Source organism: Lichenostomus cassidix, chromosome 19 (assembly GCF_008360975.1).
Source record: "Lichenostomus cassidix isolate B80296 chromosome 19, HeHo_3.0, whole genome shotgun sequence".
NCBI classification, from domain to species: domain Eukaryota; kingdom Metazoa; phylum Chordata; class Aves; order Passeriformes; family Meliphagidae; genus Lichenostomus; species Lichenostomus cassidix.
The window spans coordinates 5,924,808-6,041,945 of record NC_139499.1 but is presented as its reverse complement, the minus strand read 5'-3'; the positions used below and the strand labels follow the sequence as shown (position 1 = coordinate 6,041,945).

General features: G+C 44.4%; 4 protein-coding genes across 9 annotated transcripts; 3 read left to right on the top strand and 1 right to left on the bottom strand.

The window, feature by feature from the left end:
- The first annotated feature begins 874 nt into the window (after positions 1–874).
- On the top strand, positions 875–25,695 carry PITPNA (phosphatidylinositol transfer protein alpha). Its single transcript, XM_085078204.1, has 12 exons — positions 875–1,072; positions 5,972–6,002; positions 11,635–11,780; positions 12,306–12,401; positions 12,664–12,667; positions 16,907–16,981; positions 17,349–17,432; positions 18,377–18,454; positions 19,371–19,481; positions 20,990–21,112; positions 21,844–21,913; positions 22,945–25,695. The coding sequence occupies exons 1-11, from the start codon at positions 1,053–1,055 to the stop codon at positions 21,889–21,891; spliced, it is 816 nt and encodes a 271-aa protein (XP_084934330.1). The 5' UTR covers positions 875–1,052; the 3' UTR covers positions 21,892–21,913; positions 22,945–25,695.
- A 112-nt stretch (positions 25,696–25,807) lies between these two features.
- Positions 25,808–41,024, top strand: INPP5K (inositol polyphosphate-5-phosphatase K). Of its 3 annotated transcripts, none has more exons than XM_085078199.1 (13): positions 25,808–25,978; positions 28,111–28,218; positions 28,865–28,973; positions 31,477–31,593; positions 31,909–32,081; positions 32,684–32,795; positions 33,295–33,404; positions 33,968–33,994; positions 35,676–35,868; positions 36,070–36,207; positions 36,687–36,770; positions 37,458–37,562; positions 38,493–41,024. In XM_085078199.1, exons 1-13 carry the CDS (start codon positions 25,944–25,946, stop codon positions 38,607–38,609), a joined length of 1,428 nt encoding a protein of 475 aa, XP_084934325.1. In that variant the 5' UTR covers positions 25,808–25,943; the 3' UTR covers positions 38,610–41,024. The 3 variants fall into 3 exon arrangements, with proteins under 3 accessions (XP_084934325.1, XP_084934326.1, XP_084934327.1); XM_085078201.1 differs by lacking the exon at positions 25,808–25,978 and adding an exon at positions 27,561–27,933; XM_085078200.1 differs by lacking the exon at positions 33,968–33,994.
- Positions 41,025–45,231: 4,207 nt separating this feature from the next.
- Positions 45,232–94,045, top strand: MYO1C (myosin IC). 3 transcript variants are annotated; one of them, XM_085078196.1, is made up of 32 exons: positions 45,232–45,379; positions 75,675–75,830; positions 76,384–76,499; positions 79,220–79,418; positions 80,088–80,168; positions 80,779–80,958; positions 81,154–81,252; positions 81,478–81,591; positions 82,079–82,150; positions 82,747–82,866; positions 83,069–83,151; positions 83,513–83,618; positions 83,956–84,036; positions 84,378–84,469; positions 85,021–85,115; positions 85,241–85,287; positions 85,535–85,615; positions 85,780–85,885; positions 86,367–86,484; positions 86,695–86,808; positions 86,968–87,044; positions 87,151–87,219; positions 87,442–87,526; positions 87,725–87,884; positions 88,816–88,899; positions 90,322–90,415; positions 90,526–90,581; positions 90,976–91,111; positions 91,614–91,684; positions 91,947–92,044; positions 92,242–92,341; positions 92,821–94,045. In XM_085078196.1, the coding sequence occupies exons 1-32, from the start codon at positions 45,257–45,259 to the stop codon at positions 92,845–92,847; spliced, it is 3,240 nt and encodes a 1,079-aa protein (XP_084934322.1). In that variant the 5' UTR covers positions 45,232–45,256; the 3' UTR covers positions 92,848–94,045. The 3 variants fall into 3 exon arrangements, with proteins under 3 accessions (XP_084934322.1, XP_084934323.1, XP_084934324.1); XM_085078197.1 differs by having other exon boundaries at positions 82,747–82,870; positions 83,073–83,151; XM_085078198.1 differs by lacking the exon at positions 45,232–45,379 and adding an exon at positions 67,840–68,171.
- A 553-nt stretch (positions 94,046–94,598) lies between these two features.
- YWHAE (tyrosine 3-monooxygenase/tryptophan 5-monooxygenase activation protein epsilon) lies at positions 94,599–115,772 on the bottom strand. 2 transcript variants are annotated; one of them, XM_085078203.1, is made up of 7 exons: positions 115,567–115,772; positions 104,901–105,100; positions 100,131–100,237; positions 99,530–99,736; positions 98,824–98,960; positions 96,842–96,888; positions 94,599–95,514 (listed from the first exon to the last, which is right to left on the bottom strand). In XM_085078203.1, the coding sequence occupies exons 1-6, from the start codon at positions 115,628–115,630 to the stop codon at positions 96,881–96,883; spliced, it is 723 nt and encodes a 240-aa protein (XP_084934329.1). In that variant the 5' UTR covers positions 115,631–115,772; the 3' UTR covers positions 94,599–95,514; positions 96,842–96,880. The 2 variants fall into 2 exon arrangements, with proteins under 2 accessions (XP_084934329.1, XP_084934328.1); XM_085078202.1 differs by lacking the exon at positions 96,842–96,888 and having other exon boundaries at positions 115,567–115,770.
- Positions 115,773–117,138: the final 1,366 nt, after the last annotated feature.

The following is a 117,138-nucleotide window of genomic DNA, read 5'->3' as shown; positions in this document are numbered from 1 at the left end:
TGCGTTAATACCCAGGTCATTCGTCATTCCCCCTCCCCACCCTCCCAAAAGAGGGGGGCCACGAAGTTGACAAAAATACTGGAGCACCTTCCCTATCACTACAGGCTGAGAAATCTGGGACTGTTCAGCCTGGAGAAGGTTGTGTGGAAACCACACAGCACCCTGAAGGGCTACAGGGAAGCCAGAAAGGGACTCTTCGTCAGGCATTGTAGTGACAGGGCAAGGAGTAATGGTTCAAACTGGAAGAGGGGAAATGTAGGTTAGATATTGGGAAGGAATTCCTCTCTGTGAGGGTGATGAGGCCCTGGCACAGGGTGCCCAAGAAGCTGTTGCTGCCCCATCCCTGGAAGTGTTCAAGGCCAGGTTGGATAGGGCTTGGAAAGACTTGGGATAGTGGAAGGTGTCCTTGCCCATGGCAGGGGGTGGAACGAGATGGCCTTTGGGGTCCCTTGCAACCCGAACCGTTCTGTGATTCAAGGAGAACCTGATGGTGGCAGGAGGGAGACTTCTTGAGAACCCCAGTCTCTATCTGAAACAAGTAACACCACGCAGCTCACACCTCGTGAGAGAACCTAAAGAAGCGGCTGTAACTTTAAAATGAGTCGATCCAGAAACACCTGAGGGCCCGCCAGGAGACCCACTGCTGGGAGACTGCGGTACCGCTCTGGGAACCCCAGCCTTAAACACCACCGCGCGGCTTACACCTCTTGAGAGAACCTAAAAAAAAAAAAAGAAAATTAAAGCCAGGCGGCTCAGTTTGAAACGTCAGCGCCGACGCGGGGTGGAAAAGCCCCCCGTGCGGGAGGCGCGCGGCGCGAGGGAGCGGAGGGCGGGAAGAGCCGAGCCGCCCCGCCCCGCGCGGCGCGGAGGTGACGCAGCCGTTGCCGCAGAGACGAACCGCCCCGGCCCCCCCGCCGGCCCGGCCCCCCCGTCCCGGTGCGGCGCGGCTCGGCTCGGCTCGGCTCGGTGCATCCCGCGGAGCGGCCCCGCGACGCGCCTCCTCTCAGCTTCAGCGGCGCTGGCCCCGGCGGGAGGCGCGCGGCGGCGCCGCCATGGTGCTCATCAAGGAATAGTGAGTGCGGGGAGCTCCCCCACCGCGGCCCCCCTCAGCCCCGCCGGTCACCTCCGTCCGCGCCCGCGGCCTGGCGCGGTGACTGCCGCGGGTGGGCGGCCCGGCCTTGCCCCGCACTGCGGCCGCGGGGAGGGAGAGAGGGAGCGGGGAGCGCCGTGAGGGCCGCGGCGGCGGTGGGGGCGGCGGTGAAGGTCACGGCGGGGCGGGGGCCGCGGCTGGCGGCGGGCAGCGGGTCCGCTCGGCCCCTCTGCAGCTCCGCGGGGCCCGGCCGCTGCCCCACGGCCTCGGCGGGCGGCTGGCCCCGCAGCGGTGTGCGGGGTGGGTGTTGCCGGTGCCCGAGGGCCGAGCCGGGAGCCGGCTCAGCGCCGGGGGTTTCTGTGGGAGCTCTGAGGGATGCAGGGGCATCTTGCTCGTTGTAACGGAGCCAAGTGTCAAGGCTGGTTTTGCTCCCCTCCCGCCTTTGGCTGTGTGTGATCTCCAACGAGAGACTCCCAGGAATGTCAGAAATAAGGCAGCTGTGAGATATGTTTGTGGTTGGAAGCCTCACCTTGGAGTTCTTCGCCGAGCCTGAGGCTGCTGCGGCTGTGCTGCCCGTGGTGGGGATGAAGGGGTGGAAGGCTGGCTGAACGTGCGGGTGTGTAACTATTAGTCACAGCCCTTGGTTCGGAGCTTTGTGCTTGCTAGCGTGCAGTACACTCTCGGACCGGTGCACTTTGGCTGGGTGTCTTCTCTGCACGTAGTTCTTTCCTGAATTCTTAAGGTTAACTCAAGTGCATTCTTTAGTTAAGTGCATTCCCCTCGTTTTAAACTTCTTTTGAGTGATGGAAGAGGCTTCCTGTTTGTTTTTGCCTTCTCCCCTTATAAAAGATAGCTGTGATCCTAGGGATAAAGTGGGTTTTCAGGTCTTCTCTTAGGCACATTTACCTACATGACTGTGTCCTCCTTACAGGAATTACTTTGCAAGATTATGGACCATGGCGTGGATTTAAATATTAAAACTATGTTGAGGGTTGTACTGATCCCTGTAGTGGTCTTTAAACTTGATTAACTTTTTTTTCCCCCCAATCCTTAAACCCCTGCTATTTTTATCCAAACAGCAGGAATGTAGAATTCAAGAGCAGCAGGAGAGCTGCTCTTTGTAACACAGAGACACCATTACCTTATGTAGTGTTAAACTGGATGGCAGGCTGGGCTAAATCCTTAGTTTCAGGTCCATGAAAAGATAATTAACTCATTCTATAACATCGATTTTGTTGATAGTTTCCTATGAATTTACTACCATCCTTCTTGCAGCACCTTGACTGGGTTATTTCTAATCACATTCATGTACCTTTTTCATGCTTCTGCTCACAGTACCTTGCCTTGTACCACAGCAAAGCTCATTGTCAGTGAGCTGTGCTGTAAAGGTGGGAATACGTGCACTTTGAATTTTCAGATTTCTGACAGTATGAACAGTTCATTTTCATGACTATCACTTCCAAAAGTCGTTTTACTCAACATTATTTACTTCACCATGTCAGCATGTCTATTTCACACTGCCTGTTACACAAACAAGGTGTGAAGTGTAAATATTAAAGAGTAAAGGTTAAAAGACCAGAATTGCTACATTGGTTTCCTTTTACAAGTTTCCATTTGTATTCTCAGAAGGGTCACTAAACCTTTTTAGTGTTGTCATTACCCTGCTTCTTTTGTCCCCTTTGTTTTGTCCTTACTAAGACTTACGTGGCTCTAAGGACAGTCAAGGTTGCTATTAGACTTTCCAAATGAACATTTATTTTTGCCTTTCTGAAATTCCCAGCCCCTTCTTAACAGTTGCACAATCTGAATTGTGTCACTGTATTGGCAAGATTTAAATATTTTTGGTGTTTTATGGTGAAATTGCCCATTTGACATCCTGTTTGAGATGCTTTTTGATGAAACCTCATGTTCCAGGAAGCAGTTGTTTAAGGCATATGGAAACCACTTGTTTTGGTGTGAGCTGGCTGTTTGAAATGCTTTGCTATTACTGTTTTGCTGTTATTTATGTTAGTTCTGGTTGCATGCAGGTACCTTGCAGCCTTCCTGCTGCAGATTGTAAAAATATGAGTGATCTGGAACTTCATATCTGAGGAGATTATTCTTCCCTCTCTGTGACCCTTTGTCACACCCTCCCTCGTAAATCAGATGGGTTTTATTATGTGCTCCATAAGTATTTTAGGAGATAGTACAGAAATAGAGCCATATAACAAAAACCTGATGTCACATTTTATTATCAGACAAGTCTGTATCATCGTTTCTGTACAGCTTCTTCTCCTGGTGGTTATGCAGTGATGACTTTAACGTTTTCATTTGATGTCCTGTCAGACTTTCAGAGTTATCTTGCATTTCTATCCATCCGTGCTGCAGATAAGCTGCATGGATTTCATTCATTTGTTTGTGGTTTTTTTGGTGTCATGGTTTGTAAATGCTGGCTGGAATCTTGCTTGCTGTCCTTATTTTGATTTAAACTGCCTCAGAAGACCTTGAGGAGAATCAGAGTGTGGAGACTCACTTCCCTTTCCTGTAAAGTGACGATAATGACACTGACCTTCTCTGCAGCTGTACTTCCCTTCGCTGTCATTTGAGGCAGATTTTAATCTAAAAGGGATCTTAAATGTTCCTCACCACTTTCAGGCCAACCATAGCACATAATTTCTCATAAGTTGAGTGAGTTCTGTCATAAAGTTAGAAATCTTTGTTCCTGTTGCTGCTCCTGCACAGCTTTTCCTCAAGATCCTCTTGAATAGTGTTCCCTCCTCCTGTTTTATCACTTGACTACTTTTAAGTGTTTTTCACCTTCATGTTCTTGGTTTGCTGGGCTGAATGAATTCTAAACTATTGATCTTGTTTGTGTTTCTGTTTCTTCGTTGATGAACATTGAACTCTAAGATAATGGTCAGATTTAGTGCCTTCCAATTTCCTAAATGGAATTTCATTCACTTATGTCAATGTTTTACACCAGGTTTTCTAAAGAAAAATGTTTTAACTCTGTTTTAGAGAAATTGTTTCTTCCCTGTTTATTGGTCTTTCACCTTCACTTATCATCCAGTCCCTCTTGTAATTCTTACTGCAGTTTTATCCAGTTAACTAACCCAACACCATGCTACATGGCAAGGTCTGCCTGTGAAAATCCATTTCCTTTTAGTTTGTCCTCCCTTATACCACCCTGCTGGTGGTGGTCCTCTTCCATCTTGCCTTTCAGCAGGTGTTTTGAGGAAACAATGTGTAACAGTGAGTAACCCAATTGTAGTTAAGTGTATCCTACCAGTAAGTGGCACACAGACTTCCATGAATTGATCAAATCCCAGTGAAAAATTGCTTATACTTCCTATGTTTGGTGAGGAATGCCATGACATCAGTGGAGATGATGTAAAGAAGCACACGTGATTTGGTCTAAAATTTGTTGCCTAATGACTGTTCTGTTGTAAAACACTGTTCCTTCTCCATTCACTTGTTTTACACCATTCATGATCTCTAAAGCTCTTCCGTACCTGAGCCAAGCTGGTTTTTCTCCCAGGCTGAAAGTTTTAACTGCTTTCTTCTCACACAGAAGCTTTTCCCCATCTCCAGTTATCTTTTTTAACTTTTTCACTTATTCTGTATCCTCTTTGAGATAAGGTGACCAGGACTGTGTGCAATATTCAAGGTATTGATACACAAGAGATTAAAGTGACATAGTTGTCTCTTTTTGTGTGTGTGTCTGTGTGTGCCATTCCAGTTTCTAATGTTTGGTTTACTTTTGAACTGCCACTGAGCTGTTGTTCCCTGCTGCTTTTCCATAAAGACACAAGATATTTGTTGACAAGAACTAACTTGGGGGTCATTAACCCCATGTGTTGGGTGAAAATGAGTGCCTGTAGTGCATTATTCTTTTTTCCATTGACACTGAACTTCATTTGCAGCTCTCAATAGCTCTTTCTGCAGTACTTTGCAGTCAGCATAAAGTGTTGCTGTCATAAGTAATCTTGCATAATCTGTAATCTTTTGCCCCTATTGCAGTTTGTTCTTTTGTAAAGTGTAAAAAAAAAAATTCTATTTTCACCACTGCTGCTTTTTAAAAATCTGTTTATTAATACGGATGGTGTCCTAGTTTCTTTGAGACTAATTCCCAAAGAATTGGGAATTCTTCCACCCACAGTAGCCATATCCATTTCCTATCTGTATTTTGCTTTGGTTCCTTGTTCAACATCATCCTTGCTGAAAGCAGAAGTCAAGCACAAATCCAGTTTTGGAGAAGGCCTTAACATGCATGTATTTTTGTCAGCTTTAAATTGATTCTTTTCCAGAAAACCTCAGTGTGACTTCAGGCAGTTTTTGCTGTGTTGTCCAGTCAGTTGATTCTAAGAAGCATTCAGGAAACCACAATATGAAAAAAAGTGACTCATATAAAGCAGTGGCAGCATCTTCCTTTGCAGTGAGCTCTGAGGAAGCCTTTCCTCTCTTCACTGCTGTTTCCTGCTGGTTTGGGACATGTGAGCAAATCGTGCAGTGCCTTGTGGCTATTGCAGATCTCTGCAGGATTGCTGAGGCCCACAGAAACCTCCACAGCAGCTTGATGGGGAGTAAGATGGGGTTGCTGAAAGGATGGAGTGAGAAGGGAACACCACTGTGTTGATGCTGTGTAGATTTGTAGGCCAGGGAGGTATCACCAGTGAGAGTCTATTGAATTACAGGGTTCTAGGAGAGGGTTGCAATTCTGCTCTATCATGTGTTGGTTCTCTTTGAGGTTATTATATAAATAGTCTTTGGCCTGAGGAGTACTGGGTGGATGCTGGAATACTGGGAAGAGAGGAGAGCTGTGCAGCCATTGCTGGGAGGAATGGGGGAATTTTGCAGCTGCAGGGATATTTGCTAACGTTGTGTCTCTGTGTTCCCTTCCAGCCGAGTTATCCTGCCCGTGTCTGTGGAGGAGGTGAGTTCTTTGCTTCTTGCTTCCTTTCTTCAGCATTGTAAATAAACCTGTGATCAAAGCAGGTTCTGTGAACAAAAACTGGGAAATGCAAGCTGTCTTCAGGAACCCCTGGGAGCTGTTACTCATTCACCATCATTTTGACCAAATAATTGTATTAAGTCTGAGGGTACCAATCATCTCTCTTATAAAATACTTTCAGATATGCTGCTTATAAATCTTGACTTGTCAGGCTGTTTTCAAGTGCAGTTTCCTTTTGATTAGTACTATTGTTCTTTTCTTTTTTGTTAACTCGAAGGGGAAGCTTTAGTACAAATTTAAGTCACCCCTTAAATTGTATTTTGCTGGAAGTCTTTTGTTTTAAACTCTCAGGCAAAGGTCAAGAATTTCTTCTGACTTAGGAGGCTGATGTAGCAAAAGGACTCTAAGACCTTTCCTCTTTAGCTCTTGCATACAGAAAACTTTATTTTTGTTTAGATAAAGCTTGAATTTAGAGAAGAAATGTAGTTTCTATTGAATAGGGTGATTTTGATCACCTAACCAACCATGGAATAGCTGTGCAGACTCTGTGGCTGTTTCCCTTCTGCTTCCTCTGAGTTGCAGCTTGCCTTTCCTTCCTCCCTCCTGCACTGAGCACCAATCTCACAGAGAATCTGACTATGTAAATGTTTTGAATTTTTTAACCTTCATACTAACAAGGTAGAAATTGAAATGACTGAGTCTCTAGCACTTGCATAGTAGATTCCTTCTTTTGGATGTGTTTATTTTCCTTGTGATCCTTGGCTGTAAGCCTTGGGTTTGTGAACTCTGATCAAGGCCTTGTTCAAACTCTTAGGGAGAGCTGTGATAACAGCACTCTTGTTCATTTTTCTTTCCTCTGAATTTAGCAGCTACTGTGGCGTAGACAGGGGTGGGCTGCCTCATGGCAGCACTTTTTAAAGCACATCCCTTTTATAACTCTCACTCTTTTGACAGAACACAGTTTAGAACTTCATGTATTGCATTCCTGCAGCCATGAGACAGGCTAGTAAAACAAAAGCAGTGTCTAGGCTGAATTTCTTATTCCTGTGGCTCAGTCTGCTGTGACAGGCATCAGATGCTGACAGAAAGCCTAGACCTCTGATCAGAGAGTGGTTTTAGATCTGTGTTCTGTGTTAGTGCAAGAACAAGGCTGTTATGCCAGACATTCTGTCTGTTGCTTGCTCCCTACCTGAACTTCTGTGCTTTTTACATTAATCTGTCTCAAGCAGCTTTAACAGAAGTCACACTGAAGCATTAGTGTAGGGAAGTTTGGATCTTTTATTGTGCCTGAGTGCCACTTACATGAGCAAGTCCTTGACAAAGGAAGGAGTAACATGATAAGCTTTATCAAGTAAGCAAAGGATGCAAAACTTGCAGGTTGGAGAAAGCTGTGGGTAAATGGCAAGTTACTTGAGCTCAATGGGCAGAATGGACCTTACTGAATAACAGGAACCCTGCCTTGTAGTGATATGGCTTCTTGATATTGAGCTGTGTAAATAGAAAGTCAAAGCATCTGTGTACAGATTGTTTCTTTGAAGGGGTTAGACTGGATGGAACCCAACACAGGGTTTTCCTAAGTTCTCTGATACTGGGATTAGCCTTCATCCAGTTAAAGTGAGTCCCTCTCTGTGCTCTTGTCCCTCCCTGACTGTGCAGTGCCAGCCTTGTTTGAGCCTTGTGTGGAAATGCCTGTGTGGAAAACTGAGGGCTTGGGTGGCAGGTAAACCTGTCAATCTCTAGCAAGCTCCTTGTTGGAGGATGCCCTGGGGTTATCTGTTCCAGGATGTGTATTGCTCTACTCTGGGTCCAATGCTTGGCTTGTTTCCCAACTGAATTTCTCCCCACACTTGCACATTGTCACCCTATCTTCTGAGTGATGTCCTTTTCAAGGTCTGGTGTTTTTCCTGTGTTAAGCCAGATTTCAGGAGCTAGTTCCCTGAGCAGAAAGGGTTCTAAAGTTCACTTAGCTTTGCCTGTGTACTTGGGTGTGCTTGAGAAGAAAGGTAATTTCCAGTATTGAGTCAGAGGATGACTACTGCTCTGTTTATTGCTTCATCCCCCTTCCCTATGGAAAGATGCTGACACATCTGTGCATCACTTGGTCACTGCACTGCTGTTTGTTTTACAAACCAGCTGTTAAACCTTCATTGCTTTCAAGGATTTCCTTGTGCACAGAACTCTTAAATAGGGCTCTGGAGACTTGTTATGACTCTTGACTGTGTAGCTGCTCACGAAGCATCTCTAGCTAACAGGAGGACTTCTGATTTCATTTTTATATGGTTGATTTTTGCTCAAAAGGCTTAAGAGTTCACACTTTCTATGTGCAAATTGTTGGCAAAAGTCTGATGCCAATGGGTAAGATAGGGAAGGAAATTAACCGTAACTTTGAGACATCATAAAAGGGTTGAGGGAGTCTTTGTGTGGTTCTGTGATGTGCCAGGGATTCTGTGCTTGCTCTCCACCCTTAGGAAATGGAGCTTAACCAATAGTATGGAATTCAGGAGAAAATAGTGATCAGGAAGGCATTAGGGAGATGTGACTTAATCAACACAGAGATCAGCGCTGCTTAGTTAGCCAAGATGGGAACCAAACAGTGCAAGAGAAGCCCTGGTGATGACTAAAACCCAAAAGCTGCCATGTAGGAGTTAGACTGTAGCAGTCTGTCCTCTACATGGAAACCCTGCCAAAAAAAATGTGGTCCTGCTCAAGTGCAGGCTGCACTGCTGTGTTGGTTTATCCATTGTCCCACTGCAGGGAGCAAAGGGAATCTCCTTGTTGTGTGTTGGCTTTGCTGCCATTCCCTGACCAGCTTCACGTTGCTCGGTGCCAACTTGGGGAGCGTGGACTCGTGTGGGTGTCTCTGCCAGCTGCCACTGAAATGCTGGTATGGATTAGAGCTGTGTGTACACATTCTGTGCTGCCTCTTTGTTCCTTTCACATGGGAAGGAGCTTGCCAAACGTTTGCAGAGGAATCTTATTAATTGCGTTCAAAGTGGCTTTCGGGAAAACAACTGCTCTGGAAGGTGGTTGTGTTGAGATCAGGCCTTCTGGAGGAAATTTGGTGCAATGAAGATATTCTCTCAGCTGGATAAGAGGTGTTGGGCACAGAGCAAGAGGGATGACTTCTTGCAGAAGAGAAGAAGGTTTTTTTGGAGCTCTCATGTCTGTCTGGAGTCCAGATTCTTAGAGCCAAAATCTGTTTCTCTGTTTACCTTTGCAGGGAGATGATGTGGGATTTGCTCATTGGGACAGTTTCATTTGGACCTTTCCCTCTCTTATCAATGCGATTAAAGGCTCAGAAATAACAGGGAAGTTTAAATAGTGAAGATGTTAAATCACAGGGTTTATCTTCTTAGTGTGTGAACTTTGACCCACGTATTTGAAAGGGAGAAGGAATGAATGAGGCTGTTACTAAGAGGAATTAGTTTGTGCCTCTGGAGACCTGTCCTGGGACTTGCTGCAAAACACTCAAAGCCATTCAGTCCTCCCCTCTAATCCTGTAGTTACCAAACTCATAATAAACTCTGTTCTATGAGTATTTGTGTGGCTCTTCCTCTGCTAAAGCAACTTTGCTTCTAAGGTTTCACAACTCTCATGTTTTGCTTTTCTGGAGGGAGGTGAGTGTTCTGTTTTGTGTGGGTCATATGTAGGGAGTCATAAGGAAAGCAGTGTGGTGTATGAAATATCAGAGACTTGTGTTGCAGCCCAAAATCCAGACTGAAACCCAAGCTGCTCTGACAGTGCAGGAACTGTCCAGCCAAGTGAGGGCTGCTCAGGTAACCTGGGCCAGGACCTTCTGGAGAGATCCAGCAGAGCAGCTGCTCTTAGCTTGAAAATGGTCTGCTTTTTGTTCTGCCCCAAAATTACCCGAGGCCAGGACATCTTGCCTTGTTACTCTGCCTTCCATCTTCTCTCCCAGTAGGAATAAATTTTCCCTTGGCCTTTTTTGGCACCAGATGGTACAAAGTACCAGAGAGCTTTGGGTACTGTTGTTATTTTGGATGCTCTGACAACAAAATTTAACGGCTGTAGAAATCTTCCTTCCTTGCAGAAGATGTTCCAGCCCAGTGAAGTATTTCTGGGTTCTCAGCTCTGAGCAGTATTCCACTTTTCCAGGCTAGGTTTCAGAAGTGCTATTCCTGATTCTGATGCAGAGCCTTATGCTGTGGAAAAGGAAAATAGCCTAAAGAGTGTTGCATTGCTTTGTAATTATGTTATGGAATTTTTTTGGGTTTTAGTGGTTGGTTGTTTTTTGGTTTTTTTTAATCACTGCTCCTCTGGTGCCAAACACGTTGTGGATTACCCTTTCAGATCGCTTCCCTGTACTGTTGCCTTTGGCAACAGTTGCTGTTTTGTTCACTTAAGAGTTGTGAAGACTTTTAACTCCGTTAAGTTAGAACTCTTCCTTTCAACTTAGTGGTTTAGCTTCTTCATCCTCAAACTTTGCTCATCCAACTTTGCCTCAGAGAGACCTGTGTGAATTTTCTTCATTTGATCATGTTCCTTCTGAGCTCTGCATCCCCTCTTTCAGCTCCAAGAGGCAAGAGTGTGTTAGTCTTTACATCTTCTGCAGAGGAGAATGTTCTCTTTTGTTCATTTTCTTGATTTTTCCTCTGCTCTGCTCTGGGAAACATTTTTGAATTCCTCTTATGAAAGACATTGTGTAGTATCAAGTACTTTAAGTAATTTTTGGGAAATAATGCTGCCAAGTGAGTGGGGGTAAGAGACTGAGAAATTATCTTAGGGTAAGAATTTTACTGTATGTTGAAATTCTGTGCTCTCCCTGGTAGTGATTTAAGCTTGTGGCTAAGAGGAAGTGTGATACAGAGCAAAAACAACACAACCCAAACCAAAGATAATAGGAAAAATAATAGGGGGAGCAGTGACAACATAATTACTTGGTCATCTGGGATACTGGCTCAGTAATTTCATTAGGTCAAGTTTTCAGAATGAAAATACCCTCTTCAGGCTTTTTACTCAGTTGTTTGAACTGCACAAGGGGGATGTTCATCTTTGACCCTCAGGGGCTCCTAAGCTGTACATATCTTACAAATTTGTTTCGTGGAGCACTTAAATCAGATGATGCAAGTACCCTTGGTCTCCTGTCTCCCTTCTTAAGTTTTTCACTCCCTCTTACCCTGCATTTTGTAAAAAAGCTTGGTGTGAATTTCTTTGGGACTCTTCTGGATGCAGGACTGGGTGCTTATTGATTCAGGACTGGCAGTGCCTTATTCTTCACCTGAACAATTGGGACACCAGTGTGCCAAAAAGAGTGAAACCCAATGAAATTTGCTACAGCATGCCTGAGGCCATCTGTGTTTTCTCTCTTTCTGGTGTTCCTTTAATCTCTTGTGCTTTCTCCTGATTTTGTGTTGGTTTGGAGTTGATTTAAGGGTTAAAGGTAACCATCTTACTGGCAGTGCTTTCCTCCTAACTACCACTCAAGCTTTTTATCTCAAATGAAATTAAATGAGCTGCTTATCTGCCCATACAAGTGGATGTCCTTTTCTCTGCCCTCTCCCCGGGTAATAAATTTGTCCTTGGCTTCTTCTGGCAGAGTTATTACTTCTGCTAAATTATAGCCATCGTAATAAAATATCTTTAACTTCTCCAGTATCAAGTGGGGCAGCTGTACTCCGTGGCAGAAGCCAGTAAAAATGAAACTGGTGGAGGTGAAGGAGTGGAAGTGCTGGTGAACGAACCCTACGAAAGAGATGGAGAGCGTGGGCAGTACACACACAAGATCTACCACTTACAGAGGTATGGGAGCCATTTCATTCCCAGAGTTGGGCAGGAGGAAACAGAGGAAGATGAAATAGGTTGCAGCAACTGTGAATCAGATTATGGAAAGGCTGAAAGATGCAGGGGTAAGGCAGCGAGCATCACTGGGACACCCACCCACCCCTGTAAATGTGGCTGTTGTCCCAAGAAAATCTGGCTAGGAGCTTTTCAAAGCAAGTCTGATCCTGCCACCAGTGTTTTCATATTTGAATTTGGCTAAAGAGCAAAATACCTCCTAGATTTCAACCTGCTTTCAGCTTCTTATTTTTGTTCCTTCATTGTATCTTTCAATATGTAAAGAAGGTTTATATTAACATGTCCAATTTGGCATTTGTGGCAAACATTGTAATTGGGTTGGGGAGAACCCTACTGATTCCAGGAGTGTGCAAGTCTCTAGTTTCTGCATTCCAAGTGATGTCCTGCCTGTCTCAGAGTGTCTAATCTACAGTTCTCCTTCCATGTAGTCCTTACTAATGCCTTTCTTCCTATTTCCAAATTCTGCAGCAAAGTGCCAACATTTGTGAGAATGCTGGCCCCTGAAGGAGCTCTGAATATACATGAAAAAGCATGGAATGCCTATCCCTACTGCAGAACTGGTGAGTGCCTGAGGAAGGACTGTGGATTCTGCCTTTTTGGTTTCTGGGGACAGGGGGGAAAGGTAGGAGGGGATAAGGAAAGACACAACCAGTAGAGAAGTTGTTTCAGCTCTTAAATCTTGGATTTACCTTCTCTAGGCTCTTTCTGTGGCCAGGAAAAGCAAAATACAGTGTTAAAAGAACTGCCCTTGTCTGATGTGCTGCTATGGAGTGACAGAGGAAAAGGACAGACCAAGAAATAGATGTTAGTCCTGCTAAAGGAACAGATGTGTAACACTAATGAAATAAATACATGAGGGATGATTTTATGTGTCCAAGTGCAGCACAGGAAAAAGAGTGGAAGATGTAAAGGGGAACAGGGCAGATCTCAGCTACTTCTTGCTTAATGCAGTTTGAAGGGAGCACATGTTATTTGGGTGTTTGCTCAGTTGCAGGATCTGAGGTCAGTGAGGGTTGAACAGGGAATGCTGCAGTTGAGGTGAATCTGTCTGGAAAGGCAGGGGTGAGGCTCTGGAAGCTGTGTGAAGTGCTGAAATAATGTCCAACCCATTTTCTACAGGAGTGTTTAGTATTTACTTACTGAAGTTACCAACCATGGTGTTTAACCACTACAGCTTCTCTGGTCTTCACTGCTGTAAACTGAAAATTTGACTTTGCCTCCAAACTTATGGAGTGTTTTTGGCAGCATTTTATGCTGTTTGTATCTCTGAAGGATACATTTTCTGCTAGTTGGTAGTGGTGCAGTTGCTATGGGAACTAGACACTTAAAAATTCCAACTGTTCTTGAAACTCAATATATAAAAAACCTTTTTTTTTGGACAATTTACTTAAGGGAATTTTAAATGAAGTGTTTCAAAAGAAGGAAAAAGCTCTGCAGTGGGAGAGGGTAGTGTTACTTTAGTCTGCGAAATTACATGCAGCAGTCTAGTGCAATGGATATTTCAAATACAAAATTCAGATACTGCCAGAATTTACAGAATAAATTTTTAATGTCTCACATGAGATGTGGAAACAAAGTTGTTTGCAACTTTTCTAATTTTTATGCAGTTTTCTGGCTTCATGTTACTTAAATTAGGTAGTAAATGTCTAGCTTATTTCCATGTTAAGCCCACTGAACTGATTTAAATGCCTGGCTGTATCCTCCTCCTCCTCCTTTCCTTCTCCACCAATTTCTGAAACAAAGGTATGGAGTTACTTGTTTTGTTATTCTTAAGCTGCTTATCCTTCAGTTACACACTGCTAAAATTCTACTTAAGTGGAAAAAAAGGGATACTTAGATCAAGTATAAGACTTCTCAACACAATCAAAGAAATTTCATATTTTGATATGCTAGAAATGATAACAAAGCCAAAAAAACCCTTCAACTATAATAAACAGCAACATAATATGAGATAGAAAGTGCTTTGTTGTGGGGGTTGGAGCAGAAGGCAGTTTTGATGCGGAGGCTGATAAATCTGTTTAGAGAATCTGCCAGCCTGACGTGGAGCTAGAAAAGCTTGGAAAAGTTAGTGGAACCTTCCCTTGCTGGGACTGGGCAGCAGGGGAGAACCCAGGGATTTGAGAACCCGTGGATTTGAGAACCCATGGATGTGCTCTAGGGCTGCCTTGGGTATTCCCATTTTCCTTTGGCTGCACTTGGGTGTTTTGGTCAGACATGAGAAGACATGGAGACTGTGGTGTGACTCTTTGGGCAGCAGAACATGCTGTGCTGGCTCAGAGCAGCCAGGCTTTCAGCCCTGTCACTAGAATCTGAAATTTAAAAACCAGGGACACAGTAGGAACTAACCCAAAGTGGAAGAGTTGCTGGTGCTTCTGCCTGTGCCTTCCTGACTGAGGTAGTGTTGCTGAGCTCTCCCTGGAGCACAGCTTGTTTAGAGCCTTCTAAAGTGGAATAAAGCAGTGCTTTTACTTAGTTGTGCCTCATGGTATTTTTTTTTTAATGATATGAGATCGTCCTTATATTTCCCTGTATCTCCTCTGGAAAGTTCAATTAATATGCACATTATGAGCCATTATCAAAGTAATACCGTAGACTGAGGGGATTTAAATGCCTAGCTTATAACTTTCTGCAGTTCTGCACACTTGTTTGTGCTGTAATATGTTGTTTTTATGTACTTTGAATGGAAGCCTTGCTTAGCTCCTTTGAGAGTATAAACTGTGGGGTTGTTGTTAGATGGGTTCACAACTTGTGCAGTAAAAATGAAGTGAGGATTGTCTAATAGTTGTACCTGTGGGCTGGTGCCATGGGGAACAGCGTTCTCCTCTGCAGTCTGACTTAAATATTAATGTTGCTTAAATGTTTCTCGGAAAGCAATTTGATGTGTGTTCCACTCTGAGTGTAACCATGGCCTGTGGCCAAATGTCAAGAAGCTGACAAGTTCTAACTGCAGCTGAAACGTGTGGGAGTTGCTGCTGTAATGCCTCGAGAAGCAGGTCCTAATTTGCAGCAAGCTGAGCACTGAAGTTTGAGTGGACATTTCTGAGGAGATTAATTTGTTTGCTTTACAAATGAGGAGTCTTCCCCACAGGGAAGAAGTTAAGGAGGTGAAGGAACCTGTTTTGAGGCAGCTGCATAGTCACAGCACACAGTCATGGCAAAGTGGGAAGGCCCTGGTTCATAATTATTGCTGGTTTATTCAGTATTTTGTTGGGACTAGCAGGACAAAAAGCCCCACTTCCTTCTTGCAGAAGTAATGAAATGTTCTTTGAGATGAAGTTCAGCCTTTGAAAAATTAGCCTCATCTCTGCCTTCCTGTTCTCTCCCTCCAGCCCAACATGTCAGTCTAAATAATTGGCTTTCTGTAAAATTGCTTTGAAAAGCAATTTTCACATGCTAGGGGTTTAGAGCAGTCCAAGCCCAGCAGTTGGTAATTAAGGCAGCTGGATGTGCATGATAGGTGATTTGGGATGGTGTCTGTCTGCAGGATGCTGGGTTGGAAACTCCCAAATTGTAATAATACATTTAAAACCAAATTGCTCCTTAATCAAGCCCCAGAGTAGTTCAACTCCAATTTCAGACTTCCTTCTGCTTGAGCAGAATTGCTCAGGTAGGCTCAGGTAGAGCAGATGCTGACTGTTACAGGATCTTGAATTGCTTTTCTGTGTTGAATAATTGAGCCTCACTGTCCAGGGAGTTCAATTACCACGAGCAGCAGAGGGTCTGGTTACTCTGGGCAGGTCTGCAGTGGCCTGAAATCCAGCATGGGTTTCCTTTGGAACTATGGAGAGGCTCCTTATCTGCAAGCTGAGAAAGGATTGGTAAAATGCTGTCAGCTGCACATACTTATTCCATCTTCTCATCCAGCTGGCTGCAGGCCAGGGAGCACAAGTGGCAGTACATAATTAATTGCTGCTCCTCTGGGTTTCTCCGAGTCTGAGAATTTCCAGGGGAGAAGTGGGTGAAGTTACCTGGGTTTTATCAACTTCCATGTCTTTTCCCTGGGTGCCAGCAGTGCCCTGGGAAGCTGGAGCTGTCCCTGTTTGACTGAGTGGGAGGAGGGCAATGGTTGCTGTGCAGTCTTTTTTCACTAAAGTACTGTGTCTCTTTCTTTTCATATGTTGATTTCTTGGACCAGTTATTACAGTAAGTATTGCTTTTACTGATCATCTATGGAATAATGTCTGAAAGGAAGTGTTCTTCTGGATATAAGAAGCTCCTTAACCTGAGCTAAAGGCACTTCAGCTTTTATCATTGTAAGATCACAGAGATAAACCCTTCTTACCAACTGTGGTGTATCCACAGATATTTTGTGACCATGGACAGAGATCTGTCTGTGCTGCAGCAATGGGAATGAACCACTGCCTGGGGAAACTGAGTAAAAGCCAGCTAGCTCCTGCATGCTGTCCCTTTGAGTAATCTCTCTTCTGAATTTGATATTTCCTTTTGACATGCCGAGTGTTTCACTGGCTTGTGCTTTTGTTTCTGCTCCCCTGAGGGAGGATAGGGTTACCTCTGGGAGTCCTTTGCTGCTCACAGTAATAGTGAGAAATGGAAAGTTTTTTGCTTACTTGGCAGAACTGTGCTTGTTGGCCCTTCCCAGTGTCAAAAGCTCTCAGCACATCAGTTTAATATTGTTATTAATTTGAAGAGTTGCATCAAAATATGTACTCAGTGCTAGATCAATAATCTCTTTGAAAAGACAGTTTCTGCTGAGCTAACTTATGTTACCCCTTCTAAACTCTAAATAGAGTGGCAGATATTGTCCTTTCAAGACAAAGCTGTTTATAAACTGCAAATGTTTCACTAAAACAATAGAACTTGTGGGGGTTTTTTTGTGAACAGCTTGTGGTTTATTTAATCTTAAGTAATTAATGATCAATCAATTTTGCTGAAAGCAACGATCTATTTACAAATAATTCTGAAATTCTCTAAGTCAGACCCTAGTCAAATGGACAGTTCATTCTTTGAATTATTCAGTTCTTTGAGTTGACTCTCTTAAAGCTTATTTGTGTAATAAGAAGACAAATTATATATCCTAAGAATAACAAGAAGCTTTATTTTGATGACAGAATGAGTATATGAAGGATGACTTTCTGATCAAAATTGAAACCTGGCATAAATCAGATCTTGGAACACAAGAGAATGTAAGTACTTGTGTCATGTGTTTTACTCATCTCTTTAATGTCACAGTGCAGCTTTCTGTGCTGGATTAGAGAAGTTCTGTGTGGAACTGTATTCACTGTTTTCCTGCATTTCAAATGTTTGCCTCACTACCAGGGCAGAGACTCCCTTCTGTTGGCTTCTCACATAAACTGAATAAAATTGACCCCCAAGCACTTGTTCTGTATGTGCACCTTTGCTTCTTCAGAAACTCTCCCATTTTGTGTTTATCCCCCTGTAGGTGGAAAGGGGAGCACTGGGTGTCTGCATTTCCATCTGGCTTTATATTTTCATAGAATGGGAGTGTTGTGTCACTGAACCAACTCCTTGAGTCTCATTGTTTCCCTGCAGGTCCATAAACTGGAGCCAGAGGTATGGAAGAGTGTAGAAGCCATTTATATAGACATTGCTGATCGGAGCCAAGTCCTCCCCAAGGTATGGTAGGTGGGTAGCAGCTCCCTGGTGGGGGAGGCCTTGTGCTAAAAGAGGGGATCATGGATAAACTGTGTTTCCAGGGTGATCACAGGCAGCAGGACAAATGAGAGGATGGAAAGAGTAAGAAATGTGTCCCTTAAAACTGCTCATGCAAGCTAGAGGAAGAGCTCTCTTAAAAACTATAGTTAAAAACTGTGTCAACACTCCCTGTAAAAAGTGTTGCCTGTGCATGTAGCACTGTATTTCTACAGCAGTGCAGCTGACTGAAGGGCTTGAATAGCAGGAAATGGCACTCCCCTTTCCATACAGGATCTCTCTTAAACTTCCCCCTTTTTGAAACTGACCCATGGCTTCACAAGTGTATCTGGAAATAATGTAGCTCACACTCAGTTCTAAGAATCACCACAGCTACTGTGAGAAAGAAGGAGGTGTTTCTGTACTGTACTGGGGGAAAAAAATCAAATGTGTAAAAATGGAATGTTGGTTGAGTTTCCTGACTTTCAAACAGTGTTTGATACCATTTTCATGGAGATACTGTGAGCTTGACTGTACTTTTCTTCCAGTGAGCAGCATGTGAGCATCACAATATCAGTGTGCTGTGAAAGATCCTGGATAGAACAGCTCCAGAGCAGAGCTGCTTTCTGCAGCAGCAGTGTTTAGCTCCCAAAGTACAAGTGGTTACAGGAAATTTATCCTGAGGGGTTACAGACCTTCTGATAACCTTACAAAGGTCCTATCAGTTTGTTAGCACTTCTTCACATAGGTCTAGGACACAGCAAGGGGGGAAAATGTTTCCTTGAAGAGGGCCTGACCTAATGTTGAGGTCTGAAAGCAGCAGCTCTAGAGAAGGCAGTTAGTCTTTGCCCAAAATAAATCCTTTGTGAGAGAGAACAGCTGGCTAACAGTAGAATAATTTGGATTTAATCTTTGTGTCTGTCCAATAGGATTACAAGGCAGAAGAAGATCCAGCAAGATTTAAATCTGTCAAGACTGGCCGTGGGCCGCTGGGTCCCAACTGGAAGGTTTGTGTTGTTGAGTTCAGGAACTGTATCAGCTTACATGACTGGAGGACAGATACTGAGGCTTGGAGCCAAAGATATATCTGTAAAATGCTGGAATCATTTCTGTGGAAGGAAATGCAGAACTCAGCACTGAATCTGTTCTGATTTTAGAAGAAATGAAAGAGTTTGGTACAAAGAGAATGAGTTCCAGGACATCTCCAGAGCTTTCTGGTGTTCAGCCCAAGGGTTCACCCAAGAGATTTGAAGGATGAAATAGCTGAGTAATGGCCAGCAGTGTTTAGCCTTTCACTGAAATCCTTGGAATCTGAAGACAATAGACATGCAGCTATGACACCAGTCTTTGCAAGGGACCTGAGTGGGATTTGGGGAGCTATGGGTGTGCAAGTCTGATTTCTAGCAAACAAACTGGGCAGAAGCTGAGGTTGGTATGATTCACTTGGGAAGAGTGGTTATGGCTCCTGTAATAGGAAATAGGAAACCTTATGGAGTTTTCTTTAAGGCTTAATAATCATTACTCAGATGATATAATCTAATTCCAAAATGTTTTAGATAGGGACTTTGTCAAGAGACTTTTAAGGAAATGAAGTAGCAGTGATATAACAGTGAAGATACTGAAAGACATAATTTTAATGGAAGAAAAAGTGGACAACAGAGGAGAGGAAGGAATAGTCCATTCTCAAAATGGAGCGAAAGCCACCTGTGAAGGAAACCAGGGTCTGTTTTCATCATGCTCTTCTATACCCTGGAGAAAAGGGTGAGCAAAGGTGTGACAAAACTTGTCAACAAAAGATAAGAAAAGTGTAAGGATGCAGGAGGTTTGTGGGGAATTGTGGGAAGACTAGCTAAGACTGAAGGAGCAGCTTCCCTGGAGACATTTGGCCAGAGATTTAATATGAATATCTTTGTGTCTTTGCAGAAGGACCTGGGGAAGCAGTCAGATTGTCCATACATGTGTGCTTACAAGCTGGTAACAGTCAAGTTCAAGTGGTGGGGTCTGCAAAATAAAGTTGAGAACTTTATACAGAAGGTAAGTTCTTTGATGAGATGTGGAAATGGGGCACGTTTCATCAGCCTCTGCCTGAAATTCTGAAGTCAGTTAAAGTTGGGTTCAACTTGCTGCTAATCCAAGGTCAGGACTGGCTGATTGTTCTGTGAATTGGCTATTGAACGTTTTCACTCTAATGTGTGAAGGTAAATTGGCTGATTTGTGTTGTTTAATAGATCAGCATTGCAGTCACTTGGTAGTTGATTTGTGGATGATGAGATGATGCATTTATACTGGAATTACACTGCTTAGGGGCAAAACATTTTTGTGGGGAGATACTACAGCTCCAGCTATTTGATCCTGATCAGCTGACAATCTTTCTGGCAAGTCTTAGAGCTCCAGTCATGTTTTCCTCTCCCAGCCTGCTGCTTGAAAAACCTGCTTTAAAAAATAAGCAGATGGTGGGAAACGTCATTCACTTAAAACATAATTAGTATCTTGAGAAGAGCTTTTTTGTGGCAGAGTCCATAACCCATGAACTGCAGCAGGATGCTACACCTGGGGATGGATGTGTGTGGTTTTCAAGGCAATGTTCATCAAAATCCCATGCCTTCAGATCACAGAGACTTCTCAGTGGTTAATATTGATAAACCACAATGCTGCTTCTGCAAAAACAATTCTCTGGTGATACAATCTAAAGGCAACTCCAAGGGGGAGTGACCATGGTGCTGCAGGATTTCAAATACCTCTAACAAAAGCCTTGAATAAAGCAGTGCCTTCAATGCCTTTCTTTTTGAGAGCATCTACAGGTTTTGCATCAAAGTATTCAAACTGCTTTTGAGGAGAGCAGGTTATCAGATATGAAACCATAATTGGTAAAGCTGAAATGCCCTTCCTTAATGAGGTCTTTCCAAGAGGCATTGTGTATCTCTAATATAATGATTTTGCCTAGCTTATCTCTTACAAAGTGGAAATAAATTGCTCCAAAGCTGAAGTAGCTTGTGCACATTAGTTACCTCTGCTGAAAGGTTTTTCAGCTGTGAAAAACAAGTTGAGGCATTTTTTTAGGTCACTGCAAAAGAAAATGAAAAACAAGATAGGTGTGTGTCAGCCCTTTACACTTCCTAACTTCTAATTTTTAGCAAGTTAAGGATTATTTTAAAAATACCTGTTTCTCCTTTTTTTCTGCACCTTCAGGCCAACTTTCATGCTCTAAGTAAACCCAACTTGGAGCACTTTATTCAGTCAGAACAATACTGTCAAATCAAAGGAAGTTCACTTATTCTTTCAGTGCAGTGTGCAGACTGCTGTCTAGGTTTTGGGGGGGGGAAAATGCATTTCTCTGGGGATTCAAGGCTCCAGATTAGATATTCTGATAAAAGAATAAAAATTAGCTATCTCCAGTTTCCAATTGTGGCAGCTAGATGGAAAGGTGGGCGAGGGAGCTGATTTTTCAGCGTACGCATCTCTGAAAATTATTACAATCCTGTGAGCTCCATGGTAATTGCCCTGTGACTAAGCTGGTTTGTGTTTTATTCCTCTTTTTGCAGCAAGAAAAGCGTCTCTTCACAAACTTCCACCGGCAGCTCTTCTGCTGGCTTGATAAGTGGGTTGATCTGACTATGGAGGACATCCGTAGGATGGAGGAGGAGACCAAGAGACAGCTGGATGAGGTCAGTGGGAAAGCAGGGCAGGTGTGGGATGTGTGAGAAACTGCTTCTCTCCAGCACAGCAGAGAGGAAAGGCTGCTGCATTGTCAGGGCAGAGTGTGGATTGTGCTCCTGCTATTTGGGTCATGCTGTGTGTGCTTTGAATGATTTGCCATGAGTCCATCATGCTGGCATCTCCTCCTAATCGTTATGGAATTCTCCTTCTGTTTGTTGTTGAGCCAGTAAATGTATTGAACCACAGGTAATGAGGGGCTGAGTGGCAATGATTCATTTACTGCCTCAGTTTCTTCTGTTTGCTTTAACCCAGAGTTGAGTGGTCGATTTTGTCCTCATTAGTTGCCAGAAACCTGTTGAGTAAAAGGTTTTTTTAGCTCTAAGTACCATAAGCAGGTGGTGAGGGTGTGTAACAGGATTCTTACTCTGAGAAACACAAGTTTGGTAATAATGAGAACCTTGTTCTATGGTTTGTGTCCTGCCCTGCACCCTTCCCTCCCTTCATGCCTCAGGATATTTCATTACAGTTTCATGTACACTCTTGCCCTTTGGATAATGGATCCAAATCTGTTGCCAACCCACAGCTTAACCAGAAATGGTGCCTGTGTGTTCATTTCACAAACACTGATTTGAGGTGCTGAGATACAATCAATGTCTTACACACAGGAGGTGTTCCATGCTGATAAATTTTGAGATAACTCATGTGAGAATCAGTACTTGAACACTGTTTCCTCTTTCAGATGAGAGAAAAAGATCCAGTGAAAGGAATGTCGGCTGCAGATGACTAATAAGACTCCTTCCTTGTGCACTGTAGGTATCAAGAGATTTGACAAAACTCTATATTGCTCTATTTAGTTTAAAACCCCCACCATTTGTGTGAGAAATGATCCTGTTCATAGCTTCTGACAGGCAAATCTGTGGTATTGATTGTTTTTATAGTGAACCTGTTTCCCTGACAGGTTGATGAGTGAGTTTTACTGCCTCCTTTCAGAACTATTCTAAAGAAATGTCTGAGTGAAAAGTGTAAGAAAAATGTGTTAGAATATTCTGTAGATTTTACTGCTATTCTTATTTCTGTAATGCATGTGTTACTTTCTATGACTTGCAGAGAAACTTTTGTCAGCCTCAAAAAAAGCAAGTTAGACATGTAAATGCTTAGAATATGGTTGGAAATTGAACATTCCAAGCATATTAATGAGGAATTTATTTTTACATTGCTTTTTAACAATATTTACTAATGGTCCAAGGCTTGCAGTGACATTTGGGCATTGTAGAAGAAGCAGAAATGACAGTTTTAAAGCAATGACAGTTCTAAAGCTTTTGACTTGCTTTCATTTTAATTTGTTGATGTCATCAGTTTGATTTTGGTGAGCTTTTCTTAGACACTGTGCAAAAATGTCCTGTAGTATTAGAGGAGGAAGAAGGCAAGGAGAAAAAGGGATTGTCCCTTTATGTTGGGAAGAACAGGTTATTAAGGCAGTAAAATGCCATCCTAATTATCCTTGGAAGGAATGGGGTGGGGCAGAACCACATCCTCCTGGAGTACTGACTGTTGCCCTCTGTTATCTGCTGGTTGCTTGGTGGTAAATGAGGCACACAAGGTGAGGAAGTGTCTGAAAGGGTATCCTCTATTAGATATATTTTAATTTTTGAATGCAGCATCAACCACTTGATTTTCTTTGCCCATTTCCTCCGGGCTAGTGCTGCAGTGCAACACTGCATTGTCTGCCTGGCGACAGCATGACTCACAATTGCTCTCTGAAGGTTGTCTGACACTTCCCTCCTCACTCTGCTCTTCCAAAGCCATCCTGAAACGTTTCCCTGTTGTCTCTGTGTTTCAGTTTGCAAGACAGTCGTCAGGAAGGCCCAGGGAATCCACACCCTTGACTGACGGACCATCTCTGGATCAAGCCTTTCTCTGTCCAACCGGCAGGCGATTTTAAACCTCCCATAGCTAATTCTAGATGCCCCTAAATATTGTGAGCAAATAGACAGTCTGGTACTAAGCACTCCAATGTTAGCACGTGTGTCCCGAGGAGTTTCCTCCCCGGAGCCGTGTGACTTTAGAGATCGCTGTATTTACGACTCCTCCCTCCTCTTTTTTTCATTGTGTTCAGACCAATTTCCATGTGGCCCTGTTTGATTTCCAAGTGACATTTTTAGCTCAAATAGTCTTGTGATGTGGTGACTTAGAATTTTTTTGTTTTGTTTTTGTTTTTGTTTCTTTGTTTTTCCAAGTGGGATAAACTGCCACCTTTGTTTCTGCCCAGCCCTTCACCGTCCTTTGAATGTCTGTTTGGAGAGGGAAAGTAATCCATATTTAAAAGTGCAAAACTCTTCCACAAAACATTCTGCTCTCACCCTTGCTCCCAGAGGGAGATATTTAATGGCAAGTAATATGAGTACAAAGTGAGGAGCAGCCAGAGAGTTCTTGGTTTGTGATGAGCTGTGATCTGTGGCTTCTGCAGGGCATTGCTTTGTTCTGTCTTAACATACATGAATTAAAGACTGTCCAGAAGCTGCAATCAGCAGCCCCATGCTGGGGGCTTCAGCACTTGCCTGTTTCAATTTTAGGGGTCTCTCTGGCCCACGTAGCTCTGTTGTCCTCCAGCTGTGTGTGTCAGTCTTACAAAATCTTTCTTGACATATGTTGCAACTTCCTGGTTCTTTATTGACTAAGACTTCCCATAAGTTACAAAGCTGAAGTGGTTTTGACTCATAATAACAATGTGATTGTCCCTGGACAAATTGGGATGTTGCAAGGGCTGGTGTACAAGGGAGGTCTTGGCATCTGGTTACATCCAGGTGCCTGGGGCGGCAGTTCTGCTCAGCAATAATATTCTTCCCATTGCAAGACTGACTCAAATATCTCCTTTTGTGCTGTAAAAAAAGCAACTTAAAACCTGCAGTTTTCTAGGATATCTGTTGGTGGTTATAAATCACAAAGGATATTGTTAATATAAAGAGCTCTCATTATTTAATGAACTCAAATACTTACTGTAACTATCCTTATGTTGATATTAGCTTTAGACAATCAACTAAGCAGAACAGAATCAAAAGGAATGCTGCTTTCTTCAATACATATGAGGAAAAAAAAAATCTTACTTCTTTGCTTATCCCTAAGGCCCAATGTTTGATTTTTTTCCCCCCTAGTAGTAATAACTTATTTTCCACTTCTGTATTTGGCAGCTTAACATGAAATCCTGAATGCCAAACAGTCGTGGGTGTATCACTACTTATGAGGAGTCTTTTTAGCATTCTGTAATCCACTGACTCCTCCAGCCCTTCCCACTCCTGTGAGCAGGAGATCCTGGAATGATCCCATGCCATGCTGAACAAGGCTGTGCTGGGATCAGAGCAGTTTTCAGTGCGAGGGAAGATGGGAATGCTCTGGAGGGAGAGGATGGCGTTTGGTTTCTGGGGAAGGGGCAGTTTATCCCTTTATTTTTAGTTTGTTATTTTGCCTTACTCATGTCTAAGTGCAATAAGCTCTGAATTGTACCAGTAACTCTGGCAGGCTCTTCTCAGTGACCTCAGACGGTTCTGTGGGGTTGGGGTGGGGTTTGAGGGGTTTTAGCAATCTCACCAGGCAGAAGTAAAACAAGTTTATTGTAAAATAGGTGATGAAACTAAATTTTAATCTTTGAGGCTATTTGGGACCAGGATGTTTCATGACATGTTGTGTAGCTGTTCCAGAAGTATTCTAGGAGTGTAGGCCCCAGTTAGAGTTCTTTCAGTTGGAAGTATTTTTAACGGAGAATTTAATGCACTGACTTCTGTTCGTGTTCGTTGGTCACGTTTTGAGGGATTCTTACACTTGAGGGCAACCTGAGAATACACATAGCACACTTGTTCTTTCAGTTTGTGTTATCCAAGAGGCTTTCCATCTGATGACACTAATCGCCGTGGAAGCAGATTGTAACATTCCACCATTGCAATCCTTTTTTGATCCTCTGATTTCAGAGTAAGAGCTTTTACACAAAGCTTTCCTGATTAGTGGAAAAACTTGGAGGAGGGGGGGGTGAACTGCAGGAACTTCAGCCTGAATACTCCCCCCCCCCGGCTCTCCCTGCCCTTTGTTTTCTGTCCTTCCAATTTGATCCTAAGTGAAAGCATCCCTCAGCCTTTGGATAGACAAATCCTGTAAAGACCCTTCAGTCTCGACGCTTGGTTCCTGCTAGTGAGCATAGCAAAGATCACGCAGCGTTCCCGTGCCGTATCTTCCATCAGCTTTGGCAAGAACCCCTGGACCTGCCGGCTCCCGGCGGGATCGGCTCCATCCAGAGGGGACAGATGCGCTGGGATCATCACTCCCATCCCTGCCGGCTGGGTTTGGGGGTCCAGGTCAGCCTGGCTCAGCCTGGTGTGCTGCCCGGACTCCCCAAATCCCGCACCCCTCTGGGTTCATCCCGCCGGGCATCCCGCCACGTCCCGCCGGGTCCTTCGTGCTCTTTCCTTTGGCAACACACACTTCGTAGAATGGGTTAGATTATCTCGTCGTTTCTTTCAATGTGAGTTTGTGCCTTTTTTGTCTCCTAAATCTTCCAATACAGGCATATTGGAAACGAAATCTAATAAAATACTAGACAGAGCCTCTCGCCTCTCGCCTCCTTTGTTTTGTGAGGGGGAATCTCGGTGTCGCTGCTGTGGGTCCTCCAGGCCGCAAGGGGGCGCTGTGGCGCCGCTCGTGCCCGCCCCCGTCACGCGCGCCAATGGGCGCAGAGCGCTGAGGGCGGCGCGGAGGCCGCGGCCGGGCCGGGCCGTGTGAGGGGAGCTCGGGGGGTCTCCGCAATCCCCTTCCCCGTCCCTCGGGCAGCGCTTCCCTGCCGGAACCCCGGGCATGGAGCCCGCGGGCCTTCCCACGAAGGAGTTGAGGTGAGCGGTGGGCGCTGAGAAGCGCGAGGCGCGGCGGGTCTGAGGGCAGCTCCGCGGAGTGGCCAAGCCGTTACGTAAATGGCCCGAGAATTAGCGAAACTTGTTTGGGCTTATTAGCAGGGGGTCACACGAATTGGCGGCGTTGCGTAGTCATATGAAATAGGGGAGAAAAGCTGATTTTCTGGTTCGGAAGGTCGGTGCTGGAGTGGTTCAGGGAAGCTTAAGGAGCATTTCTGGGTCCTTGGGGCTTCCCGGAGCTCTGTTGATGTCTCATGAGGGCAGGAGCATCTTCACTTTTGTAACTGACCGGCTGTCTCGAACTTGTCGCTTTTTGTGAGGAAGAAGAAGCTTGAGGAAATACTGAGCTTCTGATTTTATGGTGTGTTTACAATGTATCTTCACTCTGTGTCGGTGTCTTGTCTGGGCTCGATTCGCTACAGAAACCTGATTAAATGGTATTTAGGTAACTGCCAGTGACAGGAAAACTTAAAATACCAAACTAACAAGCTGATAATAGCTCACATATCTTAAAAATCCTGTGAAGGCTGTCCAGGTTCCACTGTGACCCTGAGAAATTCTCCGCTATTGAATCATTTGAGGATTAGCATCGGTGATGCTAAATGATGACTTCAGTAGGTTGCTTGTATTTAGGACAGTGTTTGTTTCTACCACCGAAGTCTGTGTTTTTATCAATACTGTGGTCACTGGGCGCTTTGAGGAATTGAATTTGTGTCCGTAATGACTGATGGCTTCAACATTATTTCAGTTTTGTTTAATTAGGTAATTGTTTTACAAAATTAGCAACTGGAGAGCATTCCCAAGTGATACATCTCTGTTGGCAGAACTAGATCTGCAGCCTACCTACATTTTTTCCCCCTAGAAATTTTAGAGTAGCTTTTGGGTAACTTCAGCGTAGTCTTACAAAGATAAATTATTAGTGAGGGAAATTATGGATAATTTTAATCTGTTATGCAAGATCATTTTCCAGCTCTTCCGCTTACATTGTGTGTCACCTTCAGCAGGCAGTTGATTGTGGAATAAAAATAAAGCCTTAATTATGGATGTGGTGGCGGGACTTACTAATTATTAGTGTTTATAAGGTCATTATAGAACCCCAAGATGGCTGGAAAATTAACAATTTATTGGTTTTTAAGCCTGTCTGTCATGTAACAAGAATGGGTAGAGTGAATCCCTTTTCAGAAGCTCTGGTACTGAAGTTACTATTTTACAAAGAAACAACAGATGAGTCCTCTGACATGAATGTTTCTGACAGTGTTAAAGAGGAGCAGTGGCTTTGCTTGGTTCTGATCAGAACTTTGTATGTTTGGGAGCTGGAGATTACACTTCTTGCCTGCAGAAAGGCACATGATCGATTCAAATCAACAATAAATTCTTTTTAAACCTTGAGCTCGTAGAATTAACCACATTAAATCTATTATGAAAAAACCAATTCACTGTGTGTGGTAGGATGTGATTGCAGCTTTTGTAACAACCCAGTGAGTGTGGTGGGAACACCACAGTTTTTTTTTATTTCAGCATCGCTGCACCTACGTTTTTCCTTTTTGTGTTGGAAGCCACGCTGAATTCCACAGGACCTACAAGACCCTTACCCACCTCTTTATTTTACACTTACCATTTTAATGGGCTGGTCCTTCAGAGCACAGCCTTAACTCCGAGCAGATGGCATCCCTGGGCAGCGAGGATGCCTTGCAGCATTCCGAGGGGCTCTCCCTGAACGATTTGGAGAGCGTGCCCACCCTGCGCAGCCGCTCCGCCAGCCTCAGCAGCACCGGCTCCAGCGGCCGCGTGCAGCTCCGGCACAGGGTGGCCCAGCTGATGGCGTGTGTGGAGGACATCAGCTCGGATGATGAGATCCACGAGGAAGTGTCTCGCACGCTAGATGAAGCTTTCCTCATCTGGGGGAAAAAGCTGAAGGATAAGTGGCAGGATTTCAGGTTTTGTTGCCTCCAGTTGGTTGTTTTCGTGGTGGTGTCGGGGCTGGTGAATAGGTTTTTGATTGATGGAGGGTGATGGAAATTCTGTGGGGAAATTAGAGCATTCTTAGGGTTGGGTTCAGCCTGTCCACTTTTCAATTTTAGCACTGGTTTTGTGTGGTTTTTGTTTGTTTGTAGACTACACTTAGTTACCTGGAATGTGGGCACAGCTTCTCCCCCTCCAGATGTCACGAGTTTGCTTCAGCTCAACTCAGTGGGCCCGACCACGGATATGTACGTTATAGGGTAAGTGTGTATTTAAAAACTTGCTTTGTGAGTTTATTGCAAAACTGCTGGGTCTCAACGTGGTCTGTTTTGAGAGGACTGAGTGATGTGAATCACTGCCTGGGAGATGCTTTAACATGATTGCTACTGGAGGGTGAAGACTTAGTCTAACTAACAGAGGACTAACTTAGAGATGATTTTATAGCAGTTATCTGCTGCTATTTTGTGACAAAATGCAGAATATCTTTTTTCTAAACATGTGAAAAACTTTGGCTGCTGTTTTGTTTGCCAGCATGTAAAGGCATGTCCATTTTGATATGAAAGTTACGGGAAATTCAGAGTATTTTAAGGAAATTAGTGCAAGCTTGTTAGGCACAATCTGCCATTGTGTTTTCCAAACTGTGTTGAAATCCTGAAGTCCTGACAATCAGGTTATTTGTTATAACATATCTCGAGTCTGACATCATCCTAAAGTCTGTCTTCAGGTATATATAACCTCCTTTAATTTTGTTTTCCTGTGTGTTAGATGTGTTAAATCTGTGTGTGGGTTAAACTGCTTGAATGAGAAACTGAACAGCAAGAAATTTCTGGGGTCTGTGTTCTGCAAAGATCATATCAATTCTGTCCAAACCAACTGGTGCAGTGTGAGTAATTGTGATGTGTTCAGCTTACAGGAGGTGAACTCAAGAATCACAAATTTTCTGTCCGACTTGGCATTTGATGATCCATGGAGCATTTTTTTCATGACCGTGTTGTCTCCTTTGGGATATATCAGGGTAATTATTTACATCTCTTTTAAGTGTAACAGCACTAAAGGAAAATGTCTTAATTTTTTTTTCCTCAGACTCTCCATAAAAGATAAATTGATAGTGGTTTTTGCAGGTGTCTGTCACTTCCATAGGTGTACATATGTCAGAAGTGATTCTTCATCACACCTGTGTTTTCCTGTTTTTCATGTGATGTAAACTTACACTGAATAGCATATTTCTTGTGGCCACAATATCTTTATCTCTCTCTTGTTTGTAGAAATTTTTTTTGCTCTGTGCAATTTTGGGGAACTGTATTGTGATGCTTCTAATGTAGTCTTGCACTATAAATATCCCAAGCAATGGCAGTGATTTTCGTTAAGATTGGTAAGATTCCTTTATATTTTTTTTTCCAGCTTGTTTGCAGGGGAAAATAAATTGCATATATGTAAAACAGAATTTTAGTGGGTGTATATATTTATCTAAGGACTTAATTTTTGGTTGTAGACCTATAAGATTATATGGAAATTTAAATGAGAAGATCTTTGGGTAATACAAGGGATATAAATCAGCTAAAGTACTGGCTATTTTAATTATGCAAACAATAAATGTAGGAAGTATCCTGAATTCCTCTAATAAAGAGAAATTAAAAGCCTTTTGTAGTGGTTTTCTAAACCAAGCATTATTTCAGGCTGATTTTGCTGAGGTGATTACATTATCTGCATGCTAATCAGACTCAGTAGTTCTGCTGTTCTTTTAATTGTAATTAAACAAAACAAAGGACCCATTGGGAATTACAAAAAGGATAAAACCCACGTTATTCATTTTGGCCTAAGTCATTGCTGACAACAATTCAAAATCTGGCCGTGGGCTGACATTAAGGCCCTGTGTTACATAGTTAAAAGAATTCCTGCTGGTATGCCTGGCTGATTTTGAATTCTAATTTATAACTCTGGCAGTTTGGGGCAGACTAATGAATGGATGCTGCCACCTAAAGGCTTTCAGCAGGACTTGATTAGCTCTAATAATAAGGGGGAGCTGTCAGGCCGGGTCAAAATCAAACCAGGCAGCAAGAAAAGGTCATCCCAGGACTTAGCCAGGAAGTTGGCTGAAGAGGAGAGGAGTGGTTACCCCTTGGCTGACCTGTGATGAGGTTGGGTGTAGAGGGATAGGTGTCATCCTTGGGACATTCTGTCCCCTCAGCAACACGGTCTGTTTTCAGAATGTTAAATTGGTCACAGTCAATTCTTTCACCATCCACAGGATCATGTTCCCTCTGTTCAAAAGGCTTTGCTTGATTTGGCTCTGAATACTGGTGCGACTGGTGCTGGTTCCAGCAGAGGAGGGATCAGTGCCTTGTGCTGTTCAGGACCTATGGATCTGGAGAATTGTCTGGGGATCAGCCACAGCAGCATGAAATAAAGCAAATAAATAATAAAGGGCCTGGAAGATCTTGGTATCTCATGAATGTGATTATGGAAGGGAGAGTGCTGACTACTGAAATATTTATGCATCATCTAGTAATTGCAGTCCATTGTTTCAATATACTGTTTGGTATTTTGCTGGCTTCAAGGACAATGAAAACATTGACATATATTTTGAAATCATTTAATTGTGCAGATATGCAGGCCAGGAAAGGAGGAATTCTGTTTTAAATTTTAGGCTGAATTTTTGAGCTTCTCCAGCGGTTGTATAGTCAGTTTTATTCTAAAGTAGTCTTTTTCTAAGTTAATCCAGCATAAAATTGAACTAAAATGAATCTATTTCAATATGTGTACTTTCAATTGAATCATTATCATGAAAACAAACACAGTGAATTTTGTGTCTCCTGCCAGGAACATTGTAAAGTTCATAAATGTTCAATGAAGGACATCTTTATTAGATTATTTCCACACACACAAACAAACAAACAAGCAAAAAAAAACCAACCAACAAACAAACCACAAAAAACATGTGTTTTATGTGCTCCCTAAGTGTTTGGTAAATCAGTTTTTACAGGCACTGCAGGCAGAAGTTACTGCTGTTTACAGCTCATTGTTTTTGCAGAAGCTGCTGTGCTTTTGATGCATTTAATGGCATTTAGAATATTTAATGATCTGCTGAAGGGTGTTTCAGCTTGAAAAACTTGCTGATGTCGGTAGGTGTGAGCTATTAAGATTTTGGTAAAAACTGAAGGATTTGGTTCTTCATGTACAGGAGTCTTGAAGATAGAAACAAGAGGCTGGTGAGGCAGAGGAAAGGTCTTTAAAGAAGTTTGGGCATGTTTTGAGGTCAACTGCAGATTTGTAATATAATGTTAGAACTGTGTTAATTAGCTGAGAAATTGATTAGATTTGTTTATAAGGGATATGTGTTTCACAGCAGTGAAATGAGTCTGCATTTACTGCGTCACAGTATTGAGGCCAGGCTTGGTGAGGGAATTGCATGACTTCTGCTGTGGCCTTCTTCACCTAAAATCTCCTATGAAATAAACCCAAGGGGACTCCAAATACCTCCCAGAAAATGAGCATTCCCTCTTTCCCATCTCTTCCAGCTCTCCTCAGTTCGCATGCAGGGGTTGCTGCTTCTGATCTTTGTGAAGCACGCCCACCTTCCCTTCATCCGGGATGTCCACACCCAGTACACACGGACAGGCCTCTATGGATACTGGGTAAGGAACCCCTGGGATATGCTTGCCCTGCTGATTTATGGTGCTGTGTGCCTCTCCATGGGTCCATGCTGGGAGAGAGAAGATGTGGTTTAATTAAAGATTTATGAGCTGACAAGCAGATTCATTGTTTGAACCTCATGTGCAGCACAGACCATAATTTCACCAGTTTATTTGCTGATAAGCAGCAATTTATGCAGGAAAAAATCCTTTAGATTTTAATCTAAGTAGCAAGATTTTAAAAGTTATAGGTGGAGTTAATAGTTACATTTGCAGGCATTGACTGCAGTTTCAGGGAATGTTCATTTTCCATCCCAGGGGAACAAAGGAGGAGTTGGCATCCGCATGTCCCTCTTTGGTCACACAATTTGTTTCATGAACTGCCACTTGCCAGCTCACATGGAGAACACGGAGCAGCGACTGGATGACTTTGAGAAAATTCTGGAAATGGAGTTTGAAAAGGAGGATATTCCAAGTCCTTTGGATCATGAGTGAGTTGTTTGTCCAGTTCTGTCTGTATTGTTTTTATTTATCATATATGGTGAACTCGTGCACTAAACAGTTCTGGGTTTGGAGTTTTCATCCGTCATTTTTATTTTAAATGTCTCTTCAGCCTTAACCCTGAATCCTGGAAGGAAGAGATAACCTGAAAGACAGAGGTCTGTTTTACAAGACTGTTTTTTCCCAGTCTTTAATTACATACATTTGTTAGCATACAGACTGTAGATGTCATGCAGGAAAGAAGCTAAAGCCTGTTTATACCAAAAATCCTTTAGATTGCTGTTAAATGTTCAGAGATGCCTGACTCAGGAGAAGTTAATATTCAGGCAGTAATGAGCAAGCAGCAAGAATGCAAGGGACTTAATTTACTGTTTCAATTACCTAAATTTTTATTTTTGTTAAGCAGCAGGTTGTCCCTGTGCAAGCTTATCTATAACTACTTAATGTTTGTGTTTAAGCTGTTTGCATTAAGTAATATAAGTGATTAGAACACCTAATTAGCATAATGGCTGAATTCTTCCCTAGTGTTAATGGATTCCTATAAATCTTCCTTGTTTGATGCATTTTGGTTTGGTTTGGTTGTTTTTGCAAGGGTTCTCTTCTGGTTTGGAGATCTAAACTTCCGGATAGCGGATTATGGGATACACTTTGTCCGGGAATCAATCAACAACAAGCGTTTCAGTCTGCTGTGGGAGAAGGACCAGGTGGGTTGTCTCAGTCTGTTTGAGGGGTTGGTTTTGTTTCTAATGCTCACAAACACAACATGGTAGTTAAGTTACACTTTGAGCTTCTAATTTCTCTTAAAGAACACAGAGTCAGAGTAGTCATGAGGTGGTCATAAGCCCCAGTTAATTGCAAGCTGCTTCTGCTTTTGTGTAGTTTCTTACTCATTTACAATGCCCATGTTTGACTGGAGCTTTCTTTGAACTTCCTGTCTTGTCACTTGTTCAATTTCTCCTCTTCTCCCAAGAATTATTTTTAAGAGAACCTTATTCTGGAGTTTGTTTTGGATAGAATTGCCTCAAAACTTTTAGACTAATCATGCCAAGAGTTCTGGCAGTAAAAAAAAGGCCCTTCTGAAGTTACCTTTCCAATTATGTTGTACTGGCTGCAGTATTGAATTCTGTGAAGATGCTTTCCCAATCATCTTTTAAGCTTGGACTTTTAAACAGAGTCTTTAAAAGTTACTTTTTATTTCTGCAGCTAAATATGGCAAAAAAGAAGGAAGCTTTTCTTAAGGAATTCAAAGAGGGTCCTCTGCAGTTTAAACCCACCTACAAGTTTGACCTTTACTCAGAAGTCTATGACACAAGGTAAAAGCCTAACAAGAAGAGTTTAGACATGGAATATGAGAGTGAATGTGGTGCTTGGCTAAATATCATTTTAGTGATAAGCAAACCTGAATTTCCTGGGTGTGCTGGGGCTGTTGAGCTGTTCTGTTAGGCTTATATTGATCAAATCTGAATAAATTAATATTTTTGGCTGAAGAAGTTGGGGTCTCCTGATTGTATGAGGGAAGTAATGAAACAACCCAACTTCCTTTCTGGAAAGAGTAGATTAACAGAATAAATGAGCACTTGTTTTGTTCTTTGCTATGCAAAGTGCTCATTGGTTGTCAAAAAGGAGCAAAAGAGTAACTGTCTGCCATTTTTGCTTTCCTTCTCTGTTTAAGCATTTCATTTGATATGCTGGTATTTGAAAATTAATGTATATTTGTCTTTATTGATTATTTTAAGTTGCAAATGGAGCATCTTAGATTTCCAAAGTTTTTGTCTGATGTTAAAGTCTGTTTGTTAAGTATTAGTCTTATGTTTCAACAGAAGGATAACTTCCAGTCCAAACAGGCTTTTGTACTGATCTTTTTCTTTACTTCCAGAGAACAGAAGTCCCTGTTTTGGTTTAAGTAAGAAGAGAACTTTCTGAATTTCATAGTTTTTTGAGTATTTCTGAATCAAAACAAGGCTCCATCCAAGCTTTTGATTTGATTTTTATGAAGTGTTTGAAAATCAGATCACAGCTGATTTTCTTTAGGGATTTTCTGAACCTCTCTGAAAGCTGCAGTGTTGTCTATTCTGCTGTTGCACCTAAAATTAGAAGTGTATGGATCCAAACACATTTTGCTTCCTAACTGAATGTAAAGAGATGCAATGGGACCAGCAGTAAATCCAGTTAACAAAAAAGACTTACAATAATCCAAACCTAGACATTTTACAAATGATTCATAGCCTGGTTGTCTGTATTGGCTGATTTAAAGAGCAAAAATTGTGCTTACACATTCTGTGTGCATCCTGCTGCTGTTCAAGTTAGCAGAGAGACTGCTTAGGTCAGGCTGATCACCCTGCAAAAGTTGCTTCTACTGAAGCCCACAGAATTTTATTTTTGATACTTCTTCAATGTGAACTTTGAGGGTTTGTTTCCCATCCAATGCACCATTTTCTCTAAAATCGTGAGTGTATTACCTTAAGCTGTTCTTTTGGTATTTCGCTGCGCAGCAGAGCAGACATATGGCAGCTCATAAAGATTTCTGTCGGTTTATATAATTACTGGAGCAAGTGGGATAAGGACCCTCAGTCATTTCAAATCCTTCCACCTTATTAAAGGTGAGTCAGACTCATATATGGGAAGGGGTAAAACAAAATTATGTTGGATATTGAACTAAATGGCCTTGGGTTTGATATTCAAAATTATTAAACTGACAGCTTTCCTTACACATCCTGCTTTTAACTTTCATAATCCAATCCAGTCCATTCTAACGCCTCTTCCATAGGGTATGATCTTTTCTCCATTTCAATTTGAAGTGATCCATCCATCCATCCAGGGAGTTGCTGTTAAGTCTTCCTCCCACTACAGAGAGAACCACAGAGGGCTCATGTCTTCTGGTGTAACTGATATGGTATAAAAGGAAACTCTGCATTGTGATAAGAGTTGGATGTATAGCACAGCTGCAGGCACAACTTCCTTGATTATGGAAATTTTAAAGCCTGTTGTTATGAGACAGCAGTAGCTTGTAAACCTGAAGTGCAGGCTGGTAGAATTTAGAGGAACTTCTAAATAAAGCATTGCTGTGGCACCTGGGATTACTATAAGCTACCTAAGTTTGTCCTGGTTTTTGCTGTTAGAAGAAACTTGCTCTCAAATATTTTGAATCATTTCAGACATAGTTTAGACTCTTCCTACATATTTCTTATGGTTATGCCCTCATTTCTCAGAATATCTATAGATTTGAAGCTTGGGGTAGTTGCTGTATTATCTCAATGTTTATGTATGTTTTTACAGGGTTTTAGGAGAAAGTATCATTTCCTGTATGAAGCCAACTAACCCACTGAAATGTCCTTCTCCCCTTCATTTTACTCCTCTTTCAGAAAGCCATGAAACTGATCTGTGGTGAATGGAGTTCAAATTAAGGAAATGTTGCTTGTAAAACACATTTAACAGAGCTGTAAAATGAAGCTTGGATGTGATTGCCTCCTTTTATTAATAAGTATCTCACAGTCTTTGAACTCTGAGTAGATTCTGCACAGCATTCTCAGCTTTTGGCTACTTATTTCTCTGCTCATTTCACTTTTTACCTTACATTTTTGCAGTGAGAAGAAAAGAAAGCCAGCATGGACTGACAGAATTCTTTGGAAAGTGAAAAATCACTGTGAGGTTGCATCAAAAGAAGGCGAATTCCCTGAAGAAGAGCACCTGATTTCTGTTACTCAGAATAGCTATTCCAGTCACATGAGCTATGGCATCAGTGATCACAAACCTGTCACAGGAACTTTCAGGCTTGAGGTGCTGTCCCAGTTATCTTGTTAAGAAAAAGTTTGTTTTACTCAGTGCTGCCTTACAGCAGCTGATTTTCTAAACCAAATTGCTTTCAGGTTATTTCCGGTCAGTTAAAAAGTCCCACAGGTGGCAATTGTGGCAGAGATTAATTTAAAAACTGAAAGAATGGCAGGCTGGACTGAGTTTAAACTTTGTTCTTTTGTCTAGATGAAGCCTCTTTACTCAGATCCCTTGGTCGTGCTGCATGCTGAGGGTGAGTGGAATGCAGATCACGACGTTTTCATCCGCTACTCTGCTGCGCCTGACTTCCCGAGCAGTGCTTGGGACTGGATTGGGCTCTTCCAGGTAATGTTATCTCATCATGACTCTTCAGCAAAGGTGGTGAATGTGACTGCAGGAGGTAGTTGAGAGTTTTAGGGCGTTGTGATTCTTGCTTGTGCAGAACTCTCTGAAGTAGTTGTGTCCTTGATTGCCAGCAGTTTCTGTGTGCTGACAGTTTAGGCCCAGGGTATGTGAGTTCATCCACACTCTTTAAATTCTCTGCTAGGTTAGTCTGATTTATTTAAGTAAAATGTTGCAGAAGCTGTGGAAAGGAGTTCATGCAGCAAAAAAGAACAAAAATAAAAGTCAATGGAAAGATAAGAGGACAGAGCATTCACACCCTCTCAGAAACAAAAGATCTGTGCATGCTCCCAAAATGTTTTGATCCCAAGACTGAAGTGTTTTAATTACTTCAGTGAAACAGTAAACATCTCTCACAACTTTGAGTTTCCTATGTATTATGGGGTTTGTTTCTGTCAGAAAGCTGATGTCTTTCTCTGCAGGTCAATTTCAGGCATGTGAATGATTATATTACTTATGCTTGGGTGGAAGATGATGAAATTTCTTCCGACAGAGACAGTAAACAAGTAAGTCAGTTATATTTCTTTCTAATGTAGTTTCCCATAGAGTAGCATTGGAGGTCTGTTCCATATCCCCTTCCCCGTAGGGGTTCTGTATCCTCTTTCCTAGTTGAAGGTAATTGGGAACAATATTATTGTTTAAAATCCCTCATCCTAATTCTTCTTAAATGTTTTGGTCCCTCCTTAAAAACTGCTGTCATTAAAAAGCTTTATAGGAGTGATTACCTTAAGTGACTTAAACCAAACCAATAAAACTTATTTTGATACAAATTATAAATATCCAGAGCTACTTCACTGAGCAGATAGAAACTGAAACTGGGAGCTGTGGCTCCTTGGGACAGGACCAAACCACAGTCGTGGCTTGCTCTGCTATTGCCACCAGGAGGCAGCTCCACTCCCTCTGCTGCCCTGTGGCTTTGTCCCTTCCCTTACAGCCACTCTGGGTCTCTTCTCCCTTCTCACTGAGCCAAGCCAGCTTGCTGACACGGTGAAGGATATTCCTTCTCCTCCCTGATTTAATTTTCAGATGGTTTCCTGAGTTATTTCTGTCCTCATCCGTTTTAGCTTATGTTTTAAAATGTGCTTATAAATAGCAAATGCTGATTTTCATGGTGTCCTGAATGGCTTTTTTATAAACTTTTTTACTTTTTTTTTTTGTGGAAATTGCTCATTGTCTGTTCTTATTCTTGCCAGGTTTACATGAGTGCTCCAAATGTACCTGAGATGGGAGGAGAATTTTTGCTTTGTTATTATAGCAATAACTTGCAGTCAATAGTTGGCATCAGTGAGCCTTTTCAGGTAATACATTTGGAAGCACTGATTGATGTAATTTTGCTTGTATTATTTCTTTTGTTTTCATATGCCTGTGAACATAGGTGTGTGCAGCTGTGATAATCCTGGGTAAGGGTGCAGCAGAAGGAATTTAAAAATTATGTGTCCTACTAAGAAGAATTTGCTGATGTGCTGATCACATAGCAGTGAAATAAGACAGGTTTCTTTCTCTCATTGTGTTTTGAAACTTCAGGCTCTGTTAGGTCATGTTAGGTCCCCAGTGTCTGTAAAGATGACAAATCAATTGCTGCCTAATTTCTGGCAGATTATGAGTGAGCTCTTTGTGCTCCATTCTGTGATTGGTTTCTTGTAAATCGTCACTTGAATTTGGGAAGGATGAGACAGCTGGACGCAAGTTCTTTGTCTAACAGGCTTTGTTTAATTTCTGAAAGGATGACTTAACCTGCACAAACAAGATGAACTGACCCAGCATTGCTGCTTCTACACAAGCACTGTGTTTTCCAGAATAATTTTGTCTGTGCATAATTTTCCATGATGTCATGGCTGTGCTAATGTGTTGGGGAATCACTGAAATAGGAATTCTGCATTGTTGTTGGATGAAGGGGTTTTAGAAGACTCTGAAACTCCAGTGCCTTAGGGGATACAGTAATGAAAGTTCCTGGGCTGGCTGGTTTATCTCAGTGCTACTATTCCTATTTTTCTCTGTATTGGTGAGAAATACAACAGAGTGGAGTATTTGTGTTGTCTCTGAGACTCTGCAGGATTATTGTCTTTCTTTTTCCATGACACTGTTTTGATATCATAGTGGATTTTTGCTAGATTTATCTTCTCAATTTTTAGCAAGTATGACAGGCATCTTTATATAATGTTATAGACAATACAGAGCAACACAGTGCTTTTGAATTGTGAATTTGTTCTTTGTCTTGTCTCTCCTAGATTCGGCATAGCAAGCCACCACTTGAAGAGGATCTGCCAGAGGAAGGGAGAAGTTGGCTGCAGAAACCCGACAATCCAGGATCGGGTGGTGGTTCTGAAACAAGGAGAGGCATTTAGTGGTCCTGGCTCAGGAGTCAGATGATTCTTTATGTCTTAGTGATTGTAAGCTTTTACTCTTAGAAGATGGAGTAAGACAGGTAGGATTGTTCAGAAACTTTGGAAGTTCTTAGAAGATAATTTATTGAGGAAATGGATATTTTTATTCTGGGGAGAGTAGCTCTCTTGCACTGGATGAGAACTGTAAAAATAGCACTTAATGAATGCTGTATGTTTTAAGGTGGTAGATGTTTCTAATATAATGATTTAATCTAAGGAAGTTGCAACGTTTAATAGACTTTTAGGCTTGTTCCTTTTTTTTTTTTGTAGAGGATATTTTATTTACGACGCAATATTTGCTATGCTGTAACCACTTAATAATTGATTTCCAAATTTTGAGTTTAAATGAAGTTATTTAAAAATTATTTATTAGATACAGCTAGCTAGCTTTGTTTTGAAATTTTATTTGACTTTCAAATGTAAGCTAATTACCTTTTGGGAAACACCAGTGACAAGAAGTCACATGAAAACGAAATCTTTGGAGTGTGTAAAGTCTCCTTTGGTAGATCCTTCTCTTCATGCCTTACTGAAAACTCTTTGTAGGATTTTCCATTTCTGATTTTTCCAAATTGAAATGCATTTATCAAAATGCACTATTCCTGATTTTTTTTAATTCTTTTTTTATAAAACAATTAAGCAATTTGCCTATTGCCTTTCTTCCCCTCATTAAAAAAAACAAAACAAAAACCAAACCATTTTTATACCAGACTCTGGCTTGGAGTTAGCCAGGATCCCACAATTTCTTAAGGACATTGCAGAAGATGAGAAATGCTTGTAGCATCGGTGAGCATTTAGCATCAACCATTCCTCATGGTTGATGAAGCATCTGGCATAATCTTTGAAAACTGTAAATATCTTCAATTTATAGCAATCAGTCTGCAAACTTTCTGTTTTTCTAGAGGTGCTCAGACCTTACTGTATCCTGTGCACTTGAGGGTGGAGATGGAATAAGGAACTTCATGTACCTTTAGGAACCTGAAAGGTAGTTAGCTTCAGAAAGAGTCTTGTTTCTTGGTGAGGAAATAGAGATCTTTGGAAAGGATAGGAAAGGGGCGCCAACATTCCACAGAATCTCAGACTGCAGTGCTGGAAAAGAGCACCTGTGAGTCTCCCACGTTCTATATCCACAGCTCCCCACCAAGTGTGGTGAGTAGTTAGTTACTCCTCACTGGCATGGTGGTTAGGGATGGAAAAGAGCAAATTTGGTTCAAGTGGAAGAGCAAAGAGTGTTGTGATGTTTATGCTGGAATACTGCTTCAGAACTAAGTGGATTCCTTTTTGTTCTTTTTTTCTCAAAGCCTTATTTTTTCCCAGGGTTGTTTTGAGATAGAAAGTTAGCACCTTGATAGGACATTTATTTTGCTTCTGTCATTTGCTGTATAAAATCTTTTTGAGGTCCAAGTGACTCTGTGTCCTGTTGAAGCTCTGACATAGGTTTTCTGGTTAGGTAGTTGCAGTGGGGTTTAGGAACACTTGGCCTCTGTAGGGTTTAGTTGTATGTCAGTTTGATGCTTGGTGTTGGGAACTGTTCCCAGTTGTGAGTAGTGAGGGCAGGTTCAGAGGATTCTGTGTTCATTGCATGGGTTAACACTGCCTTGAGGTTTACAGTTTGTACATTCCTGTTACACTTTGGAACAATATTAGAAACAGTTTCCACATTTATACTGCTTTCCCAAGAATTTGTTTTGCACTGAATCTTTCAGATACGTGACTCCTCATGGCAATTAGGGCATCAGACAAATCCCTGTTTTGAATTGCAATAACTTTTGCAGTTCCTGAGTTGTGCTCTGTTTCTGGTTTCACTCGTGTAACTGTCTGACCATTCTCCATGCAAGGAGATTCTGTGGAGAGCCCAAAGAACAGTGGGCTTTGAATTCCAGACCACAGCTGGCAATTTACTGTGGACCAAGATCCAGTTTCTTCTAAGCAGGGTGCATCTGCTGGGCAGGAGCAGCTCAGAGGGAGTCATGCAGCCACTTTGCAGGGCCAAACACTCGAAATCCTTTGTGTTTGTGGGAGCTGAGAACCCTCTGTCCCTGGGCACAGAAGCTGCATTTTGTAAACTGATCCTTTGAACCACGGGACTTCCCGGGAAATGCCCACAGCAGCTGGGATTGGAACTGCTTGTGTGTAAGGAGGATGCTGCACACAACTCTGCACTTCTTTCTGCAGTATTATGCACACAGAGGCACTTTTGTTTACTTACTGTTACCTATGGTAGCTTTTCAAACTATTCCATGATCTGTAATGATGCAATTTCTGATGAAATTTTATCTTTCTTAAAACGCCTTTAATTGGATGTTATAATCACTGGAAATGTTTTTATACTCATGTGTTTTCTTTTCATGTACCTCTAAAATAAATCCTGGCAGTGAAGTGTTGTGCATGGCCTCTGTTAATTTGAGAAGGAACAGACTGGTTTGGGTGGGGAGGATTAACTTGTAACCTTTCTCCAAGGAAATTGTTTTGGTCATATTTTATGCAGAAATACAAAGTATTTTAGAAGGAAATCAGTAAGAACATGTGCTAGGGCTGTGGGCTGCAAAAGAAGGGCAAGGACAAATGCTATTTTTCTTTTGGACAAAGCAGATTCATCTTATCTTATTCCCTATTTCAGTGAATCCAGTATTAAATGCATTTGTGGTTTTGGATTTTCTATCCCTCTTCCCCTGCTGATGAGATTTTGATACTTTCCTTGTAAAAATGCACAGATCACTTAAATTCCTTCCTTAATTTTTGAGAGCAGGTTCTTCTAACTTCACTTTTTCACAGTGAATTTTTCACAGTGTGATTTGAGGTATCTCTTTTGCCTTTATGAAAGATCTGCTACATTGTGCTTCATATTTTAAATTTTGTCTATTTTACTCTGAATTGCAGTCAATTTCCATCCAAGGGTAATTTTTCATAACTCCCTGCTGTTGCAGAATATATTTTCAAATGGGAACTATGTCTCCCAAGGTACATTGTCCAGTCTAGCCTCATTTAACTTCCATATATTTCTGATTGCTGGCTAACCTCAGGATGTGCAGTGTATCATTGCACACAGATAGTACAGCTCTGTGTAAACAGGAAATATTTCTAAGATGTCTTGCGTGTTTGTGAGACCCTAAAAATACGTTCTGATAAAAACCATTGTTTCTATTACCACTGCTTCCTTCTCTGCTCTTGGACGCTGAGTGACACTCAGATGAACTTGTCTTAATTAATATACTGCAGTGGAAAGGCCAGTTGAACAAAGCTGGAATTAGGTTTTCCTTGAGAGAGGAAATGATACCTTTTTTGAGAACTCTGCCTTGCTAACAGGAAACTTCCTGTGGCCCTTTCTGCCCTTGGATGTAGGGATTTGAAAGTGATTGACATGAAGCCGTTTCTGTTTAATACACAGTCACTCTGGAAAATGGTCTGCTCAGGAACTGCCCTCAACTTGTCTAATTGCTTCAGCTTGAGAAACATCATTGATCTGTGTCACTCACTTGTAGCCCAATTTTAGAAGCTTTTTTGCACATAATTCTGGTATCTGCATCATGGGAGCCATTCCAGTTACACAGCCCTGGTGTTCTCACCTTTGTGATTTCTCCCCATAGAAAGCAATACCAGGCTGGGTATTGCTCCATATTACTGGGAATAGGGTGGGTTTGTTTGGGGAAGTGACAGTGTTGGTTTTTTAAATCTGATAAAATCTATTTTTTTAGTTAGAGCTCTCTATTGGGAAGTAAGTGCTCAAGGAAACAATTGTTGGACTGGAACAATCTTGTATATAACAGCCAAGGAAGCATAAGAATAATTCCAGATATGAAACACAGAACAGGCCCTTTCTTTGCAGCTGCTAAACAGAATAGTGTTACCTGTATCTGCTCTGGAGTGGACACTGCTTGTTAATCTTATTAATTAATCTTGTTAATGCTTTCTTGGCAAGCATTATCAACAGGAGTTGCTTTGTATTAGAGCTGAAAATTCAAATTCGGCTCTTCCAAGAAGATAGAAGGAATTTTCTCCTCAGAAAATCTTAAAATACCTGAAATTTAGACTGATTTTTTTTCTCCCCTGTCACAGTCAGAGTATCTGATATATTTTTTGGAGGGTGAGATGTCTGGCCACTCCATTAATGATCATTGTAAAGCTCTGTAATTGCACTTAAACCAGTGCTCACCAGATGATTTTTCTCCTATTTGTAGGAATTTTCATGTGGTAATGTGCAAATTAATTTCCTTTGCCACGATTAGTTAGCTACTCAAGGACTCAATTAATAATGATTCCGTTCTGCAGCAGTTTGCAGAACTTCCTGTAGTTACCATGGGAGCAATCAGGATTTTCTATTGCTTGCTCTTGGACGCAAAGATGAGGAATTTTTTTTCTATACAAAATCTCTTGGTAGATTTTTGAAGTCTACCATGGGATTGTTTCGTGCCAGCACCTCTGAAACAGCATCCGCAGCGACTTGACTTTCCTGAGCCCGTTGGGACAGAAATGGAACATCAAAAAAGTTGGAGGCAATAAACACAAACATAAATTTAGGCTTCTTGGAACTGTCGTGGCACATTGTAATGAGTGGAAACCAGTCTTGAACTTAATTGTTTCAGCTCAGACTTAACACTTGGTATAAATACGGAGGTTCATCTTTTCCTCTCACAACAGGGCTCTGAACCAAAGGCTGCACTTAGTCAAGGCTGTCTGCTGCTGCTGCACACTGAAATCAGAGTTATCCATAAAGAATAGAGATTTACTGGCTTTCCTGGGAAAAATGGAACTGCAGATTGAACGTATTCCTACAGGAGAAATCATCCGTGTGGTTGGCCGCAAGGCAGAGCGCAGGACTGTAAGCCTGGCTTTTATTGTTCTCTTTCCCCTTCTTGTACTGTTGGTTACACAATAACCAACTTAGTTCTGAGCTGAGCAACTCCAGGGCAAGAATGTGAGGGTTTGCAGGACTGGTTGGTCATTGCAGTGACTGTAGGTGTGTTGTGAACAGCTTTCCCTCCCTAGGATGGAATTAGTAGCAATGAAATGAGTGGGAGTTTAGAAAATCATTAAAATGTATTTCCTGTAGAAATACTGCAGTGTACCAAAGTTGGTATTTGGCCTGACTGTATTAATTCTGTCAGAATTCTGGGAGCATTTTCAGGCTGTAGAGGAAGGGAAAGAGCTTTGAAACAGTTATTTTGTTCCTCTCAGCGTCAATCGTGCTGTCACGGGGTTCATGCCCTGATGTTACAGGAAGGTTCCCATATGGAAAATTCAGTGGTAGAAGGACATTATTAACAGACTATTGTGAACATTTCAAGGAATTGACTATTCTGTTAACTTGGGACTTCATTGAATTGGGTTCAGGGTTTGTATGTAAGCAAATGGGCTGGTTATTTCTGGTTTGACGTGAACAGTTGAGAAAGACAGTACTTTTCTAAGAATAATTTCAGTTTTCTTGGAATGAATGGCTGTTCTGTGTGTTTTGCTTCAGAATATTTTCTATCTGGATCTGTACAATCTTTAATTAAAGAATTCCAAAGAAAAGGAACTATGTTAAATTTATAATGTTTAGAAGTACCTAAACGCGGCTGTGAATTTAACTCTCTTTGTCCTAGCTATTTAAAACCTGTTTAACAGATCTTCATCTCTGGTAGAGCCATCTTGTACTGAAGTGCACATCTGTGCATGTTGCTGCCGTTTCCTAGCATTGTCTTTCTAGTGACTAATCTGCAACTCAATCTGAAAATTAGCTGAGACATTTACTGTGTGGTTACACAATTGTCAGGTAGAGTCACTTTGCTTCAGAAAAAAACTCGGAGCTCCCTCTGCCTTGTTGGGAGAGGAGACAGTGGCAATTCTGGTGTTCTTTGGTTTTCAGTAAATAGTCCAGGAATGTTACTGACTTATCTGTAGTGACCGTAGGGGACACTGGCAGGACTGAATTGTCTCTTAGCATGTGCCAAATTCCTGGGGGAGACATCAGCAGGAGAAAAGGTATCAGTTCAGCTTTCTAAAAAGTTTTAAATACTCATTAACTTTCCATAAAATGGTAACTTGCTACTTGGAAAACAGTGTGTGTCAAGCATTGTTGGTGCTGCAGAGAGAGGTGGTTTCTGAGGTCCTGTGCTTTAAGAGAAACTTCAAGATACTTTAAGCTGCTGCAGGAGTGGCACGAGCGGAGCTTTACTGTTTCAGCTCAGCGTGGTTCAGGCTGTTGGGAGTTCAATGTGCAGAATTTCCTGTGGATCCTGACGAGAGCGCCTCGGGTATTTCACACCTGTGTGGGATGTCCCAACCTGCTGCTCACAGTGCATGGTTCCCCGAGCTCGGTGGAGTCACTGCAGAGCGAACTTCACCCTGCGCCCTTCCCAGGAACATCGCAGGAACATGCACTTTTGATGACTCCCACAACCAGGCGTCAGCCAGGAGCGGCCGGTAAAATTATCATCAGCCTCCGAGCTTCATCTTATCCGTCTGGAGCAGACAGGTGCGTCTGCCCTTGGAGGCAACAACAGCTCGGTGCAGAAGCTTCTCAGCGGGATGCTGCTGCGGCTGCCGGTGTGATCAGCGCGGGCCGGGCAGGGGGCGAGGCGGGGTGCCGGTGGCGGTGCAGGTGAGGGCGGAGGCAGCGGCCCGCAGCCCGCATGCCCGGCGCTCGGACATGCTCACTAGCGGCGCGGCGCGGGCTCCCGCGGGCAGTCGGCGCCGAGGCGCTCGCGGAGCCGCCGCAGGGCCCCGAGCCGCGCGTCCCGGGGCGCCGAGCGCAGGTGAGCGGGGCCGGGGGGCCGAGCGGGCGAGCGGCCGGTGGGCGCGGTCCGTCCCGCCCGCCCGGTGCCGCCGGCGCTCGGGCACATGGCCGCGGGCTGCGAGGCGCGCGGGGCGGCGCGGGGGGCAGCGGGGGCGGCGCTCCGGGCGGGCGGCAGCGGCTCGGCCGTTCCCCCGCAGCCGCCGAGCCGCCCGGAAACTCGGAACGCTCTCCGAACGCGGAAGGAAGAAATGAGCGGGGTAGAGGAGTCGGCATCCTGGCGGCGGCACGGCGAGGCTCCGGCTGCCGGGAGCAGTTGCTCCCTGCCTCGCTCGCTCCCGGTCCGTGACTCCGGTAACGCTTCCGTGCGCGCATCCCGCACGCCCTGCCCGGCACGGGGCGAGCGGAGCCGCGGCTCGCCCGAGCGGAGCCAGGGTGTGGCGGGCGTGCGGCTGCTCCCGGCTCAGACGTGGCCGTGACACGGCCGGGGCTCCAGGCGCCTTGGCTTGCCCTTGTCAAGACAGGCTTCCTGTACATCCCCAACTTGCGTTACAGCTCCTCGCGCTGCTGGGTGTGGGATCCACCCTGCTGTGCACAGCGCTGATGTTAGCGCTGGAGGAATTCTTCCTCCTTTGCCAGTGCTTGCACAGGTGCCTCAAAGCGCTTCATGGAGAAAGCTCGGTGTATTTAGCCCTCTCTCAGAGGTGGAGATGTTGTCAAACTCAGTAACTTCTCCAGTTTAAACCCCAGGTCTGCATCCCCGCTGAGACTCAGAGTCCCCATCTCTTGTGGTGCTTTCCATGCCAGTTTCTCCCCGTTCTAACATACCTGGAGTTAATTGCTTTAAGTGACAGTGACTCATGGAAGGAATCTGACTCTGCCTGAATGAGCAACTCATTCTAGTAACTTGAGTTTTCCAAGTAAGCTGGCTTGAGCTGCATTCTTGTCGTTGGGAGGATTACGAGGAAAATGATTCTGAGATACAATACAGAGATTATTCTGGTATCTAATCTCTCTCTGACAGTTGCTTGAGGCGGAAGGCTTCTCCGGAACTACTTGTGGATGGCAGCTGCTTAGTTTTAAAAAGTGACAAATGAGAAAATTTGCTCAGTTGGTGGGACAAGCCATGAAAGTATAACCACATCTTAGAGTGCTTGGGAAGAAAGACATTTTTCTTTCATCCCCTTTTGGAGCAATAGACAATTAGCAGTTGTCAGCACCTTTTCAAAACTTTTAGAAACTGCCTAAGGCTTATGGAACTGATGAGTTCTTAATTTTTACAGTAGGTCCTGATATGGCAAGTGCTGTCATAACACTCCAGGGGTTTCAGTTTTGATAGTGGATATATATAATCCTGTGTTTTAGGGAGGGGCTGTGTAAATATGCATCTTGTCTTCTGCCTGGCAGGGACCATTGGAGTGCAACACTGTACACATGCTGTCCTAATTTATCATGATAAAAAGGATAGATTTATTTTTCAAGAGGAAAAAAAGGTGTGAATCATAACACACTAGGGTAGTGAGAGATCCCCTGTGAGTCAGGATCCACAGTGTGTAATTTCTGTTCTCTTCTGCATAATTAATAGCAAAGAAACTTGTGATTTACAGTACATCTTCAGGAGTTATAATAACTGTAAGAGAATTTACATAGGTCTGACAAAATGAGTCAAGCCCGGTAGAAAACTTTTAATTTTTTTAAAATTTGATCTAAGCACACTGGAATGCTTTATAACATTAAATATAGTGTTTCTTTCCATGAATAAGTTCAAACTCTATGGATGCCTTTATGCGAAGCTAAGATGGTCTTAGTCTTGTTCAGATATTTGGGATTTTTCTGTTGTTCGTAGTGTCATGTTGGTTATTACTGTGTCGGGAATCAGATGCTTTCTAGGAACTGGACAAATTCCTCTATCCCTGTCCAAAGGAACAGTCTGCACCAAGTACAGGAAAAACAAACTGCAGCAGCTGCCACAGTCCCAGGGCAGTGTATAAAGTACAGCTCCTATTGCCCTCCTCTTGGCTCTTACCTGGCAGGTGTGAGTAATTCCAGCGTGTAAAACATTGAGGATCACTGGGCTCCAGCACTTTGCCTCCCAGTTCAAATGACTAATGAGTGAGGACTGTTCACAGATAAGCAGTGCCTTCTGTAGGACAAATGTGGATTTGGGAAAAGCTGATGTGTTGCAGGTGCTGCAGAAAAGGAGGTGGAGGGAACTTAAAGTACAGCAGATTTTCCTGGGGCTGGTCTGTCCCACAGCTCTTTGTAAGCAATGTGAATGTAACTCAATCACTTGTCCTTTCATACAGGCTAAAGAACTGTTTCTAAAGGCTGATTTGTGTGTTTCTAAAACGTTACCGTGGGGAAAACCATCTGTATTGTGCTTTGGGTTACCTCTATCAGTGGCAGTCAAATGTGGTTACCTTGGGAGAGCTGAGTAGGCCAAACAAACAGGTGATTTGTGTGCAGCAGTTTCCCAGCCCTGCTCTCTGTGAGCATAGGAACATCTGCACAGAGGCAGGAAAATCTGGGCTCAGGTGGGCACTCTGTGCTGGCATGAAGTGCTTGCAATTATGGCCTCTGTTTGTCTCCTGTCAGGGCTTTTCCTGTGTTAAACACTGCTTTGCTGCTGTGTAACCAACTCCTGAGTGATGTGGTTGGTTCTGCCTAGGATTGCTATCCCTGGCTTCTGCAGAAACCATACATCCACCCTGCTGTCATCTCCGGTGGGTGAGGTTTGCATGGCTTGTCTTCCTCTGAGATTGTAACAGTTCTTTTTCTGCCCGGAGGGAGCCACTTGTGCTGTGCCTCTCCATGCCTGGATTCAGAGATCTCTCTGCTGGAAAATATCCTGCTCTGTACTTTGTGCCCTCCTCTGCATATTTCTTATTGATGTATTTGTGGGCTGAGTGGCCAGCTCTTCCCAGAAAGCATTAATAAAGATGTAAGCAGGCAGCACAAGTAAATGGGAAAGGCTAACAAAGCCTGTTATGGCAGAAGGTTTGGAGTGGACAAATCTCAAGTAATTTGTTGCAACTGAGTCATGTTCTGTGGGGGTGGATGTGTTCCTTACAGCCCTGCCCTGCCTTATTTAAATATTTAAACATTTAAATACAGCAAGGAGCAGCAGGGCCAGTACCTTTTCTGTTGCTATATATCTCCAGTGTAGTGTGTCCTATATTAAATTCCTGTACTGCAAGGCAGTAAAGGTTAGTATTTAGAACTCCTGTGGCATTCATGCACGCATGGATAGCTCTCCCTGGCAGCTTTTTTTTCTTTAGGAAAGCACTTGGTCATATGCCAACGTCCAGCTTCCTTGGGACACTCTCAGCCCTTTAACCGGTGCAGTGACCTTGGGCCAGCCTGGCCACCGCCCTTCCTGTAATTCACTTCAGCAGCTGATAATAAATGCTCGTAGAATTTGACATTTTGGCAGTACCTTTGGAGTGCTGCAGTGTTTGCCTTCTGGGCACTGAGGTCCCAGTGGTGAGAGGTCCAGCAGGCTGCAGTCACTGAAAGCTCTGTCACTGAATGGGCAGTGCCACAGGTGGTGAAGAATGTCGTGTCAAAATGTATTGTGATATTTGCCAGGAAATGGAGAGTCCATGAATGACTAAAACGTCCTCCATGACACAGTTGTGATGGCATTCAGCCTGGGCTCTGTAAGATACAGCTGTGCCTTTAAATTTATTTTGGTAATTTCTTTTGAAGGCACTTTTCTAGTAAAAGCTCACCACAGTGTTCTTCAAAGATGATGAAAGGTCTGGAGGGGAAGTCTTATAAAGAGCAGCTGAGGTCACTTGGTTTGTTCAGCCTGGAGGAGACTGAGATCAGACCTCACTGTGGGCTGCAGCTTCCTCATGAAGGGCATCACCAACCTCTGCTCTGTGAGCAGGGACAGGACTCAGGGAATGGCTGGAGCTGTGCCAGGGCAGGTTTAGGTTGGATATCAGGAAAGGTTCTTCCCCCAGAGGGTGCTGGGCACTGCCCAGGCTCCCCAGGGAATGGACACAGCCCTGAGGCTGCCAGAGCTCCAGGAGTGTTTGGATAATGCTCACAGGGTGGGATTTTTGGGATGTCTATGCAGAGCCAGGAGTTGGACTGGATGATCCCAGTGGGTCCCTCCCAGCTCAGGATATTTGGGGATTCAATGATTTGACTATTTCCTTGTAGTGTTCTTATATCTGACCAGAGATTCCACCGGTACAAAATGTAACAGAGAGTGCTCACTGAGGCTGGAAAACAGCCTTTGGAATGGGCTGAAGGCTGCAGGGAAACCTTTGTGCTTTAGCAGCTGAGTTTCATTAGGCAGAGTGATCCCAGTGCCTTATGCCAGCTGACAATCACCAGGTGTATTTGGCCATTTTGCTAATGAAGAGGAGGATTATGGAAGGAGCTGTAATTCAACTAGGGAGCAGTGTTTGTCAGAGGATTTTATTGAGCTTGCAGTTGCATTTTTCTTCATTACCATATACTCAATATTTTATGGGTGTCTTTATGTCTGTTTTCATTGCCACCTGCTGCCTGGTCTGGATGGGATATTCCTGTCTAAGAAAGAATTATCTTTGCTTCAGCATTGTAATGACAAGCTGAGAAATGAAAAAAAGAGTAAACTCAGCTTTCACACTGCACATATTGTTCATGGCTGAAGGGTCCAGTTAAGTCAATGTCCAATTATATAATGAAGAGATACTGATCTGTTTAGCTTTTTAGAAAATTAAATTCCACTGGAACAATATAACTGGAACTATAGAAGTAGGAGGAAAACTATTTTCCATTCTGAAGCAGGTCTTTGTATAGAGTTGGGTTTTTTTAAACTCACTAACAGTAACTAATAACTTGTACATTATACAGCCCACACTGAGTCATTGTTTACTCAGGGAAATGACTTTCAACAGCCAGACTTGTTTGCGAAGTTTAATAACTAAAATATGCAGTTCTGGGCTTTACAAGGCTGCAAACTATAATCAACATTTGGGAAAAAACAAAACCTGGTGCCTATTTGCAGCACCACACAGTGCTGCATTACAAATGGGGCTTCTGCAGCTCAGGTTTTGATCTGCAGTAAAAGCTGGTGAGTCCAACGGTGTGGTTTGGAGAGAGGGAAGATTATTGCTCAAATTAGTGTTGGGCTTTTCAAGAGTTTTATTAACCTTCCAAATTAGAGACTAGGAGGCCTTGTTCTGTGTCCACACACTCTTGTTGTTTTAAATAACAGGTTGTCTTCCACTCCTAGGGCTTTTGGAGTCTGTTTGAAATTGCCTCTTGTGCTTCTTGGGAGGGAAAGCCACACCTTTGCACCAGGAAGCCAGGAATTCTCTCTCTGACAGAACTAGAACTCAGACAGCAAAACAGATGTTTGTTTTGCCTCGTGTGAGTGAGCACTGGAGTTCAGTTGTGAGCTTTGCTGCCTTTCCCTGACTCATTATCTGCTGTTCTGCGTTAGCACAGGGTTTTCTCATGAATTTTACAGGAAACTTCCCTCCCCACCCATTACACCTGGTAAGGTTCTAACAACAGCCAGGGTTTGTGTCCCTGGCTGGTTTTGGGGTACTTGACTAAGCAATGCCAAGTTTATTCAGCAGAGCACACATCATATTTCTCAAGTAAAACCAAATTCTGCATTTTGAATGTTATATTCAAAATGTTTCTTTTTTATTTCTGCCAAATCTCGTCTTTGGATGCGATTTTGTTTGCGAATAGAAAGGAAAACTTTGTCTCATGTGAAAATGAAGGCGAATACAAAATACGTGACTTGCAAAATCCTCATTTTATTTGTGCATGGATTTGTTTGCTCTTATAAGTGGGGAATGGATCAAAAGCAAGTTCTGCAGAGAAGTACAGAGTGTGTTTCTGTGTGTGCCCAACCATAGCACTCTGTGGCAATGCAGATTTGATTTTGCTGATGTTCTGTCCAGAAAGCCGGTGGATAGGAACTGGGAACAGCAGCAAAGCTTAGAGCATCCAATTTTTACTGTCCCAGAAATTACCTTGTTTTACTTTTGTGCTTCCATTAACACAACTGGACAGTGCTGTGGTATTCCTAGCAGGATTGGAATTACTGAGAGAGCCATCATGGGATAAACCCAAGTTATTCTGACTGCAAGATGTCAGGATGTATGTGGGTCCTTTCTGCTCAGGTGGGGTGGAGAAGAACTATGGATGCACATATCAAGGTGGGATATGGTTGTTTGGAAAGAGAATTGACAAATTCACGACCTTTAGGGGGTGTTGAATATTCTGTGCTGGCTGAAGGGGTGGGAAAACCAGAGGCTGAAAACCTGTGGGAGGCCAGAAGGAAAAATGGAGGCTGCAGAAGGGGTGGGAGACCAATAAGAAAAGCAGAAACTGAGAAGGAGTGGGAGGCCAAAATGGTGTGGGAGGTCAGCGAGGAAAGTAGAGGCCAAAGAGTGGAGGCTGGAAAAGTTTGATGGAGATAAAGATGCGTGGGAGGCAGAATAGATTGTGAGGCCAAAATAAGCCCATATCGCAGATCTGATCGATCTCATTTCGCTCTGTTTGGCCTCCACATCCTCCTGAAGCAGTGAGCCCACAGATTGTTCAGCTGAAGAAAATCAAAGCTCAGCTTTATGGCATAACTGGGGGACAAATGCTCATTGTCTTGGCTCTTGTGTTACTTCAGTTGGTGCTTAGTTTCAGCACTTTAAAATTTGGTTTCCAGCAGAAAGCATCTCTGTATACTGTATGTTGTTGCAGAAGTGCAGGTGAGCTGTAATGCTGTCTGACAGTTCAATACCTTTAAATATTGTCCTTTAAGGTCACCAAAGAGGTGTCTCCTCAATCCACAGAAGAAACAGCACTACCATGACTGCTTATGCAGGGATTTGGGAAAGCTAGGAGGAATTTGGGACAATTTATGCACATTCAAGAGGTATTTCTAAACCAGGTGTGTTAAAGTCCCTTAGAACTTTTAAGAAAAACAACATCATGAAGAAGCACAGTATCTTTTCTCTTTGCCTGGTGCAATTAAAGAATACAAGGGCTGATGGTTATGAGCCATTTACATATTTGGGCAAAGCTTTCAGATGTTATTTGACTCAAGTATAAGCTAATCTGATTCGAGGTATTTGTGTCTTGATACAAGGAAGAAGCATAAAGGGAAGGAGAGCTAAAAAAAAAAAGATGAGCTGCACTTCCTGGAGACAAAAGCAGGGCTGGTGCTGGGGAGCCTGGCAGGTAGTGAGTGTTGGGAGGGAGTGAGGACTTCCCTGCTGCCCTGGCAGACTGGTCATGAGGGCTCCATGTGAAGAGGAAATGTTGCAAGAGATGTGGTGTTCTGTATGCAAAAAAACTGGCACGGTGCAGGAGGCTGTTTGATCTCTCTCTCTCTCTCTTCAAACTGAAACCTGACTGGTTGCCAAGTGTCTGCTGTGAAGTTTCCGGATCTAGGTGGGGACAGGGGAGTTCCAACTGTAACCTGAATGTGTTTAACTGGCAGCTGCTGCTGTCCAAAGCACTTGCACTGGGAGGAAAATTCCGCCGAGTGGCTCCGTGTAGGATGAGAATGTGAACTATGTCCAGGCTCACGGCCATGGAACTCCAAAGCTGCGCTCGTGTAACTGTTTGTTTTTTTCTGGAGGCTTCAGTGAAGTTGGCTGTTTGTCACTGAATGCAGCTTTGCTGGAATGCTGCTTGTCTGCCATCGGATTGGGAAGCACCTGTGAAAGGATTGTGGTGTCACCTGAGAGGAAGAAAATCAGTGTTGCTGCAGGGTGAGTGTACGCATCTGGAAAGGAATCTTTGTATCAGCAAGCTATTGCCTTCCAAGGAAAAATTAGGTTGTGACAGAAACTTTTTATTTTATAGAGGCTGGAGAGGTAGATTCTAGTGTAAAGGTCTAAAAGTAGCTGCAAGCTTGGTACCTGGCTGCCTGTTTTAAGCAGTGAATTTTATTCTCTGTGCTGAACTCTAGAAAGTGCTTTCCAGGCCACACTTCCACTGGTCTCAAATTATCTTAATTGCAAACCACTTATCTGAACTGATGAGTAGTTAACACAAATGTGACACGGTGCTCGTTAGAGTAGAAAATCAATCAGTGTTTAGTGTGGGCTGGATTGACATTTGTGGATTGATAGGGGATGGGAAGATTCATTTGGGTCGATAAATGGCTCAGTGATGAGAGTGTGAAGTGAGTTGCTCCTCTCCTGCATGCTGGCAACCAAAATCCAGCAGCATCAGCCCTCATTTCTGTGGCCAGAAAGTGTCAGTTGTTTGCAATCTTGTGGAGCAGCAGAGCAGTGCTGTGCCCTGGATCCCCACGTGTCAGGTTAGGTGATTTATGGCAGGTTTATAGATTTATAGCTGTTTCCCTGCTCCTGGAGCACTGCAGCTGACAGGCTGCAGCCCCTGGTGGCATTCCTGGGCTTGTCCTGGGGGTCATGTTGTCCATGGGTCACTTCTCCAGGATTTCAGTGCTCAAGGCATGAGTGTGTGAAAGGGGAGGGGATGAACCAGCAGCCAGGGAGACTTGGAGCTTCATCCACATCACTTGCATGAAATGCCCTGTCTTTTTGGATTCCCCCAGTATCTAAGATAAGCTTATATTAACATCAGTTCTGTTTGGAATCATAGAATGGGCTAGGTTGGAAGGGACCTTAAAAACCATCTTGTTCCCCCTTTCTCTAAACAAATTGAAATTGCTTTCCCTGTAGTTCTGCACTCCCAGCCTTGTACTCCCATCCATCTGACCCTTTGGCGAATCAGCCAAAACAAAGTTGGGAGAGTAATAGTGAAGAAAACAATATTTTGTGTTTGTTTAGCTCCCTGAACTGTCTGGTCAGAGAGCTGAATGGATCTTAGCCCCAGTCCAGAGGAGGGAGAGGACCAGGACAGGCACAGCTGGGACAGAGGATGGGCTGTGTCACATCAACATCAGCTGACAGCAGCCTGGGACTGCCCTCTGGCACCTCAGAGGACACTTTCTGTGCCCTTTTCACCTTGGACAAGTGTCTGTAATGTAATGATGTGGGAATGATGGCTCGTGTGGCTGTTCTCTGTTCTATTCTTACACTACTGCCTTTTGATCCTTGAAGTCAGTGCTAGCAAGAAGTTTGTTTGCTAGAAGGTTCTGCAGTCACACTGGGGGACTTTTGTGCTCTGATGTGTGGGCTGATTGGCACTAAAACCTCCCAGCATGTGGATGTGGAGCCAGGCCAGCTGTTTGGAACACAAATGGTAATTAGTTGTTTTCTAAATGTTGGCTTTATCAAGGTTTACAAACAGAACAGATGATCTCCGCTGCTCGTAACGAGCATTCCCAAGCTCTGACAGTTGCAGCTCCTGAGCAGTGCAGGAACACCTGCCATGGAGTCCTGCACTGCTGGTGCTCTTCAATGTGTGATCAGATCAGGAAGAGAGAGGCACTGATCAATCCTGCCGGGGTGCACATGCTGGGACACGGAGCCAGGAGGAGCTGGTGGCTGTTCTGCCTCTTGCCAAAGCATCCTTAGAGTGGCTGGCATCCAAAGCAGGGAGAAGCTGAGCACTGGTGTCTGGAAGATTTTGCTCTCTGTCTGCCCCTTCCCATGGAAGGAGGTTGGCAGAGCCACTGCACTGAGAGCCTGCAGGGAGGATGCAGGGATTCCCACTTCTGCCCTGCTTTTCCCCAGGTGTAAAGGTCCAAAGGACCTTTGATCCCTGTGGGACTCTAGCAAGGCATTAGTAGAGGGTAGCACGACAAGGTTGCTGTGTTGTTTTATCTGAGCATGACGTGACCCACAGAGGCAGAAAGGGTGAGAGAGAGGGAATTAATTCTGCTGCCAAAACCTTCCTTCCTGCAGTTTGTTGCTGGCACCACCAGCAGTGGCACACAAGGAAACAAAATTTAAGAATGCCATCCTGCAGCAGAGACCTCAAGAGGCTATTTCTAGATGGAGTTGAAGCTCCATGTGATTTAGTGGGCTGTAGCCTCATTGTGAGGGTAGAAAACAACCAAAAAGTGGTTTTCCCTGGAACTCTTCATGCTGCAGCAGGCAGCTGGATTAAAATATTTTGGAGCTTTACTCCTTTTTGATATTGTACCAGCACTGTGGGTGAAGAGGTTTCACAGCCAGCTGTCAGCCAGCAGGTGAGCTGGAGCAGCAGAGGCACTGGTGGCTTAGATTTGGATCAGTGAATTTGGGAGTAGTGGCATTTAGCTGCCTGCAGGTAGCTGCAAAGCTGCTCCTGGGACCCATCAGCTGTTGTGGAGTCTGTCAGCTCACCAGACAAGTGTCTGCTGCCCCTCAGAATCCCCAGAATGTGAAGTACTCACAAATTCCAGTTCTGGATGGCCCTTCCCCTCCTGCTCCAGGGGCTAGTGGAAGCAGGAAGGGAGGTCAGGCTTGAAACCCAAAGTGGAAGGAGAGGAATTTGTGGATGTGTAGCAGATAACGCCCATCACTCACTGTGCTTTGCCACTCCCACTCCCCCCTCGTTTGTGGAAAGTCTGATTAAAGCCAGCCGCTCCGCCCTGGCTGTCTGAGCCATACATCCATGCACAAATGCCAGATTCTCTTCATTCCAGGCTGCTGACTTCAAGAAGGACTTGCTCTGACAAGCTGGAAATGAGGGCTGGCAGCTTCGTCTGCAGCTCAAAGGCTTTATCTCTCTCAGACACTCTCCCTAACATTTCCCACAAACACTGCTGTGCTGGTAGGAGCTGTTGCACACACAGGATCCATCAGGCACTTATGAATAAAGCCTTACCTTGTGTAACTCTCCTCAGAACAGGCAAGGAACGCTTCACAAAGCACTTGGCACCAGGCCCACAGCAGAGCTTGCTCTCCTTGTGCTTCAGCCTCATTATCTGGGGAGCAGTAGGAAGAGTCAGCTCAGCCTTTGATTCTCCTGTCCCCCTACCAAGCACGGGTGTTCTTTCCTCCACAAAAATCCTCCAGTCCAGCCTTCGTCTCCCACTTGGACTATTTCCATCAGCTGAAAGCTGGCAGCTTTCCATCATCTCCAGCTTCCACAGTGGATTCTGATGGTTCTTCACCTCAGCCTCTCTTTGCTCTCTGAACTCCCACCTTCTTCACTCCTTCCCCACTTCTCCATCAAAGTTCTTCGACTTCCAGGATTCTCCTGCCTCCAGCAGCAGCCTCTGTGTTCCTGGAGTTGCCTCCCAGCATTGTTGCCTCACTGCCCCACGAGGGATGCCAGCTGTGTCCACCTGCTAGGGGTGTTTTGCATGTGCTGCTTCTGCTGCATTTGCAGGCTTCAACCTGGAATATTCATATTCTCTGGCTTATCTCAATCGATTGATGAACTCAGCCTTCACTTAGTGCTTTCCCAGAGTGAAACTGATTGGAGAGATGTGATAATGGTTCTAGAGAACCTGTGCCAGCGATTGCAAGGTGGCCAAGCTCTTCTTTGATGGCTGTTTTTTGTTTCAAAATCAATATTAGAGCACGTGTGCTTTTGCATTCATATATTTAACATGTGAAATTGAGATAACTCTAGGCTTGACACAGTAAGGTGTGCACCCTCATAAAAAAATTCATCATGAATCCAGTTTGAGTCATCAGCATGGTTGTGACATGATTTCTGCTTAAAAGGGCATCTTTGATGTCATCGTGGTATTGCTTCAGAAGCAGCTTGGCAGGGTTATTTTAGGCTGTGGAGGGTGTGTGCATGTCTATAACTTCTAAAAACCATAAGGCCAGTGTCAAATGTCTGCCCAGCACTTCACACATTGCACAAGTGGCTGTTAGCAGACAATTTTTTTAATTTTTTTTGTCTGGTTTTTGAGGGAGGGCTGTTATCACAGGGCCTTGACTTATGGCCATAGAACTGACCCTGCTGAGCAGAAAAGGGATCCCACTTTCCGGACATTGTGTGAAATAAGATTGACGAAACAAAAGCTCTAATTTCCCTTCATGAAGCTTGATGCACAGCACACAGCTCTGGAGCAGCAGGAGATGGGAATTAGAATCGTTGTTGCAGTGAGGATTTTGAACAAGAAGCAGGCATGAAGTACCCAAAGCATTTAACCTCTGTGTTTTATTCATCCTGGAGCAAGTGTAATTTAAAGTGGCACCTCTATAATTGATGAAGTATCTTTTTACCATTTGTTTAATTACCAGTTTCAGTGTCTAGAAAGCAGCAGATCAATAATTTACAGTGATGAACTTCCCTGTGCCTCTGTTTTTCTACTTCAGCCTTACAAACAACAGCTCCCGAAACGAACCCTCAAATATTGATGCTTTCCTTTAGGTGATATAAAAGAGCTTAACCTTTTTTTTCCTGCCACAGGTGTACTTCTGTGCAGCTTCAGCAGCACTGAAGGTGAGGGCAGAGCACTGACCTAGGCAAGGCAGGGTTAATTTAGGGTTTACCCTGTGTATTGTGTCAGCTTTCTGCTTTTGCAGCCTCCTCTCATTGTTGGAGAGTGGTGAAAGCTGGGCTCATGTTGTTGCTGTGACAGCAGCTGATGCTGCCCTGGCAATATCAGAGCTGTTTAAACAGAATATTCAGGCTAATGAACCAAAGCTGCTGCCTGTGGTTTGTATGTATTCCTTACGTTATAGGGTTTGATGACATATATTGACTTTTCTATGGGAAAGAGTTATTCTTGAGACTCTTGGACCTTTCTGTCAGGTTAGAGCTCAAGATTCCCTCATGGTCCTGCAGCATCTCCCCAGGGAGAGGTCCTTGATCTCTCCAAGAGGACCTACAGGAGCTGTACCTGTCAAATCAGAGGAAAAAAGTGTTTGCTTCCCAGTGGGATGGACCTTGTGACAGTTCCTGCTGTGGTCATGACTGCCACGGACAGCAGGGTTTCCTCACACAGCATCAGAACAGATCTAAAGATCCAAACTTCCATCAGATCTCCAAATCCATGCATTTCTAGCAGGGTGATGCTTCCCCTTTCCTGTCTCCTTCCAGTCCTCATCTCCTGACAGATGCTGTGGGACAGTTGGCATTTCTGTTAATGTCACAACTGCCAATTCCTTCAGGATCTCTCATTTGAATTGGAGTTCACAGCCCAGAATGTTTTGTTTATAAAGTAGGTGTAAAGGGGCACGAGAAGGGTTCCTGGGCCTGTGAAATTTTTGCAAACACTCAGTGCAGGATTAGGAGTAAATCAGACAAAAAGAAAAAGGATTTGCACCTAACCACAGCTGGGGAATGAATGTTTCCCTTGCCTGCATAGCCCCATGTTTATCCAGATGTGGACCATGCATTCCTGGGAACCACAAAGGGATGGACTCCTTCATTGTTCTTTGGTGTCTTTGTTTCTGATTAAATGGGTGTCTCTGATAATGCAGAAAATCTTGAGCATGCAGAGAGCAGGACAGGGTAGTTCTCCTTAGGAGGGAGCTGAAACTGTCTTGGAGATGAGATATTCCTTACAGTCCAAGGGGTGCTAAGTTGCCAGCCAATTATTTATTTATTTTTTAACATTAGTGTCATTACTACTTCTTTTACATTAAAAAAAATCTCAACATAGCTATGGTTCAATAGGAATGTCAGTTTTTAAACTCTTGGAAAACAATATTCTAGATTGTTTGAGAGCAAACAGATATCCTTCTGAAATGATGGCTGTATTTTCCAGACAGCCTGGAACACTTTTGCCATCATGACAGCAACTCATCATACCCCGTGGATGTTAACTGGTGATAAATCTATTTTGGGATTAAAAAAATCTGCGATTCACCAAAGCATTGAAGCCCTTTGGGGTGCTGTCAGAGCAGTCAGAGGGAGATGACCTCAGCCAATACCCTTCATCTGGTGGCTTTTCCCCTCCTTTTCAGCAGGAGCAGAGCAGGCAGGGGAAAGGGAAGCAGCTCAGACATCAGCTGCAATATCATCTGCCCACGTGCTCAGCTCTGCTGCCAGCCCTGAGCCTGACTCTCTGCCAGGGCTGCTCTCACTGCCTGGCTCCTCTCCTTCCGTCTGCCTTTGCAAACTGCTCAGGCCCTTCCTTTCAGCACAATCTGGAATTGCTGCAGCTCATCCGATATTCTTATTTTGGGTTCGTGATCTAGCTGTTGAAACTCTTTCCTTAAACTTTTCGTAGGGGGCTTGTGCCATCGCAGTCGATGTGAAGTGCTCTTTGTTCCCCCACAAAGAAGGGTTTGAAAGAAGTTCAGTGTCATGTGTGTCGCTAATAGTTTTATTAGAACTTATTTATAACTTTTCACTGTCTCAAAATAACTGCCTGCCTTAGGCCAACAAAGTCAGTTTGGAACAGAGGAGAGAGAGAAAAAAAAAATAGTGGTGGAAGTACAAATTGTGCCTGTAAACTCTTCACTTATAAATCATCAAATTAAAAACTGCTCCACTTGTTTGAATGTCCAGAGCATTGAATGTGCCTTTTTTCTGGGCTCCCAGAGCTCGACTCCACTTGGAAACTTGGTGTTTTCTTTAAAGCAGGGTCACACCCAGGAGGAAAATTGTGAATTTGTGACTCCCAGGTATCACTCAGCATTCTCAGGTTGCTGACTGGGGTTTTTTCCTTAAGGAACCTATGGATATTACATGGAACAAACCTATGGCAAATGCAATTGTACCAATACAAAGTGTTGCTCATAGCAACATGTCCCTAGATTTTGGGTACAAATTATACTGATATCCCAGATATTATACTGCTATATACATATTTGTCCTGCTATAAACTCTCTGTATTAGGGATTTTGCTCTGACAGTAACAGCAGAGGGAAGTAGGATTAATTATTTGTTGGGGGCATAACTCAGGTACAAACTATTTTATTAAAAAATCCAAATTTAAGGAAATATGTTCCATATGTGAACCTGTCTCCTGTGCTTTTCAGGAAAGTTGTAGTCATTTGACCTTTACTTTTCTGACTTTGGAAGCTTGAATATATTCATAAAATCTAGATATTACCTTTGCCTTACTCTCCACATAATAAAAATTTTGAGGGGTTTGGCAACAAAAGAGCTCCACGATAGCTTTATTCATACTTCATGAAAAGCTTTGTTTTGACTTAAAAAAACAATTTCATTTGGCTGTTTTGGAGGGAGGTATTTCCTTTTTAAACCAATGGTCTGATTTTGGGTGTGGTTTGTTTCAATGCAAAACTGCCTTGATGAAAGTTGTCAATTAAAAGAAGAAAAAGACAGGAGAGGTCAGTCAAGTTTAATTTTTTCCTATAAAGCAGTCTGATAGAGAAGATAAATTTGATATTTGGATTTCTATAAAATGATGTGTGTTGGCACAGTTAGGAATGATGTCTTTCAGGTTGCCTTCCTTAGGTTTCACATTTAACCTACTAAAGAAAGTGACTTAAACATTCTACTTTAGTGCTGGCAGTTCTGAACAGACAATTCCTGCATTTAGAGAAGAATTTTGCAATCCTTGGGGGCACAGGGGAGACTTGGGATCCTGTCAATACAGCATTAACAGGGGTTGAACTCTGCTTGCAGACTCCCAGTCTCTTACCTGTGATTCTTCTCACTTTTTAGAGCCAAGACAAACATCTTATTTCTCCTGGACCCGACTTTGAAACTGCACAAACAACTCAGTGACTGCATCCTTGGACTTGGTATGAAAAATAAATAGGGAATGCAAGAGTTCTAGGGTCCAGGCTTACAGCTGAGACTTTGTACTGACTCAAATCCACAGGGAGATCGTTCCCAAAAATGTTTTTTTCCAAATTTAACTTCCAGATACCACTGACCACAAACCATACCAGCAGAGGCCATCTTTCTGAATTGCTTTATAATTGTTATGGAGTGACTATTCCATGAGAAAAGAGGCATAAGAACATTTAAAATAAGTGCTTTTTTGTAGCATTTTAAAATAACTGCTCGCGTTTCCCAGCTCTGAAAAACCTGCCTGTTGTCTGCACTCCTTTCCCCCCTTACTGTGCAGTCAAGGATGTGAAGTAATTGGCAGGACAAAAAAAATTAAAGGTCAGTCTAAAAATCCTCAGAAATCAAGATGTCCCCAAAGATAAAGTCCAACATGGAACATCCTTTTGGCACAGAAGTGCTGCATGCCCTGGAAAGCTGAGTGCACACCCATTTCTGGCCAGGTGTGAGCAGCTGCTGAGATCCTGGCTACACTGGAGGAATCCTGTGGAAAACTGTGGGGAATTGGGAATAATTGGGAATTCTAACCGTGTTCTCATGGGGATTCTGAAGCTCCTGATGCTGTGATGTAGAGAGAGCTCTGCTGTCAAACTCTACCATCTCATCCATGAGTCTTCCACATGGGCAGCCTGAGTTGCTTTTTTTTTTTTCCTTTTTTTAAGGCTCTCAGCCTAAATTTGCTGTGGCAAACTGAGCCCTGCAGCTCAAGGAGGTCTCACCAGCTGACAGGAAAACGTTGGCTGGGATTTGGCCCTCACGTTCCCCTGGAAGCTGTGTCATCCTGCAGGGGCTGAGGGAAGAGACAGAGGATGTGGCAGGGCTACAGATACAGAATTGTTTGTACATTTTGTCACAAACATCTCTTGCTGTCAGGGAGGAAAAAAAAAAAAACAAAACCAACAAAACTCTGGGTGATAAATCTGTCTAGCAATTTATATTGTGCTCGTTTCCGTGGCAGCTCTGGGGCTGTGTCAGACTGTGTTTGCTCAGCAAGCTGCCCTGCTTTGGGAGCTCCTGGCCTTATCCAAAGACAAAGCAGAGATGGAAAGATGTGATCCCTCGCTGGGGATCACAGGGAAACCTTCCAGTTCTGTCACTTCACCCAAAGGAGCTCTTTGTGAGCATTGTTGTAGGAACTCCCTTTCATTTGTGTAGGAAGGAGGAAAATCTGTGCTTTTAACTGGGCTGGCAGGTTTGGTGTCTGCTGAAGGGATGGTGAAAAGAGTGTGTTGGAGCTGCAGCTCTGCCTGTAGCTGCTGGAACTCTTGGCCTAGGAGACATTCATTCCTACAGTTTTGTGGGAATGCTGCAAAAATGAACTTAAATGGTGCTCAACATCTTTGCTGTTTAAACCAAGATGAGTAGGAAAACAGTTCATAAAACACAGCAGCAAACTTGTGCTCTGTGAATCTGCAGCCCAGGAAGGGCAGGAGGGGAGCTCTCAGCCTGTCCCCTGCACCAGCACTGCCCATCTCATGCTCTAGGACGTGGCTGTGCCTTTTCCTGCCCTTTTCCTATCCGAGATGTGCTCAGCCTGGCTTTGCAGGTGCTGCTTTGTAGATTTGAAAGTCTGTTCTGTCCTTTTCCTGCCATGGAGAAAAGCAAGGGCATTACAGAAGGACAGAGCAGCTCTGATTTGTCCATTTAGGTGCTGTTTTGTGCTGTAGGACAGGAGAGGAGTCACAGGTGGAATTCTGTCCCTGTGTATTGAGGAGAGCCCTGGATGTGTGAACAGCCTGGTGTGTCCCTCCTCAGTATTCCTGCACATCCTTCTCCTCCAGACTGCAAACAGTTTAGTGCTGATCTGGCCTTATATAGTCATTTCCTATTATTAGAAACATTTCCTTGGGATCTTGCTCAGGGAGTAGCAGAGGGAAATCCTGTTTCCTTCATCGAACTTGCAGGCGAAGCACCAGTGTTCACTCTTTCCTTATCTCGTGTGGATGGAACAAGAAGTTTTTGTTGTGATATGCTTTCCAGCCTTTAAGCCCTTTCTAACACTGAGCCTCTTTTCAGAAATGCAGGAAAAGAAATGTGAAGGAGTAGGAACTGTCAGTCACCAGTGCAAGCTGTGAAGTTTTGCCTACAGCCTGTACGTTCCCTCTGCTTTTTCATTTTGTTTTCCTCACTCAGATTTAGTCATTCCTTTGGAAAACCAACTCTTTGTTTCATGCTGGATTGAGTGAAAAACAGTGTGCCAGGTTGTTTCACCTGAGAGTGCCAGGGATGGGCACAAAGCCAATGGCTGTGTTAAAAAAGAGGAACAACTTTAAATTAAGGAAGGAGAAGTTTTTGTTCTGCGTGCAACAGGAACGTGTTTTTAAAGGCGAGACTGCTCACTGGAAGCACAGAGATATGCACAGGCTTTGAACACTTAATTTTTCCTGTGAAAACATTTTTTCCCCTTAAAAGGAAGATGTAGGTCCTGCCACTGGGAGTGACTGTTTGGAAAGTCAGTCGGGAGGAATGCACATCAGCCCAACTGAGTCAGGCTGTTTGCATTACCAGCTCCCTCCAAACCCTGTCCCTGCCGCTGCAGGGGACCTGCTCAGAGTGATTGTGTCCAAGCAGGGCCACAGCAATCACAGGGAATTGACTGCTGGGTTTAAAATTTGTTGTTGGAATCGGAGTGTGTTTGGAAAATCAGGGAAAGCCTGTGAGCAGGAGCAGCCACAGGCATGAGGCAAACTGGCATCGCATGAAGGGCATCTGGTAATTATCAAGTGGGACTTTGTTCTGATGGTCACCGTCAAAGCCAGCCAGCCATTTCTGTTTCACTGCTTCAGCAGAAAGCAGCAACAAGGGAAATTTATCTCAATTTGTTAGATTAACCCAGTTTCTGTTGTCGCTCACGTCACAGACCCAGAATGATTGTGTGTGTGCGGGAGCCATAACTAAAGAGCAGCCTGTCATATGTGCTTTTTAATCCATCACCAGGGGCATCAAAACAGGGACCAGCACTCACAGGGAAGGTGTAGGAATCCCAGGAGATGTGTGCATCTCCCATTTTTTTACAATATTCCCTTTTTTTTCATGTTTATTTGTGAAAGGCTGAGCTTGGGAAGAAAAGAAGTTCGGTGTTCTCACTGAGGAAGCTTTCTTGGAACAAACAAAACCAGTATTGACAGTTTTAGGCATTACAAAGCATAAATTAGAATCCAAAATAATAATCTAAATAGTCTTTGTCTTCTGGTTTTTGAACCCTTTTGGCCACACCTCACTATTTTTAAGGTTTTGCCTGTAATCCTGCAAACACCTTCACACAGCATCGGGGAATTTAGTCAACTGGTGATGTCACGAAGTTTGCAGTAAAATGAAGGAACTTCCATCATCTTGAGGCACCTTTTGAGTGAGTATAATGAGCTTTTGGTTGAACCTTTCCAGGTGTGCAGTTTCATAACTGAGCAGGAATGTTGTGTCTCCTGGGGCCAATGTCCTCCTTCAAACTTCTGCTCCTGACACTTGTTTGGAGCTACTCTCACTAGGGGAAGAGGAGATGCATTAATCCAAACAATAACTGGGGAGAAAAAAGACAATTCTTAGCAGAACTAATGATATGGGGAGGAGGTTCTGCCTTGTTATCAAACTTGTTACAATATTTAGCACTGGCTCTTTGGCAGGGCGTTGATTTATCATTACCCTGCAATTTTTCATCCCCTGCTGGACACAGGGTTGTTTGTTTTTTTTCCTCAGCAGTGGGGCAAATGTCCCTCAGAACCCTCAGCTTCTGCTGTAGGGTGTCTTAGGAATGTGAGGCATTTTAATCAGTTTCAGATCAGGATAATCTGGACAGCAGGACACATGTGACAGGTTAAAGACATTTCTATTTTTTGATTAAGATGTTCCTCTGACCTGCAAGAGGAAGGGCTCTCAAATTCCTGGCCTGTTTAGGGTGGTTTCTTTCCCATGGTATTTTTGCCAAGTGCTTTCTAATTATGGAATATATGTCATTCTGTAGTTCTTTTGCGAGGGAGAAATAACGAATATTGTAAAAATCCAGATGAACTGAACACCTTTTGGAATAGCAATGTGACCACATTGCTTTTTGACCAGCACAAACCCCAAGGCAGCATGTTGTACTTCCAGCTTTATATATTGCAGTGGAATTCGGACAGAAGAAGGGAAGGTTGGTTTGCTGATGGTGTTTTTGTGAGGCCAAACTCTTTATTTTCCAGCAGAGCCACCTCTGGTGGGTGTAGCTTTGCGAGTCACGCTGGGCTCTGCGAGCCTGTCGGAGCAGGGCTGACAGGAAAGGTTTCCAGTCCCCTTGCTTTGAATGTGAAATTGTATGCAGGGGAATCAGCTGCTTATCAGCAACGAGCAGAGCAATCCCAGAGCTCTAATCCAGGCTTTAATGTGAGTCACTTCCAACTGGTGAGGCTTGGAAAACTTGATTCATCCCTTTGCCTGTAGTTGCCTGTTGTAGGGAGCCAGACCTTGCCAGCCATCCTCAGCAGAAATCACAGACAAGGGCTGGGCTCTGCTTCTGTAGGAAGAGTTTGGTTTTATCACCTTCATGATCCAGGATCAAGATCTTTTAAAGTTAAATTATCTCTGCTTTCCAACTTTTTTTTTTTTCCCCTCTCAATTTAGGCTAACCCACATGCAGGAGTGTTTTCCCTGCCAGCAAAAAGTTTGGCTGCAGAAAAAAAAGCATTTTGAGTAAAGGTCTTTGCAGTGAATAAATAAATAAAAGGGTTCTCCTCCATGAAGAAACCCAAGGGAAATGTGTAAAATATGTACTTCTAATTGCTGAGCTGTTGTATATTCTACTCTTATGTGGCATTTTCAGTGACAAGATGTGATCTGAGAAGTGCTAGGAGGTGTAAACCAGGGGAAATGTGAGATTGTTAATGTGAAGATAACTGCTAATACTTCAAATTGTAACAGGAGTTTTTGTGAATGTTTGGTTACAATGAGACTGATTTGAGGAGTGCTGGTGCAGCACTGACATTACAGCTTTAATTATGCTCAGAGAACTGGCTCACTGCTGTGTTTCAGCAATGTGGCTCAGTTTGGGAAATAGGATTTATATCCTCTTTGATCCCACCTGTGCACAGCAGAGGGGCTGGGAGCAGTGTCCATGTCCTTCAGTCAGCCCAGAGCTCCTCTGAGCCGAGTCCCAAAGGTGCTGCTGTTAAAAATGCACCCAGCTGACGATAAGTCAATGAAAGCTCTGCCAGACAGAGTTGTGCAAGAGCCACAAATAATTCTCAAAATGGAGTCTGAGAGGGCAGAGAAGCTGGTGGCACTGCAGCCAAGCTCCATCCCAAATCCTTGGCACATCCTGCCTTGGGCCAGAGCTAATTAGAGGGGAGTGCTGCTCCCAACCACTGACAGCATCTGCTGTGTGTGTTTGCTTTGAAATAGCCTCCTCTGCGAGTTGGTTGAAGCTGTTTTGACTTTTGATTTAAATCTTTTTACTTCAGAGCTTGACTTTGCCCGTCCTGTAACAGAATTTGTGAAGGATGTGTTCTGATGAGGAAAAAAAAAACCCAAAATAAACAGATAAAATCCCTTTAAGCTGAGCTGAGTGCAGATAGTGCCAGTCATGAAACATCAGCAGTTGAGCTTGGGAATCATTCCATGGCTCTGCATGTTCAGTGGTTACAGAATCTTCCTGACAGCCCATAATGTGAATTATCTGAGATACCTGAGGGGTGCTATCCTCTGTGACAGATTTATAGCTTTATTTGCTGTATCTGTGACTCCTTTGAGGATGGATGCACTGCTTAGTCCATTGAGGAACAAAATAATTAATAAAATCATAGAATAATTTTAGATTGGAAAGAACTTGTGGAGATCCCTGGTCTAACCTCATTTCCAGGCAGGACCAATTTAGATCAGGTCACTCAGGCATTGTCTGGTTGAGTTTTAAATATCTCCAAGGATGGAGTTTCACAATTTTTTGGGCCTCCTGTTCCAGTATTTGACAATACTCACTGGGGAAAAAATTTCCCAAGGACTCATTGGAATTTCCTTTCTTCCAGCTCGTGTCCATTGTCTCCTGCTCTTTCACTTTCCCCCTGATGCTGGTGAAGGCTGTATTTTTGTCAGAATGCCCTGATCTCGGGCAGGTGGGTGGGAAATGAGTTGGTGTAGTTGGTGTTCACACTCTTGGTGTAGCTGTGGCCATAAATAATTCTGTGTGAGACCAGACACTGAGGAGCTCAGAGACAGCAAAATGTGCAACTTCTGCTTGCAAGGGCTGGGGACTGAGGGCAGCAGTGCCCTCACTGTGTCCTCTAGAAGGATCTTCCTTGGTAGTGCAGGTGATTTTATAATAAGGACCTCAGAACTTCCTTGGAAAATGGGAATTTTAGTGCTGGATGTCCCCAAATGAATCTGGAATAAAATACTGCTAAGCCAGCTTGGATGGGGTTGGAGCAGCCTGGTTTGGTGGAACTGGAAATAGGTGAATTTTAAGGTCCCTTCCAACCCAAACTGTTCTGTGATTCTAAGTCATTGTGACTTGGAGAGGAATTGGAAACAGGTGAAATTGGAATTGGAAACAGGTGAACTATAAGGTGGAATTGGAAACAGGTGAAATTGGAATTGGAAACAGGTGAAATTGGAATTGGGAACAGGTGAAATTGGAATTGGAAACAGGTGAAATTGGAATTGGAAGCAGGTGAAATTTAAGGTCCCTTCCAACCTAAAGCATTCTGTGACTCTAAGTCCTTGTGGAGACAAACTCCATCCAACCCCAGACTCTTGGTGGATTTCCCGAGGAGGTGATTCCAGGTGTAATGCCAATCCCAGGAGGTTTTGCTGTGTTTGGGGTGAGCTGGCAGTGGGTTTGGGGAGCCCTGTCCCTGCTGCTGTCCTGGGACAATAACTTACTGTCCCAGAGCACCTCTCTTCCTGTCTGACAGCTGTGATCTGCGTGCTGGGCTCAGCCCCAGCTTTTCCAGCGCCTGGGATTACTTTTCTTTCCGTTTTTCCCTGTCGTTGGGCAGCGGGAACTCCGCAGGCAGAGCACAGCTGACTTCCCTGGGACTGCCTCTCCTTGCTGGGAGGGGATTCTCCTTCTCCTCTGGAAAACGCCCTCTCCAGATGCTCCAGTAGGAGCTGGTGGGAGGGAGGGAGTTCTGATTGCACTGAAAATGCCATGAAAAAAAATAAATTAAAAAAAAAAAAATAAGGCAACTGACAGAAGAGAGAACTTGTCCTCAGATTGCTGCTTTTTGCAGCAGCGCAAGCGAACGCTCTGCGAGTGCTGAGGGAGCTGGCAGGAGGCAGAGATGAAGTTCCGAGGAGGGGTAAGGCTGATTTAACTCCTTTGCTGGTTCTGCAGCTTTCAGATGTGTGGTTGGGCTCAGAAGGAGAGAGGAGAAACTTTTTCAGGGCTTCAGCAGGGAAGTGAAATGCTTTGTGAAGGAGCTCCTTGGTTGGAAAGTTGTGTGAAATTGGATAAAAATACAGGAATACCTGTTTGGAGGAGGAAGGCAAGGTGGGAGTTGAGAAAGTGGGAAGAGAGGGGGAAAGCTGTGCCCTTCTTTAGGAGGGAAGAAAGGGTGGAGCTTTGGGGTGTGAAGGGACCGTCCTGGAGCTGAGCTCTGCTCCTGTCCTTCCCAGGGCTTCTGTCTCCCTTCCTGCCATCCTGGGGAATGCCAGGAAGGACCTGCTTGAGGATTCACTGCCGCTCAGTTCCTCCAGTATTAGTTTAGGAAAACCTTGTCCATGTTTTAGCAGCAGCCAGAACTGCATGACAGGACAACCCCAGGAGCTTGGGAAAAGGAGTTTGAGAGGATTGGGATTGTTACCTGGAAAAAGAGATGAGTAGGAGAGGAGGGGAAAAAAAAAATAACACACAGAGAACACAGAGCTCCTTTTCCTGTGTTGTAGCATAGGAACAGGGACATTGAGTTTAGCTAAAAGTTGCCAAAGAGATGCAAAGATTATTTTCATACAATGGGTAATTGGGCCACAGAATCCACTGGCTCTGGAAGATGTTGAGGTCAAGAGTGAGGGAGTGTTGTAAAACAGTGTGGGGGCTTTTGCTTGGGTAAGAATGCTCAAGGCTTTAATTGGTAAAGTGACCAAATGTAGGAGGAGAAGGATTGAAAACGTCACGTCTGGAGATGTAAGCCATTCTCTATTGAAGAGGAGTTAGCATAAGGCTGGTGTATCCCATACCTGCTCAGTCCAGGGATGTTTTCCCAAATATTGTGGTGTTGACCACTGAGAAAGTGATGAAGGGAAGGGCAGAGCTTTTGGAGGACCTGCTGAGTCCTTCCTCGTTTGTAATTACGTTGATATTTTCCATATTTTAAGTAGGGACAAAATGAAATGCAGGTAGTTAGCAGGTAATATTATTTGTTCAATGTTTATAACATTAATTACATTTTCTAGATTTGACTTTGTGGGGGTTTGAGTAGGGAAATAAGCAATTAGCAGTGAAAAGGAAAAGGCAGTTGTCAGTAAGCACATCTGGAAGTGGAGGTACCAAGGCTTGAGAAGGTTGTGCATGGATTTCTGCTGGGAAATGCTTTCAGATGAAATGAAATGAGTGAAATGAAATGAAATGAAATGAAATGAAATGAAATGAAATGAGCTGTGTGAGAGGCAGAGGTGTTGTCTGGGGTGGTGCTCTGTGTTCTCCGAGAGAACATGTGGGTGTGGAAATGCCCTCTGCGTGCCCTGGGAATGCTCTGGAGCTCTCTCTGGAAAGTTTGACTCTCCCAGAGAGACACCGAGGGCTGAGAGGGTTGTGTGGGGGGTGAGGAATGCGGTGGGGAAGGAGGGAAGGGCTGGCAGTGGGGCTGGCCATTCCCAGGGGTTGGGGCAGGAAGGCTGCAGGGGACACCTGCAAGCCCTGCCTCTCAGCGTTTGACTTTCTGCCTGCTCCCTCTGATCTGGAAATCACCATCCAAACTCACCTGGAGGGGCAGCAAGCTGAGGTTTGGCCTTTTTTCAATCTCTTTTTTCAATCTGTTGATCCTCTGAAGCTGCTGTGGGATGCCCAGGCCTGTGGGCACAGGTCTGCTGAGCAAACTGTCACCAGCAACATCTTTGAACCAGCAGCAGCTTGTGCCATCTGTTCAGGAGCAAAAATGTCAGCTCCCTAAATATAGAAATTCAGTGTATTTACTTTTCCAGCCCTGGTGATCTTTCTGGTTTGCCTAGTTCATTTTTCTTGCTGCTCTTTTATATTTAGCCTGTTGATTGAAATATCATTACCCCTCTTAAGGGTAAACATTTTTCCTGTCCTTCAAATCAGTTCTTACAACTGCCTTTTCTTTTTCACTGCTAATTGCTTATTTCCTTACTCACCCCCCACAAAGTAAAGTCTAGAAAATATAATTATGTTATAAACATTGAACAAATAACATGACCTGCTTATTACCTGTATTTCATTTGGTCCCTACTTAAAAGATGGAAAACTTCAAAATAGTTTCTTTACAAGAATTAGCCAAGGCTGTAGCATTTCTATCTCTTTGTTATAATTTTTTGAATAGTGTATTCTGTACATCCATCCCTCCATCTGGTTTAGGATGGGAAGCATCAGAGGCAGAACCAGGTTCTGAGCTTCCTGACTCCAGTCATTCCATTGCTGGTGATGTATTGCTCTAAAAGGAGCAAGAATAAAAAGTAATTCTCAGAAATGGTCCTGGAGTGGCAGATGGTGACACAGTGACTTTGTTTGGTAAGTTAAAGGTGTTCACTTTAACTCTGCTGGTCTGTGTCACCTCAGTTGTTACCTGGTGTTGATCCCAATCCACCTTGACAGTTCTGATATTGATTTTTTTTTAACTAAACAAACCAAATCTGTGTCTTATCAATGATCATCTCAGCTCAGGTGGCTTTGGAAAGGGCAGACAAATCCACATGGTTGGCTGCAGGGGGATTTTTATGGAAGACCCAGAGCTGTCTCTCAGGGAACCTTCTTTCCATCCCAGCTGTTGGCTAACAGAGAGAGTTGTGTCCAAAATGTGCAGCTGATTTTCAGTGTGGCAGGAGGGAGGAGGATGCTGAGTGGCTGCACTTCAGTCTGTCAGGGATTTGCTGGCAGAATCCCTGGTTCCAGTCCACCTCTGTCATCATTATTTCTTTCTCCATGGAGAAGGAAAGAGGAGCTTTCCCATTCCACACCTTGGGAATTGAGGGCCTGGATACAACACTCGATTTCTGTCAAGCTCATCTTGTGTCCAAACCCTTTCCCAGGCTGTAGAGTGCAGTGGAAATCAAAGGAAATTTTTCCTTCCTGCAGCTTTGGCATGACAGTGAAGAATATCCAGCTATCCATGAGACAAATGTCTTTTCTCTGCCACCTCCCCAGTGAGAAGTTCGTTCTTGGTTCAGGCTTGCATTGTCTCCCAGAATCTAATCTGCATTTCCCTTCCCACTCCCATTTGGTTCTGGCTTGTTCTTCCGTTCCCGGCTTTGTAACTATTTCTGGAGCCTGCAGATCAATCATCCTGCACTCCACACCGAGATAAAGGTGGCTGCCTCTTCCCAGATGGAACCACTTCCTGGGCTTGTTTTAGTGAGTTTTAGTATCTCCTGAGTGGATACCACCCAATCTGTAAAAATACACTGCCAGGAGAAAATATGGAAAGATCCATTTTGTAGATGGTGAAGCAGAAATTGTGTTTACGTTGTGGCTTTCATTCCTAAATCAGTTCTGGAGTTTCCCTGCTTCATACAAGACACCCTTTGACACCTCCAGGTGTTTTCTCATGGATGCTCCAGGAAGGAGTGGGAGTTGCTGGTGCTGCGTGTTCCCTCAGAGTGTCTGGAATTGCCAGCACAGACCATTCCAGTGTCCCTCTGGGAAAACCAAACCTGGGAATGAGTCCTTGCTCCATGTTGGGTATTCCATGGCCATGGAGCAGCTGATGATCCCCCACTGTGCTCAGCCTGGCTGACTCAAACCCTTTGGATTTTGCTGCACGGAGCAAAAGCTCCTGTTTTTCATTTCTGAGGTGTATTAGTTCTCCATGTCCTAAGCAGAGGAAAAAACTTCATCATGCTTTGGCATTAAGCAGAGTTTAAAGGAAAAATATGTGTTTACACCTTCATGATACCGTGTCAGCAATTTGCCCCTCCAGTTTAGGAAACTCCTCGGTCCAGTCTTGAGTGGTTTTGTACTCCCAGGAGCTTGAAGGTATTTTCTGGTCTTGTTGACTCTTGTATGAACACAAAGGAAAGCTGGAACCTCAGCCAATGTAAACCTGGCTCTGCAGGCTGCATTCAGCAACCAATTTACACCGGTGGAAAGTCTTTCCCAAAATTTAATCGCAGGGCAGAAAAAGCCCTGTGGAAGCAGTGCTGGGTTGGTGATTGCTCTGTCTTGGTCCCACCGTTCCGGAGTGACTTTTCCCTTCCTGGCCTCGAGCCACTGTTGTGCTCACAGCTCTGGAGAAGACATTAAAAGCAAAAAGTGGGTTAAAGTAGTGTGGGAATGAGTCCCTGGAAGCTGTGCCGTGGGGTGGCTGTTGGGAATGTGGTGGCAGAAATCAGTTTTGGCATTCCAGAGCTGGAGTGACCCTCGGGACAGCGGGGTCAGCACGGGATCAGAGGGGAGCTGGGGAGGAGGCACAGGCACTCCTAAGCCCACAGGCACCAAGATCACATGGAGATTGCTCAGATTTTTGCAATTCCCCGTTTGCAGCCTGTGCTGGGTGTGGTGTTTGGTGTCTCCATCCTACAAAGGTCAGGATCCTCAACCAGGTCCTCCTTTGATCCCTAGAGGGGACATATAAGGTGGAGGTGGTGGAGCTGCCCTCAACACCTGGCTGTCGGTGGTCACCTGTGCTCCTTTTCCTCCTTTCTCTGGCTCTGACACTCTTCCAATCCCACAGAGAGGTGATTTGCCTCAAAACCTGGGCAGAAACCCACCAGATTGTTTTTCCTGGTCTTTGTTTTGCTGGTTGAGTTGTGTTGGTTTGCTTTAGAGAATCTTCATTGCATTATCCAATTCCAGGGAGGCAGCAAAGCCTGCAGGAGGGATTTGGTGCTGATCTTCAGGCTAAACCCAACCTGCTCCCCAGGTGGGCATTTCCCAAGCATTCCAAGGCAGCAGGAACTGGCCCTGAGAAAAAAATCTGAGTTGGTTTTAATCCCTGTCAGATTCCCAGTCTGGTTTATTGCACAAGTCCTGGGCCATAGGCAAGCTGCTTTAATGGTTAATTAGCTCCACTGTACCACATTTAACCCCCCAAGTCTGGGTTTTCTAGCATTAATTTACAGCCACCAGATCTGGTGTGTGCCTGCTATCAGAAAATCACCAATATTTTAGTTATTTTAATTTATTCAGTGCCTTACTGTCCCACTCATCATTCAGCAGCGACATATGGTCATCACTGTGATTATCTTTTTCTGAAGCAGTGTCTTCTCTCCCCACTTCCTTCCTTCTGCATGACTGTTCTGTTTCCATTTTGCAAAGAGGGTTTATTTTCACCTCCTTTTATGGTCCATCTGTTGGTGTTGGAGGCAGTGAAACAGTTAACACTGACATTTAAAGCTGGTGGTAGACTTGGACATATGCAATAAAGCAAATGAGCAAATGCTGGCATGGAGAAGTGCCTGTTGCTCAGCTCTGGCTTCTGTTGGCACTGAACTTGGGCTTGGGAGGCTACAAAACCCAGTAAAGTTTATATTCTGGAGGCTCTGACTGCATCACAACCCCTGGTCACATTTAATTATTGCCAAAAAAGCTGCTCTCAGCCGTGCTGCTTTGCCTTTTGTTTTGTTTCGAGCCGACTGCAAATCTGAGGTCGTTATTTTGTTCTCACGGCGAGAGGTTGGAGTTGAATGAGGAGACAAAAAGCGGAGGAAACCGAAAGCTGCTTGGCCTTAAATGCCTGTCCCAGAGGAGGCTGGAGTGCAATTTTCTGTGTTGTAAGGGGGATGGATTGGCTCTTCCCTCTCCTGGATGTGCACAGCTGGGATCACTTTGTCCTGGCCTGCAGGGAGGGGCTGATGAAAGAGCTGCTGGAGCTGCTAAGTGACGTTTTCTGTGAAAGTCTTTAGGATTATATAAACTTGGATTAACTGTGCGAGGCTGGAAGTTTCTCCTCGGTCGTTGTTGAGGCAGCTGTGTTTGAGGACTGTAGTCATAAACTTGCCCACTTGAAAAGAAGTTATTTTCCTTTGGTTTTGCCTTTGTTCTCATCACCTTGTCCCAAACCTGCTCCAGGGTTGCACTGCTCTGATAGAAGGATTCTCATTTCTAGGCAGAGTTTATTTGTATGTGATTTATCTCCAATTTCCATCCCTTCTCCAAGGGTTATCCCTTTTCACCTTGGTAAAGAGGAGAGAAGACAACAGGACATTTTGCTGAAGCTGTGAAGGACTTGGCTTGGAAAATGCTGGGCATTTCAAAAGGATTGCTTAATGACAGTATCTGCAGAATTCCTCCCAGACTGGGTCTTTCCAAGCTTAGAAGTCAGGCCTTCCAGACCATGAGACTAATTGGAAAAAATAAAACAGGAAATCAAATGATGTTTCTTTGTGGTATTTGAGCCATTAGAATGGGTCTGGATTTGAGATTTCCAGAAGGAACTAATTTTCCTATCTGAAAGCTGCTGGGTTCAGGCAACTACTTCTGCCCAGGCTTACAAGGAGCAAGCCAATTAGAACTTGCAGAAGTAGGCAAAACTGCATTTCCTAATCATTTACCAAATAAAAAAAAACATTGACGAAGAAATTATTGGTGAATCAAAACAACTGCAGACTGAGGGAATTTGCACCTGTTTGGACCAGTTGATACTTCAGTGTGTCCTGCCTTTATTACTGTTTAACAAAACTTGAGGTTGATTTCCTTCCTGACTAAGACTGGGTTTATTTTTCTCCCTGCACACCATCAATCCCTGTGGTTTGACCACTTTTGTATCTTGGGAAGGAGCAGAAAGGAACTTTAGGGAAACGATTTAGGATTATTGTGGGGCAAGGGTGCTTGCTGTGAGCAGTTTGCAAAGTCGAAAGGATTCAAGAGGATGCTGAGGAAATGCAGGCAGGTGTGAGGCAGATGGTTTCACACACGCTGTACCTCTGCCTCTGGTTTCTGTGGTGCCTCTCATCTTCTCCATCTCTGTCCCTCTGTAGAGATTTCCCCAGACTGAGTCACCCCTGGGTGCACATTTCCCCTCCCTGCTTTCTGGGGAGGCTGAGTGAAGTCAGGAGTCAGCAGATGAGTGCTTTCCTCAGATGGTTGTGTCTCAACCACATCATGTTGAAAATGGAACCTTTGAAGAGGGTCAGGGGTAGGAGTCTCTTGATGCACCTCGGTGTCACAGTCTAAATTCAGTGACTGGCGTGGGCTGCAGAAATGCCCATTTCTCATTTCTTCTCAATTTTCTCAGAATTTTCCCACTGGGTGCTCTGCTAAAGCTTTTAAATTGGTCAGCAATGTGAAGCTGTTTGAGATGAATCATTATTAGTCATAAAAGATTCTTTACCTCGAAACGGCTTCCCGTTGTGAAACCAGAGAGAGGAGAGAACACATTTCAGTCTCCCTCCTAGGCTAGAGGATGCCTGGGAAAGGAAATCCAAGTTTTATTCTCTTCATCAAATGCTTGTTTGTTTGATTGATTTGAAGTGATTGGAAATTCAGCAGTAATTTTTCCCTAACGCTGCCTTGTCTTCCCTCAAAGCAATTAGAGCAGACAACTGATGAAGTGTCGGTAATCACTGAGTTAGTGTTTTCAACAGCAGCTGTGGATTATTTTAATATCCATGGGTAACTGTGGTTCTTGTGGGCTGGGGGAACTGCCTGCAAAGCCACAGCAATCCCAACTTCCCCATGCTTTTGGCTGCAGGGATTAGGAGCCAACGGCATCCGGCTGACCATGGAGAGCGCGCTGACCGCCCGGGACCGTGTCGGGGTGCAGGACTTTGTCCTGCTGGAGAACTTCACCAGCGAAGCTGCCTTCATTGAGAACCTGAGGAAACGCTTCAAGGAGAACCTCATCTATGTGAGTGGCACAGTCACTGTCACCAGAGTGACCTGGAGTGGGTTTGCTGCACAGGGCAGTCCCAGCTGTGCTCTGCGGTTGGTTTGGGGATGGTGGTGCTGTCAGCTCCCACAGGTTGCTTGTGCCAGGAGGAGTCTGGGCTGCTGTGCTGTTGATGGATGCAGGGAGTCACTGCAGTGCTGCTGCTGAGCTCTGCTGGCATCTACAGCACTGAAAATCCAACTCTCACCACATTCTTCTGTGTCCTGAATTCGCCCATTTTCACCAACCCCACACTTGAACTCAATCCTCAGTGTATATCAGAAATCACCCACTACTGTGGCTTGTTACAAGCCCTGAAACCATTTGCAGTGCTGTTTATCCAGCAGGGATGCCACAGCTGGCACAACTCCAGCAGTGTCACTCTCCCAGAGTTAAAAAATCTCTTCCTCAGCACCCTTGGCCTGTTTGGAATTCCTCAGCAGCATCCCCAGCACTCCAGATGGATGTTGAAGAACCTGAGCTCTGCCTCCAGCCCTCCTGCAACCTCCCTGCTCTTTGTTCTCTTTTCCAGACCTACATTGGCTCTGTCCTGGTGTCTGTAAACCCCTACAAGGAGCTGGACATCTACACCAAGCAGAACATGGAGCGCTACCGTGGCGTCAGCTTCTATGAAGTGTCTCCTCACCTGTGAGTTCCCTGTGGGGACACTGCAAAACTAGGCAAACAGGACTTCTCCCTGTCCAGCTGCAGCCCTGAAAATCCCAGGGATAGGAAGGGATGGAAAGGATCCTCCAGAGGGTGTGGTTAGGGCTCTTTCTATTCCCGTTCCTCTCTCCGAAGAGGATGAGTTGCCTTTGCAAGAGCAGTATTTGGAAAGGGAGTTGGTTCCTTCCTGGCTGCAGGAACTGAGCTGCTTGCCCAGCCCTGGCAGGACAGGAGTTCATTGTTCCAGGGTTATTTGGGGTCTCTGTGTCCAAGCTCTGAGTTTCCCCAGCACGGGGCTAAGTAGGGAAAAGGGTTTTTGCTGTGTGGGGGTTTCTTTCCTACCTCTGCTGTTACTCCCTGACCAATATTTATCTGGTATTTCCCTTGTTGCTAAGATACCATCAGCCTGTTGGAACAAGGAATGTATTTATTTACATGGTCTGGCCTGGTGAGCATTCCCAATTTCCCATAAAAAAAAAAGAAAGTTTGAGGTTTAAAGTTATTTTTGAAAGCGTTTGGATTTTTTTGTCGGACTGAAAGAAAAAGATGACTGAGAGCTGAGGCCACATGGCTTCAAAATGGGGTTTTTTTCAGGACCAAGGGCCAAATTCTGAGCACCTCTCGGAGGGTTTTTTATGTTGTGTTGAGTTGGGTTTTTTTTCAGAGATCTTGGAAGAGTAAATGATATTATTTTTGAGCAAACTATTTGGGTTGTTTCTTATTGCTGGCACATAGCCCAGGAGAGTAAACAAACCAGAATGTGCTGCAAGCACAGAGAGGGGGAGAAACACCATGACTTGGGAAAGTCTCAGCAGCTTGGGGTTGGATTTATCAGGACAAAAATGTGATTTTTATTGTGTGATCCCAGATGGGGGAGAATTAAACCTGAAAAACGCTGCATTCAAACCCACTCAGTTCTCCCCTCATTGTAAAGGTGCCACTCTGTGCCCTTAGATGGGAATTTTGGGACTCTCTGGGAAATCCTTGGGATTGGGGCTCTGGTTTTAAGTGTGCAGTGGGTACAGGGTGATGACAGTGCTCATGGATAGGATGAAGCACTACAAAAATGTGCTTTAATTCCCTTTAATTTACACTTAAGTCCCAGTGTAGCTGATTATTTCTTAGGCTTTCTTTGTCCTTTTAACAAGTCCCTTCAGAAGCTGTGAAATGTGCAGAACCCTGGAGAACTGTGATCCTGGATTCCACTGCTGCTCCCACTGGGAAAGCAATATTTTTTGTTGACTTTTCCTGCTCTTCCATTGTGTTATTTGATTATGCATGCATTTAAAAATCCTTTGAGGAGCTTCAAAATTCTCCATCTGCAGTGCAGTGCTCTGGGCTTCCCCTTTTCCCAGTAATTCAGGGAATTTGGGAACCTCGTCCTCCTCTTCTAAACTCCAGAAAGCAAAAATTATTCAAGATTCCAGTGTCAAATAGCTCAAGTCTAGGCCTGAGCACTGGGTTTTCTGGGAAGTGCATCCCAGTCAGAGGGGAGAAGTTAACCCTATGGGCTTGGAACGCAGCATATTCCCAGAGATCTGTCACATCCTGTCCTGTTGATGGCCTGCCAATGGGACCATAAACATCTTTATTTTGAAGGGATTCTGTCTGTGTGACTGGAGCTCACAGGGCCATAAACCACCCCAGAAAGGCGTGGGGGCCACGGGCACTGCTTCAAATTGAAACTAAATTTGCATTTATTCAGCTGTTTCCAAAATACTCCAGAGGCAGAGTCTGGATGGGAAGAGAGGGCAGTGATGTGTTCTGTGGGGTGAGTGTGGAGTTGTGTTGCTAAGGGAGCTCACTGGTGTTGCCTTAGCACCAAGTATTAATAGCCTTGAGAAGGCCAGGGCTGTTCTTTTGGTGTGATTATTTCTAATTAATATCTCAGCAGGAGAGTTAAACAAGAAAATGAAAGAGGGAAACAAAAAAAGCCAAGCTACTAGAGGGCTGTCAGGTGTGTGAAGACAGGATATGTGCTTGATCACCACATGTGAGAGAGCTGAAAATGTTGTTGGGGAGGCTGAGTGTGCTGTCCTTTTGCTGTCCCTGTGTGAGCAGTTGTCACCATTGTCACTCACCCTGCTGCTCTCTGGCTGTGAGATCCTGGCTGCTCTGAACTGGGCAAGAGCACAGAAATGAAAGGAGAGCAGCAAAGGAGGGAGCAGAGGGGCAGAGCCAGGCCAGGGGGAGCTGCTCGGGGTTTGGGGCAGGGGAGGGTGGCAGAGGGAGCCTGCAGGATGCTCCTTGGCCTCATCCAGCTCTTCCCACCATCCAGGGGGGCTGTGGGAGGCTGGGCTGCTCTGGAGCCCCCAGACAGCAAAGGGCAGCTGTGACCTGAGTGTGTCATCACTTGGAAGATAAGCGAGAAAAAACACCAGTGGAGAACAAGGTGCTTCCTGAATGGAAAACTTCTGTCCCATGGGACCAGTGGGAAGAGATCACTTACATTTAGAAAAGTCAGCTAGTCTGCACAATTTAGTCGACTTCCACCTTTTTGTGGTCAGAAAAAAAGCCAAAAAAAGTCTAAAGGAATTTGCCAATTTGCGCTAACACCCTGTGGTTAGGATGTGTCAGAGGTGTGAGTGCTGTCCTGTGCCGTCAGGAGCAGTGTGATCTCACCCTGAGATCATTCTGGGGGGTGTCAGGGATTTCCCAGTGGGGGATCTCTGGGAATCACCCTGCCCTGGCTGTCCCCCCAGCTATGCCATCGCAGACAACTCCTACCGCTCTCTGCGCACCGAGAGGAAGGACCAGTGCATCCTCATCTCTGGCGAGAGCGGAGCCGGCAAGACCGAGGCCACCAAGAAGATCCTGCAGTACTACGCTGTCACCTGCCCTGCCAGCCAGCAGGTCGAGACCGTCAAGGATCGCCTGCTGCAGTCCAACCCCGTCCTGGAGGTACTTCCCACGGGATCCTGGCCGGGAGTCACCGGGAGTGTGGTGACAGCGTGTCCTGGGAATGCTGTGCGGGAACATCACTGTGGTTGTTTCTCGATTGGCCCTTTGCAGCATGCCAGGAGCCGTTCTGGCATGGGTGGGGTGCAGGGAAAGAGGGGATTTAGAGTGGGAAGAGCTCTGGGTCGCTGCAAAGGGACACATCCCAGCGGGCAGCTCCGCAAGGCGCTCCTGGGTTCATTCTCTGGTGCTGTGGTGTCCTCTAGTGTCCAGCCCCGGCTGTCTGCAGTGGCCTGAGATATTCCATGTCCTGCATCCCGGGAAAGGTGAGCTCCAGCAGCAGGTCCTGCTGGCAGCGAGCTGTGACAGACGGCTGTGATGACAGAGGAAGCTTGGAAAAGGCTGTCAGACGTGGCATATGTTGTCAGAAGTGGACTGGCATTAAAATCAGCTCGCAGGGGGGATGGAAGTGTTTTCAGAGGATGTTCCATCTGCACTGCTTGCACTGGGTGGAAAGATCAGCGTTAGAATTCAGGGAGCAATCTGTTTCCTTCTGGGTTTCCAGGAAGGAAAATCCTAGGCTGTAAATAAATAACTGGCAGCTTCACCCAAGTGTTTATAAATAATCTGACTCGGTACTCATTTATTTTTCTCTGATCATTTTCATTTCAGGCCTTTGGAAATGCAAAAACCCTTCGAAATGACAACTCCAGTCGGTTTGGGAAGTACATGGATGTGCAGTTTGATTACAGGGTAACTTGGAATCTGTTTTTTATTTCAGAACTGGTCCCAGTCCTGGTTCTTTGTGTGTATTCCCTTGGTAAGAGCATAAGCAGAGCCTGTGGTAGCAAAGTTTGGGTTTTATAGCACTCACTCTCCTTTCATTCTTCCCTTATTTCTGTAATAACAGGGGACAGTGAGATCAAATCCTTTTGTTTCTAGAGTGTAAATGCACTGTGCCAATGAATACTCCCAAAATAAATCCACATAAACCAGCTGTGACCTGCAGACAGTCCGTGTCCTGTGTGACTTTGTGTCCACTCTGACCCCAGCTGCCCCACACCAGCAAGGTGGACACAGTGCAGGAGCTGAGCAGCTCAGCATTGCCGTCCTGCAGTCCTTGAAGTCTCCTTTAATCCCTGCACACTCAGTTTTGGTGCTTTCCCTTTGTGGTGAACTCCTAGAAGAAATTTTACACAAGTCATTCCACACTCAAATCACTGCTGTGTTAGAGGTTGTGACACAAAATAGCAGCTAATTTTCTGTGTTTTCACAGTGCTCTAGATTCTGAAAAGTCAGCCAAGAAGCAGAAATATTTTCCTCTGTGTTGATGAACTCTTTCCACGTGTCTGCCTTGGTTTAGGGGGCTCCTGTTGGGGGCCACATCTTGAACTACCTCCTGGAGAAATCCCGAGTTGTGCACCAGAACCACGGCGAGAGGAACTTCCACATCTTCTACCAGCTGCTGGAAGGAGGGGAGGAGGACCTGCTGAGGAGGTTGGGCCTCGAGAAGAACCCACAGCAGTATCATTATTTGGTAAAGGTGAGCATTAACTGTCGCTCTCAAAATATTGTATTACAGGACTGGGATATTTTCAATTGGCTTTGTAATTTCGTTCCTTCACTTCAGAAATAGCTCTGAGGTGACTTCTGTAAAGAGATACATAGAGTGCTTTAGGCATGGGTGATGTATCTTTGACAATTATTTACTTATTTATATCAAACTGTGTCTTTTTAGGGTCACTGTGCAAGGGTCAGTTCCATAAATGACAAAAACGAGTGGAAGATTATGAGAAGAGCTCTGTCTGTTATTGGCTTCAATGACAGTGAGGTGGAGGTGAGCTTTAGCAGCACAGATTTTCCTACTTTTAAGGGATTTTTCTGCTTGGATTTGGGATTTCTGATTGAAATCAGTGAATCCATTCAGAGTGGATAATTTTTTTTCGTTTATCCCTTAGAAAAGTCCTAAAAAAGATTCAAAATGCTCTCCTAAAATATTGATTAAAAAATATCCCATGTGTTCATTCCATCACCCTGACCTCTGCCTGTGCTCCTACCCCAGGACTTGCTGAGCATCGTGGCCAGTGTCCTGCACCTGGGCAATGTGCAGTTTGCTGCTGATGAGCAGGGGAATGCTCAGGTCACTACAGAGAATCAGATTAAATACCTGGCCAGGGTGAGTATCACCAGTGAGGGAGATAGTACAGGAAATTGTGGAGTTTTCCCTATTTTGAGCTTGGTATCATCGTAGAATTTTAGAATGGGATTTGGAAGTCCTCATAAATTTTACTTTATTTAACCTAAATAAAATGTGAATATTATCATCAGGGGATATTATCATCTGCTTTAATTGATGACTTCTCTGTTTCCCACCTGACCCACCACTGCCTTGAGGTTTTCACCTTCTGGCAGTGAGGTAGGAATAGACTCTGGAGGAGAGCTTTAAAGAAAGAACCACCACTGTTTTTTTGCTTAGTCACTCCCTTGTGTCACAACCTTCCAGCCAAATAATTTGTTAGATCAGAAAGGAGGGAAGGGAGGGATTGATGCTGCAGTGAGAGTGGGAAATAAAGGGTTGTTCCACTGGGCTGGGATTTGAGGAGAATGGAATGTACAGCTTCATAAATTAATTTAATAATACTTAATAATTATCCTGCTTGCAGCTGCTGGCAGTGGATGGCTCTGTTCTTCGGGATGCATTGATCCACAAGAAGATCATAGCAAAAGGGGAGGAGGTAAGGACAGCCCCTGGGGATTTGGGATTCAAGGAATCACAGTCCCACTGGTGACTGCTCAGCTGTGAGCAGGATGCTTTTGAGTGGCTGCTGATTGAGGATGGAGCAGGAAAAGGTGATCCCTTGGTTTGGGGACTGCTGTGATGCCTAAAACAGGGTTTACCTGAACCAAAGGCTAGACAAAGTTAGGAGAATTAAAAAGCAGATACATTTATTAAAGGCCTCAGGTGCATTTAGGGCAGACAGAGCCTACTTGAGAGGCTACACCCAAAATGGACAGCAAGTCACAAGTTCTTCACATTTTTTAAGTTCTGTTCATTAGCGTATTGGGTCTCAATAATCAAATTACACCCTCAGGTGATGATTGCTCCCCCCCAGTTCATTGTTGTTTACATATTTTAGGGATCTGAGGCAGCAAAAGTGTCCTTGGATTTCCAGCTGACAGGAATTGCTTTGTTTAAAATGCTGGGAACAGAGGTTTTTAGCACTTTATATGAAGCCTAGAGCTGCACACCAAAACTACAGATACCTGAAAAATAGAAGCTAAAATTCCTTAAGGCATCAGCTGAGTGGTTTTTCTCTGCTCCTGCCTGCAGCTGCTCAGCCCCCTGAACCTGGAGCAGGCAGCCTACGCCAGGGATGCTCTGGCCAAGGCGGTCTATGGACGCACCTTCTCCTGGCTGGTCAGCAAGGTCAACAAATCCCTGGCTTACAAGGCAAGTGACCCTTCTGAGTGTTCATGTCCAGCCAAATGTGAAAGCAAATTTCAAACCTTTCAGCTGCAAAGCGAGTTCTGTGGTTTTTAGTCATTTCTGAATTAAGCTGTTCTCCAAATTGTGTTGGAATTAAATTGTTTCAATCCATGGATGGATGATGGGTGGGAATAAATATCTACATTTGTTTTCTGCCCTGTTGCAGGAAGAAAAGTTTCCAGGCTGGAGAAGTACAACAGTTCTAGGATTGCTGGACATCTATGGGTTTGAGGTTTTCCAGCACAACAGGTTGGTTTCAATCAGGGTCTCTTGGGGTTTGGGGTAAATTCTGAATTATTTCATTTGTCGCAGTGTTTTCTCTCTCTTGTGAAACAAGGCATTATTGCATCTGTTAGTAAGAGAAAGGTGGCATTGAAATGTCAGGAGATCAGGTGGAAAACTGATAATCACAGGGCTTCTAACACTTGGGGCATCCAGCTAATAATTAGCATTTGCAGCTATTAATGGTGTTGGTATTTTAAACAAACTCTTGTTTTTTTGGGGGTGTATTCATGCCACAGGTTGAGCTGTGCCTTCGTCCCACTGTGTTTGTACCTCCTTTTACTCATGCTCCAGCCGTAGTGATCATTTTTCTAATTTTCCTTCGCAGCTTTGAGCAGTTTTGTATTAATTATTGCAATGAAAAGTTGCAGCAGCTCTTCATAGAGCTGACCCTGAAGTCAGAGCAAGAGGAGTACGAGTCTGAGGGCATCGCGGTAAGAACCCAAATCCTCCCTTCCCTCTCCTGCCAGAGGCTGCAAAAGGAGTGCCAAAGGAAAGGAATTCAAGAGCTTTCCTTTTTTTCCTTTCTTTTGGAAACCCTGGTAACTGTGTGATAACAGCTAGAAGTGAGTAATTCCATCCTGAGCTTTTACCCTGATTGAGATAAAGGGAAGAGTAGGAAAACAAATGTGATGAGTGAAAAAAGCTTTAGTTCAAATTTGACAGGAAGATTGTTTCAGTCAGGTGCTCCCTGATGTGTTTTGAAATTCACAGGGTGTTCTCTCCAGTCTAGAATTGTTTTTACCTAAGTGTGATTTCTTGTCTTCGCAGTGGGAACCAGTTCAGTATTTCAATAACAAAATAATTTGTGATTTGGTGGAAGAGAAATTCAAAGGCATCATTTCTATCTTGGTGAGTTGAAAACACCTCTTTGAATGAAAAATCTGGGGCAGTGTGGTGGAAAACAAGGGGAAGAACATGGGAAAAAAATCACTTTATTTTGGAAGAGTTTGAGTAGGTGGGAAGAGCAATAATACCCTGATCAGTGACACCATTAAAAATGATTGTATCTCCCAAAATCATTGCAGTTCCCAATCCTGGCTGGCTGCAAGGAGGGAAATGTTTTCAGCTCAACAGCTCTTGAGTTGTTGAGCTAAAAGCTGTGGAAATGCCAAAGGGCCAAGCTGGGGCAATGCTTCAGTGAGGCAGAGCCAGAGCCCAGTCAGAAATCCCTGGAATTGGTGTGTTTGTAGGATGAAGAGTGCCTGAGACCTGGGGATGCCACAGACACAACATTCTTGGAGAAACTGGAGGAGACTGTGAAGAATCATCCTCATTTTCTCACGTGAGTGAGGGCAGTTGTGGATGCTGGTGTGGGGAGCAGAGCATCGTCACTCTGCTGGGTCCCACAGAAAAGATGAGAATTTTCTCTTGCAAAGAGATTTGATTGATTTTTAAGAGACTATAAAATAGGTTGTTGACACTGAGTGCCTTACTGAGCTTCAGAATATAACAGGGGCAACAAAACTCTTGGTGCTGACTTGGCTCTGCACCTTGCAGATTGTTTACTTCAGTTTTGGAGCTCCAAATGGCTTTTCATTCTCAGTGTTCTGCTTTTATTCTGAATGCTCAGCTTAGGACCTCTACATCCCATGTGCACACAGAACCACCCTGCAAGGAGCACTGAAATTCCCCTTTTAATTAAACACAAATACATTTAATGACACTTTCATCACGTGCTGGTTGATAACTTGATTTCCCTGAAAATCAGCAAGTCCAGCTTACATTCCCTGCCCACCTTTGCACAGTCCCACTGCAGGATCCAATGTCCTGGTGCTTTTTTGAAGTGAATGCCCCAGAATTTTTGTCTCCTGAAGGGTTTTTCTCCCTCCCCAGGCACAAACTCGCTGACCAGAAGACGCGCAAGTCGCTGGGGCGGGAGGAGTTTCGGCTCTCGCACTACGCTGGGGATGTCACCTACAGTGTTGCAGGTAACACAGAAAAACAAAAATCTGGGCCTAAAATACAGCCTCACATCATCTGATCAACCAGATTCATTTCAAATCTCAAATCCCTGCCTTGACATTCCAGCCTGAGTGGTTTGTTTTTCTTGCAGGTTTTCTAGATAAAAACAATGACCTTCTCTTCCGGAACCTGAAGGAGGTGAGTGTGGATGGAGGAAGTTTCCAGAACAGCATGAGAAGCTGGGATTAAAATGGGGTGGCAGCTGAGGGAAGGATTCTCCTGGACTCCACCTGGAAGCTGTGTGTCCATAGGGCTGTGCTCTGAACAGAGTGATTGAGATCCCAGTGTTCATTTCCTTATTAGAAATAGTTTTGTCCCCACGTTTCTTTGGTATCTCAGTAGAGAATGCTCTGTTCTTCATCTCTGAAAACATCTCTCTCTGCAGACCATGTGCAACTCAGAGAACCCCATCATAAACCAGTGCTTTGACAGGACAGAGCTGACAGACAAGAAGAGACCTGAAACGGTGAGAACTCCAGAGCTGGGGAGGGAGCTGTGGCCTTTTCCTCTTTTTAAAACATGAATTCTCTGCCATGACCTGAATGTGAACAAAAAACCAAAGCATTGTATTCTTCTGGTTTGTAGCTCCAATCCATCCCTTCATGTGGAGTTTTCTTCCTTTTCTCCTAGGCAGCAACTCAGTTCAAAAACAGCCTCGCCAAACTCATGGAGATCCTGATGTCCAAAGAACCTTCCTACATTCGCTGCATGAAACCCAACGATGCCAAACAGGCTGGTAAGGCCAGGGACAGACCCCAGCTCTGCATCCCAGTCTGGGAGGCACAGAAAGGAGCAAAAGGAAGTCCTGCAAGATTTGTTCAGCTTGGATCAGATCCAGAGCTTCTGTAGGGAGGGGTGGCAGTGCCAGCAGCCAGGACTGGAATGGGAGCATGTGGTCTCTAGTGGAGGAGGGTTGTGGTTAAAGTAAAGGTTATTGACCTATGGAAATTCATTATAATGACTTTATTCTCCCTCATTTTTTCCTCTATGCATAAAACATCCCAAAGGAAAGCTTCATTTTGGAGCTAAATAATGAAAAGGGGATGGTGATGGGGAAGGCAAGAGACACAAAATTGTGTGGGACTTGGGCTGTGGGGATTCATTAGAGGCTGAAGAGAACTGTGGAAGTTCTGTGTGGAATGTGGAACATTCCCCTTCTCCAGAGGAAGGGGCAGCTGTGCACTGAGTGTGTTTTTCCATTTCTATGCCCTGCCAAGATCGGTTTGATGAAGTCCTGATCCGACACCAGGTGAAGTACCTGGGGCTGATGGAAAACCTGCGAGTGCGCAGAGCCGGCTTCGCCTACCGCAGAAAATACGAGGTGTTCCTGCAGAGGTGAAACTACTTTGGAATTCTTTCCCATCCTCCTCCCTCTCCCTGGGCTTCAGCCCTTTGACACTGAGGCTGGGGAGCTGTTTTGAACAGCACAGGGGCAGCTCTACCCCTAGAGGGGTGGAAAGCTTGGGCTCTCTCCCTTCCTGCAGCCTCTCTCCCTCCTTAGAATTCACATCTTTCCCTAAGATTTCTCCTCCTGCCAATTCCCAGGTACAAATCCCTCTGTCCAGAGACGTGGCCCACGTGGGATGGGCGGCCCTACGATGGTGTGGCTGTGCTGGTGAAGCATCTTGGCTACAAACCTGAAGAATACAAAATGGGACGGTCAGTTCTGTGTTCTGAGTTTGAGGTTCTCAATCACTGGACATCCATGTTGTCCCTTTGAAATAAAGCTGTTCTAGATAAAGATTAGAGAGCCCAAAGGGGGTGCTAAAAGCAAGTTTCTCCAGCATGTTAAATGTAATTCTGCATTTCTGTTTCTAGAACGAAGATTTTTATCCGCTTTCCCAAGACCTTGTTTTCGACAGAAGATGCTCTGGAAGTGAGGAAGCAAAGTCTGGGTGAGCCACTCACACTTGCAGTGGATTTCTATTTAAAAGTTGAGTCTTTTTCTACCAAAATCTGCTTGGTCACAATGGCAAATTGCTGCTTTTCTTGCAATTTCAGCCACAAAAATGCAGGCGACATGGAGAGGTTTCTACCGCCGGAAGAAATTCATGACCATGAAACACTCAGGTATGAGAGAGAGAGAAAGAGGGAGAGATGTTCTCCCATCTTTTTATGGAAGCTGACATTTATCCATTAATAAAAACTCATATTCTTGCCCCCCATGCCCCACTGAATGCTGTTTCTTTCCAAGGCAGGGTTTCCTGAGCATTTTTGGTGCCAGTTTTGTCTGCAGTCAGTTTGGGGCTGAAGGACCTCAGTTAATCCCAAAACCTTTGTGTTATTTTTTAGCCATTGCCATCCAGTCCTGGTGGAGGGGAACCCTGGGCCGCCGAAAAGCTGCCAAGAGGAAATGGGCAGTGGAGACCATCAGGAGGTGTGTGAAGAGTAGCCCAAGCCCTCAAATATCACTTTATTCCCTAACAATAAGATGCTAAAAATAAACTTTCTTGTCACTACCAAGTTTTTTAAAATGAATTATGACTATTAAATAAAGCCCAGGGAATGGAACCTTTTAAATACCACTAATTTTTGAACTTTTAAAGTTTTCTAACCATATTTTCCACACCCACAGGTTCATTAAAGGCTTCATTTACCGGAACCACCCGCGGTGCCCAGAGAACGAGTATTTCCTGGATTACATCCGATTCTCCTTCCTGATGAACCTCAAGAGGAACTTACCAAAAAATGTCTTGGACAAATCGTGGCCAACTCCTCCCCCATCGCTCTGTGAGGTGGGAATGGCAGCTGGGATGTGGGAGGGGAATCCAGGGCTGGAGAACTGCAGGTTCTTGGGGTGTGGTGCTGTTGCAACATCATTTTCTCCTGGGTGTCTCATTCATTTCTGAAATTCCCATCCATTTTTCTCTTAACTAATCCCGTTCCCTCCATTGCTGTTATTTTGCTTTTGCTTGAATTGGTTTATCTGCTCAAAACCAAAACATTGCAGAAAATCCCAGTTACCTTATCCAAAAGGTCCTTGATTGGATTGAAGGTACAGCTGGAAGGAAGGAAGGGCACAGCCATGTAAGGTGGAGGGATCCTGGTGTTTATTCCCCACTCTTAAGCAGCTGAAGTCTCAGGGCAAGCCCTGATAAAAAGGCAGAAAATAAACTACTTATTATTTCATTCTCAGTCAGGAAACAGCTTTTTAACCCAGCAGTGCGTTTTCTGCAGTTGTTGCTGCTCTGTTGGGTTTGTCAGTGACTCTGGGCTATTGGCTCTTTGTCCCTGTTAGGATTTTGTCCATGTGGGTTTGTCAGTGGTTCTGAGCTATTGGGTTTTTGTCCCTGTGGGTTTATCAGTGGTTCTGGGGCGTTTGGTTTGTGGCTGTTGGGTTTTTGTCCCTATTAGTTTGTCAGTGGTTCTGGGGTGTTGGGTTTTTGTCCCTATTGGTTTGTCAGTGGTTCTGGGGTGTTGGGTTTTTGTCCCTATTGGGTGTCAGTGGTTCTGGGCCATTGGCTGTGTCCCTGTGGGTTTGTCCCTGTTGGGATGTTGTCCCTATTGGGTGTCAGTGGTTCTGGGCTGTTGGCTGTGTCCCTGTGGGTCTGTCCCTGTTGGGATGTTGTCCCTATTGGTTTGTCAGTGGTTTTGGGCTGTTGGCTGTGTCCCTGTGGGTCTGTCCCTGGTTCTGATCCGTCCCCTTTCCCATGGGATTCCCCACAGGCGTCGCAGCTCCTGCGCAGGCTCTGCATGCAGAACATGGTCTGGACCTACTGCAAGAGGATCAGCCCTGAGTGGAAGCAGCAGGTACAAACATCTCTGCAGGATTTCCCTCTCATTCCCAAATTAAAAACAGCCTGCAGGAAATGCAGGAGAGGAGCAGCTGGGTGGGAGGGCCAGGGCTCTGCAGTGGGACTCAGTGGGGAGCTGGAGGGCTGTGAATCTCTGCATTCAGGGGTGACAAAGGAACAGTGCATTGATTTGGGGTTAGGTTGGAGACAAAACACTAAAAGACTGGAATGTGCATTACAGACCCCATTCTATACATATTAGAATAGGTGCTATTTAAGGAGTTTGTGGAGCCAAGCCCCCACATAATTTCTCTATTGAAAGGCCCTGTTCTTCTGCCCATGGAAGCTAAAAATATAAGAAGCTGCATTATTCTGCCTGTACCATGTAAAGTCGAGAGTAAGAATCCTGCAGACACAAACCCAGTCATGTTCCAAACAGAGAAGTTACAGGAGCAGTTTCAGCTGCTCTGTTGTAGCTAAAAAGAATAAAAATGATACTGAGATTTGATTCATCTCATGGAAAGGTAGGGGGAGGGAATTTTTATATTTGAAAATAAAAAAAGGCTCATTAAAGAGACATAATAGGAATTCTTTCATTGCACAATCTCTCACCTTCTGCAGTGCATCAACACCTGGAATGAAAGGCTGGGGCTGAGCCTGTGATTAAGGACATGGATTAACTCAGCTCAGCAGTTGCTTTCCCCCAGCAAACCAGACTCACTGATCATGAGCCTCTTTTATGCCCATTTTTACCTGTAAATATCTCAGGTGCTTTGTCCTGTGGCCCCAAATGGGATTTCCCATTTTCCCAGTCCCTGGTTTGTTCTTGGAGCTCAGGTCAGTGACAGTGCCTGGAACTCTGCCACCTCAGGGGGACTAAAGGTTTAGGGTGACTCACCATCCAAACAGGAACTCCATGTGGAATTGTGCTGTTTGCCAGGATAAGGTGGGGAATAGTGAGGAGCTCAGAGAATGTGTCACACAGCGCTGATAAGGACATGACGTGTTAGTGCTTCACTTAAATACCCTGGTGAAATAAATCTGGAACATGAAAAAAAGCCATAAGGGGTGGAGCAGGAGACCAAAGTTTAGATTAAGGGGGAAGAGTTTAAGAGAAACTGCAGTGGGAGAATTCTGAGAATTCAAACGTGAGCATTCTCAAAATCCAGGGAGCAGGTGCCATGTCCAGATAAATTCAAAAAGGAAATATAATACATACTTATGGAAGGGAAAGGAAAAAAGTTTTCTGCCTTTCTTGCTGTTTAAAAGGTGAGGAATATATGGAATATTTAGTGTGATTTTGTGGCTGGCATGATTCAGGTCAGAACTAGATGATGACTGCTAATAAAACCACAAAGGGAACATCTCTTCTAACACAAATGTATCTTTTTAATGAGGAGAAGTTTTATACTAAACAAGAGTACTTTTGTCCTTGCAGTTGGAACAAAAAGTAATTGCCAGTGAGATTTTCAAGGGTAAAAAAGACAATTATCCTCAGAGTGTTCCCAGGCTCTTCATCAACACTCGACTGGGTGAGTAGGAGTTGCCAAGCTTAACAGGAGGGAGGAAGGGGGAGATTAATTTACTCTTTTCTTGCTGGAAATTCCTTTCTGACCCCCCCACCTCTTTGGTTTTAATACAGGTAGAGAAGAAATAAATACTAAAGTCCTCCAGGCGTTAGAGAATGAAGCACTTAAGGTGAGAGATGTGTGTCCCAATACTTTTGTCAAGCTCCCAGAGTTACTCAGCAGAAGGGTAGATTAGATTTCTGAAGAAAGTACAGCAGGAATTTTACACTGTATTGAGCTTGTAATACTTTAGAGGACTTCTAGATACTTCTTACTCTCTGGGAAGAGCTGATGGATTAGAAAGTGGAGATTTGGGCAGTTTAATAACGCAGTTAAGAATTGAAGGGATTACAGCTGCAGAGGAAGGGGGGAACCTTCAGAGTGACAGCAAACCTGAGTTTGCCAAGCCCCAGCTGTGTCCAGAGCTGCTCTGGGTCAGTGAGGCACAGAGAATTCTCTGCATTCCCCATTTCCCAAGCCTGGTCAGTGCCCCAGGTGGCTCTGGCTGCTCACTCGTGTTTCAGTACGCAGTGCCCGTGGTGAAGTACGACAGGAAGGGCTACAAGGCGAGGGCGCGGCAGCTGCTGCTCACCCAGAGCTCGGCCATCGTGGTGGAGGAGTCCAAGATCAAGCAGCGCATCGACTACTCCAACCTGACAGGTGGGAATGGCACACGGTGGGGCTGGGCACTCCCACACCCTGCACCTCAGTAGGGACCAACACAAACTCCAATTTGGCTTTGTGCTGGAATGAGCTGATCCTGGCAAGCATATTGGTATCTTGAAATTGACTTTTTCTGATACTAAGCTCCATAAAATGTCACCAAAATGATTGAATTAATGTCCCTCAACGCTGCCCTGATTTCCCAATTGCAGGGCCCTACCACGGGGGAGTTGCACCATTCCTGCACAGCAGCTGTTTGGGGCACTGCTGCAGCTTTTGGCCTTCAGAATATCCAACAGGGACTGGATTCTTTGGGAGAGGGAATTCCAACTGCCGAGTCTGCTGCAGTGTGGTCACTGCAGCCTTTGGCTGAAGCCTCTGCCCTCAGCCCCCTGCAGCCTCTCAGCTGTCTGGAGAACAGTTGCTGCATTCCTGGGAGAGGCAGTGGAGCACTCCCAAGGTCCTGGCAGGGCTGCTGACGCTCCCATCTCTCCTCCAGGCATCTCTGTCAGCAGCCTGAGTGACAACTTGTTTGTGCTGCACGTGCACTGCGAGGACAACAAGCAGAAGGTACTGAGGGCTCATCCCTCCCTGCTCCAGCCCCTCTGCAGAAAGGGTGGAAGGCACAGGGAGCAGATCCGGCTGGGAAGGAGGGGCACACAAGGTGATAGGGATGTGACTTCGTGCCAGCTCTAAGGGGCCTTGCAGTGGCATTTCCCTGTGCTCACAGCTGGGTTCAGCAGTGCTTGTTCACCCCCTCTGGTGCTGTCCCTGTCCCCTACAGCAGAGTAGTTTTGGTGCAGTGCCACTAAAGCCATGACTCTCCTCCCAGGGAGACGTTGTCCTGCAGAGTGACCATGTGATCGAGACGCTGACAAAAACAGCCATTCTGGCCAACAAAATCAACAATGTCAACATCAACCAGGGCAGGTAAGTGACACCAGGGCCCTGCCTTGGCTCTGCTTCAGCACCAGAGGAAACATTCCTGTACCCATCCAAATCCACCTCAGCAAGGCTCCAGAACAGATCCATTGCAGTGAGCATGGACACAAAGCTCTCTGTAACACCAAACTCCTGGAGAATCCCCCACATTGACCAGAGCTGTTCTCACCCTTTGCTCTTCACAGCATAAAATTCACAGTGGGACAAGGCAAAGAAGGGATCATCGACTTCATCTCGGGATCAGAACTGCTCATAGCCAAAGCCAAGAACGGGCATCTAACAGTGGTGAGTGCAGGCTGGGGATCACTTAACCTGGATCCAAACCAGGATTCTGGCATGGGACACATGCCATGGGATGTTCCTGCCAATGGCCATGCCTTGCTATCCCAGCCTTTCCCCCAGTTGGAGCTGGGGCTGCTTCAGCCCTGAAGGGCTGCCAAGCTCACTCAGGCTCAGCAAGGGACTGTCCTAGCACTAAGTTCTTATTTCCCCCCAGTATTCATTTAAATGTATTTAAAAACCAAACACAACCCTCCCTCCTTCTCAGCTTGTTTGTGTTGATCCTGGCAGTCAGATCAGCCCCACAGCTGATTATGCACTGTCAGATTCCAGGTTATTCAAAAATAAATCCAGAACACATCCAGACCACACTGACTCCCCTTCCAGCAGAGCTGAGAGCTCCCAGCCTGCCCAGCCTCAGAATGCTCAGAAATGAAAACTTCTGCAGCATTTAGAACACTTTCAAACCTGTGCTCCTCCTGCAGGTTGCTCCTCGGTTGAATTCCCGATGATGAAGTGTCACTGCTCCAGGACCTTTCCAAAGCTCCACGGAATTGGCTGAACATTGTTCCCAGCAAAACCCCCTTCCTCGCTTAGCTCTTTCTGTTCTTACCAAAGACCTGCACTTTCAGAACAACCACAGAATACATCCTGCTCTCTTGTCTTACTCTCAAAGTCCCAAACAAAGGCCTTCTCCTCTCTTCCTTACCCGACTGAACGTGGGCTCCAGCACAGCATCCCTGCAACCACAGCTCGGGACCTTCAGCTGGGCTTTGAAGGGAGAGTTTAAGCCCTGATGGAAACGACCAAAACTTGTGCTTGTCATCACCAAAAAAGCACAATCAGCAAACAAGTAACTGCTGCTTTCTCAGCCAAATCAATGAAATGCCAAACTTTGTATTCAGAATGTTTTATGAAGAATTTTGCTCGGAGATGTTTTAATGCTTTGTGTTACAAATATAGTGAAGCCATATTGTGTAAATGAGTAAAACCTGTAAATACTTTATAGCCACGGACGAGATGCACTACGAGAGATGGAGTTGATGTGGAAACTCTTATGTTTTAGATTTGGAATTTCTGTTGGTTTTAGTTTATGGTTACAAGGTATAACCTGAAAAACCCATCGTGTAACTTCTTCACTCATCGGGATCCAGAGACTTTTTATCTTTTTTTGAAGTCAGCTGTCCCATTTCTTGCTCTCTATTTTTATACCGTAGGAATTTTTCATATCCACACAAACACAATGTAATACAAACTGCAGAGGTTACCACTGCTCTGGGCTGGCCATGGGATGAACATGAGCTTCTCCTCCTGCCTTTACCTGTCCGGGAGTCACCACTGCCCCCTCCCCGCACAGCTCCGCAGGCTCAGAGCAGCACCTTCAGGAAAAATGGCTTTTCCTCTTGTTCCTAGCGATAACTGGAAATCTGATTGCCACGGTATTTGTATCAGTGCCTCAGTGCTGCCTTACAAGCGAGGGCTGGGCACTGCTGCTGCCCCACAGGGGTTGGGTGCTGGCAGCTCCCTGGCTGCAGCTCAGGCTCATCCTCAGCACCTTCCTTCACCCCACAGAGCTGCAGGGTGCACAGCTCCATGGGCAGTTCCTGCTGCACCCATGGCACAGCTCCACAGCCCAGCCTGGGCATCCTGCTCTACTTGCCTTAGCCATAACTGCCCTTCCCTCTCTCTTGCTGCAGCCACAGCCAGCCCTGAATGAATCTCACCCAGCACTGCCTCTCGCAGCCTCAGCTCCATCTCCTGCTCTGGTTCCTGACACGATGCCATTGTCCAGGCCTGCTCCAGGCTGGAATGTGGGATACACTGCACATGTTGGTGTATAACCTCTGCCAGACTACGCTGAATAAATTTTTACAAAAAAGCAACACCCCTTGTCTCTGGTGCAGTTTCCTTGCATGTTTTAGGGGAAGGCTGAGCCCCAGCCCCATCTCTCCCCACAGGGTAAATCCTGCTGCTGTCCATGACAAGGAGCAGATTACTCCTAGGAAGAGAAGTCTGTCTCTCCTGTAACAGCAGGTGAGAGGAATTCACCAACCACTTCCCAGGGTTTTATGTAGGGAAAGAGTGGATAAAAAGGCTGCTTCCAGCAGCGTAACTCACGCTCAGACCAAATCTTCCTTATCTCCTGTCTGAAGAACAAGACTGTTCTGCTGCTCTCTCCCCCTCCAACTGTTCCTAGTACAAGCAACAAAAGAAAGTTACTCTTCCTGAAACAATTATATTCTAAAAGAAAGCCATGGTGATATTTGGCATTTTTAATTTAGGTTTGTTTTATTTAAGTTTAATGTTAATTCCATGCTGTGTTTCAGTAAGAACAATACAGATTCTGTATCTGTGGCTCCAGTCAGATATCCAGTAGTACAAATTAGCTTCAAGTTACACATACTGAACAAAAGAGGTTGAGCGAGCGAAGGGAGATGGGGAGAGGGGAGGGAGAAAAGAAAAAATATTGAACACGCATGCAGGCTTATCAATGCCACCTTCAATGCTAACCTGCTTGGAGGGAAAGTAAAGAACAGGCAAGAATGAGCAGCCACGGATTGTTGAACTGTTACCAGCACCATGATTTTCAGCAACATTTCAGCAGTTTGGAAACTTTTTGTTTTTATACAGTAAAACCACTACAATAAATGTCCCAAATGCAACCTCGCAACTTCAAGCTAAACACCCAATTAAGTTGAAACATTGGTATAAAATTCAGTTTAAACAGTTATAAAAAAAAGAAAGATGCCACCACATGAGCACTACCTGGCCAGGACCAATCTCTCCCTACACGGCCTTCAGGTGTCACATCCAGGTCTGATGGCAATGTCACCACAGCTGGCAGAGACAATACAGTAATGCTGAAAGAGCCTTTACGCAGTCCTGTTAGTGTCTTAAAGAACCTAAAAGCTGGCACCAGTAAAATCCACAGAAATTCACTCTTGCCTTTAAGAACTTTTAAACTGTGTAAAAAAAATAAAAATAAAGAAACCCAACAGGGCAGGAACCTAAATTCTGAGACCCAATGTAAAAGTCAGATTTGGTGGTTCTCAGAGTGACACTGAGGGTTTTTGTGGGGAAGGGGGAGGGTGGTCAGAGATGGGTTCTCTTGTTGGCCTTTGTGTCTCACTGGTTTTCATCTTCCACATCCTGCAGCGCTTCTTTATTCTGTTCTTCACCTGTGGGAGTGGGCAGAAGTAAAGAAAATGTTACCATTTAAAAGTGAGAGCTGCAGAAAGGCTTACCAAGCACCTAAAGATTAATAATTTCATGCAATCCACGCTCACTCTCACACTCCACACTGCCAGTTCTGGAGTGAAGCGTTCCCATGGAAATTAAGCCTTGGAATCACCTGCAGCCTCACACCTAACTGCACACAGCAGGGAAAACAAGCCCAGCCCTGAAAACTGACACCACGCAGGTGAGCTCCACAGCCAAGGCAGAAACCATGGCAATGGCTTTGGATCAACCACTTGGATCAGGAAATACCTTCCCCAAGCCCCTCTTCTCTACCTTTTTCTTCCCAAATCCACTCAAGTCTCAACAACAGCAAAGCACTTCAGGCAATTTTATACACTAACACCGATGGCAGGAATTACCAAAGGTATGAAAAAACATCTTACTGCGAGTCCAACCTGACAAGAAACCCTGGGCTTGAGGTTATTGAAAAAAAACCTTGTGGAAATAAATTTCTTTGTTGGACCAGGCTGTGCCATGCAGTGTCTGTCCATGAGACTCCTGTAGTTTGGTTACATTCCAGCTGCCCAGGGGAGCCCCATGCAACATCTTCTGCAGGGCTTTCCCAAAATTCTGCTGCAACTGGGAAAGTTCCAGGTACCTCAGGTGGTGCCATCACACATGCATAACTAACTTAATTGATAAGGGAGGCTGAGAAAGTGCTTACAATTATCTGTAACCACATGAGATGGTACTCTCTTAAGGGCAATAAACAGAAACCAGTAATTAAAAACTTAATTTGCAATAAAACCCGATCAGATGAGCCTAATAACTTCCAGCAGATAACCAGAATGCCTGCTCAGAGCATGTCCAGATTCAGGATTACCATCAGGTACAACAGGAGGTAGGTTTTGGAAGAGAGGGCCTAGGAACATGGAACATTTAACAGTAAGGTTTGTAGATAGAATTCCATATCAGATCATTTAAGAGAGGAAGGCAGAAGCCCTAACCCAGATTAGGAGATCTGAGCATGCTCTAACCAACACACTTAAGCCAATACTCCTCTACGAGGCCACTGTGAAAGTACTTTTCATGCCCAAATATTCTTATATCCATCCACGTTTGCAGCTCAATTCCCAAACACGTGAGTTACTCAGGATCTTAGTCAAGCACATCATCCCTGGGCAGGGGGACAGGTGCCCCAGGGCCCAGCCCTGGAGTGGCAGCAGGGACACAAGCGTTGGTCAGCAGTGGGTGACAGAGGCAGGCACTGTTAGTGACAGGAAAACTGACACTGAAAACCCCAGTGAGCCACCACGAGAGACTTACAAAGTAGAGTTTTTAGGAAATGAACAGTTGGACTTCCCTTTAGGAATCTATACAGCAGGAAAGAAGGGGAGAACAGGAATCATACGGAGATGACATTACAAGGGTGGAAATAAACTCAACACTCGTCTAGGCCATGGGAAAAGCTACAGGGATTGGGATGGGAGAGCAGCAGCTGGGCAAAGCCTGGCTTTACATCCCTACAGCCTGCCCAGCTGAATGGAAACAGGGAAAAGCTCAATGCAGAAGAACAAGCCCTTTGCAAGTCTCTCCCACCCCTTGGAAACTGCTAATTGTGCCACTATTGATTTCATTGTTCCAAGGCTCTGCCTGTTTTGGGAATATGGAGTTCTGGCAGCACCAGCTGGAAATGCACTCAGGGTACTGGCACAGTGTGAGGAAACCTAACTTTGCATCTGGGTCTTAACATTCTACATAAACACCTTCTTTTTCTGTATCTGAAGAATTCCACCATGATTTTAAGTAGTCCTTCAGTATTTGCAATTCTGTAATCACTGTCTTTCTCACATACATCATAACCAGTAACCAGGATAGTCTGAAATACTTCAGGAAGAACCAAAATGTCTGTTTTCCGTGCTACAGAGCAAGAAATTCAAATCTGTTTATTTTTGCAAAATCTGAAGAGCCTGTAAATAATCTTGTGCAACTTCTACAACACCTGAGATCCATAAGGCTCATCAGGCATGGGCAAATCAGGAACTTTTGGAAGGTATTGGTATTATCCCACATTGATCCAGCCTTGTTACTGCACTGAAATGGCTTCCACAGAGCACTAGGGTATTTGGCTCCAATAAAAAAGCAAAGATTGTATTTTAACTGAGGGAATTTAAAAAACATTTCTTTTTTTGCAGTGCCTACCCATGGCAGTGAAGGCATTCAACACCCGCATGTTTAGAGAAGAGTCTACAGATCCAGCTAGGATCCACCCTCCACTGTGAGATATTCCTACATCCTTGAAAAGGGACTGCAAGAGCCTCAAACACTGGGATGTGGAATAATCCAGGAGCCAAGACCCCTCACATTTACAGTATTCCCAGTTCTCTCAGCCCAAAGAGCAGAATGAGAGTCTATTGAGTAACAACACTTCAGAACAAACCCATGACCCTACAGAAAACAGGGAGTCAGGCAAAGTTAAAAAGACTCTGCATTTGCTATCAAATGGACACATCACAAATGAAGTACCCCCAGGAATGCTGTGTGGCTACAGGGAACAGCTTACCAAAAACTTAAGTCACTCATGTCTTTATGTGAAGTTCAGCAGTGATGTTTCTAACCTCTGGGCATTTGTAGGCACCCAAAATACTCTGAACAGGACTAATTTCCCCCTCCAAGTTAAAAGTAAAGAAAGTCAGCTCTTTTAACTCGTCTTTCCAAGAGAGAGATTCTAAAGTGCATAATTTTATAGTATGCATTGTGCTTGGAGGAGTTGGTAAAAGTCCACTCCATGTGCCAAAAGCACTTCAAAAATTTACACTGAGTTGTAAGGAGCAATCCATGTCCCACCCTCTGGTACTGCCAGAGGACACATCTGGCATTCACTCTGGCAATAAGGAGATGGAGTGACCTGAAATAAAGGGGAATGAAGCATTTGCAGTGCTTCCTCCTGCACTAGAAATTCACATCTGGTTGGAGTGACAGCCAGGGGAGAACATGGCAAAAAGAAATCAAAGATGGAATAAATGAAGCCACTGCTTTTACAATACACACAGGTGCCACATGGGGAGGGATAAACAACCAAGTGGTGCTAATTCCACACCTCCTTCCTTCAACTGAGAGCTGAGGAGCTTCTCTAAAGAATCCAGTATCACCCCTATCACCTCACCCAGAGTTAAGGTAGGACAGGAGTGCAGGAGGGTCATTATTAGGAGAGCCAGAAGAAAACCATCAAAGCCCTGTCCATTTCCAGGCTGTTTCCCAGGCAGAGGTCAGGGATGCAGCTTTGCCAGCAGGATTGATTCACTTACCATCACCCTGCATGTCTGAAGTCCATAATGTCAGGTTATCACGTAACAACTGCATGATAAGTGTAGAGTCCTTATAGCTTTCTTCACTCAGTGTATCCAGTTCTGCAATAGCATCATCGAAAGCTGCTTTTGCCAACCTGCAATGACAGAACAAAGGCAGATTTATCGAACATTGCTGAACACAATTTTCACTTTGTCTGCTTAAGAAACTTTGTACTTAAGAGTACTGGTTTCATTAAACATTCCTACATCTTCCAGTACAACTGATTAAGGTCTGCTGAAATTTAGTGTAACCTGCAGTGACAGAAGAGAAATGGTATTTGCTTCAGTCACTGCCACTCTGTACATGCTCAGAGGTCACAGAAATCAGCACCACCATCCCTCCCAGCTTGTGCAAGACAAGTTAAATCACCTCACACCTTTGGCAGTTGAAAGGCATGCACAGAGTTAACCTGGCAAGCCGCTGAACTGCCATTAGCTGATCAATTTGAGGCGATCACTATGCTGCTGCTCATGTACCATTGCTCCCACACAAACACGTGGGTCTGGACTGCAAAGAACACAGTGAAAATCTTCCCAGTGAACTGATGTCAATCAGAGCAAACACCAGCAGGAAGAAAGCAGGAAAAGCAGCTACCCAAGGAGCAACCACTCCTGGCATTTTTGCTATTCACACAACATCCCCTCTTCCCCAGTCTGCACTCACCTGCAGGCACGATCAGGAGAATTAAGAATTTCATAGTAGAATACAGAGAAGTTGAGCGCAAGTCCTAAGCGGATGGGATGTGTTGGTGGGAGTTCTGTCATTGCAATATCACTAGCAGCTTTGTAAGCCACCAAGCTGTTCTCTGCAGCCTCCTTCCTGTCATTTCCTGTGGCAAACTCAGCCAGATACCTATGGTAGTCCCCCTTCCTGGAAACACAAACAGGAGGAAGTCAGTAATCTTGTTTCCCCACCAGCCACTAACTGAACAGCTTAAATTGCACTGTGTTTGGATATTCACACAGCAAGGACTCTGCTACTCAGCTACTGTCTAGACAACACTGTTTCAGGAGCTGAGGGAATTTTAAACCATCACTACATGACATACCTTTTTCCCTTTATAAGTGTTCAGCTTGTGCAAAAAAAAACCAACAAAAAAACCCCAACAACACAAACCCAAGCAGGGCTATGACTTCTACATCAGCAGCTCAGTTAAAATTGCTGTTTCTTACATCTAAGAGCTGCACAGTTTATATTAAGTTCTCATTATAGCTACTTAATTTCTGTCTCTATTTCAGGCCTTTCCTCTCAAGAAAGTACTTACATTTTGTAATAGAAAACCTTGGACTCGCCAGTGTTAGCTGCTGGAATGAGGTGTTTGTCCAGTACATCCAGAATGTCACAACAGATTAACTTCAGTTCAGTCTCAACCTAGTAAAAAAAAATACAAATACAACCCAAAATTAGAAGAGGGGGTGAGGTGAGCACTGAAGACTAAAAGCTGTTTCAAAAGTATCCAAATATCAAACAGGTAACATCATGAAATTCCAAAGAGGGGTAGGACAGAAGAAAAATAAATAAAATTCAGCTGCTCCACAGGTGCATTAAGCAAAACAGTTCTGCACACTCAGCTGGCACACACAAGAGGCAGGGACTGATGGATGATGAAATGTGGAACTGAACAGTGAACTGTGAATTCCCTGGAACACATCTTGCTAGACCATTGCATTAAGTTTGTCTCAGGACGTAATTCCTTACTGCAAGGCTTGCACAACTCAATTCTTTACATTTTTGATCCTGGAAGGCTGCCCTAAGAGTGGCAACAGTAACAGGACAATTTGAAGGTAATTAACACAAATCAGCTCAATTATACCCCGGAGTTAAATGGCATCTTCAGAACAATTTCTAGTGAGTCCTTGGAAGCAAAGCTCTAAAAGAAGAGCCTTAAGACAAAAATCATGGAGGATGAGAATAGAATCAAGATGTGCCACACAAACAAAAGTAAGCTACAAGAGGAAAACAAGCTCCAAGAAGCAGGTGAAAAACACAAAGCGCAGCAACTCAGCAAAAAAAGCAGAAATAATCAACACTGCCACTGAGATCTGTGGCCAAAACCACAGTATATAAAGCCTTATTTAAAAACAGGTACTGCATTTGAATTGTCAGAATTGGAAACAGTCACATCAACCTTCCTTTTTTCCAGTTCCAAACATAAAGCAAGGTCTGTGAGGTCAGGGTTTACCACAGAGAGTTTCACACCTGAAAGCAAAGAAACTGAGTACACCCAGAAGAGCTAAAAACCCTCTTGTGACATCAACATTGCCCAAAGCAGACTGCTCTGAGCCTCCCAGCTCATCCCAGTAGGAGTAGATAGGACTCATCTATCTACTGCTGCTTTTTCATGATTTCACAGTAACTTTCACAGCTACAGCTGAAGAGAACTCTGGCTCAAACTAATTAAATATAATTTCATATAAAGTAGAGATTTCAAGCAAAGGCATTTAAGAAACTAACAGGAATTGTGTGTCTTGGATCACAGGAGCAGCACCACTCAGTCCACCATCCCTTCCTATCCTCCCACCCAAGCATTCGCTTTCCTTTTTTCTTTAAGCATTTTCCTTTCCATGTAAGACTTTTATCACCACATAGCTCCCAAACTATCAGGGTTTGTAACCACAGCAGTTATACCCAAAAGGTGTTAAAATTACAGATCCAAAATAAATTACAAACTGGCACATACACACACATACTGATTTGTTCCAAGTAACAGATTTGCCAAAGTTCCTTTAGAGAAATTAACTGACAGCAAATTTCATGTACAAATGTCAGAATACTCTGACATTCAGAGCAAGAATCAGATGCTGTACTTAATAATGTAACAAATGCTTAAGAAAGGTGCTGAAATATGGTCACTTGAGAAGATTCTACTTCATATATTCTTGGGCTACAAAAGCTATAAAACCTTTGGCCAGCAGTCAGTTCCTGCAAACTTCTTTCCTCTTGATCCTCTTTTTCAATGACTTCTTTTGCAGAGAGATCTTCAGCAAAACTGCAAAGAATTAAATCAGTTTCTAATCCTCTTTAGTTAAATAACCACACATGTACAAACTTCTATTTCATCTCAGACAGACCTTTTTCAGCTTTGCTTAAAGGATCAGTCACAGTTATCAGAGATCAGATGCTGTCCAGAGCAATGTAAATGTCCTGACCAAGCTTAGTTTAGGAAGATATAATACAAATCAAGTTGATTAAGGGTAAAACAAGGAAAAAAAAAAAAGAAAGAAAAAAGAGAAAAAAACAAGAAAAAAAGCAAAACCACAAAAAAACCATCCCCCACCAAACTGAAAGCTCTTGTACAGAAAGGATCTATTCCACAGTGGCTCAGTGAGCTTTCTAAGAAGGCGGGATGGAGGAGAGCCTGGCAGCTGCCCCAAAATACAGCCCAAGTGAGACATCAGAGCACTGGAAACACACATTCCATGTGCCACATATCCAGAGCATGAAGGGGAAGGTCAATACCTGTACTATGCTGTGGGAATGGATCTGGTTTGACTGCAAGGAAGGAACTGCACTGTGTGCAGCCAGAGCACAAGCTCAGTGTGCTCTCATCAGAGATGTAGCCAGATGAGAAATTCAGGAGCTTTTGTGTATCCAAATGGCCACAGGACCAGGAGAGCAGCCTGTCCACAAAGGAAGCAAGTGGCATTTTCCCTCCTGGCTCTGGATGTGTTTTGCTCCATTCAACTGAAGTGGTTTGGGAAGAGGCACAGCCTGGTCTTTAATCTCTCACTGTTGCCCAGCACACATTCAGACAAAGCCAGCCCAGCCCTGCCCTCCCAACACCACCACACCCCAAGTCCTGCCCCAAGTCATGCTGGCTACTAGCTCAAAAAACTCCCAACATGAGCCACAAACTGAATTACAGTAAATACTGACCAAATACACCAAACCCAACTAACAATTACTTTCGCAGAAACTCCGACAGAAACTTTCCATTTCCACTGGAGCAGCACTCTACAGCTGAGCAAGGTCACACCTTCTGGTGGTGAGAAATGGGTCTTTTAGAAATGCTGGTTCTCTCTGACTCCCCAGTCCTTTAGACTTGGCCTGTTGGCCTCCAGACATGTTTGGGGCCTGGAGGGAGGGGGGAATTTGTTTGGTTTGTTTTTCTTCTCCAGAGCCTTTCAAGTCTGGCAAAGTTTTCCCAACACTGAACTTACTCTGGAAAATGCTACAATAGTCAGTATTTACTGACAAGGGAATCATAATGATGAGAATTCTGCTGAAAGTTGTTTCTTCAAGAAAGCATGGAGTCCAACAGGGCAGGAATGCTACTGTTCAGCAGTGACAGTGAGCAGCAACAGCATAACCTTTGCAATGCTCCTCAGGCCCTTCCTGCTCCCAGGTCATCCTGCCAAACCCCCTAGTCTTCAGCTACAAACAACACTCAGAAGCCTCTTAAAAATTCCCTCTGGAGCTGAGCAGACACAGCTCCTCTTCCTCCAGTATGGAAGCAATGAGAGCTCTCAGTGCACTCCTCCTCCAAAAGCAGCTGTGAAAGCTGTTCCCTCAGGATTTAGCAGCTGAACACACTGCTGGCATGACACTGCACTTCGTGTGGCCTCTCTCTCTCTCTTCAGACACTTCAAGCACTACAAACATGTACTTCTTGCTCCCCAGTCCATCCAGAATGGCACATGTCCTTTACAAAGAGAGATGGAGAATAATGGCTATTTCTAGAGTCCTTTCAAAACCAGGAAAAAAGTCTTTTCATCATTAAAGGATCTCTGGCAGAAGACAACCACCCACAAAACCCTGTGGCAAAGCAACTGGAAGCACACAGTGTGAAATAAATTTAAACAATCACTGGATAGCTGTTGTCTTGTTTTATATGTTCTGTTAGGAGATTGCAGACATCCATCAAGAAAAGGTTATTTGGGACTGTATGTAACTGGCAGAGTCTCATCCCATCAGCACGCCAGCATAAAATTAGAAACTCACAACTTTAACAATTCCATGGAGCAACAGAAACCCTGTGAGTCAACAGAAAGTAGTCCAGAGCCATTCCTGAGAGAAGATTTCCAAGCCAACATCATTTCCATTGCTGGTATATGAATCAGTGCCAGGTGATATAATAGACTCCAGTGTTTCTCTGGAAGTGAAGATGTGAACCATGTGGAGGCACTTGTCCTCAAATAATGGAGATGAAGTCTCTGCAGAAATGTGTGGGATTTAAATAGTATGGGAGCATGCCTGCTCTGTGCTAAACCATCATTTAGGGCAGGGGGAAGGGGGAACAACAGCTCACTGTTCTAAGAGCTGGAGGTTTCATTAGCCCTTACCAATGAAAGTCAGAGCTTGCTGCAAGTTCTCCATTTTAGGTAAAGCTGCACACACTGACTAAGTCAGCATGAAGTTATGTGGATCAATTTTTCCCTCTCTCTCCAGAGAGAGAAAACAGCAAGGGCCTGGAGGTTGTTACACACGCAAGTTTCACAGCTGGGATGACCACGACATCCCCAGGAACATGAGTGACGAAACACAAGGAGCCAAGAGGAGCACCGAAGAGCTATTCTACTGGTAATGTTCTGAACTCTCTCTAGGACAGAGAACTGGAATTGCACAGTGTCACCATATAATCCAAAGCAACTTTTATCAGAAGTGGATGTTAATAGCCAAACACCTCCTCTGACAGTGTTAATTGGAAAAAGAAGTCACTTGGGGTGTCAGGCTGGAGGGGAAAGAGTAAGGCCTCCTGAGCAGGTGCAGCCTCACACCTGAGGAAGCAGGGAAGACCAAGTGGCAGCACAGCTCAAATGCTTGGCAGACCTGTTGATGTCCTCAGAGGGAAAAGCCATCCCTCTCCTCGAGGCTGCTGCCCTTCTGAGTGTTTACACAGAAACAGCCAACCTCTCCCCTTCACCAAGAAGATTTATTCTCCAGATAAGGAACAAACTCCAGCCTTCCAAGGCTGTCACCTATTCCAGGTCAGCACACCACAGGCTATCTGGAACACCAGGGCAGTTTATGGCAAGGGGACCAAAAGTGGACCATAACTAAATGACATTTTTCTGTAAGACCAACTCCATCTTACCATTTGCCGATATTCCCGAATCATTTTTAATTTGTCTTCTCCACCTTTGTTTTCTTCTTTCTGTTCGATGCTGCTGATTATTCTCCAGGAAGCTCTTCTGGCTCCAATCACATTTTTATATGCAACAGAAAGCAGGTTTCTTTCTTCCACTGTCAACTCCACATCCATTCCAGCCACCTTCTTCATTGATTCAACCATTTCTAGGAGGAAAAGGTCAGGCAATTATTCTCACACCTGAAGCATCTTTCAAATCATTCAATACAAGCTGTACATTAATGAGAGCTTATAAAATTAGGCTCCCTCCTTCTTTCACCCAGTTACTCCTCCCTTCTGCACTGCAGTGCTCCAAACAAATCAATCAGCACATACACAAAGGAAGCATCTGATGTTCATTTGGTATTTTACAAGGGTTCCAAAAATTCTTTAAAGGTTGTTTAGCTTTTGGGTTTTATTTTTTTGTCTTTGGTTTGGGTTTTTGCTTGTTTGCTTTTTTAACAGACAGACAAAAAGTATGTAGCAGCAAAGATGTTCTTCCACAGTGGATACCAGTTATCAGTACAATCCTACAGGAATGAGTGTTCATCAGAGTGCTTTGGAGAAGGGAGAGAACAGTGAGAAAAGATGAGCAAATATGATCTGGTTCTTGGCACAGTCAGGATAAAACTGAGGAATTACAGAAGGCTCCATTTATTTGTCAACTGGAACACACTGTAATGTGGTAATTAACAAAAACATGAAATCCAGCTTTGAATACATGGAGAGAAATATGAGTACTGCTACTAGTAAAGTGAGTCAAAGCTACAAGAACCTCCAAAAGAAAAATCTGGTGCCTGGAGAAGTAACAAAAAAGTCACCCTGAAGGTACCCAGAGCAACCATATCCACCCATGCCAAGCAGCCACTTACACTGAAAAGTAACACAAAATATGAATTAATGTATATTTATATTTTAAGCCTGTTGAAAACAATTATTACCCAATACAGCTTTCCTACACTCCAGTGAAAGCAAAGACTGAACTACTTAAGGAAGCTTATAACCCTTTCATTCCCTAACCACACTGTGACTGTTCAGGACACATCAGAACACCAGTGTTGAATATACAGCAATGGAGAGCCTGGCAGGAGCCTTGCAGGGAGCACAGGCTTTGTCCTGCCACAAGGTGCTCCAGCCCACTCACCACTGTCCTGCTTCAGGGACTGGGGTAACCCCACACACAGAGAACCACACCACTCATGAGTGAGACTAAGCCCCAGCTAAATGAAGCTTAACTGTCTTTTTTTCCTCCCAGATATCAAAATCACAACCTAAACAGGCATAAGCTTCTTCAGCAGTGGAGACTGTAGGCTCAATCTTTTCCCTGGCAGGAACAGTGTTATCAGCCTCCAACAGGTCTCCACATGTGGAGGACAAAATTTTAGAGCGGCTCTGTTTTTATCAGTGTATTTTGCTTCTCCAAATCACAGAAAGTAATGAAAAATGTGCCAAGGATTTGATAAAACTTTTAGAAACCACCACCCTGCTACTGCAAAATGGTGAACTGCTTTTACTACAGAATTTGAGATCTGTTCTTAAACACACCATACTCACAAAGTTAACATAAACATGCAGCCTAAGGTAATTAAAGCCAGCTAAATTACAGGCAATGTCACATAGCTACAGTTTGCTAATTAAGTAAAGCAAGCACTGTTATGAAGGATGACCCTACCATCCATCCATCCATCCATCCATCCATCCATCCATCCATCCATCCAAAGAATCTACTTCAAAGCTGTAAATTTTTTAACTTATGCAAGTTAAGCCATCTCATATTTTGAAGTTTCTTGAAACAGTGCAGTTACATTCAAGATAAGATACTTGACAGTTTTTATGGACAAAAATGACAATCAGGAATTGAGACTTGCAGTCTTCATGACTTTACCTTTGTCAAGCTCCAGCAAAAAATGCAGCTCTTGTTTTTAAGGCTAATATTTGACTGCCTTCAGATACACTGACCATCATGCAGCAACACCCAAGTTACAGAAAGTGATGTCTTTCTTTAAAACAGTTTCTATTATTGTGTTTTATCCACTGGGATTAACTACAGAGGACTTCAGTCACACCAGTGGATGTACACAATGCTTTTAGAGAAAATCTGGTTCTTAATGAAGAGAACAAAAATCTATTCACACTTGTCTGATAGAACAATGATATACATGGAATAGTTAGTCCAGAAGTGTGGAGGTTGAGGAACATGTACAGTGACAGCTTCCAAGATCTTCTGCCCTGTATCAGGAAATTGCAACAACTGGGGAAAAAATGGGCACATTTTATCAACTGTACTACAGGCTTCCTTCACAATCACTTCCCTAAAAGCACATTTGTCTGGTATGAAAATTTAAAATAAAAAACTGTACACAAGACTTGCTGTTCCCTGTAAATGACTATCTCATTTTCAGAGCACAAACGTATCATTACCAATTTAATCAACTGCTAGGCTCCTGCAGCATTATATCCATTACCAGTCTGAACATCTACAAGCCCTTGAAACAGGTTTAACACCTCTGTGTGCTGGAGGATAAACCAAACTGAAGCTGAGCAATAGCTGAGACAGAGGCATGCCCAGCCCTACAAGAAGCTCCTCTGTCAGTACTTCACTAGTCCCTGCTGCATCTCTTCAGTCTCTTGGCAAAGATTAATTAGCCACCCTGCTGCAGTCACCATAACCACGGCAACAATGGAGACAAAGGAAAACAAGCACCTGCTCACAACTCCTACTGCCATAAACCAGCCCTTATCAACCCAACATTTTTATGACTGAGTTGTTAATAAGTTAAATAGACTCTCTGACAAGTGACAGCCACTGGGAACAGGATGCTGGGGGATGGGGGAGCACTTGAGGTTCCTCCAGTTGTGCTGAAGCACAAAATCCTCCAGCTTCACCAACACCTCAACAACAGGAACTGAAAGGTCTCCTCTTCAAAATCTTAATCCTGTTACTAGGTATCCACACAACCACAGATTAGAATCCCACCCATAAACAACTATCTTACCCAAAGAGAAAATATTTATCAGTCTACCCACAAAACTGTTGGAGAAAAAGGTTTCTAGCTCAGTAAAGAGCCTAATTTGACTTAAAATCCAAAAAGCTGGGCTAATATTTCAACAAGACAAAATATTATGCACATACCTTGGTCTTCCATGGTAAAGCCATAATCCAGCCCTGAAAGGTTAAGCCTGATGAAAAATTTTAAGATCACAGGCAGTACAAAAGCAAGGGGACAACAGATCTGTATCTTCTCCAACAGGAAACAAATTCTATAATAAAATAAAGCCATCTATACCTGCCAACAGAACAAGTATTTTATATTCCAAGTGCAGTTTTACTTATCTGGAAGTTTCCACAAGGAGGTGGAAAGCTCAGTCAGAGACCATTCAAGACAAAATACAAGTCTAAGATTACATTTCAGTAAGGAGGATTATTGCAGTAATGACAACTCATTGCATATAAAATCCAGAGATGCTTACCCTGCACTATGGAAAACACAGTATTATGCAGATTCAGAGACAGAGACTGTATTTAAATGGTTAAATTCCAGCCTGTCAGGTGATTGTGGCTGTAACTTTATTATGCTACTGTCAGATCATGCCATCATCAGAGCAGGAAATCCCAAAAATGTAAATTGTGGAAGGAGAGGGGAATATTCTGGAGAATGAGACGCTTGTCCTAGATTTAGATCCTTCCCCAAGCACTTGCTGTTGGTTAAGGAACACCTCAACACAGATATTTGGTCTGATCAGGTTTGTATATTCACAAAGAAAAACTGAGACTCCAAACAACTGCCTAAGATACTACAAAACTGTAATGATTCCCACAGCATTTTTTAGGTTCCTATATTCTACCACCATGATTAAAATGCTGGCTCCTCATTGCAAACCCTGCTGACTCACCTCCAGCCACCAGCAGGGACACACAGGCACAGCCTGCAGAGCACCAAGGGCTGGGACAGTGGTGAGTGGCCACTGCACTGAGGGCTACCTACAAAAGGTTTGTAGAACAGTAATGTGCATAGCTGGGGATTGGGGTTTAATGTGAAAGACAAAGAATAAGCTTTAATCTAACCTAGAAGGTAATGGGGAAGTTTACAAGTGTTAAGAACATGTTTGATAACCCTCTCATTAGGGGCCAAGCCATGGAACAAAGGGCACAGCTGATAAGGACTCACTAGGTCACAAAATAATGACTGCCTCCTGACGAGAGACAAATGAGAAACTAAGTAGTTGTTGCTTTTAAACTCTAAAAATCAAAAAAACCCAAGGGAACTGCAATATCCCCAGGAAAGGAAACAGGGAAATGGGTGATGTACAGCAGATTTAGTGGAAAGACTAAAAACCTTTGCAATGTAGGATACAAACTGAGAAACAGCAGACTCTACCGAAAGAATAGCCAGTATGTGACAGTTCTATCAAAATCTGTGCTTGTGCTAACAGAAACCATTTGGCCTAAACAAAGGCTGGTGCACTAAAGAAAATTTGTTAGGGCAAATCCACAGTACTTGAAACTCCTAGTTCAGTGCCTGAATCTCACTATCCAGCATGCTACAAGGTCAGATTTTTTTGTTTACAACCAAGGCACTGCTCGTGACTTTAAAACAATACACAGAATCTGCCTGAACCTTACTGCTGGAGCAACTCCCCCTTGCCTCCACACACACTGGTTCAACACCACCACGGGAAAAACAAGAGAAAAAAAATCTCTCAGTGGTGTGCTTCCCTTCCAAAAGAGGAACTACTGAAGTGAGAAAGCTTCTCAAAATAACAGAAAAAGAACTTGTTGAGTAAAGGTGGGATGGAGAGGACTTAATGGTCACCATATTCAAATCAAAATTAACCTTAAGAGAACCCAGACAGTAGAATTCTATATATTATGTAATGGAGAGCAGCAGAACCACTGTCTTAACTCTCCATTTACTATCAGCAGAACATCAGAAAACGGAAGTTGTGTTTTGAGTTTAATCTTTTCTATTGCCCTTATCTAAGGGCAATAAAGCAAACCAAGCTCCTCAAGCTTCTACTGCTGCCCAGTATCTACTTGTGCATTTCAGGAGCTGAAAGCTGCAAATGAGCATTCAGTGTGCTGGCAAAGGTGAAGGACTCAGCAGAAAAAAAACAAAACAACTCTTCCCTCATGTCCACCACACACGTTATCTTCACACACCATGACAAGGATTCAAAGACTCAGTACAAGTGTTAGTCTTGTACTTGCTCATTCTTGCAATGAACAAAGGTGATTAAGAACAAGTTACACGAACTCAAAGGATCTGAGCCTAAACTGCTGTGTGGAACCTCTCAGTTAGGACTTGAGCAGCAGCAGCAAACACCAAGTGGTTTACACTGTTCATTTGAGAATGGCTCCAGCAGACTCAAGAGGACCTACAAAACCAAGAACCTGATACTCACTGGGGTAAAATTAATGGTAATCACATAGAAAAAACCCTGGAATATGCATAAGCCTTGTATGGTAGAGCATGGCCTTCCATAAACTTGAGTTCTGCCTCACAAATCTGCTGGAATGCTTTGAGTAAGTGAAGCACATGGACAAGGAAGATATGATTGGTGAGGTCTACCTGGATTTCCCAAAGGCATTTGACAAGGTCCCTCACCCAAGGTTCTTTAAGGAACTCAATTGCCATGGGATAGGAAGGAAAGTCCTCACATGGATAAACACATGGCTGAAAGACAGGAAACAGGGTATGAATGTGAGACTCAAGTGTTGAGAACAGAAAAAGCCCACCAGTGGAATCACACAGGGATCTGTGCTCACATTTTTGAGTGAGCCACGAAATCAGAAGCAAATAGTAAGTACTAACTTAGAAGCAGCAAACTGCTAGGAACAACAGAAGAACTGAAGAAATAGGGGGCAGTGTGTTTTCTTCAGTAAGGGATGAATGTAACTGTGCAGATTAAGGCCCACAAACTGCATTTCCCAGAGCTACAGACCTCCACCAGGCACCTGTGGGCACCATCCTATTCACTACAATGATAAGCTCCAAATTCAATCAAAGTCAAAAGTCCAGCTCCTCTTTCCATCCACTAAGAACTCTTCTAAACACACTGTTACACTGCCTGCATCAGGTTTTTCTGTTCTCTTAGGAAATCCTGTATTTGGCAAGGAGGGCTCCAGAGCTGGCTGAACCCATCCTGCAGCTTGCAGGGAGGTGAGAGGATGGATGGCTCTAGAGTCCTCATCCCTATCAATTCCCTCCTGCCACCTCAACACCCCTCTGACCTCTCCACTGGCTGATTCAGGTCACCAGCTCAGACCACTACTCAAAGGAAAAAAAAAAAATTAACCTTGCTTCTTATTTAGAGAACTGAACTGGCTCGAAGGGTCAGACCAAAACCCAAGCAAACATGAGAAGCATTCCACACTTTATCACAATGTACAAGTTTTACATGAATGAGCACAAAAGAACCCAACAGGTGGATTCCCTGAAGTTAAGACAACCAACCAGCAGAGGAGGGGGGAAAAAAACCCCTGAATAATATTCAACCTGCAAAGTGGCTTGATGATGATTTTGTGGACAAAGCAGAGGGTTATACTGCTATTCCTTGTGTATGGTTTCTGACAGCTGGTGCAGACAAAACCCTTCCAAAACCTGACTGCATGACTCTGCAATAAACAGTCCTGTACCTTTACACGTTTGGAGAAACACACGTTAGGGCAAATTATCCAAGCAACAGTGGAAATTTCTGTATAACCGATTCTATGGGCTACCATAAGTCCTTCTTGCAACAAGTTCATTTTAAAGTCATCACTATAATCTCTTCAAGCTGTGGACATTTACTTTACTAAATCAAGAGGATTTCCCCACATTTCTAACAAACATTTCAGTTTGAAAGCAAACATCTCAAGCCTGGGATTCATCATACATTTCTCCCCCTGAATGAGATCTGCTGCTAATCTAATACAAGTACTGGACACCAGTTCAGCTCTTGGGCTCCTTGCAGAAGACCACACCACCCAATTGTGCAATTTTGTCTCCTTTGTTTGCTCCTGGTACCTCAGGAAACTGAAGAAGGCCATTACAGACAGAAGCCTTTTCTCACCCAACTCCTCATAATCACAAGTCAATTTATGGCCCAGTACGTACAACTCCCAGTTAAAAAAATATAGTCTTATTCCTTTAGCACTGTGTATTTTGCCCATACTTTAACTCTTGGATTCCTACAGTTCTTAGGGACATGTTGAGAGTTTTCTGCCCTTTAGCTCAGAGACAGCAGTCACACCCCACGTGTAACCCCCAACAGTAACACCTTCAACAAACAGGGTAAGTGCTAACCATTAATTGGGGGAGGAACCCAAAAACCTGAAGTGTGCTTGAAAGAGACAGATCCTCTGCGAACTGAAATCAGTATGCAACTTGAATTCCTATTTGCGACTTATTGATTCTTCATTAAAATCATTAGGCTCAAAGCTGAAGAGCTGTTACTAGGAGACAATTTTTTCTAAAAAGGGTTCAAGTCTTGAATTGAACCCACTGCTGCACACATTCCTGCCTTCATGATAAAGACATATTTCCCTGATAGCCAATTTATAAAGACAAAGGGAGCCAGCTGTTAGCTTTCTGTGCTGGCAGGCAGGAGACCTGTCACGGGTGGCTTCGGTTTTTTCCTTACCTGTACCATGACTTATTCTGGTTTTGACCAGATATTTACCCACCTATTTCACCTCACCCAAGGCTTGTAGCACAAAGCAGCTGTTTGAAGTTATCTCCTCACAGAGCACCTTGAGTGACAGTGCATTTCTCATCTAAAACAAAGATGTTCCCAGCTTGCACAATGAGGAATTGGTTTCAACATTCAGCAGTCTACAGGAATCCTCTACATCCTCTTGATATAAAGAGCTCCACAAGATCACTTAATTGTTTCAATTGTTTCCCAAAAAAGGAGTCCACTTAGAGTCATGTATTATTCCACCAATAAGGAATAGCAATAAGGGAGATTTCCCACAAAGCTTCCTGTACTACCAGTAAGCTTCCTGGCATTTTGTGATTTGCCATAACATGCCTAAGCAGATCTGTGAAGATAGTCAGACACCCAAATCTCCTAATATCTCTGGAGATCAGGGTTTAAGTGCTACTTACACTGCAAAAGTACCTAGAAAGTTGTCCTCTTAATCTGGGCCACCATCCTGAGGACAGTGAAGTCACAGGACTAGATTCCCAACCGTTCACAAATACAGCTCTCCAGACTTCATAAATTCCCTAAGTGGGTCAGGTAAGTAACACCAAAGAAGCCACAGTTGGATGCCCACCATAAGTGCTGCTATAAATGCCATAAGCCATACATAAATAGCAACCCACCACTCTTTCAGTCTCCAGGAGAAAGATGGGACAGAACTTTACATTATCCTAATGTTAAACGCAAAAAAATTGTCAAACTCATATTCAAATTACCCAAGAAACTTGTATTTCAATGCATCTGTAGCCAGTACTTACCCCATTTTGTATGTGCCAATTAATAACTGTGGCCCTGTAATTGTGCACCTCAAAGATTAAAGTGAGGAGCAAAATCAGGAGTAGCTTACAGTTTCCTCATATTGCTTCTCAAATCACCTTGTTCACAGAATTATTCAGCAGTCTCAGCTATGATCTTGGCAGAGCTGCATTATTTCACATAAGAACAAATGATGCCAATCATTTTTAATTGTTTCAGCTGAACAAGAACACAGAATTTAATGATAAAACAGTATCCACAGTACATTTTCTTCCAGGCCATGGACACGAGAGATGTGAAGATGCATTCAGAGCAGCGGGCAGAACTAAAGGGTACATCTTAAATATGTTCACCCAACGTGATTCTTAAAAACTCTGGAGGTCTAAAACCCATAGCACTGATTTAAACAACTTTAGGTTCAGTGCTCCCTCCTAAATTTTTAAAGCACCAAGTCTTGTGCCCATTCAGAAGCAAAACAGCATGAGTCTTCTACAGCTTGTTCTGGGCAGCTTGTTTAGCAAACACTCATGGTGCTGGGAGAACCAGAAGTCCACCCAGGGAAATGCTGCACCAAGACAATAATCCCTCCTAATCAATTTTTATTAGTTGACAGGAAGTTTGCATTGCAGATCTGTGCCATGGGGTAGAGTCTTACTACCTTCTAAAGTGATTTGGTGCTGACTTAGGAAAACCCCAGAAAGACAGTCATGCCTCAATAGCACCCAGGGATGATGATTCCTCCAGGATGTTGGGTTTCCACCCAAACCAAAGCCAACACTTTCAGTTGCACTGACTCATCCACACCAGGTGGAGAACCCTTCCCTCCTCAGCAGAAGTTGCACACTTACTGTGGAATATGGATGTATCCCTTCTGCCAGAATTCATTATTGTACCCAAAACCTGTTTTTTTGGGGCTATTTTATTCTATAAGCCCTTCAGTGGAGAATGCCTGGCTGCTCTCCTTTAGTGGCACTATTAATTCTAAATTATTTTCCTATCACAACTCTAACTGAATGGAGTCCTATTTTAAGCCTTCTTTTTGTTTTAGTTTCTCTTTTCCTCCCCAAAACGTGCATTTTTCACATGTTCTGCAACGGTGCCATCAGATGTTTTTTAAGCACAACTCAGTAAAAATTTGTCATTTGGTGAGAACGTGGTCACGTTGTCCATAAAAATTTATGAACAGAAAGTATCCGGAATATCTTCTTATGTCTAAATGAAGTGTAACTGCATTCACACATTCTACATACATATATTTATTTAGCTTCAAATGAATAATCACAGCTCTCAGGACAAAGTAACAGTCTCAGAAGAGTCGAGAAAATTAAAGGCCCTTTCTATTATATGCAAGGGAACCATGTTTAAAAGGAACAGTTGCAAGACAGACATTTTTGGGGCAAGAGACACCACCCAGGGTTGCCAGTTCCTCCCCTCGACCACTTATCCCCCAGATATTAAATCATCACGGGTATTAAATGATCAGGGATAGCGCACAAACTTAAAGAGGAAAAAGGATGAAAAGAAAACGCTGGGAAAGTAAAACGCTCTGTAACGATCTCTACCACATAATGAAAGCATTCGCGTTTTCTTTAGGCAGTGAATCATGTACTCGCTCCCCGCAGGGTGAGAACTCGCTCGCTCTGGGTTTGCCGGGGGCAGCAGGATCTCCAGGCCGGGGTAGAGGCACAGAACGGAGCGCAGCCCGGTCCCCGGGGAGCCCCAGGAGCACGGCGGCGAGGGGCCGAGGGCCGGGCCCCCCCTGCGGAGCGCTCGGCATGGGCGTTGTCTGCGGCGAGCCGCCCTCGCCCCGCGCCGCCCCGCCGGAGGAGCGCGGCTGGGGGCCGGCCGCAGCCCGCGGTGCCGTGAGGGCCGGCGGGGTCTCTTTGTGGAGCCCCCCGAGGCGGGGGCGGCTCCCTGCCCCCCCCAGGACTCGCCCTTCGCGGCCGCCATTTTATTCCCGGCTCCTGCCGCCACCGCCCCCCGCCCCGGGCCCCGCCCCGGCCCGAGACACCCCCTCGCCCGGGCCCCCCATCCCCGCTTCCAGCGGCCCCTCGGGGCGCTCCCCGTCGCCATTTTGTGTGCGCCCCCTCCTCCGCCCCTGCCCCCCTCCCCCGCCCAGCCGCCATTTTGTGGCCGCTCCCTCCCTCCCTCTCCCCTTGGCCGTGCACGGCCTCCCCGAGCCCGCGCTCACCATCGTAGCGCTCAGCCTGCTCGGCCAACTTGGCCTGATACACGAGGTCCTCCCGATCGTCCATGTCCTGCGGGCGGGGCGGCGGCGGGGACTGCGCGGGGCGGATGGCAGCCGATGGGTCCGGGGGGCTCGGCAGCTACCAGCTCGCTGCTCTCCGGGCAAATATGGCGGCAGCGCCTCCTCCCGCTGCATCCGGGCACTCCCGCGGGCGCGCGCATGCGCCCCGCCGCCTCCCATGGCAACGGCGGCTCCTTAGCAACCGGCGGGGGGCGGGGTGAGGCGGCGTGAGGGGTGAGGCGGGATGAGATGGAATTAGGGAAAAAGCGGGATGAGGCGGTGTGAGGGGTGAGGCGGGATGAGGGATAAGGCAGAATGAGACGGGATGAGGGGTGTGAGGGATGAGGGGTGAGGTGGGATGAGGGTGTGAGGAGTGAGGGATAAAGCGGGATGAGGGATAAGGCGGGATGAGACGGGGTGAAGCGGTGTGAGGGGTGAGGCGGGATGAGGGATGAAGCGGTGTGAGGGGCGAGGCAGGATGGATGGATGGAGGGGTGAGGCGGGATGAGGGATAAGGAATAAAGCAGAATGAGACGGGGTGAAGCTGTGTGAGGGGTGAGGCGGGATGAGGAATAAAGCAGCGTGAGGGGTGAGGCGGGATGAGGGATGTGAGGAGGGGTGAGGCAGGATGGATGAAGCGGTGTTAGGGGTGAGGCGATGTTAGGGGTGAAGTAGTGTGAGGGGTGAGGCGATGTTAGGGGCGAGGCAGGATGAGGCTAAAGCGGGCTGAGGGATGAGGCAGCCCGGGCATGGCGGGGATGATTCCATCGCCCCCCGCGGGCTGTGGCGGGGCAGTGACCGGACATGGCTGTGGGCTCACGGCCCCGGCTGCCCCTGAGCTTCCCTCAGTGCTGCCCTCCAACGCTTAGAGCACTGTTCGAATTACCCTCTCACTGTATTGTGGTACAAATCGCCCAGTGTGCTCCACATAAGGATGGATCTGTGACCGAAAGGCAGATTATCAGATAGAGGTTCTGCAGCCTCTCCTGCCTGTTTGCTCAAAGTATCATTTCCAGTGCATAGGACTTGGTGATTTCACAGTTCCAAGAGGTATCTCCCTCTTCATTGTGTTGTGTCCCCTGAAATGGGTGACTCAGCGCACAGACCTTCATTAAAAGCACATTTTTTCAATAGTTTATTGTTTGCCTGACATTTTTTTGCAGTTGATGAACAAGAGCCTTTAGGGGATGCAAAATTAACATAACCTTACGGTTTTCTTACAAATAAATCTAAAAATTTGACAGAATTGGTTTTATATCACTGTTTATATCACTCATAAAATCAGTGGTCTGTTTCTGTGGGACATTTAGACCTTCTTTTTCACAGGTCAGGATCATCTAATCAGAATTCCATAAAGGAAAAAAACAGAGACATCAGCATGTCTTGACTATGGTGAAAATTAGGGGTCAAGTCCAGAAAAAGAAATTGCTTTATTTATTTGAAATATGATTAGAAAATGCTGATTTTGCTGAAATTGGGACTCATTGTAAACCTTTACTTCTGAATTGTTGGTAA

Excerpts from the sequence above, each read along its gene's own strand:
- PITPNA (XM_085078204.1), top strand. The coding sequence starts at position 1,053 with ATGGTGCTCATCAAGGAATA. Across the intron at positions 1,073-5,971 it reads ATGGTGCTCATCAAGGAATA|CCGAGTTATCCTGCCCGTGT; the intron begins GTGAGTGCGGGG and ends GTTCCCTTCCAG. Across the intron at positions 18,455-19,370 it reads CGCTGGGTCCCAACTGGAAG|AAGGACCTGGGGAAGCAGTC; the intron begins GTTTGTGTTGTT and ends GTGTCTTTGCAG.
- INPP5K (XM_085078201.1), top strand. The coding sequence starts at position 27,659 with ATGGCATCCCTGGGCAGCGAGGATGCCTTGCAGCATTCCGAGGGGCTC. Across the intron at positions 28,974-31,476 it reads CTCCTTTGGGATATATCAGG|CTCTCCTCAGTTCGCATGCA; the intron begins GTAATTATTTAC and ends CATCTCTTCCAG. Across the intron at positions 35,869-36,069 it reads CAGGAACTTTCAGGCTTGAG|ATGAAGCCTCTTTACTCAGA; the intron begins GTGCTGTCCCAG and ends TCTTTTGTCTAG.
- MYO1C (XM_085078196.1), top strand. The coding sequence starts at position 45,257 with ATGCCCGGCGCTCGGACATGCTCACTAGCGGCGCGGCGCGGGCTCCCG. Across the intron at positions 79,419-80,087 it reads AGTCCAACCCCGTCCTGGAG|GCCTTTGGAAATGCAAAAAC; the intron begins GTACTTCCCACG and ends TTTTCATTTCAG. Across the intron at positions 87,885-88,815 it reads CTCCCCCATCGCTCTGTGAG|GCGTCGCAGCTCCTGCGCAG; the intron begins GTGGGAATGGCA and ends GATTCCCCACAG.
- YWHAE (XM_085078202.1), bottom strand. The coding sequence starts at position 115,630 with ATGGACGATCGGGAGGACCTCGTGTATCAGGCCAAGTTGGCCGAGCAG. Across the intron at positions 105,101-115,566 it reads GCAGGCTGAGCGCTACGATG|AAATGGTTGAATCAATGAAG; the intron begins GTGAGCGCGGGC and ends TTTTCCTCCTAG. Across the intron at positions 98,961-99,529 it reads TCTCCTGATCGTGCCTGCAG|GTTGGCAAAAGCAGCTTTCG; the intron begins GTGAGTGCAGAC and ends CTGTCATTGCAG.